General features: G+C 41.3%; 1 protein-coding gene across 2 annotated transcripts; it reads right to left on the bottom strand.

The window, feature by feature from the left end:
• Positions 1-9,668: 9,668 nt before the first annotated feature.
• ppargc1b (peroxisome proliferator-activated receptor gamma, coactivator 1 beta) lies at positions 9,669-91,401 on the bottom strand. 2 transcript variants are annotated; one of them, XM_062999952.1, is made up of 12 exons: positions 91,319-91,401; positions 32,891-33,079; positions 28,764-28,964; positions 22,089-22,202; positions 18,436-19,339; positions 16,999-17,044; positions 16,191-16,255; positions 13,574-14,075; positions 12,595-12,655; positions 11,494-11,612; positions 11,274-11,401; positions 9,669-10,035 (listed from the first exon to the last, which is right to left on the bottom strand). In XM_062999952.1, exons 1-12 carry the CDS (start codon positions 91,397-91,399, stop codon positions 9,944-9,946), a joined length of 2,502 nt encoding a protein of 833 aa, XP_062856022.1. In that variant the 5' UTR covers positions 91,400-91,401; the 3' UTR covers positions 9,669-9,943. The 2 variants fall into 2 exon arrangements, with proteins under 2 accessions (XP_062856022.1, XP_062856023.1); XM_062999953.1 differs by lacking the exons at positions 9,669-10,035; positions 11,274-11,401; positions 11,494-11,612; positions 12,595-12,655 and adding an exon at positions 13,194-13,333.
• Positions 91,402-112,365: the final 20,964 nt, after the last annotated feature.

Genomic DNA, 112,365 nt, shown 5'->3' with positions numbered 1-112,365 from the left:
TAAATTGATTGCACATTAATTCAATGGAGAGGTACACCTGGGTCTATATGGGTCCACAATTTACAATGCAGTGTCAGGACAAAATCCAAGCCATTAAGTCCGAAGAACTGTCTGTGAATCTCCGCTTTCAATCTTGAATTTAGATCTCCGATTAAACTGTAGCAAGACTGTGACATAGATCAGGGCAGGGATATAAAACACTATTCAAGGTTCTGACTGTTCCCAGACTTTTGGCACAACCTTGAGCCTTACTAGAGCCAGTCATTCAGACACATTTAGAATCTGGCCAAGAACAGTCTTGTTTGGGGAGGTAAGAAAGAACCCGACAGTCACTCTAATAGTGCTCCAAAGGTTCTGTGCAGCGGTGGGAGAACCCGCCGGACGGACAACACTCTCTGCAGGACTTTATAAATCAGGCCTAATTGGCAAAGTGGCAAGACGGATGCCTCTGTTAAAATAAAAAATAAAAGGCACATGACAGCTTGGACTAAGCTAAAGGGCATGTAATTTAAGCAAGATTCTCTGGTCTGATGAGATTAAAACAAACTTTTTGGGCAGAACAGCAAGCAATATGTTGTGACAACTAGGCACTGCAGGTCACCTGACTAACACTTTCCCTTCAAAGACCAGGAGATAGATAAATACAGCCAAATACAAGAACATTTTTTAAGAAAACTTACAGCTCACCTTTCAACAGCCAAAAAACACTGGAGTTGTATCGGGGCAAATATCAGAATGTCCTTTAGTGGCACTAAACTCCATTGAACATCTGCATCTGTGGCAAGATCTGAGGATAGCAATTCACATACACCGATCATCCTGACATTAAAACCACCTCCTTGTTTGTACACTCACTGTCTATTTTATCAGCTCCACTTACCATATAGAAGCACTTTGTAGTTCTACAATTACTGACTGTAGTCCATCTGTTTCTCTGCATGCTTTGTTAGCCACCATTCATGCAGTTCTTCAATGGTCAGGACCCCCACAGGACCACTACAGAGTAGGTATTATTTGGGTGGTGGATTATTCTCAGCACTGCAGTGACACTGACATGGTGGTGGTGTGTTAGTGTGTGTTGTGCTGGTATGACACAGCAATGCTGATGGAGTTTCTAAACACCTCACTGTCACTGCTGGACTGAGAATAGTCCACCAACCAAAAACATCCAGCCAACAGCGCCCTGTGGGCAGCGTCCTGTGACCACTGATGAAGGTCTAGAAGATGACTGACTCAAACAGCAGCAATAGATGAGCGATCATCTCTGACTTTACATCTACAAGGTGGACCAACTAGGTAGGAGTGTCTAATAGAGTGGACAGTGAGTGGACACAGTATTTCAAAACTCTAGCAGCGCTGCTGTGTCTGATCCACTAATACCAGCACAACACACACTAACACAACATCACCATGTCAGTGTCACTGCAGTGCTGAGAATGATCCACCACCTAAATAATATCTGCTCTGTGGTGGTCCTGTGGGGGTCCTGACCATTGAAGAACAGGGTGAAAGCAGGCTAAAAAAACGGTATGTAGAGAAACAGATGGACTACAGTCAGTAATTGTAGAACTTTGAAGTGCTGATAAAATGGACAGTGAGTGTAGAAACAAGAAGGTGGTTTTAATGTTATGGCTGATCAGTGTGTGTTCATCTTTGCACTCTCATTAAGCTTAAGATGATCTGCCATGAATAATGGGATAAACTGACTAAATCCAGGTACATAAAGCTTGTACAGATGTAACCCAGAAAATGTTCTGTTGTATTGCTGCTCGAAATTTCTACAAAGTGTTGAATAATTAGTCTGAATACTTTTGGGAATGTAAACTTTTTTAAAAATGTTTTTACTTTGTGATTAGTGGTAATTTGGCATAGATTAATGGCTAAAATGCCAATTATATCAATTTAAAATCTAATCCACAACACAAAATACTGTAAACAATTAGTCAGGCTAAAAATAAACCTTCTAAAAACAGAACACACATTAAAAGTGACGCATGCTTAGTAACTTCTCCACAGCGGCGACTCTGCCCGAAAGATGCCATACATGCGACTGAGCTCGTCTGTTTGCTAACCGTCCCTGAGGGAATGCATAATGATCTATCACTAACACACAGCAGGAAGATGCCCGCAGGGGAAGGCAGCGGATGGCGTAATCGAGTTGGGAGGTGAGAGATCTGATTGGCAGACCTTGGAGGTGGGACCAGCTATGGCACTGACGTCACTTCAGACGCACAGATAGCGTACGTCAGCACTGTGTGACATGATGCTGTCTCTGCACTTCGGGGCGGCAGACACGGATAACTGCATCTTCTGATGTCACGACGCTTCCGAGCACGCACACACAGCTTAATACGCAGGCAGAATCACATTGGTAGCAAGTGAAGTGATAAACCACCACCAGCTCAGTAATACAGGGGTTTAATTATTTTTTACTCTGCCTGGATACTGTATTTTTAAAACAGTAGCCAATCACGGATCGGCTCTGGAACAGTGTGGAGCATAGCCATAAAAGGGATAGTCAGTGATTTCAGAAAAGATGCTACTGAGGATTTAGCCCCGAAACCACATCACTCCACCTCCATGAGCCCTGCTTATTCCAGGAATAATTCTGCAACATAGGCAAAAATTGGGACTGCAGAAATACAGTCTTTCTTATATTTACTTTGATGTTTATTTGATTGCAGACAGTTTGAACCCAAGATGTTTCATGTTTTGTCTGCTCAACTTCATTTCATTTGTTAATATACCTCCATTCCTGCATTTCAGGCCTGCAACACATTCCAAAAAAAGTTGGGATGGGGGTAGTTTAGGGCTAGTATTGAGGTAAAAAAACAAAAGAATTATGTGATTTCAAACAGGTGATTGTAATCATGGTTTGGTACAAAAACAGCATGCAGGAAAGGCTGAGTCTCCCTATACAGTGCATAATATCATTAAATGATTCTAGGAATCGAGGAATTTCAGTGTGTAAAGGCCAAGGACACAAGCTTAAGCTGAACCCCTGTGATCTTTGATCCGTCAGATGGCACTGCATCAGATACCGCCACTCAACAATACCTGATATAACCACATGGGTGAGGGATTACTTTGGCAAACCTTTGTCAAGCTCTACAATACGGAGTTACATGCACAAATACCACTTAAAACTTTACTGTGCAAAAAAGAAGCCTTATGTTAACCATGTCCAGAAGTGGCATCAACTTCTGTGGGTTCAGAGGCATCTAGGTTGGACCAACCCAGTGCAAACGTGTATTGTGGTCAGATGAATCAGCATTCCAGATCTTTTTTGGAAACCGTGTGCGAAAAGGACCATCCAGACTGTTATCAGCAACAAGTCCAAAAGCCAGGGTCTGTCATGGTATGGGGCTGTGTCAGTGCCCTTGGCAAAGGTCCTTAACACTTTTGTGATGGCAGCATTAATGCAGAAAAGTACATTGACATCTTAGAGCAACATATGCTGCCTTCAATCTTTTCCAGGGACGTTCATGCATTTTTCAACAAGACAATGCAAAACCACATGCTGCACACATTACAAAGGCATGGCTGCAGAAGAAGAGGGTATGGGTACTGGACTGGCCTGCCTGCAGTCCTGACCTGTCCCCAATAGAGAACGTGTGGAGAATTTTGGAGAATTGGTATCCTCAGTGCCAAAACTTCTTTTAAGCGTGGTGAAAAGGAATAGCAACATTACAAAGTGGTAAATGCTTTACTGTCCCAACTTTTTTTGGAATGTGTTACAGGCCTGAAATGAAGGAGTGGATGTTTATTAATAAATGAAATGAAGTTGAGCAGATAAAACATGAAATATCTCAGGTTCATCCTGTCTGCAATGGAAAAAAGTCAAAGTAAATGTAAGAAACTCCTTTTTCTGATTTGGGGTTGTAGTTTACTTTATAACACTTTATGCATTAATGCACAACACAGACAGATTTTAACCAGTGTTCATTAGGATTTTATTGTCTGGAGGCAAATCAATGAATATATGTAGCTTTTACAGTATATGAGGATCAGTTTCTACAGTTTAATAATGTAAACAATCTCAGAAGAGAAATGTATTTAGTTTAAAAGGAAGCCGTCAACTCTTTTTTTCCCCCAACTATATACATGAATTAAAATATAATTTATAACATCAGATTATTTGCACCATATAAATAATCTGTGAAACTAGATTTGAACAATTCAAAAAATACTGAAAAGTTTGTCTCCATTTTCAAGACATGAAATCACACAATACAAAGAAAAAAAACACTATTAAATGACATTCAAACTAAGTAGCATATAAATAAAAAACTAACCAACAAAACTCAAAACAAACAAAAAAAACCCTCAAAATAAAACCAGTACATGTAAAAATATAAAATCTTACTAGCCGCATTTACCATTATACCAAAATCTAAGTTAAAAAAAGGAAAAATCATCGTGAGTTTGATAGTCATTAGAAGTAAAGACTCGAAAACGAAAAGAAACGATGTAGAAATCAACAAATGCCCTTTAACGCTCATTTAGCTTCCATCAATCCTAAGCGGCAACACTGCCCCCTAACTTACTGGCTTCATGGATTCACAAAGACATTCCTCTGTTCATCAGAAGGGTTCTGTTCACTCAGGCTCTGCCACCCATATACACACAACAACAAATGTAATGAACCAATATTAAAGCTGCAGTACATTACACCTTGGTTGAAAATAAAATAATAAGCATTATGTAATTAGATGACAAACAAATGAATCTAATCATGACATTAGTCGTGCTATAAACGACCCAGAAATGCTTGAAAATTTACTCACAACTCAAGTCAGTATTCTCCAACAGTGGCCACTAGCTGAATAATCCTTAAATGTGTATTCCCTTCCTGCCCAGAACCATCAATCACTTCAATGCAGACTAGAACTGTGCATGACATCTAATATTACATTAATATGCTTCAGCAAGCTGCTCTAAATGTCCAATTTCTACCAGAGATGGCTAAATTCCCAAGGATTATGTACTGCTGCTTTAATAATCATGGTGCACATAAATAGTATAAAGTAAGTTTACAAATACAACAATCATTCAACGGTGGACGTGTGTTTTCAACATTGTGTAATAATCTGTGAACCATTTGTGACTTCACATGATGTGACATGGCTTTAATAAAGTGATAGGATTTTATTCTGTTTAACAATGAGATCGGAAACATCATACACAATGTCACATTCATACATGCATTCATTCATTTATTCAGTTTTGAGACGGATTAAATGTGGTACTGCAAAGACATCAATATACTTTTTGGTCAGCTCGCCGTAAGCTCATAAATAATGATTGCTGAAATGACGATGTATTGCATTTATTTCCCTTTGGGAGGTTTTTTTTTTTATTATTATTTTATTATTATTTTAATATTTATTTGGATCATCAGTCTGTACATTCTAGATTGACACCCGATGTTGAAATGTATTGAAGTGCTTTCCGATGTCGAATAAATGATTAAAATTCTCTATAAGAAATTATATCATCTATTTATATATATATTTATCTACACAAACACAAATACATATATTCATATATATGTACTCTATACACCTTTCATAATATGGCTGTATTGAAAAAGTTCAGAAAAAAGAATAAAGATTTAAAGGACAGTGTTAATAATAACATTATTAATAAAAGCTTTATAGCTGTGTTACCCACCCATCCCCCCTCCCCTTCCTTCCCTTCCCATTGGTTTAAGGCTCTCCTTGTGAGACTGGGCTGTCTGTTTGACCAAGTATTGTCCATAACGTCACTCGCAAAACCCCAAATGTAGTGTAGAGTGCAGAGAAATTCAGTCTCTGTTAGTAAAGTGGAAATATCTTTTGTTAGGCCTGTCACAAGTCAAAATCAGATATTCACTAAATCAAATATCTGATTAATTTTATTCTTATTTTTATATGACTCGCTTCGCTTTATTGCAGAAACAATCGAAAATCAAAAGGTTTGTCATCATTAATTGATCATTAATCACTCTGCACCATTGTGCCAGGTATTTCTAATAATAATTTGGTGTAACACTTAGCTGTAACTTGGTCAGTATTGTTTAAACTAGTTAAAACTAGATGGTAAGGGTTTGGCTTTGTGTTGCCATAATACATAACATATACGATGTTATTTACACAATAAATGGTTTCCACATTAGAGTAATTATTTATTTAGTTAAGTTATGTAGAGGTTTTAATGCAGAGTTTTATGCAATTCCTCTCTCCACCAGCAGATGGCACCATAAATGTTCATTTCGAGCAAATCAAATGGCGGTCAAGAACTGTTCGAATTTCAAGCTTAGGACTGTTTTAAGAGAGCATCTTGGCCATAAAACGAACAATTGCATTTAAATTGTTATACTGACAAGCTGTAGGAATGCAGTAAAATGTGTCGCAATTGTTAATCTGAGGTAGTGTTGGAGAGTACGACGTGGTTTTTTATAATATCGTCAAAGTTAGGTAGAATAATATAATAATTATATTAATTATGTATAATGATTGAATGCAGAATTCAAAGGTTAGGTGCAGAATCAGGTAATCATTTTTTTGTAAATGCTCTATTAATAGATTTTAATGTTCTGCTAATGGTTACACTTCAGGATTAAAACTATCTGAATTATGTTAAAGGAGGTGGCATGATGTCAACAGAAAATCAATTAATAAATAGTTGTTCATTACCATCATTTGTTTGGCAATTAAATGAACCCTCATTAAAATGTCATAATCAGGACAGGCCTAGTATCGTTTTGACTGCTGTTTTAGCATAGAGCACCCATAAGCTGAACACTTCTCCACAATGTACAGTACATGAACTCACGTCAAGGATCACCCTTAAACCTCAAATAAACCCCTTCATTTACGAAAAAAGGCTCCCCTACACGTATTGCATCTTATTTTTGTTCCAAAAAAAAATTACAATTAACGACCATCGTCTAAAGGGATGCTTCCAACAACAGCTTTAGCTTGAAGCCACGTTCCCTTCATGCCTTCCTGTATTGCTCAACCTTGCATCATCAGTACACCTTTACCCTAATAATAAAACACCCTGACACACCTGCTTTTTGAACACGCACCTGAAAACACAGCGTTGTACAGCACACGACCATACATTTCGTTTACATCACACACAGGGCTATTTACACATTATATAGCTATGTATATTATATATAGATCTATATATATATATATATATATATATATATATATATATGTTCATGTAAACAGCACAGGATCTCCCTGTTCAGTAGATTATGTACTAAAAACAGACACTCTTTAGGTTTGAATCTGTGTGGGTAATTAACCACTCGGCGCTCACGAGTGTGTGTTCAGTGATGTAGGGCAAGCCGACAAGGCACATCCTGATAGAGCAGCCTTACCAGCGAATAAGGCGTCTCGTACTTAGTGTGCGCTCCGATAAAGTGATGTAAACATTCAGTTTTCTGGTGCGGTGCTGAGAAGGATATAGGTGATAGGAGAAAATCTGAGGAAGCAGGGATCATGCGTTAGAAAAACACACACACACAAAAGCACACTGTACACCATCCACAGGCTGGACGTATTAAAAGCCCCAGTATTGAAACGAAGCAAAGCCGGCGCGGGAACGAAAAGACTTCGATTCCTGGCACGTAGTGGGCGGGGCGACGCCATCGCAGGACCCGAGGAAACACAGAGACAGCACACTCAGATAAACGGGTACACGTTTTACACTCCAACACAGACGGAACGATTAAGAGTTCAAAAGTACGAGGAGGAAACCCGAAGACCTTTCCTTTAGAAAGTGGTTGTTAGGACTCTACAGAAAGAGAAGGCATGTGTGAGAGAAATGTAAACACATTTAGAAGGCCAGAATTATACTTGCTATTAATGACGTGTGGGTGTCCGCTCGCCCACTGGACAAGTGACTCAATACGCTGCCAATCAGTGAGTTTTTTGGTTCAACAACAGGAGAAAGAACTGTTTCTTTTGATTTGTTTCAGCTTATGATTTGATTTATATAAAACTTATAGTTTCATATGTTGCTTGTGAACGGACTGGCAAACAATTTGAATTCATAGGGAATTTAGGCAGAACAAAATCTGTGCTTTCATGCACTAATGTGCAGTTTTTGCACGTACAACTAAACATATAGGTTCAAGCCTAGGTGCTAGATGCTTATTTATCTACTGGATTAGTATAGTATGTGATTTGAGACACATCATATGAGAACAATCATGACAATGGCAGAAGGTGCTGCACCACAGAGAGAAAACAGAGTACATGCTAAATCCTAAAAAGGATATTAAAATTCGAGTAACTTGATTTAATAACTTGATTGATGGTATGGCAATTTAGGTTTTAGATATAATATTACAGTACTCAAATGCGACACTTCTGGTGTCATAGTATGAGGTACAGGCACATTGGAGCATGGCATAGGAGATGTTGCAGCCCTGACCAGCCCCAGCGAATGTAGCTTAAAGCTACTGGACACACTAAAGGTACTCGGGTAATTTTTCTCCCAATTTAGTGTAGCCAAATGCAAAAGCCCGACGTCGTCCAAGGAGGGTGTATATTCGCCTGACTTCCACTCCCCACTAATCCCTTCTTATTCATCCATACTTCCGTGGATTTGCGTGTAAGGTCGGCTTTGCGTACGGAGAGTCATGCTCCAATCTCTGCGCTCCTCCACTTGGCCAACCAAGGTCCTTACACAGTGTTAATAGCCACACCCCTTAGTCCAGTGTTTCTCATACAGCAGACTGAATGACAATTTTGTCTGCTGCAGGTATTGGGCAACTGTGCCTGCTAGAGGGCACCCAGCCGATCGGTAGCAGAGCTGATAACCCGGGAGTTCAGAATCTTGGCACTGGTGCGCCATCTGGGCGTCCTGTACTTGGGTCATTTTAAACAACGCAGTTTCCACAGACGTGTGTGTAACTATGCAGCAAGTATAATCCAGCCTTTAGACATGCACCATTAAAACAGAAGTTCCAGCTGGATTTTCACTTCCTTTCTCCTGCTCTACCTATAGACAAGCTATGGGTCATGTGAATGGATGGGATTGCAAAGCACCCGAAGATAAAGACGAATTACATTCATATTCTTGAAAGGTTTGTTGTACTGCGTCCAAATATTTCTGGTCAATTGAATCCAAGCGGAAGGGGTAACAATAGGACGGTTGATGTGCCTTTATTTTGAATGGGATGAAGTGTTTTGATGAGTGTTTTGAGCATAACTGAGAGAGTAAATGCGAACAGGTCAGCTAGGTCGGTCAGGTCTTCGGGTTTCATTGCTTGTTAAACGTGGCAGCCGGCAGCAAAACCCAGAGAGGGCCAGAGACGACAAGGAGAAGCAAGAAACCACAAGCGCTACCTCGTTTAAGTGCATAGATGAAATAAGGAAGCACTAAACTGACAAAAAGACGATTTTTTTCCTCTCCTTTTTGATTTGTAAACTCTACGTTGTCAGTTTTTTTTGTTAGTTTTTTTTCTCTTTTGTCAATGTAACACACACGGTTGAACATCCACAAAATTTCGCTAATATAAAGCAGTTATTGTTTAGATACTCATACGACAAAACGGTGAAAGTTGAGGTTCCACCAAAAAAGTGACGAAAAGTTAAAAAAAAAAAAAAAAAAACGCAAAAAAGCAACACGCAAACAGACGTCACAACGACCAAACGGACAGAGCGAGGGTTTGCTACAGAAGCCAGCGCCGCTCCGAGTCAGCAGAGGCCGCTCGTGTTTTTTATAGACGCCCACACATTTTTCTTCTTGTTTCATTTCTTGAGTTTTTTACTTGTCCTCGTGCCTCGACGGCACTCCGTCCTTATCAAGAGTTCCGTCGTCCCTCAACCCGCCCCCCCTTTTCCCGATTCAAAGTTCAAAAATGTAAACATGAGGTGGAGTCTGGGCTGAGGTTGAGGCAGCTCTGGAGCGAGGATCACCGAGCTCGCTTTAAGGCGTATCAGCGCTGCAGACTCCTCTGAGCCTCCTTTAGTAGAGTATCAAAGTCCAGGGCGTCGTACTTGCTCTTCACTGGACCTGGTCCTGCCTCGTCTGTACAACAGAGCACAGTGGAACGTTAGCGCACCAGCATTTTAACATCTGATCAGCCAGCATTTACATTGTATTGCTTTCTTTACTACCCAAGTCTAAACCATCTACAGTTGTGGTAAATATGAAAAGTTCCAGACTTTCTAGCATTCATATTTGAATATATGAAATAACCAGTCAGGCTTTGGGTTACATTCCAAAAGACTATTAATATTTCTGCTCTCTGCTTTCAGAGACAACCATCCATTCAAAAGGGTGTGGCTAGCATGTGCTTCCTATTTAGATATAAGATATTTTTGCAGCCAGCTTGCTGCCTCTTTACAAGCCTAGTAATGGGCAGATCAATGTGATCAATGTGCCAATCCGCTCCCATAATATCAGTCACAGAGTGATGGCATCACAGAGCTTGTAACTACAAACAATGGGTCTGTCTGAAAACCTAGTGAGCTGCCATGCTGCCTACCTGGGCAGCTGCCTCAGTAGAGAGGATTCTAATTAGACACTGAACTCATTTACATTTTCGGCATTTAGCAGACGCCTTTATCCAAAGTGACTTACATTACAGTATACAGTCTGAGCAATTGCTCAAGGGCCCAACCAGCGTTCATCTGATTACTGGTCCAGTACCTTAACCGCTAGGCTACAGCTTGCCCTCATAAGGCAGAGTATTTAGACGCAGTACTAAGACAGCGAGTAAGTAACGTGATAATTGTTCGTGATTTGTTTTGATGCGAATGCTGTAACATTCAGGCAAATGTTGCTATAGCTACATTGGCAATTTTAATGTATGTGTGTAATTTGGCATCATGGGTACCCATGATCAATACCCATGATAGATATCAGCATCCAAAGCAATTAATTTTGGTCTGGTCTGCTTGGTCTGGTCATTGCAAAAACACAGCTAGTATAGCAGATGAGCAGAACCTGACAAATGAGCTCCTGATTCAGCAGGATATGAAGCCAGTTAGACGCTTCTGCCTCGCGGCTGCATCTAATTCCGATTTAATACGCTCAGCCGATGCGGATTTAAATTGCCGAGAGCCAACGTCTGCTATCAAGTAGTGATCAGCCACCGATGCCCGACAGTGGCCCAAGGCGGACATGGGCTGGCCAATATGAGACCAAAGATCATCTAAAAATAGAAGCGTATTCACCAGGAATGCTTCGAGTGCAGCACAGATATTAATATATGGCTGATCACCTGACCACGAGGCTTCTTGGAAATCCCACAGTGAACTTACCCAGATCTATGTATCGCTTCCTGCTGAACCTGCGACCATTTCCTCCATGCTGACCCATTAAGTCCCGCCTGTGCTTCTGATTGACCTCGTTCTGAGTCTGTCTGAAAGTGATGATGCCACAGCGCTCCCTACAAAACACGCCCACATGTACACTGGTCAGATTCGCACCATCCAGCACAAATTGGGAAGTTTGAGTAACTGAGAACAGATCTGAACCTACTCGTTTTTGATGAGCACTCTGCAGTCGTCTGGCTCACCGAAGGCTTCGAAGCGCTTGCGCAGGACGGCCTGTGTGACGCTGCTCGGCAGGTTGTGAATGTACAACACTTGGCACTTGTCCTGAGACCCAAAGACACCCCATCAAATATTTACATTGGCACTAAATATAAATTAATGTATACTATATGGTCAAATGTATGTGGACACTGAGCTTGTTGCGCTAAAGTTTTTCAAAACCATGAGCATTATAATGGACCTGCCACTATCTCACACTAATACACACACCTTCCACAAGAATGTGTGTGTCTGTAGGAATTTGTACCCATTTTGTCACTGGCTCGCAATCAAATTTCCAACAAGTACCAAATGGGTCTGTCTGAAACCTAATGAGCTGCCTCGCTGCCTACTGCCTACCTAGGCAGCTGCCTATGTATAGACAATTCTATTAAGACATTGAACTTACATGGCAGATTATTTAGAGACACTACTTTTTCATTTAAAGTAAAGTAAACAGTTAGCCTCAGACCATTCAAACCAAAGGGCTGAGGCGGCACAACCCGCTAGCATATCAGCTAACATCTCACTTCGTGTACTGAAAATGGTTAAACTGTCACTGACAAGCCAGAATTTGCAAACAAATGACACAAGTACACCTTTATACAAATTAAAATTAAAGATCAATCAGAATTAATTTACATTTGAAAATAATTCGTCTGCCATATGTGTCACTTATTGTGAGAGAAGTTGTGCCACACTGAATGCTGGGATTGCCTTCACCGCTAAAGAAGCATCGGATGCTCCCTCATTATTCAGTCAGATTATAGCTTTGAAATAAGGCACCTCAGTAGGCAGCATTTTAAAGTATCTAAGAATTTAGACAGCCTTCTTCTCAAGTGCATGTAAAATGATGTCTATGTAGAGAGCTCACTTAATAATTAAGTGGATTGATTTATTTTGATATAACTAAGAGGAATGTCTTTTGGCCATATATCGTATAGTGATATGATCCAGATAAACTGTATTTCAGATTTTTTGATTCATGAACAAAAGGGTAGAAAACATCTTTTACAATCATCAACAGTGTGCTGTACTGAACACTTACCCCATCCTCATCTTTTCCATGTGTAATGTTATTGCTCTGCTGGTCGAGGTGACTCTCACAACTACAACAAGCCAAACAGAGAAGAGTTCAACTGGTTACATTACAGGCTTCTGTCTAAAAATGTTCTCGCTGTGAGGTGACCGTGATACTTACCGAGCCTTGGTTTATATTTTAAACAGTATTTATTTATTTATTTATTAGGATTTTAATGTCACGTTTTACCATTTGGTTATATTCATGACAGGAACGGTAGTTGCTCATTACACAAGATTTATCAGTTCAGGTGTTTAATGTCAAACTATTTTTTACCTCCAATTGACCTCTCTTGCATGTCTTTGGACTGTATGTTCATTTCCAGTTGACACTGTAGAGGAAAATAGATTTGAAGTGCTAGATTAGGCAGTTGGAATCAGAGCTGATAAATGTCATTAAGTTGCGATGTGTTCCATCAACAGTTTAAAGCTTTTTTAATCCATTACCAAGCAAAATCCATTGACGCACAACCATGTTTCATTGCGGATGGTCCAGCAGTGCATCATTATGGTTGAAATCAATTGCATCATTGAACCCATGGTGGATGATGAGAATCTCCATGTAAATACAACCTCCACTCCACTCCAAGACCACACCACCTAGAAATCGAACCCAGGACCTTCTTGCTGTGAGGCGACAGTATTACCCACTGGGTCCTTTCTGTGTGGAGTTTGCATGCTCTCCCCGTGTCTGCGTGGGTTTCCTCCTACAGACCAAAGACTTGCAAGTGAGGTGAATTGGAGATACAAAATTGCCCTTGACTGTATCTGACATTAAAAATTGATGAATCTTGTGTAACCAGTAACTACCTGTCCTGTCATGACTGTAACCAAAGTGTTAAAACATGACGTTAAAATCCTTGAGATAGATCATGATGTCACTACCAATGCAGCTGCCATTAGAACTGAGCTCATCTTGAGCCTGGAGAATTTAGGTATCTTATTACCTGGAGTTAAGTTGTTGGCAGGGTGAGGGTGGATGACACGAGTCCCGGGACTCATCAGCTTCAGGCATGGGTGAGCAGGCCGGCGAGGGTTGCCCGGGCTCCTCAGGTGGGCGTGGGGATAAATCTGGAGATAGTTCAACCTGCTGAGCCTCCTCCCTTTCAGCCGGCATCTCTTTCTGTCTGTTCTTCTCCCCAATCTCCACCTCTGTCTCTTCCATCTTGGTGTGGCAGACGGATGCGGGAAGGATGGCAGCGATCCTCTTGTGACTCTCACCTAGGTTCAGCAGGCAGTAGTCGTGGTCACCATAGCCGCGCTTAGTCTCGACTTCACTCGTTGGGCCCATTCGCTGCAGCTGGGCGTACAGCTCGGTCTGCTCGGGAAGTTTCCGGAGGTGTGTCCGTACTGGGCAAAAGCCTTTACCGGGCAGTTCGGTTTTACCCTCTGGTTTGAAGAGCTCCTCCTCGACAGGCTTGTGGGGGGGTGTCGTGGGCGGAGTCAATCCTGCAAAATGGCAAAAAAACCAAATTTAAACTTGCAAAAGAAGCAATTAGGTAATAATCATTCACAAGAGTCGTTTAAATGATTCCTTTAAGCGGGCCACTGCTATGGATAAAGATAGCTAGAAAACAAGATGGCAGGAGCTTCAGTCATGCTGCTCACCTGACTAGTGTCTCAGTACGAACAGTGACTGAACCCTAAAAAGTTGGACTTTGAGGTGTAAAGTTTGCATTCAGTTTATATCATACATCATAGTCTTAAGATGAGCTGGCAAGTGTGGTGTACACCAAGAGAATGGTACAGGTCTAAATGTTTGACCCCTACAGTAAGGGGTTCTGGTAGCTTTTTCAATGCAGTAGGAGGTTTTATGTATTGTAGTTTGTATTATGTACAAGAATAAGCTCTTCTAGTATGACAATGCCCCAATGCACAAGGCCTAGGTCTAGGTCTAAGGGGTAGGTGACTGGTTCAATAAGTAAAAATGACCTAAACCTAAAGATCACAGGTCTCTCACTCACTCCTTAACAGTTATAATAAAAGTGATAATACTAAAACTGCTTTATCATCATTTAAGGAATACAGCACGACTTTTGAACCTATCTCTGTCTACAAAATGCTAAAAAATTAAACTTGATGACTTTACTGCTTTGTTCATGAGACTTCTAAGAAGTACAACTAACTACAACAATCCCCACAGCAGCAAGAACACTGAACACACGGTCTAGAAAACAAGACCATATTAGAGAAGTTTTAGCATCACCCCACGACTGCCTGTTTTCATCAGGATCCACAAGAAGGCTTTACTACAGTTCATAAATGTCGAAATGGTTTAGCACCTTCACGCATTTTTGAGAGCCTGATAGATTATGTTCCAGGATCTGCTAGTGCTAGCCTTCACTCTTTTTTAAGTTTCATATGTGGAATATGGAGAAGATGCAGCATTTTGGGGTTGTGCACCAAAGATCTGGAACACATGACCAATAAACATATCCCTCTGTCCACGTTTTGCTTTTAGTAATCTGACTTTTTTTTTTAGATGCATTTTATTTTTATTGATTTTACTTACCCTATTTAACTTTTGCTTTTATTTGTTGTATTTTTTATTATTTCTTTATTTTCTTTTTTCTTGTCCTGCTATGTTTTCATGTATAAAAGGTGCAATATAAATACCAATTATTTTTTCTAAATAATTACAAATTATTTTTATCATTATACTTTATTTTTTGTTGTTATATGTTAGTATTATCATTTTTATTAGTAAAATTATATTATTAACTTTCTTGTTAGTATTCTTAATAATTCCTTTTAGCTTCTGCATTTTTATTTCACTTATAATATATCCCCCATTCAACTATTACTTTTATTTGTTGCATTTTTTTATTTTTTATTATTTCTTTATTTTAATTACCTTCTTCCTCTACTGTATTTACTGAATTTTTATGTATATAAGGTGCTATATAAATAACCTTTTATTAATATTATTTTTTTGTTCTAATTTTAATTATAACACCTATTCTACTACTTCTTTTTTATTTATGTAAAACACTGTGCTATATAGATTATTATATAAAAACATTATAAAATGAAAATATAAAAACTATATATAATAATTATAAATTTTATATAATTGTTATATTTTTTATATATTATATTATACGTGTGCATTTTCATTTTACTTCCAATAATAAATCTTCTATTCTACTACTGCTTTTTATTTGTTTTTTTTTATTTGTATTTCTTTATGTTATTTTTTTATATTAAAGAGATTTTCATATGATTTGGGGAGATGGAAAGACATATTCGGAGAATGTACATAAACTTCAGACAGTGAGGAATAAACACTGGCCTCCAGGACTCTTGTTGCTGCACGGCACCAGCTCTACCGGCTGTGCCACTGTGCTACCTGACTAGAATAAGTATTAGATGTAAACCAACACTGGCTCTATGTAATGTAAATGTCACAGTTAGTCAAACAGAGGGTCTGTGATGTAACAGAACACTTTGCTTCATTATTCATGTAGCTTGTTGCATTACCCAGAACTCATCTTTATACCAAGCATCTGCGGCATCTGCCTGGCATGGGTTTGAATACAGGAGCAGTTCAAAAGCATGACGTACCTGCAGTTCCACATAGTTCCACACAGAGAGTCTGTTCAAACGGCCTGCTGGGATACTGGGTATCTCTGATCACAACAAAGACACAGAGAAAGAAAAATCATCACCACACACTGTGACTAACAACAAGAGTAGCTGATTCATAAACTACACTGTATGACCAAAAGTCTTAAGACCCCTCTTCTAATCATCAAAATCAGTGTTTCAGCCACGCCTATAACCAACAGATTCGTAGCGACAATTTGGGGAAGGCCATGGTTTGACAAATTCAGTGTGAACTTGGTGTCGTGTTGTAGTCCTGATCCCGACCTCACTGCACATTAGGGATTATCTCACAAATGCTCTTCTAACTGAATGATAACAAATTCTCACAGACATTAATGAGACCAAAATTTGGTTCACAGAAGGGCAGCTGTTACAGATGCTAGGTGGGCAACTCTGTATCAATGGCTATAGTTCTGGAACTGAATGTCCAACAAGCTTATTGTCAGGCGTCCACATATTTTTGGTCAAATAGTGTATGTTACACATTTCCGGTTTATGTTTGGTATTTCTTAAGATTTTGGTATTTCTTTAGGATTTCTTAGTTCACTAGATCTGAACTGGTTGTGTCTCATTACAACAGAGCACAAGACAGAATTGTAAACCAAACATGCTATAAGTAATTTATACACCAGCGTTAGCACACTAGGCTAACAAAGTACTTTAGGATATTAAACCTGTAGTATCACTCGAAGGCTCCCAGAAGTCATTTGGGACATTGTGTCTCCAGTGATTTAGATTAGAGGAGTAGTGAAAGGAAAATACTCACCCTGTGGATTTAGAAGTCAGTGGCAGACAAAGGCGGGCACGCTTTTCTATAGAAAAAAAAAGAGACATGTAGTAAGAGATCATCACCAATTATCAAAGTCTTAACATTTTCAACCAAAATCTTAGAATTTAGTAGCAGCTATGCAACTACCATGCAGAAACACACATCCTGTTTACTAGTACTGAAAAATCTTTGGCACTAGTAGCCACCTCAGACAGAATTCCCGCCAAACTTCCCTCCCACAGACACAACCAGCTATGCCTGTTAAACGCCCAGCCAGGCCGGTGGCACTGCTGAGATTCAAACTTGGGTCTCACCATTGTCGTGCACGCTAGATCTGTTACTCATTACCAACAGAGTAGCAGGAAACTGATCATGTTGAGATACTAGTGATAGGCATGAGTCATTATTTCATCTTTATCTTAGTCGGGGTCATAGTGGGTTCGGTTTCCGTGTATTCACTGGTCGTGACGCAGGAACACACCCTGGACAAGACACTAATCCATCAGCCAACCTCCCCTTCCCAGACATAGCCAATCATGTCCGTATATAGACAAGGGGCCTGGGGATTTAAACCTGGGACCCCAGCAGTAGAGGGCTATTGCAATTAATCACTGCGCCACCCAAGCACACTTAACATGAGTAGACTACTTGTCCGATGTATATTATACAATACTACAATACAATAATATAAAATAATAGCAAGTATTAGTTGAAGGAATTGACTGATGATTATGAGTAAATAAAACTGCCTGCCTGATAGGCAGAACCCCTGATGTTTCTCAATTAGTCGATTATACTACGAGGGTTCTTCAAAAAGTTTCCGCACTTTTTTAAAACTGCTTTCACATCATCATCACATGAAAATCTTCTTCCACTTAAAGCTTCTTTGAGAGAACCAAAAAGGTGGAAATCAGATGGCGCTAAATCCGGACTATAAGATCTCTCTGTGTCTCAGACACGACCAATTACTACTCCTCCCACCCTCACCATTTCCTACCAAAATATAAAGTGCTGAAACTTTTTGAAGATCCCTCGTATATAGTTAACATTATGTAGACCCAGACCATTAGTGGACATCTGGAAATCCATGGGCATCAATACAGAGCCGCTCTTTCTACTTTGGGCAAGAAATTCCACAAGCTCTGGACTGTGTCAGTGGCAGTTTGTGCCCATTTAGTCAAAAAGCATTTGTGAGTTCAGGTACAGATGTTCAGCAAGGAGGCTGGTTCGCAACAGATGTTCCTGTTCATCCCAAAGATGTTTAGTGGGAATAAAGTCAAGGCTCTGTGTAGATCACTGGTCATGCTAGAAACACTTAATTTATTTTTATAATTAATTTGACATCTGTTAAATACACCTGAACTCTAATTAGGTGTGGTGTCCACATACATTTTGTGTATGCAGTACTTGTGACATCTGCTTGGATTCTCTTACCATCATTACAGCAGGGGGTCGAGGTTTCGGGACTCTTCCGGGCGTTTTGATTGCTCTCCTCGACAGGAGAATCCACACTTAGCTGTCGGACTGAGCTCTTGTCCTCGGTGGAGCGCCCACTCATGCGTGATCGCTTTGCGAAGCGACTTGGAAACGATGCCAAACGGCGGGAGCGCCGAACGGAAAACGAGCCCTCATCCGGGTCCGAGGATTTTGGCCGTTTGGAATCCGCCTGTGAGCTCTCTGTGACGCTCATGACTTTGTGCTCAGTTTTGGGACCGCCTGCTGCACCCCTGCTATGGCTGTAAGGGGGACTGTGCAGTCTGTAAGGCTTGCTCACGTCGAATAAGGCGACGGCCTCCAGTAGCTCCTTGAGCAGTGAATGAGACTTGGTTTCCCGCCGCCGTGCGAAGGGATTCCTGGGCTTGGTTACTACACTGGCGGTGGCAGTGCTGGCACTCGTGGTGGCGAGTTTGGAAATGGTGGGCGTGACGTTGCGGGGCACTGCGGGATTTTCGGCTTTTGCCCTGCGTGCCTGGTTTTCACGCTCCTTGCGGTCCCAGCTGGCCTGTTTGCGCATGGGGACACAGTACGTGTGCATGTAGCGGATCAGCTCCACTACAGAGTTACGCTCCTTTTCGGAGGGGAACTGAGGCTCGGGTGGTTCAGCGCACACATTGCTCTCCACCTCGCTGCAGGATGAAGATTCCTCTTCCTCTTCCCCCTCATCCTCCGAGTCACTGTCCTCATCCTCTTCGTCCTCCTCTTCTTCTTCCTCGGTGTCGGCTGAGGGTGTGCCCTCAGTGTTGGGCTCCTGGGTGAGGTGACGGTGCAGCTCGGTGCAGAGGTGGCCTGCAGGCCTGAATGCACGTGGCTTCCTTTCTGATGCAGATGTTCTGTCTCGCTGCAAAAAAAAAAAAATATATATATATTTTTATACAAAAATTAAGATGTTATGATTTTTTTTTCTATTTATTACTGAATTTTCTCCCTTTTTCTCCAGATTTTAGCATAGCCAATTAGTCTACTGCTGCTAGGGATCCTGATTGTGTTAGAGGAGTGTATATTTGCCTGCTCCACGCCCCCTCCGACACATATGCAGTCCCTCAACCTCTTTTTATTCACCCGTGCTTAAGTGGAAGCACATACTTCTGCACAGGCTCCTCGGTCTGCTAACCAGGGTCCTTGCACAGCGTTTGAAGACCCCACCTACTTAGTCTGGTCTTTTCCCACCCAGCAGACTTTTATCTGCTGCAGGGGTGCAACCAGGGGTGCAACTAGGGGTGCAAAAACCACCAGAGGTGCTCACAGCCCACCACGGTGAGTATAACCAAAAATGTCGCAACAGAGGGCAACTCTTCTGTGTATGAGGCTGTGTAGTTACAGGGCAGTGAAAGTGCCCACTTTTAACAGCAGAAGAGATGGCACCAAGATGCACTGTGGGACGATCCACTTCAATATACAGAAGCTGAGGGACCTGCTGGTGATGTCCTGGTCCTGTCCATCGACAGTGGTCAGAGGAGGGACGAGCCACAAACCGCTGACAGGTTACTTATTGATGCCAGAGGACATTTAGGCTATGATGTCTAGTACGGAGCAACAAAAGATCTACTGTGATGGGGTGAATGTGTCGCAACAGCTCCTGCCCACCGTAGAAAGCACCTACAATGCTACAATGTGCACGCAGGTGTCCGAACTAGACATCAAAGCGCCAGAAAGAGGTCAGTTGGTCAGATGATTTCTGTTTTCTCCAAGATCGTGCATCGTCCACCTCACGACGTAGAGAAGTTAAAGAACAGGAGTTGTAGCCTTGCGCTTAAGATACTGGACTAGTAATTAAAAGGTCACTGGTTCAAGCCTTACCACTGCTAGGTTGTCACTGTTGGGCCCTTGAGCAAGGCTCTTAACACTCAATTGCTTAGACAATATACTGTGACAGTACTTTAAGTCGCTTTGGACAAAAGCGTCTGCTCAATGTAATGGTACCAGGTACAACGGATACTAATATTTCAATATATGGACGGGGCTTTAATCAACGTCCCAGTTCATTCCAAAGGGGTTCAGTGGCATTGAGGTCAGGACTCTGCAGGCTGCTGTAGCATTTCCATGTCTTTATAAACCTTGCTTTATGCACCAGGAACAGACAAGGGCCTTCAAAATACCTGAACTTTGTCCTATAGTCTACTTTTAGGCTGTCTGGTTGCCCGTTTTTAACATGCTACATCAGAATTTAAACTTGTAATGTCTGCAACCATAACCAGGGTGCAGACATTACTTGGTACAGGGGTGCAATTTACATTAACATTTAGATTTTCTACATTTAGCAGACACTTTTATCCAAAGCGACTTACAGTACTGTAACAGTACAGTGTCTAACTAATTGAGAGTTAAGGGCTTTGCTTAAAGGCCCAACAGTTGTAACCTGGCAGTGGTGGGACTTGAACTGGTGACCTTTCGATTACTAGTCCAGTTCCTTAACCACTAGTCTGCCCAATTTGTCAGATGAACGTCAGCTTCAGTCAATTTAATGCAATCTAATTGGTGAATCAGTCTTTATGTAAGCTTGCAGTTTGTAGCAGGGCAGCCCTTTACTCTTTTGGTGACTGTGGCTTTGCTGTGACAGATGGCCACAGTCAGAGGTAATTCGGCTAAGCTAAACACGTCAAAGCAGACATGCGGCACGGCACAGGAACGTGGTCTGGGTTTCTGAACAACTCCTGCAAAATCTCTCTCAACTAACAAGTAATAAAGAATACACCAATCAGCCATAACATTTAAACCACCTTCTTGTTTCTACACTCACTGTCCATTTTATCAGCTCCCCTTACCATATAGAAGCACTTTGTAGTTCTACAATTACTGACTGTAGTCCATCTGTTTCTCTGCATGCTTTGTTAGCCCCCTTTCACACTGTTCTTCAATAGTCAGGACCCCCCAGGACCTACCTACTGTATTATTTGGGTGGTGGATCTGCAGTGACACTGCAGTGACACTGACGTGGTGGTGGTGTGTTAGTGTGTGTTGTGCTTGTATGAGTGGATCAGACACAGCAGCGCTGATGGAGTTTTTAAACACCTCACTGTCACTGCTGGACTGAGAATAGTCCACCAATCAAAAATATATCCAGCCAACAGTGCCCCGTAGGCAGCGTCCTGTGACCACTGATGTAGGTCGAGAAGATGACCAACTCAAACAGCAGCAATAGATGAGCGGTCGTCTCTGACTTCACATCTAAAAGGTGGACCAACTAGGTAGGAGTGTCTAATAGAGTGGACAGTGAGTGGACACGGTATTTAAAAACTCCAGCAGCGCTGCTGTATCTGATCCACTCATACTAGCACAACACACACTAACACACCACCACCATGTCAGTGTCACTGCAGTGCTGAGAACGATACCACCACCTAAATAATACCTGCTCTGTGGGGGTCCTGACCACTGAAGAACAGGGTGAAAGCAGGCTAAAAAAGCATGCAGAGAAATAGATAGACTACAGTCAGTAATTGTAGAACTACAAAGTGCTTCTATATGGTAAGTGGAGCTGATAAAATGGACAGTGAGTGGAGAAACTAGGAGGTGGTTTTAATGTTAATGATCGGTGTATACTACAGCAGTATAGACTATTTAAAAGGGTTTAGTCGGACTCGGCTTACCTTTGGATGAGACCAGACGGGTTTGATTTGCGGAGTCTTACTAAGCACACTGCTCACTTTGTTAATGTCCAGACTCGTGAGCCCATTTGGGGGGGTCAGTAAGAGCTTCTTTAGCTGTATCCAGAAAGCAAGACAGAAGATATATAGCGAGAGAGAGAGAGAGAGAGAGAGGGAACGGCTAATTAGCAGTCATGTCACTTCATCCATTCATCCATATAAAACATCAACAACACACAGTTTGTAGTAGAACATGATCAAACAGCAACACTTACACCATCCACTACTAATAATTCCTGCTGTGTTGGATGATTTATGTTTATTTTATCACAAAAACACTGCATACAAATGAAAAGCTGCCACAAAGATTCCCCACGCACTGTCCTGGTGTGTACCGAGGGAGAAAAACACTAGAGAGGTACACCAAGTACACAAATGCTGGCTTTCTGAGAGTAACCAGGGATCTTGGGATGAGCGTTGTGGAAAAACGATGATGAAAGCAGCAGGGGAAAATAACCCAAAGCTGTAGGTAGTGTGCCAGTTTGGCAGCTCTGCCCACTATGCTTCTGAGACTCCATTGAAGGAAGTGAAGCAGCATCGGGGGGGGGCTTCTGTCTTGCTATACAAAACGCCACCGGCATGCCAGTACGTCTACTCTATAAAGCATGTGCTCGGCTCTCTTCCTCCTCGCAGGGCCTGCTGTTTCACAACGAGGCCCTTGTTTCTAACAGACGGGCCTTATTGAAGGGGCCAGGCTGAATTTGCAGTGTAGGCCTGTGGAGGGCGCTCTGAACCTTTTATTACAGTCCAGCCTGTCTGATAAGGACGTTTTTTTGGTTTGTTTGTTCATTTTTTTTTATAGTTCTATGACTAAATACACCAAAAATAAATCAGCGTAGACTGGATGTTGGGCAGCCGCAGCTGTTTGTTTGAAGAAAAAAATCGTTCCACATCATTAAGCAACAAATTGCACACAAACAGTAAAAATTAAGAGGAGATAAATGCAGATAGATATAATGCCTTGCTGTGGCATAAATTTACATTCATTTACATTCTGTCTGTCAGTTAGAATGACATGATATCTGAATTAAATTGTTTATCTTAACCCTTTTATAAATGCCACATTTTACTTAGATTTGAATGTTCAGGTTGTTTTTTATCTGAAGATGATTTATGGGGCCGAGCTGCCGTTATGATCCTACACGGCACAATTCAATAAAATGATCCACTGATGATTCTGGAAAGCTTCTTTTTTTATGCATTTTGAGGTTGTCCAATTTTTACCCAATTGTGTTACGCTTCCTCTCTACTGGTGCTGACCCCCACTCCGATTGAGCACAACAAACTAACACACGCCCCCTCCGACACGTGTGCAGTAGCCGACTGCATCTTTTCACCTGCACGAGGCGAGTTCATATGCGGATCAGCTTTGTGCACAGCTTTGATCAACGCATTATCTCTCAACTCTGTGAAGACGTTATGAGGTCCCCATCTGGCTCCCACCCTGTATGAACAACAGCCAAACGTTCACATAGCAGCCCAGTCCAGCCGGATGGCAGAGCTGAGTTTCGAACCGACGAGTTCGAAATGTCAGCTCTGGTGTGCTAGCGTGTTTTACCACTGCGCCACCTGAACGTTTACTGAAAAGCTTTTAAGCTCTTTTCATTTTTTTTTCAAAAGTAAGAGCTGTGAAATGTGAAGAAAATTTGAATTATTAACATTTTAAAGCTCAATTTAGTGAGCTTTTTTAAGATTGTGCCACATTGTGTCAAACTGTCTCGTTCAATACATGCAGGCGTATCAGGAATTTCTTTTTTAATGTACTGGGTGAGTCAAATTATGTTAACACTAATGGATCTATTCCTCACGAAATGTGTGTCCGAGCTTTAAATGGTACTGTTGCTCGCTGGTTTTTGTGTTGAGCATGATGGCGAACAGGTTGAGACTGTCCTGTAAATCATCTTACACATATGAAGTGTGTTTTGTAAACAAATTGTTTCCGCCATTCAAGTGTTAACATAATTGTGACTCGCCCGGTAGATGCATGTCAGTATTCAGAATACCTTCACTTAACAACTTCAGGATTTAGGAAAAAAACCACCCACAAAACACTAATGAATAAATGTAGAAGGCATTTCTGGCCATAGTTTGAGTCCACTTGTCCACTTAAAGGGAAGGGTGACTGCAAAGCAATTTAAAGATATTTTGACTGATCATGTGATCAATATAATAAATCATCTGGCAAATGATTGCATAAATGATTGCATAATTCACGTACATGAATGGGCAGGTACAGCTATTGGCACTGGAGTCGTTTTGGTGTGGGTTGGAAACAGTCACTTTAAATAGAGCGACATTTCACTGGTGCCAATCGGGAAGATCCAGTGTAATGGAAATAATTATTTGTATAACAAATAAATGCTGTAGCTAATAAGTAAATCTACAGGTAATGTATTTGAGAAGATCAGTATTGCAAAGGTCAGACCTACCATAAATCAAACAAGGTCACATGGCTGAAACAGTTTTTTTTCCTATTTTATTTATGCATTTTCTCCCAATTTAGCATAGTCAGTTTGTCTTCCGCTGCTGGGGGATCCCTGATTGCAGTCGAGATGGGTATATTGCTGCTCACGCCTCCTCCGACCCACACGCAGCCCTTAGCAGAACCCTTTTTTACCTATGCACAGGCGCCTCTCTATCTGCATATCAGGGTCCTTACACAGCATTTGAAGACCCCACCCACATAATCCGGTCATCCCGCCCTAGCAGAGACGTCTGCTGCAGGCACTGCCAATTATGCCGGCTAGATGAAGCCCAGCCGACCGGTGGCAACGCTGAGTTTCGAACCGAGGAGTTGCGTGTGCTAGTGGAATATCCCGCAGTTTTATAAACAAGACCAAACATTTTTAGAAGTGTTTGTCCACTTTATTTAATTATGCCCTAATTAAACATAATGGGTCTGTCTGAAAACCTAGTAAGCTGCCTTGCTTCCCACTGCCTACCTAGCTAGCTGCCTAAAAAGAAAGGTTTCTGACAATATTTAGATGCACTACTTAGACAGCATTAATGCCATTGGCTGCCCGGCCTACCGCTGCAATTTTAGCTTACTAAGCTAACACAGTTAGGACTGATGCAACACAATCCACTAGCATGCCAGCTAACTTCTCCCTCCGTGTACCGAAAACTGTTACACTGACACAACTGTCACTGGCAAACCCACAACTGCAAATAAATGTATGCATTTATAAAAATAAAAAATAATAAGAATTACTTGCATTTGTGTTCGCTATGTTAGAATTTTTTGTGAGGAAAATTGTGCTGCACTGAATTCTGGGATTTCCTTCACAGCTGAGGAAGCACACGGAGCTCCCTCATTATTCAGTTAGAATATCGCTCAGAATAAGGCATCATAGGCAGCATTTTAAGGCATCTTCTCTGGATCAGACGCAGGATGACGCAAAATGTTTCTATGTAGAGAGCGCACTAGGTATTCAGACAGACCCATTTACCTCAATTTTCACCCACTAATTCTGCCCAGTCATTACCAGCACCAGACATTTAGCTGTTTCCACAGAATCACCAACAATAAAACCTTTGTAACCTTCAACAAAGTAAGTTCTCTTAAACCATTTATATTATATAAAAAGCAGAAAGTGCAGCAGGTACATTTGCCTGTTCATTATTTAATGGACTGGAAATAAAATGTATTGGAACTGCTCAGCAGACTGTAACATCACGCAGCTTCAGAGTCAAAAACAAAATAAAACAATGTGTTTGAAAAGCTAACGTCTTAATGTACTGAGTAAACAGGCAGGTTGGAGGAGACGGTGGGAGCACTGGAAAAGAAAATGTGTTTTTCCTAAAAATGACACTTGAAAACAAATCAGCGGAGTCTCTTATAAACAAGGTTAAAATCTGTAGAGAGACTAAACAAGTAAATAGGTGGAAAAAGAAGTAGTGAAAGAATGGAATAAGCCTGGTTTATGCTTCTTCTGAACTGGTATTAAAAACATTTAGAGCAGGGGGGTCCAAACATTTCTTGTTAGGGGGCCAGATGGAGTAAAAAATGGGCCACAGACTTGTTTGTAATAAAACAAATATAATAGACCTACTTCATTACGAACAATTACAAGTTACAGTTATTTAAATGATCTATCATTGACAGTGTTGTGTAAACTACAATTTGGCCAATTTCACTTACCAGTTGATAATCCTAATGGAAAGATCATTATACTTCTTTAAATTAAACATACACACTTCCCTCTAAACACAGTAAAAAACATTAATTTCCCCAGCACACCTGAAATAGTTTTCATTTCTTTAAGTTTGAGGAAAGAAGCTGGGAGCGTTTTAGATTTGTTTGGGGTTGTTGGGACACCCAGAGTTCAAACAGTTGAAGCAGTTTTTTTTAAACATGCTTAATAGCGGATGGACTTTTATTTTACTTCTAAAATACCTTGTGGGCCATAGTTTGCACATCCCTGATTTAGAGGGTTTGGTAGGCAAGAAGCAGTGCCGCCAACCTTCACAAAAATATGTCAGTAATGATTTTGTATAGAGGCAAAAGCCGCTCAGGTGGCACAGGGGTAAAATACGCTAGCACACCAGAGCTGGGATTTCGAATACATCATATTGAATATCAGCTCTGCCATCTGGCTGGGCTGGGCGACTATATGAACAACGTTTGGCTGTTTCCATGTTCCATGTTTCCATCCATGTTTATTAGGATTTTAACGTCATGTTTTACACTTTGGTTACATTCATGACAGGAACTGTAATTACTCATTACACAAGGTTCATCAGTTCACAAGGTTATATCGAGCACAGTCATGGACAATTTTGTATCTCTAATTCACCTCTCTTGCATGTCTTTGGACTGTAGGAGGAAACCGAAGTACCCGGAGGAAACCCACGCGGACACGGGGAGAACATACAAACTCCACACAGAAAGGACCCGGACCGCCCCACCTGGAGATCGAACCCAGGACCTTCTCGCTGTGAGGCGACAGTGCTACCCACTTAGCCACTGTGCCGCCCGGTTCATCCATGTAGGGAGCCGGATAGGGATTCCTGATAACTGGTGCAATTACGACCTCTGCTGGCTGAATGATGGCGTCTGCACAGAGTAGAGGAATAATGCTGATCAGGGTGAGGCTCTCCATGCACAAGGCTGATTGTATGCAGTCGGGTACTGCTCATGTGTCGGAGGGGGCGTGTGTCAGTTCGCTCTCCTCAATCAGGGGCGGGGGTCAGCACCAATAGAGAGGAAGCATAACACAATCGAGTAAAAATTGGACATGCTAGAAATGGGGAGAAAAAGGGACAAAATGCATTTTAAAAAAAGTAGAGACCACAAGTGAACACTAGTGAGAATGTTTTCTTAAAATCTGAGTGAAATTTAGTTCTCAAGTGAAAATTTTAATTTGTGAAAATGACAAATCTCAGTTCATTTTGTACAATAGGTCAGATTTCCTCTACAAAGGTGTTTTTTTGCTTTAAAGCACATGCTGAGAAGACCATTGCAGGGCTTCATTCACTCCACCCCCCCACCACCATCTCCATCCCATCTTTTTTCAGAGGTGTTGATCTAGCGTAAAAGACTGCTACTCCACCAGAGCTCCAAACTTTTAAAAAGTAATTTGCAGTTTGTAACCTGGTCTATGGTTCAAGTAGATGCTTTTAAAGACACCATGTTCGGGTGGTGAAAGAATAAAAAGCAGAAGCTTGTTGTAAAGCCTATTAGTTCAAAACACATTCAAGAATAAACCATCATGGCGCTCAGGTGGCACAGCGGTAAAAACACATGCTGGAACCAGAGCTGGGATCTCGAATACATCGTATCGAGTCTCGGCTCTGCCTGCCGGCTGGGCTGAGCGGCCACATGAACAACGATTGGCCTGTTGTTCAGATATGGGTGGGATATTAAAAACCCGGATAGGGGCTCTCTCATAACTAATGCAATTACGACCTCTGCTGGCTGATTGATAGTGCCTGCACAGAGATGGGAAGAGAGTGCTGTCTGGGGGTGTCTCTCCGTACACAGTGCTGAAGTGTAGGTGACAAGATGCATACGGCTGCTGCCCACGTGTCGGAGGGGGTGTGGGTTAGCTTTGTTCTCCTCAATCAGAGCAGGGATCGGCATTGGTGGAGGGGAAGCATGACGCAATTGGGCAATTGGATGCACTAAAAGGGAGAAAATGCATAAAAAATAAATAAATAAATAAATAAACCATCATACCAACATAATAGTGGAAAAAATAGTTCAATTGGACTTAAATGAGAAGCAAAGCTGCTTCATTTAAATCTAAAAAGAATATCTTGAATTCATCAGGTATTTTTGGGCTGTTTCTATTGAAGGTAGTATGTAGGGACTTTTTATTTGATACTACCGTTTTAATAAACCATGAATGATCCATTCCAAGGTTCATTTCTGTGAAAGCATAAACCAGACTATAAAAGGAAGAAGAAAAGGATTAAAGACTAGATTATAGTATAGTAAAACTTGTGTGCTCCGACTCCTCGCCTGTGAAAAGGATTCTTATTAGTTCGCTTGCTATAAGAGAATTGAAAAGCCCAAAATGAGAAAAATTCAGACCTGTTTTGCCTATCATACCCATGCTGTGGGGGTAGTCAGAGGCCCATCCAAATCCACCTTAAACAGGAAGGAAGGGTTCTTACTAGAGACGGGTCTTCAGTCTCTGGGCTCAGCGAGCCTGGGGCGGGCTCACTGTCCAAGAGGAGGTCGTCTTCCTCCTCCTCTTCCTCCTCAGGGTCTTCGCCCAGCGAGGGGAACACAGACAGCCCCCCCACCCCGTCCTCCACAATGCCATCCAGGCTGTCCGTGAGAGCGGCCAGCAGCGCCGCATTCTCCTCCTCTGTCTGTAAGAGAAGAAAGAAAGGGCAGAGGGGGTTAGACTAGGGTAAGAAAGCAGATTAGATGACCTCTAACTAAAGGGCCAGGGATTGGTTCATCTGTACAGTCTGCAGCTCTGGGGACCCTGAAGCTATTTGATTACTGTGGATTTGATCGATACCAGACTGGGGTCATCTCAAATTTGATAAGCAGCCTGTCTGGGTCTGACATATATCAGATATAGTATATATAATATTGTAATATTGGTCGGTAGCATATAGTGGGTATCACATTATTATACTATATATATATATATATATTACATAAGTGCTACATGTAAGTATAATGTATAGCGCATGTATATATAGTAAATCAGTGGTTCTCAAACTGTGGTACGCGTACCACTGGTGGTACGTGAAGTACCACGAGGTGGTACGCCAGATAATCTCGGAAAAGTAATTACATGCACCGAAAAAAAAATTAATAATAATAAATAAAAAAATAACAAAATGTGTAAATTACTAATAAAATTCTTATAATTCTGTTTTAATAAAATCAGTTTAATTAAAACAAATCGTATTAAAACTAATGTGTTATTTAAAATATTCGGGGCTACGCAGACACAGTACTTCATTACGTCTATACTTCACGTTCGCGGTTTCCATCCTGAAATTTCCGAAACGGTATCAGTAAAGTTATCAGTAAAGTTATCAGTAAAGTTATCAGTAAAGTTATCAGTAGATCTCTCGCTTTTATCAGATCAGATCTGCGTTTGAAGCTCACTGATCTCGTTCCTGGCTGCTCCGCTAAACAGACGCATCCCACTTACTCACATGCCGATTCTATTGAACGGATCTTTGAAATGAACGAAAGGAGCCGAGTCTTTTATTTCTGCACAATTCTTATCGGCTGTAATCCACCCATTCAGCTTCCATCAGCAAAGGGGAATTAATCGTAAATCGTAATAAAGGCTGTGTATTGTCGATATTCAAATCCGAAACACTTTCAGTATTGCGGAGAGCGAGACACACACACACACACACACACACACACACACACACACACACACACACACACACACACACACACACACACACACACACACACACACACACAGAGAGAGAGAGAGATAGTAGTATAATTACAAATAATTGAGAAATAAACTATAAACTTGTTTAATTCTGTTAAATCTGATTATTTCATTGTGCTTATGTTTTAAAGCAGAAACAAACACAGTCACATCTCTGTACAAGGGAGGATTTTTCTGAAACTTAATGAAATGCAACCACAGTCTGCCTCTTCCCTGTAGTGTTTTTGCCTTTTGAAATGAATCTTTCTCATTAAAGTGATGTTTGAATTAGGCCTACATTTAATGCAAATTTGATGTTAATATCGAGGGTGTCTTATAGTTTACCTAGTAGCGTGAAGTCACTTTTTGAACGGCTCCTTGAAAGGAACCGAGCCAAAAGATCCAGCGCCCGTCAAGAAGCCATAATTCCCATCACTAATATATATATATATATATGTATATACACACCTAATTAATGTGAGCCTTATGTGGTTCTGTGATGAGAAACATAGGTGGTACTTGGAAGTTTCGATTTGATAATGGGTGGTACTCGGTCTAAAAAGTTTGAGAACCACTGTAGTAAATAATTGATGTAAAAACATTTACAGAGGATGGGGGGGGGGGGGGGGGGTGTCTTCTTTTTGGCCACTGTGATGGTCTTGCTGTGTTTAAACAAAGACAACATTAAATTGATGTTTTAGGCATAACCCTGGTATAGAATGGATACAAAATGTGGTCAATAAATTATAGCTGTACATTAAATTCTCTCTTCATACATACAGTGGATTTGGAAAGTCGCAAGAAGTAACAAACTAATCTGATTTGCTATGGGCATAATAATAGAATATAATGCCTTTATTTGTCATATATACATATGTACAGTACAACTAAATTATTTTTCCGCATATCCCAGCTCGTTTGAAAGCTGGGGTTAGAGCGCAGGATCAGCCATTGTACGGCACCCCTGGAGCTGAGAGGGTTAAGGGCCTTGCTCATGGACCCAACAGTGGCTGCATGGCAGAGCTGAGATACAAACTATCAACCTTTGGATTGACAGCCCAAAGCTCTATTCATTAGGCTACCACTAATAATCATTAACTGGAAGCTGCATAGCCTAAAAAACAACAACATTTTTATCAGGCTACATCTACAGTATTTATTTAATTATTTATTAATTTATTAGGATTGTATTGTCATGTTTTACACTTTGGTTACGTTCACAAGTTTGTCAAACACAGTCATGGACAATCTCACTTGCATGTCTTTGGACTGTGGGAGGAAACCCATGCAAACACAGGGAGAACATGCAAACTCCACACAGAAAGGACCCAGACCGCCCCACCTGGGGATCAAAGCCAGGACTTTCTTGCTGTGAGGCGACAGTGCTACCCACTACTGAGCCACCGTACCACCCTACATCTACAGTAAAAGTTTTTAATACAGAATACTGCAAAAATATTGCATAGATGCTCAGGTGGCACAGAGGTAAAATACTCTAGCCAGATACCTATGAGATCTGGGGTTTGAACAGCGGTAGGAACGGCTGGTTGAGCCCCTATTCAGACATGATTGGCTGTGTTCGAGTAAGGAAATGGCTGTACAGCCCGGCCATTGGGAGGCGCACTCTCATTTTTAGTGCCGGTCCTAAGTCCAGATAAAATGAGTGTTGTGTCAGGAAGGGCATCAGGTGTAAAAACTGTAAAACTGTGCCAGATTAGGTATGCGGACCAGAATGATTCACAATGGTGCTAAATATGGGAGCCACTAAAATGTCAATAAACAAAAAAATATGCACTATATAATGTATATGTATATTTTATCATTTTTATTTTGTGCTTATACTTTTTCATGAAACTAATTTTACATGATGAATTTTATGCATCTGTAAGAGTGGGTGTGAGAAACACATGAACTGAATATCTATAAGACATGTTCACAAACTCTTAGGCTGTAGCATAAGATGTTTCTCAATTAAAAGTTTATTTTATTTATTTATCTATGTTTTTTTTTATTGATGCATCAATGCAAAATAATAGTTAGAATTTTAGCAGGAAAACTCAACACTATCATACACTGTTTCAGGTAAATCCATAAAAAAATTAAGTAATTGGGCGCCCAGGTGGCGCAGCAGGATATTTTGCTGGCACACCAGCACCGAGTTTCTGAACTCCACGGTTCGAAACTCAGTGTTGCCACCGGTCGGCTGGGCGCCATCTGGCGGGCATAATTGCCAGTGCCTGCAGCAGATAATAATTGGCCACCGTATCTGCAGGGTGGGGGCCGGACTATGTGTGGGTGGGTGGGTGGGTCTTCATACGCTGTGTAAGGACCCTGATTTGCGGAAGAGACGCCTGTGCAGAATGCAGGACCGAGAAGAGGAGGGCTGTGCACGTGTCAGAAGAGGCGTGTACAGCGACATGCTTACTTTCTGGTATGAGAGAGTCCACAGGAAACAAGATCTCATTTTACAGGGCTTTGCCCTACCTAAAGGTTAACTGAACTCAGTGTTCAGATCAATGGTCTCCCTGGCGCCTAAAATAAACCCGTATGAGAGATCTTCTCTGTCCTGCGCCGAAAAAAACAAATCAATCACGGCTCAGAATTACATGACGTAAAGAGTGAATTAGCACTGGATACGACAAGCGTCCGATCAATCACTGACGACGAGAACGGACGTGCGCTTGGACGAGACCTCCGGTGCCACTCAAATTTGACAAACCGGCAAGCGTTTTGCTAGGCTACTGGGTTTGGTTCTTGTACTGGCTCCATTAAGCCCAATCAAGCTCTATTAGGCTGCTACCGGTGGGAATAGCTACGTCACGGGCGAGATCGAGATCGGAGCTGGGGATCGTCAGTGGAGCGATGCAGATAGTGGGGTCTGACCTCGAAGAGCTCGGCGTCCCCGACGCTGTACTGAATGGAGGCGGGGGAGCTGTTGGCTTGGTCGTTGCACCAGTGCAGTTCGCCGAGGCAGTTCACTGAATCGAAGTCGCTGGCGTCCAGCTGCGAGAGGTCGAAGTCTGGGAAATCGGTGTCCAGGGGGTCCGAGCAGACCTCCTCCTCCTCCCCATACTGTAAGAGAGACAGAAAGAGTAACGTCAAATTTCAGTTCAAAGAGACGTTTTCCCTATAGGCTGCATCTAATAATATACTTCCTCGCTGGATGATCAATAAGCAGGAATGTGGTCAGCTAACTGGATCGTTTTGCCTTGAGCAATGGATATGCTGCGGGCGCGAAGCGATGAGCGTCGAGCGCCGTACGACTCGGCCTACTCCCTGAGCAAAACTTCTACTAATTATTACTAATTAAATGAGTTCTTTAATGGCCTTTGAATTCAGTCGAGCAACACTTTAATGCGCTGAAAACACAGAAAGCGCAGAACGAACAGTGTGTGTGTGTGTTGTACGTGACAGAGTAAGAACTGTGAGAAGGGAAGTGCTTCAAATCCCAAGAGAAGGCTGAGAAAAACACATTTCTCTCCTTGATGTGCACAACAGTGCTCTGCTCTCTCATTTTCTCTGTCCTCTGCTCATTTCTATTAGATAGTACAGTAACAAATCCAGGATTTCACTTTTTGTCATTTAATCATGTCCAAACACATTAGAACCACCCACTTAACACGCAGCACAAACAGCTCTGACCTGCCAGGACATGAACTACACAAGACATCAGAAAAAGTCTTGTATCCAGTACCAGGATGTTACCAGCAGGTCATTCAACTTCTGTCTGTTGTGGTCCCATCTCTACACCTGCCTGGCTGTTCATTGCCTCATTGTTGCGATGCCTTTGTGCTTATTCAACAGGGGACATGAGTTAGCATGGGCACTTTGACCGGTCTATGACTGCCCAGCCCTATACACACTAGGGTTTGATGAACTGTGTATTAAAATTATCCGCAAGTTAAACAGCAGTAGGACTTCTGTTGGTCCATACCAAACACAATAGTCATCATGTTGGTGGCTTGTCCCTCCTCGGACCACTGTCAGTAGGTAGCTTGCGGCTCCAGATATAATAGGGCAGTTGTAGCCTAGTGGTTAAGGTACTGGACTAATAATCAAAAGGTCGCTGGTTCAAGCCCCACCACTGCCAGGTTGTCATTGTTGGCCCTTGAGCAAGGCCCTTAACCCTTAATTGCTTAGACAATACACTGTCACAGTACTGTAAGTTGGTTTGGATAAAAGCATCTGCCAAATGCTGAAAATGTAAATATACATTATACAAAAGAAAAAGAAGTGACCCTGTTCAACCTTCCCACCCTCAAACACAGCTAAATGCCCAGCCAAGCAATGTTTTTCATCCTTAAATGTTTACCTCTATCTTACCCTATTTACTTCAAACTACACATTTAAAAATGATTCCTGAGAAATTATTACTAATATGGACATATTTCATAATTATAATATAAGGAATAATTGTGTTTTTAGCACTTAAATAGCGCAGGTAGCACACCAGAGCTGACTTCTCGAACTCGTCTGTTCAAATCTTAGCTCTGCTACCAGCAGGCTGGGCGCCTACACAAACAATGATTGGCTTGTTCGTAGGGAAGGTGCCAGAAGGGATTCCTCATAACTAATGCAATTACGACCTCTGCTGGCTGATCGATGGCGCCTGCACAGAGACGGGGAATAATGGGATCAGTGCGTGACTCTCTAAGCGAATCAAAGTTAGTGTGAATTAGTCACGGCACTCCTCTGTCAGCAGTGGAAGTCAGTAGAGCATCAGTAGAGAGGAAGTGAAATGCAATCGGGTAATTGGATATGACTAGATTTGGAGGAAAATTGGTGGAAAAATGCAAAGAAAACTGAAGCAGCCTGATTGGACCTTAAGTAGATCACAGAGGTTAGAATTGGGTTACACAGACCCCACACCAGAGAATAATCTTTAAGGTTAATCCTTTAAGATCAGCTTGAAATCAGGACACCTGATGCAAATGCTGGAAGAGGCAAATTGGTCTTAAGGTTGTCCACGTAATACTGTTGCGTAAGCCTGGCATGAGTGGACAGTCAACACCACTGACCTCCCAGCAGATGTCATAAGAGTGATAATGTACCATCTGCAAGTTAAGCTGTCGTATTTGTGTAAAGTCAGACTACTCGTACCAGTCAGCAGAACTACCAGAACCACAAGTGCACGTTTTTCTGTTCACACGGCTACCGTTTTGCAATGGGAAGCGGATCCAGGCGCTCAACCAGGGTCGGAAATAATTCTGATCAGCAACCTTCCCGTGCTGTACCCGCCGTCTGGTGGAAAACAGCTGTTCCGGCTAAATGCTGACGCGGTGAACCTCGCCCCACTCTATTTTAGCAAAGGTCGAAGCATGGATAATCTGAGGGGTCACTCGAACGCATTCTTGATGAGCCTTCCCGTCAAAAGGCCGACCTGTCTATTTCCTGTCGATCTACTGAACAAAGCCTGGTCAATTCAAGAGGTAACGATCTGCGCTATGGTAATGCGTCAGTCTCATAAAAACACCATCAGCTGTGTGGAATCGATAGGCATGTATTATAAAAGGCATAAACGAAAAATAAAAATGCACCACAAGCTACTGATTACAGATTTTATTACACAAATAAGGTCTATCATGATGGTTTTAAGTTTACGTGTGGGTGCTGCAGGATTGAGCCCGACACCAGAGTAATAGTGGACCATTAATTACGTTCAGTGTTGAATTGCAGTTATACCGCTGTAAGGTCTCTAGATTAACAGTTTGGGCATCTGCAATAAATGATAAGAAGAAAAACTGGCACCATGGTATACCAAGGTAGATTCTAGTGTCCAGCTTGGTGTTTCCAGTTGGTTTTAGACCCACCATAAATATGGTCAGAATAAAGCCTTCAATCTTATAGTGTAAAATAGGAATATTGGAATAGGAATACCGTGCACAGATTGGTGAGTATCGTGGAAGCCCTGGGTGTGTGCGAGTGAGTGCTCATACATGCACAGGATAATCAGATTTTGATAATCTGATAATCTAATGCTTGAAGTTTGTTTTATTTTAATATAAAAGTGCACGTAACCTTGAGAGTTTACATATCAGTCAGTAATCAGATTTCCTACAGGGGTGGAGGGACGGTCGATGATTGTTACTTTCCAGTAGAGAGGTAGCAGCATCTGTACATTTCAAGTCATGCTATTTATAATTCAGCTGCATGATCAGCATCAGCAATGCTACGGCAATGGCAAATGCTGCTTTGTGATTGGCTGACATCAATATAAAGCTTTTTCCTCTGAACCTAGTCATATCCAATGATCCGATCATAATTTGCCTCTACTGCTGCAGACCTCTATTCCTGAATTAGAAGGGTCACATGTGTTACATGCCCCTCCGACACGTGTGCAGTACTGAGCACATCTTTCCACCTGCGCAATGTGGGTTCATACGGGGATCCGAATAGCGCACGGAGAGTCACGCGCCCTGATCTCCATTATCACCCGTTTCATTGTGTTGCCAGCAGAGGTCATAATTGCAGCAGATATGAGGAAACCCTGTTCAGCCACTGTTCCGCCCCCCTATGAGAAAACCTTGTGCAGCCACTGTTCCGCCCGCCTATGAGAAAACCTTGTGCAGCCATTGTCCCGCCCTCTCCCTATGAGAAAACCTTGTGCAGTCATTGGCCCGCCCACTCCCTATGAGAAAACCTTGTGAAGCCCTTGTCCTACCACCCTATGAGAAAACCCTGTGCAACCATTGTCCCCCCCTCTCCCTATGAGAAAACCCTGTGCAGTCATTGTCCCACCACCCTATGAGGAAACCCTGTTCAGCAATTGTCCCGCCCCCTCCCTATGAGAAAACCCTGTGCAACCATTGTCCCGCCCTCTACCTATGAGAAAACCCTGTGCAACCATTGTCCCGGCCCTTCCTCTGAGAAAACCCTGTGCAACCATTGTCCCGCCCTCTACCTATGAGAAAACCCTGTGCAACCATTGTCCCGGCCCTTCCTAAGAGAAAACCTTGTGCAACCATTGTCCCGCCCTCTCCCTATGAGAAAACCCTGTGCAACCATTGTCCCGCCCTCTCCCTATGAGAAAACCCTGTGCAACCATTGTCCCGCCCTCTCCCTATGAGAAAACCCTGTGCAACCATTGTCCCGCCCCTTCCTCTGAGAAAACCCTGTGCAACCATTGTCCCGGCCCTTCCTCTGAGAAAACCCTGTGCAACCATTGTCCCGCCCTCTACCTATGAGAAAACCCTGTGCAACCATTGTCCCGGCCCTTCCTAAGAGGAAAACCTTGTGCAACCATTGTCCCGCCCTCTCCCTATGAGAAAACCCTGTGCAACCATTGTCCCGCCCTCTCCCTATGAGAAAACCCTGTGCAACCATTGTCCCGCCCTCTCCCTATGAGAAAACCCTGTGCAACCATTGTCCCGCCCCTTCCTCTGAGAAAACCCTGTGCAGCCATTGCCCCGCCCCTATAAGAAAACCCTGTGCAGCCACTGCCCCACCCCCATGAGGACAATGATTCCCCATTAGGATACCCTGTTCAGCCACTGCCCCACCCTACGATAAACCCTGTTTAGCTATTGTCCCACCCCCATGAGGAAAGCCTGTTCAGCTATTGTCCCACCCCCTATGAGAGCCACTGTCCCACCCCATGAGGAAACCTGTTCAGCCACTGCCCCGCCCCATGAGGAAACCCTGTTTGGCTGCTGTCCCACCTGCCAATCATGTGTCTGCGTAAGCTCCTGGCCGGCTAATAGCACTGGTAGGCTAGCGTATTTTAGCGCTGCTAGCCATACAAGCGGCTCAATATAATGATTGTTTTTTTGTACAGGTCTTGAATAGACTGCTATGATTTCTTTATCCTATCTTTAATAAATGACAGATTTTGACATCAGAGCACAAAGCCTGGGAGAAGAGGAAGGGTCTTGGGTTTATTACCTCTGGTTTATGAGTGAATGAATAAATGAGTAAGTGTATAATATATTGGCATCCCATCCAGGGATTATTCCAGTGTCCAGCTTAGTGTTTCCAGGTGGTTTGAGACACCATCATGACCTCGGTCAGAATAAAACATACTAAACATGAATGACAATATTTATGGTGTAAAATAGGATGGTTTACACAAAATGTTGAATGATCCGCTAACATCCGATCAGATGCATACCGTTCCTCCTGCATCCTGATGCTCCATATACAATCCATCCCCTGCTGCTGCTGCTCTTTTTAGCACTCTCCTCACATCCTTCTCACGTGCCCCTGAGTCATCCCGCTCTTCTTTTCCTCCTATAGCCCACCCCGCCCCATCCCCGGCTCTCAGGAGCGGCCAAGCGACCGCAGCTAATCAATCTAAACATACGCTCACAGCGCATCGCATATCCATACATCCTTTTTTTTCCTCTGACCTTTTTTGGTCCTTCCTTTTTCTTGCTCAATCATCCCCCCCACCCCAATCTCCTGTCTTCTCCCCGTTATGGAGCTCTGATATCAATCGATACGGAAGCACCTTGGGCTTGGAAGGTCACTCGCTATGCCAGCACGTGCGCCGCACATGTATGCATATACAAAACCTCATACACACACTCGGCATGCATGCGAGGACATGCTGAAAATGCAAAGCAGCTCGGCGCTGGGTGGTGTAGTGGTGTCGAGGTGGCTCCAGTCACGGCAGAGCTGGCTACTGAGGTGTGACTCAGATCAACGCTGATGCCTGATATTATTTGGAGAAGCTTTAGATTCCCTCCTGTTTTTGTCCATTACTAAGACTGATAAAGCTGCTAAATCCCCATGGTTACACAAATGGGTTGGTCCAGACCACTGGTTACATTTTGGGTCATTGCAATTCACAAAGTGCACAGTTTGGTATGCAATCTAAGCAGCACAAAATTAGAATATACACTGACAAGCCAAATACTAAGGCCACCCACTTAATAATGCCCTGACCCACCAAGACATGGAAGTCCTGTGGTATGTGGTACCAGGGCATTACCTGCAGATCCTTCACCTTCAGTTTGCCTTGAGATACACTGTCCTACAGTGCATCCTGGTCCCAGTCATAGCAAAAACAATATTCGTCGGACCAGTCAACCGTTATAATATACACCGATCAGCCATAACATTAAAACCACCTCCTTGTTTCTACACTCACTGTCCATTTTATCAGCTCCACTTACCATATAGAAGCACTTTGTAGCTCTACAATTACTGACTGAAGTCCATCTGTTTCTCTGCATGCTTTGTTAGCCCCCTTTCATGCTGTTCGTCATCGGTCAGGACCACTACAGAGTAGGTATTATCTGGGTGGTGGGTCATTCTCAGCACTGCAGTGACACTGACATGGTGGTGGTGTGTTAGTGTGTGTTCTGCTGGTATGAGTGGATCAGACACAGCAGCGCTGATGGAGTTTTTAAACACCTCACTGTCACTGATGGACTGAGAATAGTCCACCAACCAAAAATACATCCAGCCAACAGCACCCTGTTGGCAGCATCCTGTGACCACTGATGAAGGTCTAGAAGATGACCAACTCAAACAGCAGCAATAGATGAGCGATCGTCTCTGACTTCACATCTACAAGGTGAAACAACTAGGAAGGAGTGTTTAATAGAGTGGACAGTGAGTGGACACGGTATTTAAAAACTCCAGCAGCACTGCTGTGTCTGATCCACTCATACCAGCACAACACACACTAACACACCACCACCATGTCATTGTCAGTGCAGTGCTGAGAATGATCCACCACCTAAATAATACCTGCTCTGTGGTGGTCCTGACCATTGAAAAACAGGGTGAAAGCAGGCTAAAAAAGTATGTAGAGAAACTGAAGTTCTACAATTACTGACTGTAGTCCATCTAAGTGCTTCTATATGGTAAGTAGAGCTGATAAAATGAACAGTGAGTGTAGAAACAAGGAGGTGGTTTTAATGTTCTGACTTATCAGTGTAAATTGTAAATAAAAATTGGAATAAAATAATTGAAACATACACCTTAATGATAAAGTTCATTAAAAATACACGCTCAGTCACCTCTTCAATGACACTACCATTTAGTCTTTCTCGTTCATCATCCTCTTGCCAGACAAGAATGACGACCTTTCACGACCGTCTTATCTTAAAAGAAAAAAATTATCTGTGTTTTGTCACCAGCGTTTCCAGTCACCATTAACACCATTAACCAGTAGAGAGGGCTTGCGTTAGGTGTGTACATTAAGCAAGTCCCAACTGAAGGGCATCAAGATAATGATAAAGCACACACAAAACACACACTATGTTCTCATGACCTCTATATTGCCCCTCATACAGAGTAAGAGCAGTAAAGTCACTGAGCATGGTAATGGCTTCTGTTTCAGCACACCAGCACAAAACCATACAAGGTCAGCCCACTGGAAGGGGAATGCAGAGGGGTACTGGTCTGTGACAAGGTCATCAGAGGGTCACAAGAGCAGAGGGTCTCAATATCAGAAAAGGACATTAGAACATCAATGAATAAAGAAAATATAAAAAATAAATGCAGTGTGAGGCTATATGCTCAATACTTCTTAAATATTTCTTATTTATTAGTAAGTGTGCTAATCCAAGTGGATAATAAGGGGTTTCAACTAAACTAGCCAATTGACAATTTCCAGGGCAATTTTTATTATTGTAACTGGTGTCCATTTTTTAATCTCAAACTAAGTTTGAAGCCATTGACACACTACACGACTTCAGCACTAACTGTCTGCAGTAAATAACTGGTGGAGCACGGAAATTACCTGTGAGGATTTGTGCTGCTGTTACAGATGTTTGTTTTTATCTAAAATACCAGAACAGATCGACTTTGCTTGTTATATTAGGATTTTAACATCATGTTTTACACTTTGGTTACATTCATGACAGGAACAGTAGTTACTCATAACACAAGGTTCATCAGTTCACAAGGTTTTATCGAACACAGTCATGGACAATTTAGTATCTCTAATTTACCTCACTTGCATGTCTTTGGACCGTGGGAGAAAACCAGAGAACCTGGAGGAAACCCACACGAACACAGGGAGAAAATGCAAACTCCACACAGAAAGGACCTGGACCGGCCCACCTGGGGATCAAACCCAGGACCTTCTTGCTGTGAGGCGACAGTGCTGAACAGATCGACTATTGGTTCTGCTTCCTCTATGTACTCTAAGGTTCCTGCTGAAGAACCTGCTGTTCTTTGGTGCAGAACCGGTTCACATTCAGGTTCAGAAAGTGGTCAGATCACTGTACTGTAAACACGACACAACTTGTTCTGTTGTGATCAAGAATTTTTAAGTCATTGTGGTTTGCACACTACATGACTTATCAACGATAGGGGGTCTTACGTTTAATGATTTTTCACCAGATGGACTCGCGACGAGTCTGTCTGGTCTCCGAAACTACAATTTGTCACAAAAACACAAGAAGTGATAATTATGACAGGGTTTTTATCCTTCCAAGAAATGGACGTCAACAAGAATCGAGCAATCGAAGTTGTCTGTGGGCTAATATGCAGCAAAAAAATAAGGGGAAAGGGGGAGTGAATTGGGATACATTGCCGACAGGGATCGCCAGTTTTGCAGTGATTTGGGATGGACGATAAGGTAACAAATACTGTAAAGGTTGTGAGTATATCACTGTATTCTTATAGAAACTATATTTTGCTCTAGCCATGCCTTCCCAGGTTTCACTTACTTTGTATCTTGCTATCTCATTGGCTGTAGCTCGGCACCGCACTCACTCAGCAGGTCATAACCTGCTTGCAACATCTTGGAGTTGCCGACAGGTCCTGATATTTACCATGCTAGATTTTTTTCGGGACTACACACATAGCAATCAAGAGCTGATTTGAGAGTCCCAAGCATAGATTTGCCTCAGAGCTGGAGCTCCTTTCAATGCCTTCCAAAACCAGCGGGTGGAAAATCAGGACTAAAATAGTGTGGCGTAAACTTTAGATAAGTCTTGTGCTGTACTATTTACAGTCAACAAGTTCTTAGTAGATCTACCAATCTAGCTTTAGTCTTTCAAATGGTTCCAGAGCTGTGTACTTAGTGTACCCAGGATAGGCTCCAAACCCAGCAAGTTTGGCTATTCTGTTATTTTAAATAGCCAATCAGAAACAATGTGGGAGCAGTTTTTATTCTCATTAGGTTAATGGACGAGCATTTCAGGCATAAACACCAAGACAAGTCCGACCCCAATAAAGAGGCCCGACTAGCTCTCGCTTTTGGCATTCCTGTCACCTAGTGCGTAAACCATTCCTTCCTCTGCTGCGAGTTAAGAGGCTTTTATCTGGGTGCCCTGTTTTCTTTCAGCATGCAGCTAGTAGCGAGGTACGTTATATATAGCCGTTATCCTTGGTCTTATGAACAGCTTACACAAGCTGCTTGTGATGGGCCTGGCATTACACTCAGTCCGAGCCCATTTGCATTTGGCATGGACAGAGTGAGTGCCCCTCGCAGCCAATTCTTCCTTTCCTTACACACAAACCTCACCACGCACGATTACGAAACCCTTCAGCTTTACCTTTAAATGGATTCCCTGACAGCCGGCTCTAGAAGAAGCTGGGTTGTTCAGATTGGCTGAAGAATCTTACGGCTCTTTTACGAAGGAGTCAAACTGTACTAACTGTAGGATGAAACTCCAATTGGTGGCACCCCAGTTACCTGATTTAAGTGCTCTTTGATGGAATAAATGTGATCTTAATGGGGAAACTCTACCACGGCAAGTCAAGTTTAATTGGAAGTAGGGCAGTTAAAAAAGAATCTGGGGCGGTACAGTAGAGATTCCGTCAGTCATACGGACTTGAAATCTTAAAAGGTTGAATAGCAAGGCTTGACTTGCCATATTATTATGTTCCTCACCTAAATCCAAACATTTTAATGAGTCTACCATTAAACAGACAGTTTTAAGGTGGTACATTCCCTACCACATCATGGTAGAAATAAAAGCCCAGAATATGGACCTTGGATATACTTTTTTTTAATACCAAATAAAAAAAAGTATTTGGAATTTGAATATTTATAAATGCTCCTTAGAAGAGTGGTTCTCGACCTTTGTCGTCAGCTGGGTTGCACAGATGTCACATAAGTACATAAGACGTATTAGAAGCAGTTGCTATACATCTAGTATAATCTAGTATTCATTTCTTCACATGGTCTGGATCTTATACACCATCCTACACTTCAGATCCTCCACATTAGACTGATCATATCTAATGACTGAGGTAATTATAATACCCTCTGAAGTGTGAAGACCCAAACAAAGGCATCATTAGATAACATGCAGCCCTTTTCCATTAAAAAGGATTGAAAAAAAAGATAAAAGCCCTATTTCTATGAGGGTATCATCAGGGTTCATCAGTGTAGCAGGTAGATCACTGGTACCGGGTTCGAAATTGATTCTTAGCTCTGCATGCCGACTGCAAGTTGTTTGATGAGGATTCTTTAAGGTACTCTGGTTTCTGTTTGTCCCCCAATGTTATGTGAGCTGGTACCCAAACTGTTGCAACCCTGATCAGGATCAAGCAGATTGCTTTCATCTACCTTTCTATCCTGAACCTTGGCATGGTGTAGCCTTAGTTGGTCATTTCAAAACACCGAACCTGCAAATCACTGGAGTGTCCAGACAATCTCAAACTGTATACTACCATACTGCATAGTATAGTCTTAACCCATTGGTAGTGTAGTGATGCAGCACCATACTTAGTATGGTAATGTGCAGTTTGAGACAAGGCATGAATGTTTAATAGCACTTCAGACAGTAATTGGCTGTTTATGCGTCAATCAAGCAATAGATTACTAATTCACACAATCAAGCATCTATTTTCAAGCTTCTTTGTCTTCTATATTAAAGACAGTAAATCGTTTGTTCTTCACACTAACAAATATTGCATAAAAACCAAAGGGTATTGGGTTCCAGACTGCAAGAAATGTTAGTTTGTTTATTAGGATTTTAACGTCATGTTTTACACAACGGTAAATACTCATACACAAGGTTCATCAGTTCACAAGGTTATATCAAACACAGTCATGGACAATTTAGTGTCTCAAATTCACCTCACTTGCATGTCTTTGGACTGTGGGAGGAAACCCGGAGGAAACCCACGCAGACACGGGGCAAACATGCAAACTCAACAAAGAAAGGACTCTGACTGCCCCACCTGGGGATCAAAACCAGGACCTTCTTGCTGTGAGGCGACAGTGCTACCCACTTAGCCACCGTGCCGCCTGACTGCAAGGAATGAAGTTGTGTTATGGTCACATCATTTCAACTTGGCTCTACTTTGGTGCATCATTGACTCCACCCACTTTGAGTCTGTATTGTCATCAACAGCTCCCATTGGCCATTAATGAATCCTTGGTTGCTTTGTGTTATGTTACATTGATTCTGGTGTAAATACAGGGTAAGACAAGTAAGTCAAAGGTGAAAAATACCATTGTTGGTTGGGGCTGTAAATATAAATAATTGCCTGTTGTGAAATGTATTAATGTCATGTTATATCAAATGCGTTCCATGCCATCAAATGTAGGTTTATTTACCCAACTGATATCAATCATCTGCTGTAAATGTCAACCTGACCTATGAAAACCGTTCCAAGAAGAAAAAAGCCAAAAATATTAAAGCAGCAAGAAAAAAAGCTTATGCCAGGCTACTTGTGACTTAAAGATGCAGTAGATAAAGGATCAGTGGGAGATCCAAAAGGTTGTCAGCACTTCCTAGGGTGCCACGTCTCCAGTTTCACAGTAAACTGGCTTCCCAACGTACGTTTCCTGCACAGCAGTGCGGTACAATATTTCAAGCCTGGCATAAGAACTGCAACCAAAGCTCAAGTGAACACCGTTGGGCCAGGTGGCACCTAGGAGATGCTAAAGTAATTGTACCTGCAGCAGTCACGACTATAGCTGAGGAGGGAGGGGGGTGTTGCAGGACAATGCAGGAGCTATTTCAGGCTCAAACAGCACTGCTGTCTCTGAGGAGACTCAAACAGCCTTGAACCGCGTTAGCCATGCCAAGCTACAATTAAAAGGTTACGCTGAAACGAAGCAGCTAAATTAATCGTCGCAAGACCGCAGCGAGAAAGTTCTCCAGCTGAATAAGCTGCTGGGCGGTTGTCGTTATGTTCGTTCTTGTTTCCAGGAGATTTGTTCTGCAGTGGCGGGTGGAAGTCACAAGAAAAAGAGAGCGCGTCTGGGATGCGAAATGAGCCGTTTCATATCGGACCGACTGAATACAAATCACGAGTCACGACAGCCAAGGAGGATGGCATCAACCCAGCTCAATCTAATTCACACGATGGAGTCGGGAACCGTCTGTGCCTTCGCTCTGGCAGCATGGACGGCAGTAATCAAAGCAAAGAGGTTTTAGTACACATCTCTCCGTGTTCAGCAACATCACGAGATTCTCGTTGAAACACTGGACACAAACTTAGAGTATTCACCCAATACCAAGACTATTTCCAAATCCCACGCCCATTTTTCAAGGATTCAACTTTTAATTTTTATTTATTTAGTTGTTTTACGCCATGCTTACACCATGGTTATATGGTTATATTTATCCCCCAGTCTAATCATGTCCAATTACCCTGAATGCGTCCTCTATACTGATTCGACCCTTCGCCGCTGACTGAGGACGCCTCTCAACTGACTTGCACCCCCTCCGGTAGGCACAGTCAGTACAGACTGCATTTTTCACCTGCACTAGTCGAGTTCATACACTTGACGAGCACTGTGTATGGAGGGCCACACCCCCATCAGCAGTATTCCTCAGCCCTGTGCAGGCGCCCTCAGTCAGCCATCAGGAGCCGCAGTCGCACCAGTTATGAGGACCTATGATCAGACTTTCTTACCCTCTAACCCTGAACAACAGCCAATCGTTGTTCATACAGCCACCCAGCCCAGTCGGAAAGGCAGAGCTGAGATTCTATACGATGTATTCGAAACCCCAACTCTGGTGAGCTAGCGTACTTTACCGCTGCGCCACCTGGGCGGCCGTCAAGTGCTATTCTTATGTTCTTTAAATGTGCTCTTTTATACCAATCTTTATCGAGAAATTAAGGATTGCTTACATTTTGGCTTTTAATTAGATAATTATGCTGATTGTAGTATTTCTAATGACGACATTGTAATAAATCCAAGACAAAAATGAAAATAGAAGCATCTACACTAGTTGTCTCAGACATTTGCCCTTATCACAGAAGAACTACAAAAACAATGAAGGACCATCTAATAGATCTGCCATCTAATGGAGATACACTGGGATGTAGTGACAGGCTAACTACAAAGCCTTGGAGGTATCTACTAAGAAGACCTGGAACTCAGATGACAAATTTTAGCTCCTATTTATTGCTCAGATTATAGAGTCAGTTCACGTAGATTAACCAACCATTCCAGGGCAAAACACAGCAAGTGGTCAGTCAAGGCAATAAACGTAGTCCTGCCTCTAAAGAGCCTGTAGGTCTTTCATTTCTTGACAAAATACATAAAAACAGTTGTTAAATTCTGTATAGAGAGAGTTGTGTATGTGTATGTGTGTGTGTGTGTGTGTGTAAATCATTCAGTCACAACACAAACTATACACTGATCAGCCATAACATTAAAACCACCTCCTTGTTTCTACACTCACTGTCCATTTTATCAGCTCCACTTACCATATAAAAGCACTTTGTAGTTATACAATTACTGACTGTAGTCCATCTGTTTCTCTGCCTACCTTTTTAGCCTGCTTTCACCCTGTTCTTCAATGGTCAGGACTCTCCCAGGACCACCACAGAGCAGGTATTATTTAGGTGGTGGATCATTCTCAGCACTGCAGTGATAATGACATGATGGTGGTGTGTTAGTGTGTGTTGTGCTGGTATGAGTGGATCAAACACAGCAGCGCCGCTGGAGATTTTAAATACCGTGAATGTCCATTCTATTAGTTGGTCCACCTTGTAGATTTAAACTCAGACAATTGCTCATCTATTGCTGCTGTTTGAGCTTGCAAAAGTACTGACTGTTCCTAAACGTTGATTTCTAAATTGAAATTATACCCAGACTTCTTTAGTACTGTAATTTTACCAAGACATGTGGTAACATCTGCAAAAACATGATTACCTGCACACATCCAAATCTGCACCTGCGCCTGAAATCCCAAAAAAGTGCATTTTCCCCATTACTGGCCTGGAACAGAAGCCACTTTCTAAATATAAAAAATGCATTTGCTGCAGTATCTTGTGCTTTAATTCCAGCTGTCCCTAGTGGAATGTTAAAGTGCAGTGAGGTGAAAAGAAGGGATCTGAATATTGGTACCGAATGGCATGTACTGCACTTAGGATGTAGTTCAAATAAAGGTGTGCCAAAGAGGGAGACATGTGGTAGAACAAACGCAGTCATGCAGTGGGTCGTAGACACTATCTCGGGTCCCTATTTCGCCTGTTAACAGCTGCCAAGATATCAGGGCACAGCATATTCCAATATCTATTTTAGGGGTGCTCTGAGAAAAGGGGGTTTGTTTTGAAACACAAGAAGTGACTGAAGTGGTGGACTGACCTTAGTTTCAAGAACAGTTGAAAGGACAGTGCTCGGACACAGCTGTTGCAAGTTGCACGCGAAGTTAAGCGAAGGCGGTCTGACACTACAGACATTATAAAACTAGTGGCTGATGTATCACGGCTGGAAATATAACGTGTAATAAATCTGCAAATACAGGTTCTGCTTTTAAGTCAAGACGGCATAACCAGATTGTTTAAATAAGTCTTAAAATAATTCTAGGCTACAATGCAGACTCATCTGAAAACCTAGTGAGCTCTTAACATTGTAGCATTTTATGTCATCCTATGCCAAGTTTACACTACAAGACTTTCCAAGACTTTCAGGTCGCACTACAGTTCACACTACACGACTGGATCTCTTGTAATCGGGAGTCTTTCAAGTCAGTGTGGCTTTCACACTACACGACTGATCGGAGATAGGGGGTTTCACACCACACGATCTATCACCAACTGGAATCGTAGGCGAGCTTCTCTGGTCTCCCAAACTACGTTTTGTCATGAAAACAACGTGAGAAGTGACGAGGGGTAAAGTGATACCATGTCCAAAAAACAACAAGTAGTGAGCGATCAAAGTTGTTTGTGCGCTGATGTGCAGCGTAAAAGCAAAGAGAAAAATAAATAAATCCGATTTGGATTTGGCAACGCGACCAGCAGGGATTGTCTGTTCTGTAGCGAGTTGGAGGTTAATAAATATTTTATTTATAAATAAATTTTTTATACAAATATTTTTGTATTGCAGCGCTGGTATTATAGTTTGGCGTGGAAGATAAGATCACAGATATTGTAAAGCTTGTGTGTGTGCCGATCCTGATAAAAACTACATTATCCCCCTCACCGCACTCATTGCCAGACACAACCGACTGATCCAGATATTTAACATGCTAGATATCTCCCTTCAGCCGCTCGGATCAAGTTGTTGAACAGTCGAGTGCCGAGTTTAGATTGCAGAGTTGCTCCCGGGCTGCCACATCTAGAAGCAACCAGTCGGCGAGCGAAAATCACTGCAAAAATCGTGTAGTGTGAACTAGGCACTACATGCTCCTGAGAATTAAGGATCTGCCTTAAAATGCTGCCAACTAAGATGCCTTAATTGGGCGATATTCTGACTGAATAACGAGGGAGCATCCAATGCTTCTTCAGCGGTGAAGGCAATCCCAGAATTCTGTGAGACGCAACTTTTCTCACAAAAAATTCAAATACGGCAAACGGATGCGGAGTTCTTTTTAAATGTAAATAAATTCTCACTGATTTTTAATTTGTATAAAGGTGTACAAGTGTCATTTATTTACAAACTTAGGCTTCATACTGACAATTTTACTGTTTAAGGTACGTGTAGGGAGATGTTAGCTGGCATGCTAGCGGGTTGTGCCACCTCAGTCCATTGGTTTGAATGGGCTGAGGCTAACTGTGTTAGCTTAGTTATTATCGTAATAGTGTACATTGACATTTGTGGCATTTAGCAGATGCTTTTATTCAAAGCAACTGACAGTTATGACTGAGGGTTAAGGGCCTTTTGATTACCAGTCCCGTACCCTAACCACTGAGCTAACACTGCCAATAGTTAGTATGTTAGTAATAATCGTTCAAACCCTATATGTTTGATATCAGTTAGAATCCTCTCTGCTTAGGCAGGCAGTGGGCAGCAGGGCAGCTCACTAGGTTTACAGACGGACCCCATGTACTGTTAATTTAGACTGTTCTCAGATTACAGGGCAAGTTGAAGTGTAATGAATAGGGATGTAATGATACACTCTACCCACGATACGATACACGATACTGGGTTCACGATACGATTTTTTCCCGATTTTTTTTTTAACAAAATGAAATTGAATACAAATGATGACAGGTTCCTTTTGTTATTTCCCCTTAAAAAAAATAAGATAAAATACTGTATTTGTGCTAAGACTATGCCAAATAATGCTTAATGTGTAAAAAAAAAAAATTTAAATGAAATTTTTAAACAAATCCAACATTATTAAATGAATAATACAAATAAAGAAAGTATCCTCACATTTAGCTGGAAAATCTCCCTACCTGGCAACCCTGTAGTGACGTCAACCAGGTGAGGTAAATAGCGCCAGTGCCCTCTGCTGTATAAAGTGAATATCGATTCATCTTAAAGGAATAACCGATTCGAATCGTGACCGGTGCACCGATTTTTAACCGTCTTGTGGTGCATCGTTACATCCCTAGTAATGAACTAATTAACTTTCCAGGGTGTATTCCAACCTTGCACCCTATGTTTCTAGGACAGGCTTGGGACTTGCCCCAAATGATGTATTAAGGGATTTATACAACAGTTGCAGTTCTTAGGACATGAAGACAGCTTGCATATCTCAAACGCTCACCAAGAATTAGGTCAAAGGTTTTTTCTCCTCACAAATTTCATCACAAATATTTTTTACTGAACTTATAAAGGTCTAAGTCATATCCACAGCCCCTTTTTCTGGGAGTCAGCATTGGTTAAAGATTTGGAGCCAATTGTGAATGGTCCTCGGATGATTCGGCTTTCCGAGTGAGCTCTGAAGCACAGAGATAATTCCCCTTGAATACCTAATGCTCAAACAGAAGGCTGTGCCATCTGCCAGGCCTTAGATTTAAGCCACCACTTCTAATGTAAAGTTCTATCTTTCTATATTCTCTGTGTTATGACACATTTGTTTTAAGGTAGTATTCATGACAGATCTGCTAGAACTCACCTCTAGCAATTACTGCATGGTACAGTACGGGTGCTGACTGATTCTGTGCCCAAAGTTATTTAAAGAGAACCCACCCTGTCCAGAACGACAGTGATGCTGACAATCACACCCCCCGAATTTGATTATCGATGACTCTGTCAGGGTAAATGTATTAAGGTCATTAGGTTAAGATTATTAGGAGTAATTAAAGCTGAGGTGATTTTTTTTCTTCCTGTCAGTTTCCTGCGTGGTCTGCGCTGTCATTTCAAGGACATTGCAGCAGCTTAAACCATGCGCCGAGCACAAAGCTCAGACAGCTGAAAGAAACCGAAGGTCATGGCGGAGTAACAGCATTAGTGGGAATTAGCCCAAAGGAGTATCACTGTCTGCTTCCTATTTACGCCTCACTCGGTGAAACGGCACTGGTTTCATCCAGAACTCTACTGGCTGCATGAAGTTAAGCATTTTCTCAAAGCCATCTACAGTTTAACTGCAGGATGTGTCTTTGATTTTGTGTTTTTGAGACATAAATGACAGGAATTTCTGTTTATTAACCATTTTATTAAACCATTTTATTAACCAGTTTATTAACAATTCAATTTTCTCCCTTAATCTAGTCGTATCCAATTACCCTCATTGCGTTACGCTTTACCTCTACCGATACAACCCTCCACTGCTGACTGAGGGGCTTCATGACTGGCACACACCCCTCTGACCAGTGCGCAGTCCCGACTGCCTCTTTTCACCTGCACAAGGCGAGTTCATATGCGGATCAGCTTTGTGCACGGAGCGCCACACCCTGATCCCCAACTCTGCGCAGGCGCCATCAATCAGCCAGCAGAGATTGTAATTGCACCAGTTATGAGAAACCCTGGTCCGGCTCATCCCACCCTGAACAACAGCCAATCATTGTTCATGTGGCCTTCCAGCCCAGACGGATGGCAGAGCGATGTATTTGAAATCCCAGCTCTGGTGTGCTAGCGTGTTTTACCGCTGCGCCACCTGAGCGACTCCTTATTTATGTATTTTCTCAGTCTTTCTCTTAATTTTGCTGGTGACCCCGATGTCATCCGAGAAGGGTATATTTGCCTGACACGCTCCCTCCATTGACCCCTTCTTATTTGTCCATACTTCGGTGGATTTGCATGTGAGAGTCATGTGCCAGTCTCACGCATGGAGAGATCTGTGCACAGATCTGTGTTCCTTTACTTCTATACAGGCACGTCAGGCTCCTAATAAGGGTCCTTACACTGCACTGAAGACCCCACCCCCTTTTTAGTCCGGACTTTTCCCACCCAGAAGACTAGTGGCCAATTGTGCCTGCTGGAGGGTGCCCAGTGGGTAGCAGAGCCAAGATCAGTATCCCAGCCCTGATGCATTAGCGGAATATCGGAATATCCAGCTGCCCCACCTGAGCGCCAACATCTTGAGTCACAGCATTAGTGGGAATTAGCCCAAGAGAGTCACTGTCTGCTTCCTGTTCACGCCTCACTCGGTAAAACGACACTGGATCCATACAGAACCCCCATGGCTGCTTAAAGTTAGGTGCTTTGTCAACGCCATCTACAATTTAATTGCAGGATATGTCTTTGATTGTGTTTAACCAAGGTCCTTCCACAACATCAAAGACTCCATCCCCTTTTTAGTCCTGTCTTTTCCCACAGAATTGTGCCTGCTGACTGGTAGCACAGCCGAGATCAGAATCCAAGCGCTGATGCGTTAGTGAAATATCCCGCTACACCACCTGGACGCCAACATCTTGAAATTAAATGAAAATGAATTCGCCAAACAATCTGCACAATAATACCAGCCAGAAATGTTTCCATTTAATCTCTAAATCAAGATGATCTGATCTGCTAAACAGCGCTCTGACGCAAATCCAGACAGTGGTAAAATGTTTTGCATGCCTCCTGTAGGAGGCTGCAAGCAGACGCAGTCATCTCCCACTGCACGAGACCCAGATTATTTTTCGAGCGGACCAGTAACAAGGTCCGATTGGCCGTTTCTTCCTCCGCCAGCTCAAAGCCACGAGGAGAGGACAAACAGTTCTTTCTGAAAAGCCATTGTAAATTCCCATTTGGCAGCCCACCAAGACAAGTCCCGTTCTTAATGTGCACCGCTGCATTCCTAAAGGCATTTAGGCCGAGGTGAATGTCATTTTCCTGCATTTCACAGCCACCAATATATGGTTATTGCTTTGTCACTTACAGTTGGCTTTTCCGCTCCTGTAAGAACGTAACCTCTTTAGAAGCCTCAATAGTGTTCCAACAAAACAGCCAACATTAGTGTTAATTAGCATCAATGGCCTCTGTGGGCCAGATTGAGTCACTTTAAAAGTCACTGTGCGGCACTTAAACTGCTGCCAGACTTTCCCTGGCTTTGCCTCGATGCCAACGGGCGGAGATCGGATGCGTCCCGCACATTTAAGGACTACCTGCAGAGTGCACCCCAGCGTCAACCTTCTCTGTGAAAGGTCAGGTCTTTTTGGTGCAAATATCAGGGGTATCAGCAAGGGACACAGAGTAACACAACTCCCCGAATCTCTCAGCGTTGCCCTGGGATCAATTAACACACCACAGAGGCAATGCCTGCCCTCAAGATCCATCCACCTACATTTTTAAGTCGGTCCCGGCTAGGATCGGATGCATGGTAACTTACACTCGGGCAGAATCCATTAATAATAAAGACGGGTAGAGCGGAGCAACGGATGAACAGTTCAATTCAGGCCTTGATAAGTGCAATCAAGCGTTAATAATTGGTCCACATAGTGATATCATAACATAATCATAATAACAGATGTAAGTACCACCCAACATGCTTTAATTTTTTTATATCATTATTGAGCGAGATTTTGCACAAATCTGAAACCAAACCCCTCAAAGTAACAACATTTCTGCTTCCAATACTTCATGTCCAAATTTTTCCAAACCTTCTATCAATAAAAAGGTTGTGGGTTGGAATCCTGGCTTTGCCATGTAGCCACTGTTGGGTCCTTAAGCAAGGAGGGTACAATGGCTACCCCCTGCGCTCTGACTCCAGCTTACACAGATTCACAGAAAAACAATTTAATTGTTCTGTACACGTGTACAGTCATATAAGACAAAGGCATTCTATTTTATTCTATTATATTCTATGTGGCCGCTTGACCATAAGCTCGATGGACATTTAATATTAAAGCCGTGGACATTAATACATAATCGTCCCCCCTTGCAGCTATAACAGCCAACCCCCTTCCCTCCAATTGTCGGCCAAGACGGCTCAGTTTGCAATTAATGTTTATTAACATCTAAACTCTCCCAAAGGTGTTCAATGGTATTTAGGGCAAGTATTTATAGCACAGTCATGCTGGAACAGAAACGGGCCTTCCCTAAAGGTTGGAAGCAATGTATTTTACACCTGTTAGAAAAGAAAGGAGCAAAAATAGCTAAACTCAGTAAGTAGGAGGTGTGTCCATATACATCTGGCCATATAGTGTCCATACGCATCCATGTTTTTAAGATATAGGGACTCAATATTGTCGCCAAAACCAAAAACCAATCCAAGATGAAGGTCCACGCAGTAACTAAATCAAGTCTTGGGCTGCATCCAAAATCGCATACTTAAACAGTACGCACTAAATTTGAGGCAAATCAGGTAAAGCAAGAAGCTCTTTTAGTACACAAGTGTGTCCTGGGTTCAATCCCCAGATGGGCCGGTCCGGGTCCTTTCTGTGTGAAGTTTGCATGTTCTACCCATGTCCACATGGGTTTCCTCCGGGTGGTTTCCTTCCTCCGGTTTCCTCCCACAGTCCAAATACATGCAAGTGAGGTGAATTGGAAACTAAATTGTCCATGACTGTGTTCGATATAACCTTGTGAACTGATTAATCTTGTGTAATGAGTGACTACCGTTCCTGTCATGAATGTAACCAAAAGTGTAAAACATGACGTTAAAATCCTAATAAACAAACAAACAACCGTTGATAGGTAAGGCTGGCATTGTTGGATAAACCAGATAGAGGTGTCTACATTCTTTAGGGCAGTTGTAGCCTAGCGGTTAAGGTACTGGACCAGTAATGGAAAGGTCTCTGGTTCAAGCCCCACCACTGCCAGGTTACCACAGTTGGGCCCTTGAACAAGGCCCTTAACCCTCAATTGCTTAGACAAAATACTGTCACACTACTGTAAGTCGCTTTGCATAAAAGCATTTTCTGCTGCTTTCGCGTACTGTTCAGTATGGAAGCATGCGATTTTGGACGCAGCATTGGTTGGTTTCTGTTGCCAAGTTCATGATATTTTAGGACATCAATCACATTCATTATGAAAAAAGCTCTGGCTGTGACTACATACACTTGTTTCCACACCTTATACTGACACTCATCCAATACAGAAATCCTCATAGCAACCGATTTGCAGGTTTTTGTTGCCAAGTCATTGGCGTTACACAAGCATGATAGGAACAGGCTTCAAGTTCATCTGCAGGATCAGTGTTGTGCAGCTTAAGGTCACTGATAAATATGTCACTGGGTTGGGTTAGAAGATTCAGCATCAGTCAAATATCTAGATCACAGATTGGGACTTTGTTATAGGCCAAACAGGGAGGCCCCTGTATTCATAGATCATTCATTTGCCATTGTTTAAATGTAATTAAAAGTGATGAGTGTAATTGGCTTCTGCCTTGGATAAATGTGCAATAGAGTAGGGGAAAGGTGCAGTGGGGCTTGCAGGTCTTAGCATGCTTGCTGTTGCAGTGCATTCTGGGACTCTATATGGGACTCCATATACAGACGGGTCGGACCTCGAGCCGGATGTAGCCGGCAGGACTTATGTTTGACAAGTCTACAGTAATCTACAGGATCTAGCTATCCATCCATCATCAGTCTAAGCATCTTGTTGCTATGTCATAGCCTCCAAGCTGGCGGTAAACATTAGGAGTGAAAGGTTACCGCGGTCACCTTAGGTTTAATGATGCACATCCAGCATGCAACGATACTTTCTCCTCATCAGAGAGGAGCTTGAACTGGATGCTGTAAAAATTATTAGCTTTATTCTTTCCCGTTGAGATGTTTTCTGACAAGCTAATACACTTTCACCTGTTAAAGCAGGTACATTTCAAGAGAAACCAGTTTCTATGACTAATGCCAGTAAAGACCAGGCACAAATACAAAATAAAACAAGGAAATAACACTTTGGCTTTTGTTGAAGCCTTCAAGCTTCCTTGGCAGCCTTTCAGTTTGCATGACATGGCTAAACCGTTGTGAAGTGTAACTTAAACCTCTTATGTGACACGCCCTCGATTTGCTTGAACTCAAGCACCTTGACCCATTCAGTGTCTGATAGATTTTCAATAGTCTTGTGTCCAGTTTTAGAAAAGCTTCAGCTGGTTGCTGAGGAACTGAAACCCCACAGCAAGCTTGATGACAGATAAACAATGCCAGTCATTAAAGATTACCCCAACAGACAACTGTATAAAACAATGAGTGCCAACTACCAATCTTTGTAGGGTTCTATTGTCCAGCTTTGATCAAGTAAAAATCCAAACAGGAGCATTTCTCCCAAATAAGGGTGCAGGGCTATGATGCAAGTAAGGGGTTGCTGAAAGCCTTCATTTGGGTTGTGATCTTCAAATTGTATGTCCTGACCTTAAAAACACCATGTACATGAACAGTGTACATGTTGTGTACATGAACATGTTGTGTACATGAACAGTGTACAACACCATGTACATGTTGGCCATGAACAGTACCAACAACAGAACAACTTAAGGTTTGATTTACCTTTTACTTGGCATCCACCACCTTACCTTTTTTTCCATTGTATGTAATTGGAATGGTATCAGACTAAATCTGTACACCATATAAGATATGATGACCACAATGTGGAAATACATCCTAGAGAGAGTAGAAGTCCATCAAAGCTAGGGCCAACTTAAAGAACACAAGCCACACTGGTATGGACTCTAGAGTATCTAAAGGAAACCCATATAGAAGGAACACTACTTGCTGCCCTACTGTCCCTCTTCCAACTGCTATATTAGATTGTACTTAAATAACTGGGGTAATTAATATAAGACATAATTTTTATAATTTGGGATGAACCACTAGTGCTCACCCCCTGTTGCACCCAATTCAGTCACAGCCAATTAGAACTTATTTTTCAACACTGCCACCACCCCCACCCCTGACTAAGGAGAGCAGAGACACTGTCACGCTTCCCCTCCAACATGAGCAACTGCTCGCTTCTTTTCACCTGTCAGGGGTGTGGTCTCACAAAAGGAGTACCAAGTGCAGAGAGCCACACACTGTCATTGTTGATCAGCCGCCTCTGTGCAGATGTTTCCATCGAATGGCTTCGACGAGCCATTGCCCCTCCCCTACAGACTGTGCCAACTGTGTGTCTGTGTAGGCATCCGGCCGGCTGATAGTAAAGATAATATTCGATCTTAAGAGCTTGTGATCTCAGGACTGGTGGGCTAGCGTGTTCTACCACACCATCCTTTCAGTTTTAAGTGAGAGTGGCAGTTTTGACCCAGGTGATGAATTATGTCATGATCTGGTAATGATTACTCATATGCCCCCGTAGGTCTAGTTGGTAGTCTTAGTACCTAGTCAGAAAGGGTAATCATAGGTGTTTTATTATGGAACATTTACACTTCAGGTCACTAGACGGAGGAATTTACTAAATTAGACATCACACCTTATTTCATTCCATTTCACATCATCTAATGAAAGAGAGTAAAAAAAAAAGCCAAGACTGCAAAAATGCATCCACCCTATAGAACAGAATATAAGAATGATGTGTGGTTTCTATGGTTATTGTACTGCCTCGGCTTTGTTCTCCTCCAGACTGCAATCTGTGCCGCTGAGCATGATTTGAAGCCTCATCACGTTCGGTCAGAGCTTACACTGCCTGGCCTATCCTCCTTCATCAGCACCACTAACACACCTGCACCATCCTCCTCCCTCACAAGCACACGATCAACAGGCAATTCTTTCCTCAGGCTCCGTCAGGCAGCCGGACTTCTGCACGGCCGCGCCTCTCTTTTAGTCCCACAGCAAATACCTGCTGACGTGTGCAAGCTGGTAAAGGACACTGCAACTCGAGGTGCAAGGACACTGAAAATATATATAGCGATGCAGGCAATGCCGCACGTATTGTGTAGATGGGCCTCTAAAAGGGGAGTAAATGAAACGCTAGGAAAGTGGTCCGTGTCCCACAAGACCTCTTATACTTGCATGGCCCAGATTCAGTAAAAGGGGATCCTATAGGCCGAGCTGCTTTTTTTTTTTTTTAAAGGTACATATGAATATGGAGCTGGCGTATTACTGCTGGGTATATAGTAGGCTCACAAAGGTTCCTTATTACTGCTGTTTGGTTCCATAATGACTATAAAACCGAGACAGGATGCCAATGATTGCACACTCACTTAAGTACTTAAAGCTAGGCGCCGCAATAAAACAGGCTGGCACATCAGAGTTGACATGCTGAACTTGTGAGTTCAAAACTCATACAAACAATGATTGGCACGTCGGTAGGATTTAACGCTGGAAGTGATTCCTCTTAACTGATGCATTTACGACCTCTGCTGGCTGATCGATGGTGCCTGCACAGAGGCGGGGGATAATGGGATCAGGGTGTGACTCTCCATGTGCAAGACTGAGCCCCATATGAACTCATCTCAGATTAGATTAGATTCAACTTTATTGTCATTACACATGTACAAGTACAAGGCAACAAAATGCAGTCTCAGGCATGTGAAAAGAAGCGGTCGGCTACTGCACAGGTGTTGGTCAGAGTGGAGTCAGCGAAATGAATCGGATAGTTGGATACAACTAGAATGTTAAACGGGACAATTCAAAATTGCCATCAACTACTGAATTTTTGAGAGCTGGGATGAGGCTTAAGTACTTAAAGGAAGGTAAAAAACAGGATCTTTAAAATCATGTTGCTGTCCCATCACAGTTACTTTAAATTAAAATCAGCTATACCTTATTGTCATATAAATACCTTATAAATCCTACTGCATCAAACTACTTGGTGTAACTATGAACCTCAGGCTCATGGAATGAGGACCACTCTATGCTTTTCAGTAAAGATGGAAACTTCGGATATGGAAACATGCCCATGCTAATGTTCATAAGCCCTTACAAGCATTAAAAATACATTTGTTTTACCCCAATGCTAGAAACAAACAATGGAAGTGGCTTCCCGTGCATCTACAACAAACTCTAAGCAACAGCCGTGCCTTGTTGCCTGGTATGAATGCAGGGTGAGTATGTGTCAGCAAGTAGGTGTATAACACTATGTGATGGACTGAAGCCCTGTCCAGGGTGCAAATCCATCTTACAACCAGTGTTTTCAGGATGTGTTACGAACCCACTGCAACTCTCACTAGAATAAGCGACTATATCACACATATATTGTATTGTTAGTATTTAGCATGTACATTGTACACCATAATAAAATAACATTTTTTTTCTCTGTAAAGAAAAGCAGAGCACTCATTGCATCATTACCCCTGATAACTCAGTAAGATTATTATTTAGTTACTGGTGCAATTAATTAGGTAAAGTGCTCTTTCAGACCCTGAGGCAAACGGCCTCAGGCTAGCAACAGAACCCAGCATAGACCAGAATTATTTATTAGATTATCTAATTAGATACAGATTATCTACTATGGTATTATAGTAGATTAATATTATTGTACATTATTTAGATTATTTTAATATAGTAGATTAGATCTATTATAGTAGTTAATATTATTGTAGATTAGATTTTGTTAATAAAGTAGATTATGTACTATGGTATTATAGTAGATTATTTATATTATTCTATTATAGTAAATTGTCCACTGTGTATTATAGACCAGGATTATTTATTAGATTATTTTATTTAATGGTTTTCATAAATTATTTAATTATAGTAAATTATCTGCTACGGTATTACAGTAGATTAATATTATAATAGACTACTTAAATTATTCTATTAAAGTACATTATGTACCATGGTATTATAACAGATTATTTACATTATTCCATTAAAGTACATTATGTACTATGGTATTATAAATAGTATTTACTTATATTATAGTACATTATGTACCATGGTATTATAATTAGTATTTACATTATTCTATTATAGTGCATTATGCACCATGGTATTATAATTAGTATTTACATTATTTTATATTATAGTACATTATGTACCATGGTATTATTATTATTATCATTTACTTTATTCTAGTATAGTAGATTATCTACTACGGTATAATAGTACATTATTTAAATTATTGTATTATAGTAGATTATCTACTATGGTATTACAGTAAATTAATATAGTAAATTAGATTATTTTAGTCATTTAAATCGATTTCTGACGGATGACACTCGACTTGGTTCTGCTCAATGGTGTTTGTTGCCATTTTCACTATGGTCAACTGTTCTTTAATCAATGAAGCATGTATGACTGATGCTAGTCGGTTATTGGTTAAAAGAAAATTTAAAAAAATTGCATCCCTATTTAAGAAATTGATAATAAAAACCTAACCCTCCATTAAGCCATCTTTAATACTGAAACCTGACCTCTAGTCCCTGCTGATTTCTAAACCCTGCTAGTCATGACCATTTCCACCAAAGAGCAGGGTTACAGCAGTAAGCCTATCAAAACAACATCTTTTATCATGATGTACTATTTTACTATTTGGAAATACTCCACATTGATGTCCTCAGTGAGGACTACGGTCATACACCAACTTGCCTAATAGCTTTCATGGAGAAGTGTGAAAGACGTACATAGTGAACTGGGTAGTAATATCGACTGTAAATCATTCATTAGTTCAATACTTTCATTCAGTGTATGATTTGAAGGACTTCGCACCCACACTATCAGCATTCAAGCCGGAAACACTTTCTATTTTAAAGGATTTACAATTTCGGATCAAAAAATTATGGACCATGATATATATTTTAATAATAGTAGAACAAAGTTCACATGCAGTTACTGTTGCCCACACACAAAGATGAAAACGGCATGAGCGTGAGCCCGGGGTGTTATAAATCCATGGGGATCCAATTTTGGAGTATTGGGGAGTCACGACAGATGCTGTTCCCTCCTTGTGGGCGCTTCCTTTTTATGACTGTCAAGGTCTGCTCTGTTGACAGGCAGGAGCCATAAGTCTTTCCAACCCCCTACAAGTCCCATCACTCACACAAAGCCCGGCTGTGTGACTAATCCCTCCCAATCTGTAACTGCCGTTTTGGGGATCCCAGTATTTATTAGCCAACAGCTGTAATTACTACCATTTTACTCTCCGTGAACTAAGACTGTTCGGTTTCTGCTCATAATTATGCAGCTTTGTGCCGTCTGCGTGGGAAACGATCACATGCCTGTTACCCGTGCCTCTGCACAAGTCGATGAAGTCTGCTAGAATGAACGATACAAATGCTGCAAAAATGCAAACATCAAAGTCTTAGACAGAGCGCATAGCAACAGCCTGTACCCGTGCGCGTATCTGCTAACGCTATCGGCCAGAGACGTCCTTGAGAGGCAGACAGTAGAGTGAGGGCTACCTCTGACACATCGCTCTACAGGCCCATCACTCACCTCCTGTACAGCTGCTCTCATCAGCCAATCCTTGCTAAATCACCACCTGCCTAGCACCTACACCAAAGCCGAGCTGCCGCCGCCGCCGCCTCCCACTCCGGTCCACCCCAATCCGACGGTCAGAGACTCGAGCAGCATGTAAACAAATCTGCCGAAGATTTACAACGTGCTAGTCTGACTGACTTATAGCTGTGAGATTCCGACCCGGGGCTTCAATGACTCCCACCGTGACATCTGGGATGACCGATAAGGGAGGAACAGGGACGCTGAGAGACAATCTGCCGGCTTCAGAAAGCATCTGCAGCAGGCGTGACGCTCATCAAGGCTGTGTTTGCTCATTTTCCCGGCAAAGTTGATGACATTCGGGCACGTTTCATTACAGATATGTGGAGTGTTCATCATAGTCATCGCATGTGCGAGGGGTAGGGAGAGAAGGTCACCTGACACTGCTGCACAGAAGACAGTTTTCACTGTGGCTGACAGACACAGCAGTATCAGCGCTCATTTAATCTGCAAGAAGCTGTGGGGCCCCTTAGCTAGAACCTTAACCCTTAATTGCTGGCATAGAATTTGCTCATAACTGTAAGTTGCTTTGGAAAAAAAAAATCTACTAAATGCTGTAAATGTAGGAGGCCTTGTCCATATTTTAGATCTTTAATTTGGCCTACTGTTTTTTTTTTTACATTGTAGTATGAATGGAAATAACTAACCAATAAAAAAACAAAGCTAAAGTCCAGTCCAGATATATCTATCTACTATCTATCCACTTGTCATGAACACATGTACAGGTGTACAGTACAATGAAATTCCTTTTCCACATATCCCAGTTTGTTTGGAAGCTGGGGTCAGAGTGCAGGGTCAGCCATTGTATGGCGCCCCTTGCTCAAGCAACCACCTCCCTATTTTTACACTCACTGTCCATTTTATCAGCTCCACTTACCATATAGGAGAACTTTGTAGTTCTACAATTACTGACTGTAGTCCATCTGTTTCTCTGCATGCTTTGTTACCCCCCCATGCTGTTTAATGGTCAGGACTCTCCCAGGACCACCACAGAGCAGGTATTATTTGGGTGGTGGGTCATTCTCAGCACTGCAGTGACACTGACATGGTGGTGGTGTGTTAGTGTGTGTTGTGCTGGTATGAGTGGATAAGACACAACAGCGCTGCTGAAGTTTTTAAACACCTCACTGTCCCTGCTGGACTGAGAATAGTCCACCAACCAAAAATATATACAGCCAACAGCGCCCCGTGGGCAGCATCTTGTGACCAATGATGAAGGTAATAGCAGCAATAGATGAGCAATTGTCTCTGACTTTACATCTACAAGGTGGACCAGCTAGGTAGGAGTGTCTAATAGAGTGGACAGTGATTGGACACGGTATTTAAAAACTCCAGCAGCGCTGCTGAACTAAACTGAGCTAAACTTTGCTCAACTTTTTACGTCGACAATGTTTGAGCTGCGTCCTGTCGCCAGAAATCACCAGCTCTATATTCTCTATATATCGTCTATATTTTTTACTCATAGGAGGACCTGGATTTGAACTGACAGCTATTCGATAGCTCATAGCTATAAAATGTGCTTGTTATTTGTGATTGCTGTCTATTTGTGGAAGTCTGACACCACGACTCCTCCATCTCTAGTATTAGCTAGGAGCCAAAAATAGAGCATACAAGGTGAAGAAAACCTTGCGTACCGCTTTGCTCAATGCTCAATTCCTATTGAGCTCCCAATTTGCCAGTTGTTTAGTTGTGTCGTATTGTGACCGGTCTGAACGTACGTTTAGAGAGTCTATATTTTTTACTGTGTGAATAATGAGTTTCTTTTCCATCTCTTGGATTCTCTAGTATTATTTAGAAACCAATTCCTATTGGTAATCACAACATCATTTCACACCTAAATTGAATAAATTTAAACTTTGTTGTTCAACTTTTTCACGTCGCCAATGTTCAAGCTGCCTCCTGTTGCAGAAAATCGCTAGTTCTAATTAAAAATGAACGACAGCCAGGCTAGTTGTTTTGTCACGTTGCGTCACTGCCAGTCTGAACGTATTTTTATAGAGACAGTTTTTAATACCGTCAAAATTTTTTTACTGTGTGAACTCATTTAAAGGCCACTCTGCCACAATAGTAGTTGTAAATAAAGACAAACCAAATGTAAGATAATAATGAGAGCTTAAGACCTAAGCCGCGTCTGCTTACCATTTTTGGAAACGGATTTACGCTACTGTTTACTCAACATGCCCTACATTGTCATTATCCTCTCAGGGGGAACAAAGTGTAGCACAAACTTACAAACCATAATTAAATGGTTTCAAATGAAGACCTGTAAGCATCTTGATCTGACACATTTAAAAAGTGAAAGTAATACGCTGGGTCATCATAAGCCTACAGAACACCTTCAACATGCCTGATAAATTAATAAATCCTCTGTACTAAGAGTACTAAGAGGATGAAAACGTTCCTCCGAAAGATATTTCGGTCTCCGTTTATGGGTTAACGATGGTGAAGAGTCTGCTAGCTCAGGCTGCTGGGTGTTTAATATAGCTGAGACCTGGCAACCCCAGATGACAAAACACCAAGGGTTTTCAAGCGTCTACAGCTTGGGGGGTCATTGTGGCCCTGGACACAAAGGTGCGTCCTAAATTTCAGTAGTATAGTTTTATTATTCCTGTATATTAATTTTTATCCAATATCAATTGTTCTACTTCGTCAAACCATTTAATTTCTATTATTTTAAAAGGCAATCAGTCAGAATAGCTTGGAATTGATTTGCATTAATTGTGTTCTTCCAAGAGGCCAAGTGGATCCAAACAATACCAGTAAAATAACCATCCAGCATTTCAGAGCAAGCATTTAAGCCTGTACTGTTCTCTTGGTGTGGGCCACAAATGCACTTGCTTACATGTTATGTTCACATATTATGTTAAATATTATATTTATTTATATTTCATATCGGCTATATGGTCAAAAGTATTGGGACACATCTTCTAACTTTGAATTCAAGTGTTTCAGGCACAACGATAGAATAGAATGCCTAGGTGCCCAGGGGGCACAGCGAGATGTTCCGCTAGCACACCAGCGCAGAGAATCTGAATTCCTCGGTTCGAAACTCGGCGTTGCCACCGGTCAGCTAGGCACCATCTAGCAGGCATAATTGGCAGTGCCTGTAGCAGACATGTCTCTGCTAAGGTGGGACGACCAGACTATGTGGGTGGGATCTTCAAACGCTGTGTATGGAGCCTGATTGGCAGATAGAGAGGTGCCTGTGCAGAGTGCATAGGTAAAAAAAAGGGTTCTGCTAAGGGCTGCCTGTGGGTTGGAGGAGGCATGAGCAGCAATATACCCACCTCTACTGCAATCGGGGATCCCCCAGCAGCGGAAGACAAAGTGACTAGGTTACATTGGGAGAAAATGGGAGAAAATGCATAAATAAAATAGAAAGACAAAGAACAGAATGCACACGTACAGTATAATGAAATTGTTTTTACAGCTGGGATCAGAGCACAGTGGCACCCCTAAAGCCAAGAGGGTTAAGGGCCTTGCTCAAGGGCCCAACAGTGGCTGCATGGTAAAGCCGGGATTCCAACCCACAACCTTTCAATTGACAGCCCAAAGCTCTACCCACTTGGCTACTACTGTACCAACTATTGTTAATATGTAAAATAAATGAGTAATATAAAGGAAAGCATCTGCTTCCAACTTTGCAGCAGTAGTATAGGGACGGCCCATGATTGTTACCCACTGAACAAAGCAAGGTCTATAAAGACATGAAGAAAAGCTTGGTTTAAAGAAACTCCAGTGGCCTGCACAGAGCCCTGACCGCAACCCCAGTGAACAGTTATAAAAAACGCACCCCAGCCTTGGAATGAACCGGAACATCAGAGCCCAGCCATACGATTTAGTTTTTGACAGAATGGGAACAAATTCCCACAGACCTACTTTGAAGACGACTTGCAAAAGCACTCACTCTCCTGTATGATCTTTTTTCGCTGAGGAGAAACGAGGACAAGAGTGTACTTGTTTACGCTGCAAAAATCCTCCAAAGCAACGACAACTATGAGAACCATGTCACAGATCTGTGTGGTCCGGCCGCACGTGACCGAGCAATTCAGGCAGCACGGAAGCCATATTTGGAATAAAAGCTGTAGTGAGACTAATGGGTTTGACAAAGAATCAGAAGAAAGCGCGAGTATCACGATATGAAACGCTCATTATTAGCACATCACATCAATGTATCACATCAGCGCAGCTGCTACCTATCAGATACAAAGAGATGAAGAAAAGCACACGCTTCTCTGATCAAGCAGAGCTACTTTGAACTGAACAGATGTCAGATCAAAGAGGGGTGTTGCTTCAATTTTTTTCCACAAAAAACCAATCCTGTTTTGTCCCGGTACCTGTCGTGATCACACTGGGTAACTGATTTCTAATGGAAAACCAAATATATGCAAATCTTTCAAAGAAAAGTGATGTTACCAACGAGATTGACCCAGCTTCGTTCAGAAGAAGAAACAAAGGCACTCCCCACAAGATAAATGGATAAATAACAAGGTGACCCTTAAAGTAGGTTGGATGTTCTTGCTCTTCTTCTTTAGGAGTGACCACAGTGGATCGTTCGTTTCAATCTTGCCTGTCCTGAACCTCAACCACATCCATAAACATCCTCTCTGGCCTTCCTCTTCTCCCTTTTCCTGGTATCTCCATCCTCAGCACCCTTCTACCAATAGTACTCTCATCCCTCCTTGCACATGTCCAAACCATCTCTAAGTGTGCCTGAATTTATCTCTAAGACGTCCTAACTGAGCTGTCCCTCTAATACCCCCTCCAAGATATCAACTGGATAAATAACAAGGTGACCCTTAAAGTAGGTTGGATGTTCTTGCTCTTCTTCATCTTTGGTTTGCTCCATTTAGGAGTGACCACAGTGGATCGTTCGTTTTAATCTTGCCTGTCCTGAACATCCTCCTCAGTTACACCAACCATCAGCACATTCATAAACCCCCTCTTTGGCCTTCCTCCTCTCCTCCTTTCTGGCGGCTTTATCCTCAGCACCCTTCATCCAAAAGTACTCTCATCCCTCCTCTGCACCTTATCATCCTATCTCCATCATCCTACGATAAGATCTCAACTGGATAAATAATACTGTTGACCCTTAAAGTAGGGTGGATGTTATTGCTCTTCTTCGTATTTTGTTTGTTCACCACAGTGGATCGTTTGTCTCAATCTTGCCTGTCCTGAACATCCACCTTGATCACACCACCCATCACCACATCTGTATAACCTCGTCTTTGGCCTTCCTCTACTCCTCCTGCCTGGTGGCTCCATCCTCAGCACCCTTCTCCTTATAGTACTCTCATGCCCAAAGCATCTCAATCTGTGCCTCTAATAACCCCCTACCTTCCCCAAGATATTAACTGGACAAATAATATAATTGACCCTTAAAGTAGGGTAGATGTTCTTCTACCATTTTCTTCACTTAGAGGTAACCACAGCGGATCATTCATCTCAATCTTGCCTGTCCTTGGTCACACCAACCATCACCACATCTGTAAAACCTCGTCTTTGGCCTTCCTCTCCTCCTCCTGCCTGGTATCTCCATCCTTAGCACCCTTCTACCAACAGTACTCTTATCCCTCCTTGCACATGTCCAAACCATCTCCATCTCTAAGTTTGCCTAAATTGATCTCTAAGACGACCTAACTGAGCTGTCCCTCTAATACCCCCCTCCAAGATATCAACTGGGTAAATAATATCCTTGATCCTTAAAGTAGGGTAGATGTTCCTGCTCTCCATCTTTCATTTGCTCCAATAATCAGCCAACAGAACGCTCATCCCTCCTCCGCTCATGCCCAAAGCATCTCCATCTCGCCAGCTGTCCATCTCGCCAAATGTCCCCCCCCCCCCAAATCACCTGGATAAATAATACTGTTGACCCTTGAAGAAGGGTGGATGTTCTTGCTCTTCTTATTATTCCATTTGCTCCACTTAGGGGTCACCACACCGGATGTTGAGCACAATCTTGCCTGTCCTAAACATCCACCTCAGTCACACCAACCATCATCTGTAAAACCTCGTCTTTGGCCATCCTCTCCTCCTCCTGCCTGGTGGCTCCATTCTCAGCACCCTTCTCCCTATAGTACTCTCATTCCTCCTCTGTCCCTCTAATACTTCCCAAGATATCAACTAGATAAATAATATTGTTGACCCTTAAAGTAGGGTAGGGTAGATCTTCTTGCGCAACTTTGTTTCTCATTTACTCCCATTCGGGGTCACCACAGCAGATCCTTAATCTCAATCTTGCCTGTCCTGAACATCCTCTCTGGTCACATTAACCATCACTACATCCACATATTTGGCCTTCCTCTTCTACTTTTTCTTGCTGGTTCCATCCCTAGAACCCTTCTCCTGACAGAACTCTCAACCCTCCTTTGCCCATGCCCAAAGCATCTCAATCTTGTCACCTCAACAATGTCTCTAACGTCTTACCTGAGCTGTCCCTCTAATACCCCCCTAAGACATCAACTGGATAAATAATACTGTTGACCCTTGAAGCAGGGTGGATGTTCTTGCTCTACTTCTTCTTCCATTTGCTCCACTTAGAGGTCACCACATCTTGCCTGTCCTGAACATCCACCTCGATCACACCAACCATCGCTACATCTGTAACACCTCGTCTTTGGCCTTCCTCTACTCCTCCTGCCTGGTGGCTCCATACTCAGCACTTTTCTCCCTATAGTGCTCTCATGCCCAAAGCATCTCCATCTCATTTGCCTAACTTTATCTCCAAGACGTCCTACCGGAGCAGTCCCTCTAATAACCCCCACCTTCCCCAAGAAATCAACTGGATAAATAATATCCTTGACCCTTAAAGAAAGGTGGATTTTCTTGCTAGTCTTCATCGTTTGTTTGCTACACTTAGGGGTCACCACAGCAGATCGTTCATCTTAATCTTGCCTGTCCTGAACATCCACCTCAGTCACACCAACCATCACCACATCCATAAACCTCTTGCTTGGTCTTCCTCTCCTCCTTTTTTCTGGTGGCTCCATCCTTAGCACCCTTCCTACTTGAGACATCCTACCTGAGCTGTCCCCCTAATAAATCGTTGCCACCCCCAGTGACAATAATGCATGGATTTGTTTTATCTGCTTCATCTCCTTAAGAACAGCCGTCGAGCTACAAATCTTGCTGAACTACAGCAAAAGGTGATTGCTGACCACATGACATATTACCCTACTGACATATTACACATCCTCCAAAAGTGACCTTCCAGCTCCAAACACTTCCAGGAGCTACTGATCGCTGCACTCACTGTATTTTTTTCAAAGGGCGTGGACCACGTGCTGGGCCGATCTTGTAACCAGCATATGGTCATGTCTCAACCGAGTGACCCAGCGGACTAGAAATTTGTCCCGCAATATTTCCTCGTAATCATCGTTCCTTGAAACGCACGAGCTTGGGCAATGCATAACTAGGTTCATTTTTAAACTACGTACTATGTCAGAGATAAGGGCATTTGCGGAGAGTTGTGAAAGTACTTCAGGACTTTGTGCCAATAAACTAAAAGTCAAGGGTTTGGCAGGTCAGCTCTGGCCCCTTCTCACCCCACTCGTCGGGAGATTAGCTAACACGGCTGGAGGTCTCTGTGTCGCTGGGTGTCATCTGAATATGACCTGTGCTCCATTCAGGAGAAAGGTCTGCTGGGGGTAAAATAACTTCCCCGTCTCAAAGAGCTAAACCATTTCGGTAATGGCTGCCTCAGGCACGCAGTATTTACAGACGTGTACTGTGCATGGCCATCTCTTGGAACTAACATGTTAGATTTAAGGAAAAAAATAATAATTTACTTTGCTTAAAGCCATTAATGTACAGTATATTGGTGATGAAGGACCAGCCTATGAGTGACAACCTGTTCAGTCTACAGCAGTTCAGCCAGACATCTAAGCAAAGCCACTTGCAATTGCTCTTTCAAATACAAATTTTTAAAAGTTTTATGCTTTACATTTTGTAATATTTTGTTTATGCATTTTCTCCACCAATGCTGATCCCCACTATGACCGAGGAGAACAAAGCTAACCCATGCCCCCTCCAACACATGGGCAGCAGCGTATGCATTTTGTCACCTACACTTTGACGAGTGCAGTGCGGATCAGCACTGTGTACGGAGAGACACACCCTGACAGCACTCTTTTCTCGTCTCTGTGCAGGCACCGTTAATCAGCCAGCAGAGGTCAAAATTGCATTAGTTATGAGAGAGTCCCTATCCGGCTTTAATATCCCACCCTTACCTGAACAACAGGCCAATCGTTTTTCATGTGGCCTCTCAGCCCAGACGGCAGGCAGAGCTGAGACTCGATACAATGTCTGGTGTCCCCAATGTGTGTTTTTACCGCTGCTCCACCTTATGCTTTACATTTTACCATTATTATACAGACGTCCTCTATATATGAATCAGTTCCGTTCCGAGAGTAGGTTCGCATGTCCTAAAAGTTTGCAGGTCCAACATTAGCATACTGATACAGCTATTTGTACACAATAAATTGCTTATAAAAGTAAATAAACATGTTATTCCTAATTAAAGAAAAAAAATCGTACCTTGTAAAGCAGAATAGATAGTGGTGCCAATAATAGATTTATTTATAGGTACGCACAACGTCAACAATCTTTTCACCTTATTTTCATTGTAGCGTCCATTGTTATCGCTTGTAATGCTAAGATGTGATGAGCGATATCATCACTGCTTCTACACTTAATACCAGACACCGTAATAAATAAAAATATCGTAATATTAACACAAAAACGGAGCTACACAATTGGTAACACAACCACTTGTCGGTAAAAAGCGAATAAATAATACTCTGCTCACCGCCAGCAGAGAAGCAAACTACCCTACCTTCCAATTTCTTAATATTCTTAATTTATTGCCGACACACGTTCACAATCGCATCTTTGAAAGTTTGCCAGGTTCGGATCTAGGGGACTTACTGTATGTACAATGTGTAGTAGGAAGTGCGGTTGTGCTGCAAATTGAGTGGGCGCCACAACTCCAGCGTCCCCAGTTTGATTTTCGCCCCTGGTTATAATTTCTGAGGAATTTCACATGTTTATATCACATCTACTACAAGGTACTCAAGTTTGCGCCCACGTTCCATATTACGCCAGTAGATGGGCATGAGTAAATGTGACTCCCAGAGCTGGCTGAAAGAAGGTATTCTTTTACCCAAATCAACAATTGGTACAGAATACAATCCAGGCAAAGAACCCAACAATAGTTCAGTGGTTAAGGAACTGGACTAGTGTTTGGAAGGTCACAACTGCTACTACAAACCTAAATCAAGGTCTAGGCAGCAAATGTCTCATGGAACCTTCCAGGACAACCGATTGCACCAGAAGTGGTGTGCCAGCTACCCCATTCTGTATACATAAGTTCACAGATGGCTAAGTGTGAAGGCTAGTGTTGCCTCAATTCATAGTGAATAAAAAGAAATGCCACCTTTCACACCCAGAGAGCGGGATTATTCATGCTCTCTAGGGCTCTTGGGCACAGATGTTTATGGCACCCTAGAACACTGAATATAACGGGGCAAATAATACTTTTCTACATTTATAAGCCCCAACATAGACTTTAAATAGTCTCAAATATAATAAAGTATTATGAATTAATGTATACAACAAAATATACCCTAAAGTGAGATAAATACATAGCTGCTTACTCCAAACTTCCTGTTACACAAGCACTGTATGTGTCTATAGGAGCAGACAGAGAGGTATTTCTAGACAGAGTGGGAGTTTACACCTATAAGGGTTCTGTCAGTGTGAATAAGTGAGGGTTTGCCAAGCGATAACGGATACACTCATGCATGCTACAAGCTCGCTATTGAAGAACGAGAAGGTTTAGTCATTCACTACACCCTCGTATTTCCTCTCACGGCCATTTCGTGTCAGTCCTGCAATGTGTGAAGGACCCTCATCTTTGAATTATGGAGAAGAGGCGATTGTTTTTGTCCCTCTTTATGCTACCTTTGTGTCTTGAATCCATTTCCCCGTTTTGAAAAATAAAGCCCGGAAACTGTCATCAGTGTAGCGGAGCTATTGTGTAAAAGCTCTGTGGGGACACAGATTAAAAAAAAAGTATTCTACAGGTCTTAACAATCCCTTCTTTATATGGCCTTTGTGCAAACCTTTGAGCAAACTATTGGCAAGACTTCAACGGTCTGGTGTGCCTCTCCCATCCTGATGAGACTTTAGCAAGAGACACCCAACAGAGCCTTTTCCACTCTATAGTCCATCAGCAGATCGTCCATCAAAGGTTCCGTGGTGGCACCACCAAAACAATGCCACGTTCTTCACTTGAAAGAGCGACTCGCTGAACTATTCTCACTAGTTGGCAAGGGTTTCAGAAGCATGTGACTGGCCTCTTGTATCCCACCATGCTGGCAGATTTAAAGGGACTTCACAAAAGCCTGAGTTCCATTCAGAATTAGTGAGTTAACCATTCTAGGTTTAACATTTTAGAAAGGTCTTAAAAAACTTGATGTTTCAGAAATACTGTAAACCACAACAACATTTTAAATAAACAGTCCAGAAAGTATATCAGGGTGCTACTCTTACAAAATAACCCCAAGAGAACTACCTCCTCAGAAATCAATAACAATCACAGCCAGGTTGGAACCCACAAATAGAATCCACAAATGTTTATCCCTCACATAGGGGTGTGTACTAAATCATCCAATAAATATTATCTACCATGAATACAAATCCATCCTTCTGCAATACAAACCACCAGACCTGATCAGCTTCAGCAAGATGCTTAATTCAAAGAAGTGAAAAAGCCAAATATTGAAGTATATGCAGTGCGAATGCTAATGTGACAAAAATGAGACTGCTACTTTCTTTCAAAGACCAAGCGAGGCTGAAAATGGGGTCGAGCACAGACTATGTGTATCAGAAAGCTGCTGAAAAAAAAGGTGGATGGTTGAAAGCGAACATGGATGTACTAATGGGGAGAAAGAATGAAAAATAAGACAACCTGAAGAGATTTTGTATTTACAATACAAGCTTTAGATAGGAGGTCGTGGAGTGTCTATTTTTTAAGTGGTTAATGAAGTCAGTCAATTATTTTTATATACATCTATCAGCCATAACATTGAAACCACCTCCTTGTTTCTACACTCACTGTCCATTTTATCAGCTCCACTTACCATATAGAAGCACTCTGTAGTTCTACAATTACTGACTGTAGTCCATCTGTTTCTCTGCATACTTTTTAGCCTGCTTTCACCCTGTTCCTTAATGGTCAGGACCCCCACAGGACCACTACAGAGCAGGTATTATTTGGGTGGTGGATGATTCTCAGCACTGCAGTGACACTGACATGGTGGTGGTGTGTTAGTGTGTGTTGTGCTGGTATGAGTGGATAAGACACAGCAGCGCTGATGGAGTTTTTAAACACCTCACCGACACTGCTGGACTGAGAATAGTCCACCAACCAAAAATATCCAGGCAACAGCGCCCCGTGGGTAGTGTCCTGTGACCACTGATGAAGGTCTAGAAGATGACCAACTCAAACAGCAGCAATAGATGAGCGATCGTCTCTGACTTTACATCTGCAAGGTGAACCAACTAGGTAGGAGTGTCTAATAGAATGGACAGTGAGTGGACACGGTATTTAAAAACTCCAGCAGCATCGCTGTCTGATCCACTCATACCAGCACAACACACACTAATACACCACCACCATGTTATTGTCACTGCAGTGCTGAGAATCATCCACCACCTAAATACCTGCTCTGTGAGGGTCCTGACCATAGAAAAACAGGGTGAAAGCAGGTTAAACAAGTATGCAGAGAAACAGATGGACTACAGTCAGTAATTGTAGAACTACATAGTGCTTCTATATGGTAAGTGGAGCTGATAAAATGGACAATGAGTGTAGAAACAAGGAGGTGGTTTTAATGTTATGGCCGATCGGTGAATATACACACCATGTTCATGCCTCAAAGAATATGATTTCAGACACCCCTTAATTGGACCATACCATTATTTTATCTCGTCTGCCTGCCTTTACTCCCATTATTGGTTGCATCATCATTTAGGTTGCAGTTTACATTGGCAGTTAAGTAATGTATGCTAATGTAAGTAGCTATCTAGCTTGTTTAATACACTTCAAAATCCCTGCATAATAGTTATTATCCTGCTGTACTGCTCTACCATAGGATACGTGCAGTAATACAGGTACACCACATCACATTACTTCCTGGTACATATTTAGAATGCATGCTAAAAGGAAACACGCCTTGCTTTTTCTCATCATTTTCAAGTCTATACAAGTAAATGGCATGTCACTGTTTCAAAACGTGCCATTTACGTGCCATATACTGAAAAAAGGCAGAAGGCATTTTTAAAGCACACTGGTAAACAGCACATGCCACCTGGAAAGATACAGAAAAAAACGGGTACAGATGCATCTTTTGAACACAAAATGTGGATACTGCCCAATAATTTGGGGGAATTTGGGGGAAAGCTTTACACTTTTCAATCACTTTATTAGCTACATCTACCATATAGATGAATTTTGTGGGTATACAATTACTGACAATTACTGACTATAGGCAATCTACTGCTTTGTACATTGTTACTATATCCACATACTTCTTTTAACAATTAAAATGGTTTGATACTGAACCACTGTTATTCAGATGTTGGTTATTTAGATGTTGGATGTCTATTAATGATAGAAGCAGACCAAAAAGTATAAAGCCAAAACCAACCTGTGGACAGAAAGTGTCCTCTGAAAAGATTACCGGAAGATTAACCCCCAGATAAACACCTACACCAGGTGCTAACAAGGTATGTGTCTTAAAAAAGAAGCAAGTAAGTTGAAAATCCCATCAACCCTGCTGAACCTGATTCACTGAGCAAACCCCACACTGCAATGATGAGAATGTTCCACCACCCAATCATCTAGTCAGTGGGGGTTCTAGAAGGGTTACAGTGCAAAATCAGTAAATACACACATTCCAAATTCAACGCCTACACCACGTTCCTGAAAAATGAGTCACTGCCACATGTTAATCACTGTTACAGCACTGATTCAGTTCTAAAAGTCAGATACAAGCAGAGAATATTTGTTGGTGAATTTTGTGCTTCATAATGTGCCCCAAGAATCTAGACTACAGTCTAGCACATCTTTCCAGGTAATGGTGCCCTCCGAAATGTTACTAATGCTATAGAAATTATTTTGTCAATCGATCAATTTCTAGTGAAATATATTAATAATAATAATTATAATAATAAATAATCTCTAAAAATCAATTTCAGGTAAAATAATAATAATAATAATAATAATCCATGAATCAATTATAGGTCAAATATGTTAATAATATTGTGGACAGTAAAATGCCGGAAAAAAATTAATCAATTTCAGGCAAAATAATAATAATAAATAATCCATGAATTAATTTTAAGTAAAATATAATAATAAATATAATAATAATAATAATAATAATAATTTATGATTCAATTTTAGGTAAAATATTTTAATAATAATATGGTATACAGTGGACAGTAAAATGGCTAAAATAAATAAATCAATTTCAAGCTAAATAATAATCATTATTGAATTAATTTTAGGTAAAATAATAATAGTAATAATAGTAATAATAATAATAACAACAATAATCCATGAATGAATTTTAAGTAAAATATAATAATAATAACAACAACAACAATAATAATAATAGGAATAATTATAAATAGTCGATGAATTAATTTTAGATAAAATATAATAATAATAATTATAATAATAAATAATCAATGAATTAATTATAGATAAAATATTATTATAATAATAATAAATAACAATAACAATAAATAATAAATAATTGATGAATTAGTTTTAGATAAAATACAATAATAATAATAATAAATAATAATAATAATAATAATAATAATAATAATAATAAATAAATGATCCAATTAATTTTAAATAAAATATAATACTACTACTACTAATAATAATAATCCATGAATCAATTTTAAATAAAATATCATAATAATAATAATAATCCATTAATCAATTTCAAGTGAAATCTTTTGATAAAAATATTGTATAAAGTGAAAAGTAAAATGCCTGAAATCCTTACGATCATCCATAACACTACAAGCACAGCGCCGGGTTGACCTGCTCATACTTAAAAGCACAATCATGCCAGTCATTTGACCGCTTAGACAACCTACTACAAACGCAGTGTTGGTTTTGCCTACTTACAACACGCCTTGGCTTTTTAAACATTTCTGGTGAACATTAATGAAGCTTGACCCTTCCTTGCTCATAAAACTTCAGGTTTTCTTAGATGCTCCTTCTATTTCCAAATAGGAGGGAATAACTTGTTTAAAAACCTATACATAACCTTGCAACCCCCTTAATGGAACACTGAAGGATCTGTAAACTGAATAATATGCAGGTGGAATATGTCCTCTGTTACACTCTGCTCTGTTTGCTATAACAAAACATGACGTCAGAAGACATCTACATAAATAACTAAATTAAACATTGGGCGGATGCTTGACAGTACTACGTAGACATCTAGCATGTGGTCTGGGACATAACACAGTTGGAGGTAAGACAGACACAGCTTGTAAACTGTTCATTTCTAGGTACTGATTGTTGGTGTTAAAGATGCTGAGAATCAATCCTGCACTAAAGGGTGCCAGCCCATTGCTATAGCATCTATACCTAAAATTTCTCCATTTGCTGAGTCATGCTTTTACCTTCTACCTATTTAAAGTGTAAACAATCTGAAAACCACCAGTGAATGGCATTCTTTTGATTGTTAGTTTTGCATATTTCACAGTCATTGTTAGGCCCTCAGTTACACCATGTGAGTGGAGCTGGTCTGGACTGGCTAAGAAAGTGATAAGCTGCAGAGCAGTCACGTTAGCCAAGCCTGCCAAGTTAAAAGTTCAGTGCTGAATTAGGTCACAGACACTGAAGGGGAGGGGAAGCTGCATTCACCTGAAACCAGCATGATCCAATGAAGACCTTTTATCCTGCCAGGCTGCCTCAATGAAGATAATCAAATTGTACAGGGGTTTTGTAGACTTGGCAGGCTGCCCAGTGGTTAAGAGTTTACTAAACTACTAGAGATACAGAGAGCCGACAGTCTTCATCGGCTTAGTAATTCCCGGGGCAGAACACTGTGTGAGGAAACACTGCTGTGTTGTTGCTCCGGGAGGCGCTGGTCCCCCTGACTCTGCTGTCCGTCGCTCACCCTGGGGTGTACTACAGGTTTCTCGGAGGTGCGAGTAGTGGCCTGCATGTTTATGCCAATTTTCATAAACTGTGTAGCAACTTTTACTATAGCCTATAGAGACTTGGTAATCTGCCAAACAATTTCATGCTGCCATTGGGCGGGAACTGGCTGGCTCATGATCTGTTGGGTGAGCTTTTAATAGATAAAGAAGTGTTTAACTGCATGCAAATGATGCAATGCAGTGATTGTATTAAAGGTGGCATCTTAAGCTGGTTTAATGTGTTATAAAAGAAATCCTTGGCTAATCACATTAGATAAGCAGTTAAATTTAATTGTATAGGATTAGCATCATTTAATATAATAGAAAATAAAGATATTCATTAATTTTGACAAACTCCTTGTGTGCAGGGTGGAAATAAGTCCAGTGCCACCCAGAAACACTGGCCAATACTCTACAGTTTACCAATCGATTATAGAGGCATTACACCCTCACCCATCTATTCACCCCCAAGGCAGTCAAGTCAACCTCTTCATGTTTTTAAGAAGGTAAAGGAAACAGGACCAGGTAGACTACTACCAGCTGCACCTACTCTACCAGCTGCACTAGTGTCAAAAAAACTTACTCGACTGATGATATTAGCACATATAGGCATGTTTTAAACTAAATAATTCATTCATAAGATATACTTTATTTGTCATATATACATATACAGGTGTACAGTACAATGAAATTCTTTCTTCGCATATCCCAGTTTGTTTGGAAGCTGGGGTCAGAGCGCAGGGTCAGCCATCGTACGGCGCCCCTGGAGCAGACAGGGTTAAGGGCCTTGCTCAAGGACCCAACAGTGGCTGCATAGCAGAGCCTGGATTTGAACCACCAATCTTCCAGTTGATAGGCCAAAGCTCTACCCACTAGGCTACCACTGTCCCTTCATCCATCCATCCATCTTCAGTTACAAATTTCCTTGAACTATCCAGGAAACACTAATCCCCAGACCGAGGCCTGTCCATTGCAAGCCATTACAAATACATAGACGTATTTATTCATTTTAATTTAGGGTAGCCATTCCCTCTTGTTTTTAGGAGGTGAAAGGAAACTACAGTGCTTGAAAGAAAACCCTTGGAGACGTTATTCTACACAGATGTCACTTACAGGTAAGGATTAAACCCAAGTCACTGAAGTTGTGTAGCATAGACATAACCAGCTGTGCCACTGCACCGCACAGTAAATCAAATCCGTTCAATAAATATCTAACATTGCAAAAACATCTTTATTTTAACTGAGGTTTAAAGGTTCTAAATTCTGTCAGTTTTGGCCGCCAAAGTTAAAATAGTTTCTGACTGGCTGTTGCCAACACTGAGGCAGCTAGATTTTCTGAAAGATGGCCATTTGTTACTATTTTTACCATATTTTGTATGCATTTTCTCCCTTTTTCTCCTAATGTTAGCAAAGCCAATTGGTCTTCTGCTGCTGGGGACCTCAACTGCATCCAAAGAGGGTATATTTGCCCTACACACAACTCTGAAGCATGCATAGTCCACCGACCCCTTCTTATTCCACTGCTGTGCAGGCACCTTGGGCTGTTGACCAGAGTCCTTACACAGCATCGAAGACCCCCACCCCTTGTAGCCCAGTCTTTTCCCAGACAGGAGACTAATGGCCAATTTTGTCTGCTGCAGGCACTGCCAATTGTGTCTGCTAGAGGGCACCTAGTCGACCAGTAGCAGAGCTAAGATCTGAGGATTCAGAAACAGCAATTTTAAATAAAAATAAAATAGTATTGGTTCAAAAGCAATCAACTGAAATCTGGGCTTTTGAGAGACACAAGACTAAAGCGTCCATGGCCACGAGTCCAAGAGAATATAAGCTGTCCTGCTCTATTTATTTATTTATTAGGATTTTAACGTCATGTTTTACACACTTTGGTTATATTCAAGACAGAAACGATAGTTACTCGTTACACAAGATTCATCAGTTCACACGTTTAATGTCAAACACCATCTATCTCCAATTCAGCTCACTTGCATGTCTTTGGACTGTGGGAGGAAACCAGAGCTCCCGGAGAAAACCCACATGCAAACCACCCCAGCTGGGGATCATACCGAAGACCTTCTTGCTGTGAGGTGACAGTGCTACCCACCATGCCGCCCTGTCCTGCTCTACAGACAGTAGGAATATCAGAGATGCCTTTTGGCAACCATTGTAAGCATTAAACAATAGATAAACTCATTTCCCAACATCTAACCAGGTTTGTTAAATGTCAGTTATGCACCAACCGCCTATTGAGTGCAATATTAAATTTCAGTTTTTGTATACCATCATCAATCTAAGGGCAATTAATTCCACAAACTAGCATTTAAATGAAGTGCTTCACGGCTTTCCTTTGTCCCACGTGAGTCTTTGCCAGTCTGAGCTTGCCCTCCTCTGATGTCATGGCGGGACTTGGCGCACTGCTCTCCTGCTCCCAACTGAACTGCTTGACGACTGTGGCTGCGAATCGACTACAAGCTAAAACAAAAGCTATTCTCATGGTAAGGAACAATAAAAGGTAGATAATTACTCTGCTTACTAAAACATCATCATTACTTCCATTTTCCAAAGTCTGAGACTAGGAACATACAAAGCCATGCAATTTCCAAACTACACAACAGGCCATGTGTTTAGTAGGATTGGGTATTGTTTGTATTTTTGCAATTCTGATTCTTATCGATTCCCTGTTTTGATTCCACAGTGTTAAAAATAGGTCAATGTTTAGATACTAAAAATATCTGAACATGCCACACATTTGACCACTTACCGTGACCCATATTGCACATTGTCTTCAAGTTAGCCATGCCTACTGTTGTATTGATGCATGACGTATTAACGTAGACAGGTCCTGACTGATATGTATGTACGTTCTTGAAGACAGGTGTTCTTTTGTTTTGGATAATAAACAGCTATTGTGTTTAGGAACCAATAAGCCGAACCAAAATGTAGTTTGTACCCGGTACTATTTGTTTTGTATTCAGCACTAAATCCGGTTACCAACCCAAATGTTCAGCGACTTTCAACTTGCCACTTTCATAAATAATTAATCACAGTCTCTACTCAGCAGCGTGAGATGTGTTTGTCGGGAGCTTTATGGATTGAGTTTCTAAAGTTCACAATGTTCAGCATGTGCAATGCCAGGCGTTGTAAACTACTGGACTATGAAGCAGGAAAGGAGTTCGGTCAAGTCGTGCTTCATCCATCACCTGTCTGAAACTAAGATTGGACAATGAATTAACATCACGCATATTCATGTTCGTATATGAGTGTATTTTCATTAAGGCTTTCACACGATGGACATTTTTAATCAAGATTAATCGCAATTAAAGAACCAAATTAATCTCGATTAATCGACTGCAAAAATAACAAAGCAAAATTTGAACAGTTATGCACATTTTTATTGTAAGAACATGTTTACCAATAAAATTTTTTATAAAATTATGATAAAATTACATCTAAATTATCTTTTGAAAGCCAGCCAATGCCTATATAGAGTTGTTAACAGCTACCCATCTTTCAGCCAGTTATTTAAAATGAGAAGTCTGTTCACATTATCTGGCAAAAGTGAGGATCTTTTTCTGTTCGTAACTCTGCCACTGAAAACAGGCACTCAGGGTACTAATATGAACCATTTCTAGATGCAACACATTTAACGTCATGTAGACCCACATCGTTAACTCTGTTAAAGTGTCTACAGTCTATTGCGATCCATTTAACACCATCCAAATTCCTCTGAAATAAAGCTGTCTGAGCTCATTTTGCCTGTAACGCGTATCCGTGCGTGCAGATGCCCGACGAGACAAAGGCGTTCTCTGACCAAAGATGATGAAGCGTCAATTAATAACTGTAATTTTGTGTAGTGATGATTTCTCACGCTTTATTTAAAACAAAAATTATTATTCGAAACACCCAACATTTCGCAATATGTAGCAGCAGCAGCTCGAGTCATTTGTAACTCACGACCGCAAACTGGAAAAGACCCGTGTTACCGCTATACAGTATAAACACAAAGTTGCTATGTTAAAGCAGCGCAAATTACCAGTGACGTACGTTTAAAGTGGCACAAACACAGCCCAATAAAATTCTCAATTACTTTTTTTAATCGTGATGTTAAAATTTTAACATGTTAATCGTGTTAATTAACGCAATTAACGACAGCCCTAATTTTCATGACTTGGCCACAATGGGTCAGGCACATTAGTTCCAATACGTGGAAATTAAAGCTACTAAATACATAGACATTCTGAAGAATTCAGTGTTTTCAATTTTGGTGTAATAAATTATGGAAATCTTGGTTCACAAGCCCACTAATACTCTTGTAGCTAATCAGTCATGTTCCATTAAAGCAGTCAAATAAAAATAAAAAAAGACAGACAATCCTGTACAAAGTGGAGCATGTGGCAAAGGGGATCAAGTCCATATTTATGCTTGTGATAAACCCCATAATAAGGAATTAGGGGGCAGCACAGTGGCACAACTGTAATTTGATCCATTATCCCCAGTTAGTCTGTGAGGAATTTTGTCCCCCATATTTCATATCAAGTAATTTGTTTAGAAATCTGTCTTACTTTGGCACTCTGAGTAGCCACGTTTAACAAAATCTGATTTATAATAAGGCTAAACAAACCAAGTATCTTTACAGTGCCCACCAAGACAAATCAAAAAGTGATTAATTACAGAACACAGTGATTACACTCCATTACAATGGATTCACAATGTTAAGTTACTTAACCTGTGCATCGACTGAACTCAAAATGCATTGTCATTGTTCTAAAATAAGCAGGTGGTTAGTTATACTGCTGTTATAAGGGTGGCACACCTGCACCCATTTTAGATTGCAAATTTGCTGGTCTAAACCAGTCTGGCTTTGCAAATGATGCCCAAGACAAACAACGACCTCGGATCCTTGGCGCACCTCAGGTACCTTCCACTAAGTGCACCCAGTTTCATCCGATTATATCAGACATTTTGATAATGGGATTTTATTATTAATAATTTACACTAATGAAGAAATCGCATTAGAGTTCATCCATATAGAATTGGCAGAGCAACAGGCTACACATTTGTAGCAAAACAAATTTGAGATTTAATGACTGCACAACTAGGGGCAATTTAGGCTAGCAGTTCACCTTTTCATGTTTTTGAGAAGTTGGAGAAAATTGAAGTACATGGAGGAAAGTCAGACAGGCCCTGGGATAACATGTACTCACAGACAGTGATAAAAAGATGAGATCTGAAACCAGATCCCCAGGACACTGTACTGTCTGGCTGCTGTGCCAACTATATTGCGAAACTAAATTACTGAAAATGTTACGATTTTAAAAAAGTGTTCAGGTCTAGCACTATCGGATCTGCTGCTACAGGGCAGGCCGCCTTGTCCTGACAAATAGGTAGAGCTAAGCAAACAATGCTTCTAAAAATAAAGAGTATTACTTTGGTGGGTGGCAAAATAATGCATTTATAAGAGGGAGATCTTCATATTTCTCAATGTCTCTGTGGGGGTTTCCTTTGTGTGCTTCAAAACCAATACAATGCCTTCCTAATCTTTATTACAAACACCAACATTGTGCTAATGTTTCTGTACTTGATACCAGCTATGGTCAAGAATAACAACTATAATCTTTATACAAACTGTTTAGGTATCACGTACTTGCCCATCCTTTATCAAAGTCAGTATCTACTCACTGAAAGCTTTCTGTACTTTCCCTCTTGTACCCTTTACATTCTGGCGACCTCTGTCTAACCCTCCGTTTCAGCTAGCAGTAGGGCTGCCACTAACGACTATTTTTCTATCGATTAATCTATATCAATTAGTCGATTAATCTAACGATTAATTTTCCTTCAAAAATGTCATTCAGAATCTCATTTACGGTATGGTATAATAATATGGCACATAACTAAATGTACACAGGGTTTATGTTCACATTATCAAATTCTCAAGTGACCCATATTAAACAAAGTGCAACATGTGTTTATGGTATTCCGTACACAAAGCAAAGTGCTTAAACTTATAGCAGAAATAAAATAGTTAGAGGTCGGCACGTCTCATTAAGTCCAACGTACAGTAACGACAGAATGAGCCCTGATTCTAACCTACACAGTCACTCAAAACGTCCGTCAAATTCAAAGCAATGTAAACAAAGTGGTAAGCGTTAAGGCACGGTCATGTGAGAAGCTTTTCACGCTTTGATCGCTGCGGCACCCGCAAAAATCGCGAGCCCAACGTAGCAAAGTGCATATGGCGCGTGTGAATGAGCCCCTGAACTCGCTAAGAAATACCGTATTCCAAGATATTCAAGATTAAGAAGCTTAATGAAACAATATAGAAGTAAAAATGTGCCCCTAACTGAACTCGCTAAGAAATACGGTATTCCAGGATCTCCAAGATTAAGAAGCTTAATGAAACAATATAGAAGTGAAAATGCACCCTAACTGAACTCGCTAAGAAATACGGTATTCCAGGATCTCCAAGATTAAGACGCTTAATGAAACAATATGGAAGTGAAAATGTGCCCTAATTAAACTTGCTATGAAATACGGTATTCCAAGATCTCCTAGATTAAGAAGCTTAATAAAACAATATGGAAGTAAAAATGTGCCCTAATGAAACTTGCTATGAAATACGGTATTCCAAGATCTCCTAGATTAAGAAGCTTAATGAAACAATATAGAAGTAAAAAAGGGGCCCTAACTGAACTCACTAAAAAATACAGTATTCCAAGATCTCCAAGATTAAGAAGCTTAGTGAAACAATATAGAAGTTAAAATTTGCCCCTAACTGAACTCGCTAAAGAATACGGTATTCTAGGATCTCAGAGATTAAGAAGCTTAATGAAACAATATAGAAGTAAAAATGTGCCCCTAACTGAACTCGCTAAGGAATACGGTATTCTAGGATCTCTGCGATTAAGAAGTTTGATAAAACAATATAGACGTGCAACATCACGCTAGTGCTGCTGTGGTCCCATCAAAGCTTTGCACAGTGTACAAACCACCTTTTTGTTTTGTGCCAGTTTGAAGTATTCCCAAACTTTTGATGATTTGGGTCTTGGAAAATGTTTAGCTCTCTACAATCGGCCTCTGACTGCTGCAGACGACATTTTTTAAGACTGCGCTTAATGCCGCCAACCAGTGACTGGACCAAATACGACTTAGGTCATGCACGCAGCAAGTAGTGCTGAGGGAATCATATGAATGCATATATGAATGAAATAAAAAAGGATCATTTATAAACATAGTCTTAAAATATTGATGTCGATGCATTTTAGCGTCGACGTCATCGACTAGGTCAACTAATCGCGGCAGCCCTAACTAGCAGCGACTTTCACCTCGTTGCCCAAACTGCCGATCGATCATCGCCCTGTGTTCACACCAGCAGTGTCATCATCACCTGTGGGCATTTGGTTGCCAAGGTTTAACTGGCGCCAGGCTAAATAAATAAATGCAAATGCCATGGCTAATAAAGGCAAATGCCATGACTAGTGTTCACAAAGCGTAGAGATAACAAAAGACTATTGGATCACAAATCAGATTCCTTCCCGCCAAGTTTTTATCACAAATCAGATATGTTCCCATTAAAAGAAATAAATAACCTGGAGGGAAATCGCTCATCTATGAGTTTTATCCCTGCATAGTCCATCACTGTGCAGTCAACTGTTAGTTCCTTGTCTATTTGCAGAAGTTTGACACCATGTCAGTGTTCTCTTCCTTCCTAGTAGTAACTATGATCTAGAAACCAAAAACAGAGCGAACTGGTTTCACAGTGGCAGAGACAATGTGTGTATTGCTCTGGTAATCGCCACATCACTTCACTCCTCACTGGCATGAAACTAAACGCCAACTCCACCAACTTTGCGTCGCCAATGTTTGCACTGTCATTTGTTGCCGGAAACTGTCCTCTGCCTCAGGCAGATACTCTAAGTAAATCTCAGCAACTACAGAGGCTCACACTACCTACTTCCTATTCTTCAGCCATCCATACCAGTCTGTCAGAATCACCATTGCATTCCTATTCAACCTACCCTCCATCAGACACTGCCAAGATCCTGTGGACTAGCTATTAGACAGTGACAAATTGCTTAAATTGCCTATTTTAATACCTTGAATAAACTACCAAGCTTCAAACCCAGAAACAAACCCGGAAACACTGGGCACAAGGCATTAATAAGTGAAGGCACAAACTCGGATCACCAGCAACAGAAAAAAGGCTAGTAGTTATCAGTTAAAGACCCCTTACATGACTTAGGAGATAATTCATTGACAGTTTACAGTACAAGTGACACACAAAAAGCTCAGCAGAACCAAAGGACGAGCCGGAGGGCAGAGAGGTGTTCAGATAACTAATCTCTCAGAATATGTTGAACTGAACTCACAATGTGCAGCATGCAGGGACGTGTGTCTGCAAGCTTAAGACAAAGGATAAACTCTTAGATGATTATGGATTAGTCAGTGTCAATTATTGATCCCCTCTAGTCCACAAGTTGTCCCATATATTAGGAATTGGACATCGATTCCTGCTAGTGCTGCATCCACACCCTACTCACATCCCCGGAGACAAGGCTCAAAGCCTCAAACCTCTAAGAAAAAGAAAAATATCCTAAATAATCAAACCGTTCCATTAACAAGTAGGGAAATGACTGAATGACTGGGGTGAGGTTGTTAAAATAACAGTCCAGAGACCAGAATAAGAACTGTAAGCGGTATTTTAACTAAAGGTAATGAAACCCAATAAAATGTAATTTACACAGTTCAATCAGGTATTCAATAATCAATTACTTCTCATACACTACAAATTAATATGATCAAGGATACAGAATTGCCAAAAAATGTATCAAAGCTAAAACAAACGTACTGTGACGACCTGCTTGCATCATATCGACCACAACATCTTGAGCGTTTATATTTCTTCCACTATATTATCAGAGCAGATTGATTTTTCCACCTAAGGGATGGGGTCTGAGGTATGGAAACCCATAAGTGAACGTGTGGGGACTGTAAGAATTATCCTAAAGCACACGTTACCTCTGTTCGTGGTGGCACATTTGCATACAAATACACGGTGAGAAACGGCCTTAAACATCATGAAGGCGTAAATAAATTTTCCTGACTTGCCACGCCAGGTGACTCAGCACGTATCATGGAAACAAAACACATAGCACTGCAGAGGTGCACATCACGACAGCTCTACTGGTGTATGTCAGACAGAGCTGCTGCAGTGTAGTCTAACTATAAAAAAACCCACAAAATAAAGGTCATCAGTGTTTGTTCGATATCGGATGGTCAGAGACCCTTGAGATGCTGTGGGACTCTCAGATTGGCTTGATCTTATCTCAGGTACTGAAGTGTGTGCTGCAGAATGACCGGAGGCCATGTGATCCTCTGCAATAGCTCATCCTTCATAAATCATACAGTGTGTGAACTGTGATGGAAAAGATTTGATTCAATGCAATAACTCCTGGGGTTTTTCAAACTCTGTTTAAATATGGACAGCTTTAATCTTTTTGTATCGCAGACTGAATAATCAGTCCTAAAAAGATTTTGCTGCCACTTTGGTGGTTGCTGCCACCTAAAACATGTTATTTTGCAGCAGCTTAATACTATTACTTACTATTTATTTACTATATTTCTAAAATGTACACATTTGCACTTACACAGTGTACACAAAGGGTGCTAAATAAATTATATTACTTATATTATTTTATTTTATATTTGTATTATTATAACTAGGCAGCATGGTGGTAGCAAAGTGTGTACACTAAGGATGCCAATTTTGCACCAATAACTGACTGTCATTGGCTGCCAGTTTACCGTTAAGTGACAAGCTTTTAACGTCTCATCAAAATATAAAACACATAAGTTTCATATTAAAAAGTGTGTAATGCAGTGAACTTGGCAGCAATGTAGAATAGGAGGTTGAACATAAACACATAAGTAAATCCAGTTCAGAATTCAGAACCACGCTTTATTCAGTTAGCAGCTAACAGCATGCTAAGCGCAAACTAAACATGCTAATCATTGATAAGCAGATTTCCTCTATACATGAACAATGGACCAGCCCCAAGCTACCTTCAAGGTCTAATCAAACCCTGCTCTGTACCACGCAACCTCCAAGCCAATAGTCTCGCCCGACTTGATCCTCCACCCAGGACTAGAGGAAGACAAGCATCAAGGTTCTTCTCTGTAGTCACCCAAGTGGTGGAACGAACTTCCTCTGTCTGTCCGAACATCTGAGTCTCTTGCTGTCTTTAAAAAAATGATTAAAAACCCACCTCTTTACTAAACACTTGAGCTGACTTGTACTTATTAACACTCTTATTCATTTCTTTTTCATTTCTATAAAAAAAACCCACTTTGGTTCTAACAGGGTTTTAGCAGATGTGTGTTCTTGAACTGTTGTTTACTTAAACTAGAGTAATGAAATGTTTACTATGGAAGCACTTCTGTAAGTCGCTCTGGATAAGAGCGTCTGCTAAATGCCGAAAATGTAAATGTAAATTTAGAACATCTATATTATCCAAAAATAATAATATTAAAGTTACACACAGCCGCATGTGCGGAGTTTAACATGCCATAACATTCAGGCACCATACTGACAAAACAGCTTCCGTCTACTGTTTTATACTTAATAGTTATGCTGTTTAAGATTCAAATATTATGATAATTCTGAGATAAGTCTGTGCACCGAGAAAGTGCACCTAGAAAGAAACAAAGTGTAATATCGAGTCTCAAATCAACAGTCTGGACTCTGACTAGGTTCTCCTATAGTTCTCTTGTCAGTTGAGGGAAGCAAATTTAAATGAGCTTTTAACCGACATTACTCAAACAATGACTTCTTTGTTGGTTATTGGTTAACTGGTACAATACAGAGCCATGTTTCTAGGCACCTGGGACACCTTTTTTTTTCCAAAGGGTATACAGCATATCATCCAGCAAAAGTACAAATCTATGACAATGTTTAACATTTTAGCTAGTATACACACTCAGCACAACAAAAAGAAAGGAAAAAAGATGGGGTAATCCTAGTGCTGGGCAGTATGACGGTACATTCAGTATACCATCTTTGATTTCTCATACGGTATGGATTTTTCATATACTGCCATACCTTAACATAGTTCATTTTAACAACTGTAGGCTTCAAAAGGTAAATCATATAATACTGTTCACTGCTAAAAGCGCTATAAAGCGCTGTGCAGATTAAGTAGTTAGCGTTAACATGTCAATTAACAGATGAGAGAGGTTTCCTCAATATGGTAAAAAAAAAAATTAACAAAAACAGATGGAGGATGAAGAGAGGAGGAACAAATATGCACCGAAAGAACCTGCCAGACTAAAACACTATATACTGCACGGTTTGTCGAGCCACGGCTGTTGTAAACAACGACATTATGAACGCAGTAACAATCCACATATGCAGGGACACGATTCCTCTATAGACAGTCGAGAAAGAAGCTTTCAGAGCAATAACTAAAACACTGAATTCCAGGTATGTCTTAGTGGCGAAAATACTTCACGTTAGTCGCTATTTTAACATTATAAGCGAACTGGAATCGGAAATATTAAAAGTCGTCCACTTTTTAAACGTCGTTTTATTCGTTAAAGGGAGAGCTAAAGGTAATTGTACAATGTATTTAATGCAACTGATTCACACGTACTCATTCCATCATATATTGTGTCATTTTGTGAAGCCAACAAACCTTATAGTACTCATAACCTTCATTATATACATAGTGAAATTAAAGCTTTTTTTATATTCTATGTATTTATGTAAAAAGAATAAGCCACAGAGATATAAAAAGTCCCATTCACACAATAAAAAGAGAGATACCATGATACAACTTTTTGATCATACCACCCAGCCCTAGTATACAGTATATCATCCAAGCAATAGGTGCACTAAAAGTATAATAAACTATTCATTCTGGGCTTTCTATGAGAATTTGTAACATTTAGCTCTTATACACACTCAGTGCAGCAAAAAGAAGAGATAAAAGATGGGGTAATCCTTAGGTCGAATAAAACCCCAGGGGTAAAATAGTCCAGAACAACGGTCTAGAACATTGGACCAAGTGCATCAGCCTGTCAGGAGGACCTAAATTTGTCCCAACACCCCTAATACACACAACCCCTATAGCAGGACATTCAGAAGGGAGTCTGGAGCCTGACTGGGATTAATTATTCCATCACAGGACTGATGAGATGAAATAACACAGTGGAGATGAGTGACTGAAGGTGTGTGTGTGCAAGAAGGACTCTGCTCCACTTTTGCGCAGCGCACAGGAGGGAGGGGTGTGTGACGTCACACATACTCCACTACGTCCAGAGCTGGAGCACGTGACTGCAGCAAGTTTAAGTCACGAGGAAAGAGTACTATTACAGCACACTGCACACAGTCGACCCGGTAACCGTTTATTTAGATTCTAATATATTATACACACTAACATAGGTGTAGATACATTCATAACATGCATTTGACACTATTGTTAAGTAGTGTGGTTTGGGACGCGTGCGTTAGTTTATACATGATCTGTAGAGCATTTCAGCCTAGGTGACTTTAGGTACAAACCACGGATTATATGACGTGTTCTACCGTAATCAAATATCAGCGCCGTTTAATTAAGCACTAGATCCATATATTTCATCATACGGATTCCTTTCCCGATCTGAATAGATCCGACCACCATTCAGAATAATCACACGCACATTTTGGGATGTTTTGTAGACACTTTACATCTGTATAGTTCCGCGCATTTATACACGATCGCGCATGATTACCGCTGTCTCTATCAAAGTCTGATTGCGCAAATCCAAGTTTCTTCAGTTACGCAATAATGCGCCATTATTGTGATCCACCTCTTTCCCTTACTAGACAGAATGCATGCATCAGGTGACATTTAGCCCTGACATTAGTTATTCAACTTCAGTGGGTAGCACTGTCTCCTTACAGAAATTAGGTCCTGGGTTCAGTTCCCAGGAGGAGCAATCTGGGTCCTTTCCTTGTGGCGTTTGCATGTTCTCCCAGTGTCTGCAATGGGTTTCCTCCGGGAGCTCCGGTTTCCTCCCACAGTCCAAAAGCAGGCAAGTGAGATGAATTGGAGATACAAAATGTGTTGTAAACTGATAAATCTTGTGTAACCAGTAACTACCTGTCCTGTCATGAATGTAACCAAAGTGTGTAAAACATTATGTTAAAATCCTAATAAATAAATAAACCAACATAAGCCATCGTGTGTGCCAGCCTACTCTATTATAAAAGAGGCGCCAAGCATACATTTGTACATCATGTACCTTAACATCAGATCAATTAATCAAGTAATACAGCAACTGTACATACCCGTGTTAGCTAAGTAATATCGACCCTGATATGTGCACGGTGTAAATATATCTAGTAGATGTCTGGTTATGTATCTACATACCAAAAACACAAGTAGTGTTTCTGTCCCTGTCCCTATGACTTCTGTATTGTGTGCCAACGTGGTGCATTAAGAGAAGGCAAAATACAACCTGAAATCAGATCAGATGTTACATACTACTGCAGCTCGCATTTGCATCTACCAGAGCCGATAAAAGATGCCTAGTTGTATATCTACATAAAGTGCATATAAAGGGACAGTGGTAGCTTAGTAACTATGGCTTTGGGCTATTAACTGAAAGGTTGAGAGTTTGAATCCCAGCTCTGCATACATCATGCAGCCACTGTTGGGCCCTTGAGCAAGGCCCTTAACCCTGTCTGCTCCAGGGGCGCCGTACAATGACTGACCCTGTGCTCTGACCCCACTGTCTGACCCCAACTTCTAAAGTAGCTGGGATATGCAAAGAAAATTGTATTGTACTGTGTATATGTACAATGTATTTACGACAAATTAAGGCATTCTATTCTGTTCTATATATAGTATCTATAGAAACACAACTGTATGTCTTGTCTTGTGTGCCAGCCTGCCAATCTAATGCATTACCCAGTAATCAGCTATATGTATTAAATATACATATCCAAGTACTACTTTATGTAGTACGTGCAACAATACAAAGCCTATCAGGCCGATATAATTACACATCTGTTTCAGTTGCGCAAATATAAAAATACGCAAAACACAACTGTATTATTTGTCTTGTGTGCCAACCTGCCAATCTAATGCATTAAGAATTAGTAGCTCTTGGAAAGACCCAGTAATCAGCTATAGAAAAGTGCTACTTTATGTAGTACGTGCAACAATACAAAGCCTATCAGGCTGATATAATTACACATCTGTATAAGTTGTGCAAATATAAAAATACGCAAAACACAACTGTATTATTTGTCTTGTGTGCCAACCTGCCAATCTAATGCATTACCCAGTAATCAGCTGTGTATTAAATATACATAGAAAAGTGCTACTTTATGTAGTACGTGCAACAATACGAAGCTTATCAGGCTGATATAATTACACATCTGTATAAGTTGCGCAAATATAAAAATACGCAAAACAACTGTATTCTTTGGCTTGTGTGCCAACCTGCCAATCTAATGCATTAGGAATTAGTAGCTCTTGAAAAACCCAGTAATCAGCTATATACATAGAAAAGTGCATCTACCCTGTATTTAGTACGTGCAACAATACGAAGCCTATCAGGCTGATATAATTACACATCTGTATAAGTTGCGCAAATATAAGAATACGCAAAACACAACTGTATTATTTGTCTTGTGTGCCAACCTGCCAATCTAATGCATTAGGAATTAGTAGCTCTTGGGAAAATCCAGTAATCAGGTGAATGTATTAAATACACATAGAAAAGTGCTCCTTTATATAGTACGCGCAACAATACCAAGCCTATCAGGCCGATATAATTCTGTATAAGTTGCGCAAATATAAATATACGCAAACTCCATACAAATCATACAGTATTTTTAAAACAGCCGATTTGGCGCACATGTCTAGAGTTCAAGTTCAAACTACTCCAGCACACCCACGTGTGCGCCTAGCCGGGCGATTCGTGCACTTTTGGCAAATCTCTCCACTCAGGCTGTACGATCCACATAATCACAGCAAAAACTGCACTACGTCTTAGAAAACATGCTCCAAATACAAACTGAAACAATCCACGGTGGCACCAGCAGCCCAGCAGATGAACTACTTTACTTATTACAATTCCTGTAACTCCACGTGAATCAGCAGCACAGGCGCGTGCGGGGCTCGAGACGCCGGGCAAGACGCTCACGCGCTGAGCATCGCTGACAGCCCCACAGCCGCACATAACCAGCGCTAAACGCACACAAGCACAGCCCGGGGTTTACACCTGCAAGACGCCTCTCATAAAGTCTCTTACCGGGCTTCCGGAGTTTTCTGTCAGGTAATTAAAGACGAAGGAAGAGAGCTCCTCATCTAACAGCGAAACGCAGTCCGCCATCTTCTAGAGAATGAGAGAAGACTAGTGAGGGCGCCTCTATTACCGCTCAGCAGCGCTGCAATGACACACGGTGACCAGCAGGGGGCCAATAAAAATACCAACCGCACTCATTCAATGAGTCACTACTGTTACACAATTGTTACAAAACGATCACATAAACATACATAACCAGAGCGTTCAATTATCTAACTTGAAGTTAGCATTTATACAACAGAAAAACATATTCAAGTGTTCATGATGATACATTATAAGAGTTTTTATATGAAATATAGTGTACAGGGTGTCCCTAAAGTCTGGACATACACTATATTGCCGAAAGTATTCGCTCTTCTGTCTTCATTTTACATTTACATTTACATTTTCAGCATTTAGCAGATGCCTTTATCCAAAGCGACTTACATTACAGTTTACAGTCTGAGCAATTGAGGGTTAAGGGCCTTGCTCAAGGGCAAAACAGCAGCAACCTGGCAGTGGTGGGGCTTGAACCAGTGATCTTCTGATTACTAGTCCTGTACCTTAACCGCTAGGCTACAACTGCCCTTGTCTTCACACGCATATAGGGTGGCCAGCCGTCCGGCTTTAGGTCGGACATTCCGGTTTTTCAGCTGCCAGTCCTCCGCCCATGCAACGCTTGGACGGACACACAAAAATCCTCCTTTTGGAGTGAACTGGTTACATTTTTGATCAATATTATCTGTCATTGGCTCAGGTACATGTCAAAGCAAATGCTTTGTATTTCATTGGTTTAACAGCCTCATTTGACTGCTTATAGCGCTACCCATCGTGGGCGGACCTCTAAATGCTAGTCTGTGATTGGGTGGTTGAATTTCACCCGCTCGCTCTGTTCTGCATACACCTCTACCTGAGTTAATTAGTCAGCTCTCATGCTCAGGAACACTGTAAAAATGCCAAATATTTCAAAAGTAGCCATAACATTTGGTGAGTAAAACAGTAATTTGTTATAGAATTCTTGCTTAAATTGGTCAAAAACTCTGTTATATGGGTTATGGATTCATTCTGTGTTTTGCAGTATCATGTCCCCCTGTTCCTGGTATGACGTCCTCCTTTTGGGAGTGTAATGTCCTCCTTTTTGTGACTATGAATGTGGCCACCCTACATGCATACAGGGGCGGCTTGTTCGTTAGGGCGATCGGGCGACGCACCACCAAAGGACGAAAAAGAAGAAATTTTTCTATCACAGCTGTGACTGTTCTGGACAGTCTGTCTTGCCTTTGAATATCGTAGTCTGATCAGCGTCGAGTTGTGTTCTGTACAGTACCGCCCCTTTTGGGGCGATTTCAGTCTGACTCTCATAGACTCTCATGTTAAGGCTCTTTTTTTTTCGAACTGCAGGTGCTGCAATACAATCTGAATGGGTTGCGGGAGGGCTCGCACTTACGTGCTTGCGTCACACGTAACCTGGTGTCGCGATCTCGTCACCATGACTACCATCACCTCAGTTCGGAGCAACTCCATCGTGTCATTAAGGGAAATGCCATTCAGTCGTCGTAGTAGTAATCAGGATAAATTAGCAACTTAAGAATGAGGGCCACCCAGACCAAATTTAAACATCAAGCATCTACAAAGGGGGGAAAATCATATAAGTTACAAGTAAATTACAAGTAAGTAATGTAATTTTTAAATTGTGATTTGTAATTGCACTTATTGTATCTCCCCAATTGTTTAATTGTACTTCTTTATTCATTGCACATCAGCCCCGATGCCGATCTTTATTCTGGATCTGCTGCACCTAAAATAAAATGCTATCTGATGAATACTGAATTAAATTGTTAGGGTGAACGCTTTACTTAATTTTATGATTAATGGTAAAGCTGGTCTCTCTCCATGTTCAAAGTTATTTGTGAGGGCAAACTGACAGATGACTTAAGATGTTAATTATTTAAGCTTTAATTTACCCATTGAACGGGTCACCTTGGCCATCATTGCAACAATTGCCCCCCCCTGAGAGATTTGGCAGGAGCCGCCACTGCACGCATATGAACTTGAGTGACGTCCCATTCGTACATGTCGAGGAGGGCCATGTGAATCAATTTCGCCCGCTTTGGTGCAGATGAAAGTAACAACAGGTGCACTGCAGAGGCAACAGCAAGACAACTCCCAGAAAGAGAATGGTTTGCAGGGTGATAGCCACATATAATTATTCTCTCCTTATCCTTCCTGACTGATTCTTCTCTAGTGTTGTGTTTTCCTAGTGTTCTTTTCACTACTGGAAGCATGAGGTGGCACATGCACCACTCACCTGCAGCTGCAAAGGTAATATAGCTCCTCCAGGATGGCACATCTACAGTATATGTTTCATCAAAAGAAGGTTTGCTGTGTCTTTCAGCACAGTCTCAAGAGCATGGATGAGATACCAGGACACTGGTTGTTACACGAGGATTGCTGAACAGGGCCCTAAAAGGGTATAAATTGGCAGAGAACACCAGAAGTAGCGACCTGTTCTCTTCACATGGCGGTTGGTCATGATAGTCTGGGAAGACATTTCCTTTGAGGGTCCCACAAACGTCTGTGTGATAGCTAACAGTACCCTGACTGCTATTAGGTACTGGGATAAAATCCTACAAGCTACTGTGAGACCGTACTTTAGCACAGTGGGTTCTGGGTTCCTCCTAGTGCAGGACAATGCCTGTGGTCATGTGGCCAGAGTGTGTAGGCAGTTCCTGGTTGATGGCATTGACTGGCATGCATTTTATTTATTATACTTTGTTTATACTGGTTTGAAAAGTTTGGTGTGGAAAGCCCTTAAAATGAATTGCGAGCAAGATCTTCTAGTCCAACATCAGTGCCTGACTTCATAACCACTCCCAAATACATGGAGTAGATAAACTGACAACTTCAAACTGAACCCTAGGTGTAAATAAATGAGTAAATGTGTGAGTGTGTGTGTCACCCTCTGATGGACCGATGGACTAGGACCTTGTACAGGGCGTGTTCCTGTATTGCTCCCAGTGTTTCCAGGTGACACAATGACCCTGACAAGGAAAGAGGTTGGTAAAAAATTAACAAATAAACTAAATTGTCCATAAACATGAAGTCCAAAAGCTGAAGCCACGCTATCAAGCTGCCACTTCTAGGCTCTTGATTGAATTGTATCTTGCCCCAGTTGTAATAGAAATATCTGTCAAATTCATAAATGTACCTTGGCAAAATATGTATGGTGTTTATTGTATGTTTAAGAAAAAATGTGGCTGCCTGCTATATAAAACAGAAATAACAGACACAAGTGGCAGGCAGTTTTCAGCCAATCAACACAACAAGGTGTTAAGTGTTTAAGCCACACTGATTACTTAGATTGCTCTATGAAATCAATGATATCATATACACTGATCAGGCATAACATTACGACCACCTTACTAATATTGTGTTGGTCCCTCTTTTGCTGCCCCATACACAACAAACTGGGATGCACTGTGTAGTCTGACACCTTTCTATCAGAACCAACAACTTCTTCAGCAATTTGAGCTACAGTAGCTTGTCTGTTGGATCGGACCCCACGTGCATCAATGAGCCTTGGCCGCTTATGACCCTGTCGCCGGTTTACCACTGTTCCTTCCTTGGACCACTTTTGATAGATACTATCCACTGCAGACTGGGAACACACGACAAGAGCTGCAGTTTTGGAGATGCTCTGACCCAGTCGTCTAGTCATCACAATCTGGCCCTTTTCAAACTCGCTCCAATCCTTACGCTTGCCCATTTTTCCTGCTTCTAACACATTTACATTTACATTTTACATTTTCAGCATTTAGCAGACGCTTTTCTCCAAAGCGACTTACACAATGAGCTGAACATGATGAGCAATTGAGGGTTAAGGGCCTTGCTCAGGGACCCAACAGTGGCAACTTGGTGGTGGCGGGGCTTGAACCGGCAACCTTCTGTTTACTGTTTACCTTCTGTTTACTAGTCCAGTATCTTAACCACTGAGCTATCACTGCCCTGGATAAACTTTAAGGATAAAATGTTCACTTGCTTCATAATATATCCCACCCACTAACAGGTGCTGTGATGAAGAGATAATCAGTGTTATTCAATTCACCTGTCAGTGGTCATAATGTTATGCCTAGTCGGTGTATAAAACAGAAAAAGTTTTCAGCCAATCAGCACAACAAGGTGTTAAGTGTTTCAGCCATAGCAATTACTTAGATTGATGTATGAAATCAATTATATTATATAAATTATATGCATATACTTGCATACACTAATAGGGGGAGGTATTTGGGAAAACTCTTTCCCGTTGACTGTTCTCCTGTGCTCAAAGCGAGGTCCATAAAGACGTGGTTGGGGGAGTCTGGTGTGGAGAAACTCCAGTGAACTCCAGTCTCAAATCTCTAAAAGCTTGGAAGACCTTTCTCTGAAGAGTGGAGGCTGTTACAGTCATTCGAGTTGCTACCATCATATTGCTTTTTCGAAAGTGGCAAATTAAACTCTGAGTTTCCGAGCAAGTCTGGTGTGAAAATAGACAGAACGGCAGGCTCCTTCCACTATCTTATTGTACCATTTACTCATCATCTTATGACTCACTGTTACAGCAAGGCCTGTCTATTTTTTACCTTTATATTAATGCACACCACACTTAGACCAGGCTTATCCGATAGCCTATAATATTTAAACAGATTTTCCAGAGTATATATGCATGTATAGAACATACACTATATTGCCAAAAGTATTCGCTCGCCTGCCTTCATACGCATATGAACTTGAGTGACATCCCATATTTAATCCATAGGGTTTAATATGATGTCGGCCCACCCTTTGCAGCTATAACAGCTTCAACTCTTCTGGGAAGGCTTTCCACAAGGTTTAGGAGTGTGACTCATCCATCAGATTGCCAGACGGAGAAGTGTGATTCGTCACTCCAGAGAACACGTCTCCACTACTCTAGAGTCCAGTGGCGGCGTGCTTTACACCACTGCATCCGACACTTTGCATTGCGCTTGGTGATGCAAGACTTGGATGCAGCTGCTCGGCCATGGAAACCCATTCCATGAAGCTCTCTACAGACTGTTCTTGAGATAATCTAAAGGCCACATGAAGTTTGGAGGTCTGTAGCGATTGACTCTGCAGAAAGTTGGTGACCTCTCCGCACTATGCGCCTCAGCATCTGCTGACCCCGCTCTGTCATTTTACATGGCTACCACTTTGTTGCTGAGTTGCTGTTGTTCCCAATCGCTTCCACTTTGTTATAATACCACTGACAGTCAACTGTGGAATATTTAGTAGTGAGGAAATTTCACGACTGGACTTGTTGCACAGGTGGCATCCTATTATGATACCACACTGGAATTCACTGAGCTCCTGAGAGTGACCCATTCTTTCACTAACGTTTGTAGAAGCAGTCTGCATGCCTAGGTGCTTGGTTTTATACACCTGTGGCCATGGAAGTGATTGGAACACCTGAATTCAATGATTTGAATGGGTGAGTGAATACTTTTGGCTATATAGTGTACTTTGTTAAAATGGTTATGTAAGGAGTGGCTATATTTTTACTTTCACATCAGAGCAAATCAAAGGTAGGCACCTCCATATCTGACAGACTTCCAAACATTGATTAGCATGGAAAACGGAAGCATTGGCATTTTTATGACCTGCTTTTATAAAAATGGACACACCAGAACCATAAAATACGGCCATTGATGAGTCAGAAGGCATTAAGGCCCTGCCTTTATTAGATAAAATGTTTCTTGGGAGTCACTAACATCTACAGACTGCAGACAAGCCTGCGCTAATGACGCTGGAGAAGTTTGCCATTTCCCAATTGCCCATCATTAACAGACCTTAAAGATCTGAAGATGTGCTGTTGATTTTTTCATTGCTTTGATTTTTTTTTTTTACACCAAAACAGACTGTTAAAACCAAGGCTGTAAAAAATCAAATTAATAATAGATCTGAATTGGCAAGCTGTTGGAAAAGAGTGTTGCAACTTTGCAATCAAATCAAAAGGTGCCTGCAGGCCAGCAGCATATTGAACTGCATGCTGGGTATATACTGTAGCTGTAAACCTAACCTGTGTTTTAATAATTGAAGTAAGCCAAGATAAATTAAAGATATATCTAGTATAGATTACAATAGCCAATACAATGGCCAAATGTATGTACACACCCGTCTGAATTATTCACTCAGTTGTTTCAGGCACACCCTTTGCTGAATTATATGCGTCCAACTTTGTGGCTACAATTTGGGAAGGGCCTGTCCTTTGTCCAGCTTGCCTGTGGCCCTGTGGACAAAACAAAGTCCATAAAGATGTATTATTAAACATGGACAAAGAGTATATGCAAAGTGGCTGCATATACAATTTAACTGACAGGAACTGAAGACACTGAAGACAGCATAGCTCATAAGTCCCTTTTTATGACCCAGAATAAAAAAGCTGAGTTTCATAAATTTGAAATTCATGACAGGACAGCCATTAAAAAAGCTTTGTATTAAAAGCCTCACACAAAGACTTTTAACTCGGTATAAGGAGCACAAAAACTGGACCTTTGCAGGAAAAAGTAAAATGGTATTTTACCATTTTTCTTACATCTAAAAGGATTGATACATGGAGAAAGTCACTGACTGTCTTTGATCTAAATCCCACGTATTATTATAGTTGTTATGCCAGCAAAGATTGATATTAATATTAATTTGGCAAACCATTTGTAAAATAACCCTTGTTTGACCTATTATTATTTAAAATAATAACCTAATGGGCGCTCAGGTGGTGCAGCAATACGATATCAAGGCCAGATCTCAGCAATGCTATCAGCCAGGCGTCTAGACAAACATGATTGGTTATATTTAGGGGAGGGGGCTGGCTGACACTCTGAGCAGGATAAAGCAATTGATGAAATAAAAATTAAAGTAAATCATATAAATATAAATAATGTACAGAATGTAAATATATATATACACTGATCAGCCATAACATTAAAACCACCTCCTTGTTTCTACACTCACTGTCCATATTATCAGCTCCACTTACCATATTTACATTTTACATTTTCAGCATTTAGCAGACGCTCTTATCCAGAGCGACTTACAGAAGTGCTTCCACAGTGAACATTTCATTCCTTAAGTTTAGATAGACAACAGTCGAAGAACACAATTCTGCTAAAACCTGTTAGAACCAAAGTGCCCTTTTTTTTTTTTTTTTTTTTTTTTAAATGGAAAAGATTGGAATAAAGTGTTAGTAAATAAGTACAAATCAGCCTAAGTGTTTAGTAAAAAGGTGTGTTTTTAATCGTTTTTTAAAGACAGCAAGAGACTCAGCTGTTCGGACAGACAGAGGAAGTTCGTTCCACAATTTGGGCGCTAGAACAGAGAACAGCCTTGATGCTTGTCTTCCTTTAGTCCTGGATGGAGGCTCAAGTCGAGCTAGACTAGAGGCTCGGAGGTTGCGTGGTACAGAGCGGGGTTTGATTAGACCCCGAAGGTAGCTTGGGGCTGGTCCATTTTTGGCTTTGTAGGCGAGCGTCAGTGTTTTAAACTGAATGCGTGCAGCTACAGGAAGCCAGTGAAGAGAACGCAGCAGTGGGGTGATGTGGCAGTGTTTAGGTTGGTTAAAGACCAGACGGGCAGCTGCATTTTGAATGAGCTGTAAGGGTTTAATAGTGGCCATGGGAGCTCCTGCCAGGAGGGAGTTGCAGTAGTCCAACCGAGAGATTACAAGTGATTGCACCAGAATCTGGGTAGCTTCTCTGGAGAGAAATGGCCGAATCTTCCTGATGTTGTACAGGAGGAACCGGCACGATCTCGTCATGTTGGCTATATAAGGAGAAAAGGTCAGCTGTTTATCCAGGACAACACCAAGACTTCTTACCTTATCAGATGGTCTAATCTGGAAGTCATCCAGAGAAATGACTAGGTCCTGGGTTGGAGACAGATCTCCAGGAATGAGCAACATCTCTGTCTTGCTGGGATTAAGTTTTAGATGATGAGCTGACATCCATTGTGAGATATCTCGCAGACATGCTGAGATGCGAGCTGAGACTTGCGTGTCTGAAGAAGGAAATGACAGAACAAGCTGAGTGTCATCTGCATAGGAGTGGTAGGAGAAGCCATGGGAGGCTATTACCTTACCCAGAGAGCGGGTGTAGATAGAGAAGAGAAGTGGGCCAAGTACAGAGCCCTGAGGAACACCGGTTGAGAGAGTGCATGGGGTAGATATGGATCCCCTCCATGACACTTGGTAGGAGCGCCCTTCCAGGTAGGAGGCCATCCATTGCCATGCTGAACCTGTTACTCCAAGGTTGGAGAGAGTGGTCAGGAGAATGCCATGATTCACTGTGTCGAAGGCTGCAGAAAGGTCAAGAAGAATAAGAACAGATGACAGTTTGGCTGCTTTGGCTGCATGAAGCTTCTCAGTAACAGCTACAAGTGCTGTTTCTGTAGAATGTGCTGCCTTGAAGCCAGACTGGTACGGATCGTGGAGGTCATTCTGAGTAAGAAAGGCAGATAGTTGGTTATAGACAGCACGTTCAAGAATTTTGGATAGAAAAGAGAGGAGTGAGACAGGTCTGTAGTTGTTAATGTCTGTAGTGTCTAGTGTAGGTTTCTTAAGAAGGGGAATGACCTGAGCCTTCTTAAAAGCAGTAGGGACAACACCTGATGTCAGGGAGTTGTTGATGATGGGTGTGATGAAGGGGATTAGGTCCTGCGAGAGGTCTTTGAGGATGGTGGATGGTATAGGGTCAAGTGTGCATGTAGTGGGATTGCTGGATGAGAGGAGCTGTGTAACCTCATCCATGGTGAGTGGGGTGAAGCTGGTGAGTGTGTTGGTGGGTTGAGGGTCAGTTGAAAGTGGGTCAGTCGGAGACAAGGATTGATTGATTTTGTCAATCTTGTCCTGGAAGAATGTTGCAAAGTCAGTAGCAGTGAGAGAGGCAGAAGGGGGAGGAGGAGGAGGGTTCAGAAGAGAGGAAAAGATAGCATGAAGCTTACATGGGTCAGCAGCAGATTGTTCAAGCTTGGCTTTGTAAAAAGATGTTTTTGCAGCAGTCACATCAGATGAGAACCTGGACAGCAGATCGTGGTAGGAGTGGAGATCAACACCAAGCTTAGATTTCCTCCACTTTCTCTCAGCTGCCCTCAATTCTCTTCTGTTGCTGCGCAATGCGTCTGAAAGCCAAGGAGCAGGGTGAGAAGGTTTACCTCGTTTGAGGGTAGGAGGACAGAGCTGATCGAGGGATGTTGAAAGAGAAGAAAGTAGAGTATTAGTTGCAGAGATAAGTGGAAGGGTAGCAAGAATGTCAGGGTTAGGTAGTGAAGTTAGGATGGTGGAGATCAACAGGGAGGAAGATAAAGAGTGAAGATTGGGGCGTGTTGTAAGGGTGAAAGTGTGGTTGGAGGTAGGAAGAGTTGGGAGACAGAGAGAGAAGGACACAAAGTGATGGTCAGAGAGGTGCAGTGGGGTGACAGTGAGGTCCAGAACAGAAGCTGCACGGCTGAAGACCAGGTCCAGAAGAGGAGGTCGAAAGATGAAAGAAGAGGAAGAAGACAGGAGGACTGAAGTGAAGGGAGATTAAAGTCACCAAGAACAGTCAGAGGAGTACCATCTGAAGGGAAGAAACTCAGAAGAACATCCAGCTCTCCTATGAAGTCTCCCAGTGCGCCAGGTGGTCTGTAAATAACAATGACATTAAGAGTAATCGGAAAAGTAACAGTAATAGCATGAAATTCAAAAGATGAAATGTTAAGGTGAGGAACATTCACAGTAGTGAATTGCCATTTCTTGGTCAGGAGCAAACCTGTACCACCACCCCTACCAGATCCTCTCGGTGTATGAGAGAAGGTGTAGGCAGAGGATAAGGCTGCTGGTGTTGCTGAGTTCTCGGTGGTGATCCACGTCTCAGTCAGTGCCAGGAAGTCAAGGCTGTGAGAAAGTGCATAAGCTGAGATGAAGTCAGCTTTTTGGACGGCTGATTGACAATTCCAGACCCCACCTACCACCACTGTTTGAGGCTGTTGCAACAGTTGGGGGTAGATGAGGTTGCTGGCGTTGCTGTTTCTATAATGTGCCCTCTGATGTCTGCAGGGTCTGTGAGATATAAGCACAGGAATGTTCGAGTAGCACATGCTGAGAAAAGTAGATAGTTTAGACAATGTCAGAGAGTGATAGTACTTACCCAAGTTAGTTTAGATTAGTAGTAAAAAAAGATAGATAGGTTAAACATATAGAAGCACTTTGTAGTTCTACAATTACTGACTGTAGTCCATCTACTGTATTTCTCTACATACTTTTTTTAGCCTGCTTTCACCCTCTTCTTCAATGGTCAGGACCACTACAGAGCAGGTATTATTTGGGTGGTGAATCATTCTAAGCACTGCAGTGACACTGACAAGGTGGTGGTGTGTTAGTGTGTGTTGTGCTGGTATGAGTGGATAAGACACAGCAGCGCTGATCACTGCTCACACCTCACTGTCACTGCTGGATTGAGAATAGTCCACCAACCTAAAAAAATATCCAGCCAACAGCGCCCCATGGCCAGCATCCTGTGACCACTGATGAAGATCTAGAAGATGACCAACTCAAACAGCAGCAATAGATGAGCGATCGTCTCTGACTTTACATCTACAAGGTGGACCAACTAGGTAGGAGTGTTTAATACAGTGGACAATGAGTGGACATGGTATTTAAAAACTCCAGGAGCACTGCTGTATCTGATCCACTCATACCAGCACAACACACACTAACACACCACCACCATGTCATTGTCACTGCAGGGCTAAGAAGGATCCACCACCTAAATAATACCTGCTCTGCGGTGGTCCTGGGGGGGGGGGGGGGGGGGGGGCATAGAGAAACAGAAGGACTACAGTCAGTAACTGTAGAACTACAGTGCTACTATATGGTAAGTGGAGCTGATAAAATGGACAGTGAGTGTAGAAACAAGGAGGTGGTTTTAATGTTATGGCTGATATATATATATATATACAGTATATACTGTATATACAGTGTATCACAAAAGTGAGTACACCCCTCACATTTCTGCAAATATTTCATTATATCTTTTCATGGGACAACACTATAGAAAAGAAACTTGGATATAATTTAGAGTAGTCAGTGTACAACTTGTATAGCAGTGTAGATTTACTGTCTTCTGAAAATAACTCAACACACAGCCATTAATGTCTAAATGGCTGGCAACATAAGTAAGTACACCCCACAGTGAACATGTCCAAATTGTGCCCAAAGTGTCAATATTTTGTGTGACCACCATTATTATCCAGCACTGCCTTAACCCTCCTGGGCATGGAATTCACCAGAGCTGCACAGGTTGCTACTGGAATCCTCTTCCACTCCTCCATGATGACATCACGGAGCTGGTGGATGTTAGACACCTTGAACTCCTCCACCTTCCACTTGAGGATGCGCCACAGGTGCTCAATTGGGTTTAGTCCATCACCTTTACCTTCAGCTTCCTCAGCAAGGCAGTTGTCATCTTGGAGGTTGTGTTTGGGGTCGTTATCCTGTTGGAAAACTGCCATGAGGCCCAGTTTTCGAAGGGAGGGGATCATGCTCTGTTTCAGAATGTCACAGTACATGTTGGAATTCATGTTTCCCTCAATGAACTGCAGCTCCCCAGTGCCAGCAACACTCATGCAGCCCAAGACCATGATGCTACCACCACCATGCTTGACTGTAGGCAAGATACAGTTGTCTTGGTACTTTTCACCAGGGCGCCGCCACACATGCTGGACACCATCTGAGCCAAACAAGTTTATCTTGGTCTCGTCAGACCACAGGGCATTCCAGTAATCCATGTTCTTGGACTGCTTGTTTTCAGCAAACTGTTTGCTGGCTTTCTTGTGCGTCAGCTTCCTTCTGGGATGACGACCATGCAGACCGAGTTGATGCAGTGTGCGGCGTATGGTCTGAGCACTGACAGGCTGACCTCCCACGTCTTCAACCTCTGCAGCAATGCTGGCAGCACTCATGTGTCTATTTTTTAAAGCCAACCTCTGGATATGATGCCGAACACGTGGACTCAACTTCTTTGGTCGACCCTGGCGAAGCCTGTTCCGAGTGGAACCTGTCCTGGAAAACCGCTGTATGACCTTGGCCACCATGCTGTAGCTCAGTTTCAGGGTGTTAGCAATCTTCTTATAGCCCAGGCCATCTTTGTGGAGAGCAACAATTCTATTTCTCACATCCTCAGAGAGTTCTTTGCCATGAGGTGCCATGTTGAATATCCAGTGGCCAGTATGAGAGAATTGTACCCAAAACACCAAATTTAACAGCCCTGCTCCCCATTTACACCTGGTACCTTGACACATGACACCAGGGAGGGACAACGACACATTTGGGCACAATTTGGACATGTTCACTGTGGGGTGTACTCACTTATGTTGCCAGCTATTTAGACATTAATGGCTGTGTGTTGAGTTATTTTCAGAAGACAGTAAATCTACACTGCTATACGAGCTGTACACTGACTACTCTAAGTTATATCCAAGTTTCATGTCTATAGTGTTGTCCCATGAAAAGATATAATGAAATATTTGCAGAAATGTGAGGGGTGTACTCACTTTTGTGATACACTGTATATATATATATATAAATGATTTCTGATTGTTTTTTTCTTTTTGTGTCCGACTATAACAATACTTTTATTTTTTTGTCCATCATTGTATGTGAGGGAACTGCTCTACTCAGACCAGACTCTAGCTAAAGCTATTCCTTATTTATGACAATATATATACTGTATATATATTATGAACTACTACTTTTGCCAGTACATTGAGGAGGAATGTGACTTACTGTAGGTTTTTTTTCCATTTAACTTCTCAATATTATGCTGAATGTAATCTTAAAATGTATTTGGTTAAACCAGTGTGTTACCGGACACATTTAGCACAGTTTATTCATTATTTAGTCAGGAAAACATTACTAAAGTTTTCTGCCCAACCTGTATACATATCCAATGCATGGCTTTGCCATCAAAGCAAGAACAGATTGGAATGAAATTACTTTTTTTTACTTTACACCTTACTGTGAATGTACTTGTTACTGTCATTATCATCCAAAATGAAGGACTGACAGCAGCAGCCACAAATTCAGCCAAAGCTAAACAACATCATCACATTTTTCACTTATCCATTTCATCATAGCAGTGGGAACAGGGCAAGCAAAGAAGCTCAGGTATCTCTGTTTCCTGCAACTTCTACCAGCTCCTCCAATGGGAACCCCAGGCATTCCCTAGCTGAAATATAGATTCCTTCTGGCATCCAGAAGCCATCCTGATCGGATGCCTAAACCACCTCAACTGGCTCCTCTTAATGGGAAAGAAGCAGTGGTTCTACTCAGAGCTTGCCAACTTAGGTCCATAAAAAACATGGCCAAATATATATGGGCACCTGACAAAGACAATATGGAGCTGGCAACCCCTTTGTGGCTATAACAGCCTCTACGTCTACGGGAAGGATTTGTGTTGTATTATTGAGAGTGTCTTTTGGACTTCGTGCTCATTCAGTACTAAGAACATTGCACTAATTTTGGACGAGAAGGCTTGGTTAGTAATCAGCTTTCTCATTCATACCAAATGTGTTTTGTAGGAAAGAGAGCAGGGTCTGTGCAGGTCAGTAAATTTCCTCAACACCAAAAACTCCATGTCCTAATGGACCTCACTTAGTGCGCAATCATGTGAGAACAAGAAAGCATTCCCCAAACTGCTTCCAAAAGTACATACACTGATCAGCCATAATATTAAAACCACCTCCTTGTTTCTACACTCACTGTCCATTTTATCAGCTCCACTTACCATATAGAAGCACTTTGTAGTTCTACAATTACTGACTGTAGTCCTTCTGTTTCTCTACATACTTTTTTAGCCTGCTTTCACCCTGTTATTCAATTGTTAGGACCCCCACAGGACCACCACAGAGCAGGTATTATTTGGGTGGTGGATCATTCTCAGCACTGCAGTGACAATGACATGGTGGTGGTGTGTTAGTGTGTGTTGTGCTGGTATGAGTGGATCAGACACAGCAGCGCTGCTGGAGTTTTTAAATACCATGTCCACTCACTGTCCACTCTATTAGACACTCCTACCTAGTTGGTCCACCTTGTAGATGTAAAGTCAGAGACAATCGTTGGTCGAGTTGGTCATCTTCTAGATCTTCATCAGTGGTCACAGGATGCTGACCACAGGGCGATGTTGGCTGGATATATTTTTGGTTGGTGGACTCAGTCCAGCAGTGGCACTGAGGTGTGTAAAAACTCCATCAGCACTGCTGTGTCTTATCCACTCATACCAGCACAACACACACTAACACACCACCACCATGTCAGTGTCACTGCAGTGCTGAGAATGATCCACCACCTAAATAATACCTGCTCTGTAGTGGTCCTAGGAGAGTCCTGACCATTTAAGAACAGCATGAAAGGAGGCTAACAAAGCATGCAGAGAAACAGATGGACTACAGTCAGTAATTGTAGAACTACAAAGTGCTTCTATATGGTAAGTGGAGCTGATAAAATGGACAGTGAGTGTAGAAACAAGGAGGTGGTTTTAATGTTATGGCTAATCAGAGTATACTGCTGTTAACATGGTAGATTGAAAACGCTTCTCAATACAGAATCTTTCCAGATGCTCCAGACCCAATCCTTTTTATTGGGAGTTTAGGCGGATGACCATGTCAGTATCTTTATTTTATAGTCATAAGACTATTTTTGTGTGGATTTGTGTAAATATTTTGGATCAATGTCCTGCTGGAATATTTAATCACAATTCAGTTTTAGCTTGTTGGCAAAGGTAGACAGATTTACTTTTACAATATCCTGATCTCAGGGAGAAGAAAGAAACCACAGAATCTCAACAATGCTTTGTGATGAGTTCTTTTATATTACTTTCCTCTAAATGCACCCTAAGAGCCTGTTGACAAAAAGCACTTTTGGTCTTATCTGACCATAGAATCCAATTTGAGTGGAAGGTCCATTAGGGTTTATTGATCTCCAGGTGTGGTTAGATGAAAGAAACGGAAGGTATATTTAAAGACATGTAATGGATTCTTATACACAATACGGTTGGTAAACACAGTCAGTTATATTTAAATGTGAGGATGTCCGGTGTTCTGATGAATGAAAAAGGTCTAAATCAATGACAGAGGGATGGAGGGAACCACTTTACATCGTATTGACATTAAACTGGTGTGAACTAATGACTGTTGGCCCCTAAACATAGATTTGCAATGTGCTCTTTGATCCCGACACAGCCAGACCCTGAGAACTGCTTGATCCTCAGCGCTAAACAGAAACAATAATAAACCAGAGATAAACCTTAGACTAGATGATATTATGGCTGTAGTAACTGAATAAAAGATAACAAAGGGCCAATAATATTCAGGAATTGGAGCCTGTTTTAGAACGCTGACAGTAGCTACAACCCCCCTGTGTGTGTTACTTTTAGCCGGGGTGTACGTATCACCTGCTACATGCCTGTTAAAGGTTTTACAAGTGAATGCTGGCCCTGTCACACAGCTGTCAGAGTAGAAAACCCAGCAGGTGGCATATCTGTGAGTATTCATCAGCGGAATGCTCTAATTCTCACATTATCTTATTGATCTGACAACTAGAGCTCTGCTTTTGGAGGTCAACTGTGTTGTGATTCCAGGCCCAGTTGTCCACAGGCAACAGTAAATACAGTTCATGCTTTGTTTTCCTATGCTGGTGCTTGTGCTGTAAATAAAAAGACATGGTTGTTGTTTTCCCCTCTGATATGGTCAAGGGCAGTGCATTTCACAAGGTGTGTTTGGTTTATCTGTATAACTGTTTCCCCACCCACTCTTACACTCTGTGTTAGTGCGAGCAGGTTTAATGGACCTCAGTGTAATAGTCACCCCATATAAATAATTATTATATTTGTAATTTGTAATTAAGAACTGTAACATTTTATGACCTATAAAGTCATTTAACACCATATCAAGATTTGAATTACACTAACAACATTTCTTCTTATACGTTTGTGCTGTAAAAAGAAACATAAAGTAGTAATTTGTAAACTGCATTTTACACTTATTTAATTAAGAGATATTTAATGTTTTACCTAATGAACAATATTAATTTTGTAAATATACCCTAATACTATGTCAATGCCTGCAACATATTTTAAAAAAGTTAGGTCAAAAATAAGACCAGGAATGCCGTAAAATGTTAAAATAGCCATGCTGTTCTAAAATAACTTGTTTAGAATTTAGCAAAGGACAGAGTGAAAGAATTGTTCAACAATTCTTTTTATGAATAAGGTTTTTTATGCACAGTTGTGAGGAATTTTGGGGACTTAATCATCTACAGTCCATAACATTATTAAAAGATTCTGAGAATCCGAAGTCTCTACTTAAAGAGTTGTTAGACCTTAGCCTTTGTTCCCACAGACAATACTACATTAAAAACCACCCTGCTTCGAGAGAGGTGTTATTGCCAATGTCATGGACAACATGAACGTATGTGCAACATATGTGTCTATACAGATAACTTTTTTAGGGACTTACAGCAGGACAATTCAAAGTTTATACTAAGAGATGGATGGATCCATCCAGAGATGGATGGATGGATGGATGGATAGTATAATACAACAATGTATAAGTACACTCCATAAAAAATCTACAGTACAAATACAAAAGCAGAACTTTCACAACAACAAAGGTACCTATACTTTATATATAACTGAAAGGTACCTGTACTAAATATATATTGGAAAACTGTAGCAATATAGTGGACAACCGAAGCAAGTCTAACACCACAAAAAGGCATACATGTGTAATTCACATATACAGTATAAAGATATTTAGATGCTGAAAACTGTGGGCCAATGTCCAGGAGGTAAGTCCAGATCTGAATGGCCAAAAAGGAAGTGGCTTGGTCAAACTCCTACCTTGAATCCAATAGTTATGCTGTAGTTGGAGCTAAAGCAAGCAGTTAATGGCCGAAAACTGGCAATATTTTAACTGAAATCTGTTAGTTTAAATAATGTTTAGCTTCAGTAATTGCTGCCAAATGTGGTAAAACCAGTTATTAAATAAAGAAGGCAACAACTCTTTTAAAAGGTTGATTTAAGTGACATAGCTTGATATAGGTGTTAGATAACTGTAATTTCCTGCCCTGAATAAATGGAATTATGGGTTTTAATTAAACTGTCTTTGTATATACCCATATTTTACCTAATAATCTGAAGAAATTCATTGAGACAAATATGCAATTAAGTAAACAATCGGAAAAGTGGGAATTACTTTTTCACAGCACTATATTTACCTCAACTTTGCTTTTATTCTGGCTAAGTATTGTTAGCTTAATTGGGATGTGTGAGAGATTACAGCACAAATGCAGCACAAATAGGAATATGTTTATTTAACTAGTGGGGTTCCCCCCCCCCCCCCCCCCCCCACTCCAAAAACATGCTGGTTGGTGTATTTTTTTACTGTTAATTGCATCTAAGTATTAGTGAGTAAGTAAGCTCTATGTCTTATGTATATTTGTATAGGGCAGTGGTAGCTTAGTGGTCGAGTGATCAGAAGTTTGCCGGTTCAAGCCCTACTGCTGCCAAGTTGGCACTGTTGGGCCCCTGAGCAAAGCTGTTAACTTTCAATTGCTTGAATTGTATTCAGTCATAATTGCAGTTCACTTCAGATAAAATCATCTGCTAAATACCACAAATGTAAATGTCTTATGATTGAATTGTACCCTAAGCATGGTTTATTCCTGCCCAATGTTTCTGGGTAGGCTCTGAACCCACCACAACCCTGACTAAGATAAAGTGAGTATTTATTGATGAGTAAATCGATGGCAGGAGATGCTGTTTCTATATTCATTACAAGTATTACTAACTAAGCCAGTCTTAAAGTATAATTTAAGTGATCAGTGACAAAGCCTTTCCTATATACCAAAAAAGGGAAATGTAATGTCTCATCCTAAATGTGCAGAAGTTGTCCTAGATTTTCCCAGTCATAAGACGGTTCATTAAAGAGCGATCATCGAGAAACAGAAGCATAGTCATTCATCATGTAGTTTTGTGTCATGTATACCCTTCCTCTTAACATAGATGCACTTAAATAATAGCAACAACTTCTTAGCTTAGTGGTCAGAAGGTTGCTTTAGGCTAAGTTGCCAATCTTAGACCCCTAAGCAAGGGTATTAACCCTCAATTGCTGTTCAGTCACAATTGTAAGTTGCTTTGGATTAAAAGTGTCTACTAAGTGTCTACTAAAGACCCAAATCCCATTTACTAAAAACAATAGGAACTACTTACTAAGTAACATCTACTAACATGTTACAAACACTGTAAGTTATTTAAAAGAAAAGAAGATGTAATACATAATGACATAATGTACTAATATAATCTATTCAAAACAATGGCAACCAACAAGTTAAGTAGTATGTACTAATCTGAAACCACTTCTCTTTATATGTTAAGAATAATAAAACAATAGTAACCATTAAGGATACAATGTACTTAAAAATTATACATGATGTATAACATGATGAAATAATGTGTATAATTTGAATAATTAAAAAATTGTAACAACAGTAACAGCATGGTTCGTTGCCAAATTAAATGACATTCATGTTTTTTTTTTAATTGCTGTGTGGGTTTTTTGTCTTTAACAAGATGTAGTAGAGAACTAAGATCAAAGGATAACCATTTGCGTCACTGAAGACAAATGGCTAAGTCCACCCAGCTGTCCTATATTGCCACTGGAGACTGGGAAGGCATTTACTTTTTCACAGGACAATAGTGGTTTTAAATAAATCTTTATCTCCAATAAATGGAATGATCATTTAAAAGCTGCATTTTGTGTTTACTTGTGTTGCCTATGTATATATTCTTTTGAAAGTGACTAATTAGAAAAATAGAAGAAATTAGGAAGGGGTCAAATACCTTTTCACAGCACAGTATTTATTTTTTAATTGCTAGATTTTACCTTGATAACAACAAACTCATATATTTCTCTCAATCAGCTCAACCAGAGCTTTAATAAAGCTGCTTGGGGGACAGAAATCTAGTCCACTGTCTAGTAGGAAGGGTGGTGAGAGAAGTAAAAAATTTAAGAGGAGATCACCTGGAAGAACGCATTGACCCAGAAAAAGTATTTTTAGTCTTATATCTGAATACAAATGCCAAAATAGACAAATACACAAAAATAAAGCTTTTTAGTAACAAACAAGTAAGGTGGTTTTGCTGTTAAAAGAATTACAAAAAGTTTTAGAGAAAGAAACCTGATCTTCACTGTTAACTATGATGCAGGAGCTGTAATGTTTTGGAGCTACTTTTTTTTTTCTCCAAAGGCCCTCAACACTTCAGTAGGATACATATTATCATGGCCTCTGTGAAATAGCTAAAACGAAGCCATGGTTGAATCTACAATCATAATGATGATCCAAAAGATAGATCCAAATGAACACAATCACCTCCTTGCAGCTCAAAGACTAAATAACCTTTCACATAATTTTGGGAGTATTTAAGTATTTATGGGAATTTGAGCCCATTTATAAAAAAAAAAAGCTTTTGTAACATGGTATGGTGTTGCAGGAGAAGCTCTGGCTCACAATCAGGGTTTAAATTTATTTAGGGCTCTTGTTAGACCACTGAAGTTCCTCCAGACCAAACTCCTGAAACTGACTTTATTTATGGACATTATTTAACAGGAAATGACCTATGCCAAACTGTTTCCATGACATTTGAAAGCATGGTATTTATTTTATTAAATTGATTTTATATACCTGTTAGCAATGAGTGCTGGAACATCTCAACTCAATAATTAATGGGTGTTCATATACAGTATGTACTATGTACTTATGTACTTTCGAAAACCTTTGGGGTTTAGCTGAAGAGAGTGTCCACAACACTAGGAGCATTGATCCTGGAGATCTGAATTGAGAAATGCTCAGGATTCTTAGTGCTATTTTATTGGCAAAAGGCTGCCAGTAATTGGAAAACCTAATTGTGTTTGTTGGAAATAATGAAACGAAATTAAAATATTTGATTTTCTCATATTTTCAATATCAAATAGAGCCAATAAACAGCAAATACATTTTTAATAATATTTATACTCATTTGTCCAATAATTCTGAAACTGACTGTATACACAGGATATATTTTATTAATATATTTCATATATTGGATGACAAGCAGAAACATTATAGTAGATCAGAAGTGTCAGCAAGAACAAACAATGATGTGATTATTTTGACTCATCAATAAAGTAAATTACACTGCATTTTCCCTCTGGGACCTCAAATACCTGAAACAAAGGCAGTTCATTAGTGTTTTTTTCTTTTAAATAAAACATAAGGAAATGTGATTGCTGATTGATTAAGCATAGTCTTAAATGTATGCAGGATAATGTATACAAATGAATTTTTTTAATTACCTTACCCTAATCGACTTTTAATGGAAGGTAATGTTCTGAGAACTGAACACGTGCCCTGGATTTTTTAAATGCAGTGTGTACTCAGTGGAAAAACCTAAATGAATAAAGTGGCTGTTTATATTAACCTTCAGCCTTGTCAAAATTAATGTCAGACCCCTGAAGGTTGACCTGAGGAATGAAAACGAACTGCTTTGTTCCAGAAATTTGCCTGTGTTTAACCTGAAGGCTGATGTTTAACCAAACAGCACTTAATGGTTACAGTGTCTCTGTGATATACAGTAACCTCAGGCACAATAAACTGGTGTAAGGAGCAGAAAATGCCTCGCTGTGATTGGATGAGAGGCCTAGACTACTACGGTATGCAAAGCACTTAAACAGTCTAGAAACTGATTGGCTGGGCATGGTGCCATGTAAGAGGCTGTACAGTAGGGCAGGTCGTGTAGTGCTGAAAATTGGCCACTCCTATTCAACACGTGCTCTTCTATCACGTGATCAGTAAGAATTCCATTCAAGTAGGAGCAGCTCAGTCATGTTAGTTAAAGAACTGGATGGTTTAGCAGGCCAGAGATTTTCAAATTCATTAGATTTTGAGGAAAGAAATG

Source organism: Trichomycterus rosablanca, chromosome 8 (genome assembly GCF_030014385.1).
Source record: "Trichomycterus rosablanca isolate fTriRos1 chromosome 8, fTriRos1.hap1, whole genome shotgun sequence".
NCBI lineage: Eukaryota > Metazoa > Chordata > Actinopteri > Siluriformes > Trichomycteridae > Trichomycterus > Trichomycterus rosablanca.
This window is presented reverse-complemented; position numbering and strand designations above follow the sequence as displayed.

Excerpts from the sequence above, each read along its gene's own strand:
- ppargc1b (XM_062999952.1), bottom strand. The coding sequence starts at position 91,399 with ATGGCGGACTGCGTTTCGCTGTTAGATGAGGAGCTCTCTTCCTTCGTC. Across the intron at positions 28,965-32,890 it reads GGGACGCCGAGCTCTTCGAG|ACAGAGGAGGAGAATGCGGC; the intron begins GTCAGACCCCAC and ends CTTCTCTTACAG. Across the intron at positions 12,656-13,573 it reads TGCCAACAACTTAACTCCAG|TTGTGAGAGTCACCTCGACC; the intron begins GTAATAAGATAC and ends GGCTTGTTGTAG.